The sequence below is a fragment of the Magnolia sinica genome, chromosome 17, assembly GCF_029962835.1.
Source record: "Magnolia sinica isolate HGM2019 chromosome 17, MsV1, whole genome shotgun sequence".
NCBI lineage: Eukaryota > Viridiplantae > Streptophyta > Magnoliopsida > Magnoliales > Magnoliaceae > Magnolia > Magnolia sinica.
In genome coordinates this window covers 23,555,180-23,699,358 of record NC_080589.1, presented here as the reverse complement: position 1 = coordinate 23,699,358, position 144,179 = coordinate 23,555,180, and the positions used below count along the sequence as shown (strand labels likewise).

Genomic DNA, 144,179 nt, shown 5'->3' with positions numbered 1-144,179 from the left:
GCCGCACCAATCATATTGCCTAGCCAACAACACCAGAGGAGAAAAAGAAGAAAAGAAGAGACAAACAGAGCAAACTTCCCCAGAGCGAGCTCTGCCCCAGCAGACGAAGCACGAACTGCCCCCAGGAAGCAGAAAGCCACAATGCCCGAGCAGCAGACCGCGAGAATAATTGACGCTCTAACATCATCTAATCGAGCGCAGGGCTCCCAGCCCCGTTCTATCCAGAAGAATCTGCCCTCTGATGAGTCGGGGCAGAGAGGAGATATTGGAAAAGAGTCTATTGGATTGCTGGTTACAACCAATCTTCGCCAAACTATATGCCGGGCCGTTGGCTTCACGAAGAATATGAGTCAGCAAAAATGATCCCTTGTCCAATAATGCACCGATTCTGATCAGCCAATAAGTCCATTTCCAGGAGGGGGAAGAGTGATTCTGCAGACTATGGACAGCCCAGAAGGAATCTGATTCAACAATGATGTTATGGAGTCCAAGATCAATGCAGTGTTTGATACCGTTGTGAATAGCCCGTAATTCTGCAATGTTATTGGAGGCTACACCATAACCATGAGAAAAAGCGAAAAGTAGACACCCGGAATGATCCCGACAGATTCCACCGCCACCAGCCAGGCCGGGATTAGAGAGGGAGGAACCATCAACATTCAACTTAGCATATCTCATGCACGGTCTTAGCCACTTCACAATCACGAATTTTTTTTTGTGGGGGGGTGGCAAGTTTCCACCGAGCGCTAGAATCAGCGGGACTGCCCTGATGCGGGGGGAAGAGAGAGTCCGAAAATTGAGGATATATAGACATCAACCACTATTTCACTTTCGAGACCTAGTAACCAAATGGGTCAGTCTCGAACTGACCTTTTACAAAATACTAATTGAAACCTAAGCTTTTCATTTCCCAAATCTCTAAATGTTAATAATGGGCCTGAAATGAGGTCCAAGTCATTGTAGGACCCAAGATGGTCCTCTCTCTCTCTCTCTCTCTCTCTCTCTCTCTCTCTCTCTCTCTCTCTCGTGCTTCATTTTCCGCAATGGAGGGTTTGGACTGATTAGCTAGGCTTGTTTGGGACAAAAACAGATCCATGGTGGACCCACACAATTGGCAGATCAATTTCGTATGCCATGGCCAGGTTGTCATTGTACACTTGTCAAGGCTTTCATTTCCAGAAGTGGGCCCCTCAGTTTGTGCCTTCTGCCATTGAATTGGGACCATATGATAAGTGGCCCACCTTTTCAGCAGTGACAATCCAAAATCATGCTGATTTGAAGTTCATTAACAATAAAATGCTTTATGAACGTTGAGCAATGGTTGCAAAGTAAGGAAGGGGAAAAAAAAACCCCCCACATTAGCATAACTGGCCTAAGGAACCAGATTTAGTGAGGCTGGAAAACATCTGAGTTGGTGAAGTCCTGATGTGGTGAGATTTCGTTGGGCCACATGCCGCTGTTAAAAGTGGGGGCATGGAAAGCATGTTCAAAAGTAATTGGGCTGGACCAATGAAAGCCCTCCACATCAGAGCCTCACGGAACTCAATTTTTCCCTAGCCTCATCAAATGAGAGGGCCTGACTCCTCCAACACCTCTTTAGGCTATGATAGTGACTCATCTACCTCAACTAAGCTCTTAAGGGAAGTATTAAATTCCATATTTTGGACCTCATCTCCACAAGACAATATATTATTGATAAAACATGGAATAAATGGTATGAACTTGTCCTTGAGTCCGTGCAACAAATAGGAACATCTAGACCTCTTTGCATGCCAATCTTCCTATAACTGTGTGATGGATCGCAAATAGATGGCATGACCATCCCATTACCAGTAGCTCCACCACAACGTTGACTGACTCATGATGTGCCTATGAGGATGACTTTATATGGCTCGGAGCCTTCGACCTGCTCCTACATCTCTACCGAATAATTTTTCTTTTTAAGATTCTCATCACTATCTAACAACTCCATTCACTAATGGAGCTAATATGTTCAGGAAGAGATGATCCAGTTTAATTGGACGATAATATTGTTCTAACTTTTCTTGATTTCTGATGTAGAGCGGGTCGCGGGCAGTTACATGGCCAAGATGGATCAGAAAAGGCCCGGTTGACGATAGAAGTGATCCAGACCATCGAACCTTAAATCGGGCGTATCTTGCAATCCAAAATGAGTTATCTTATGTAAAATATATGATTTTGGGGGTAGAACGAGCTACTGAAGCCAACCAACCCAGCTACAATGGGTTGCACAGCCCAGAATTGCGAAAAACCCCTGGATCGACGGTCATTTCCCTGTTTTAATTTCGTTTTTACTATAAATAATAAGTTTTAGTTTGATTATAACTCTTCATCCATCGGGCTTTAGGAGTTGCGCCCAACGCAAAAAGAGCTTAGAATAATTAGGAGAACGGTTTGGTGAAGCCAAATAGGACACTTACTATTTTTGGCTGAAAACCTTGCGCACTAGTACACATCACGACCGTCTATAAATAGTAAGTTTACTATTTATAGTAAGTCGCGGATTCTAGGAGTTTGAGTTGTAGTTTGATTCTGATTTCTTTCCCATTGCTTGGTACCCCTATTTAAAGGGCCGTGAACTCGTTTTTATTTATCAATTAATCAATTTCGAATTTCTTAGAATTTATTTCTATTTTCTGCTTTCTTTCCTCGTGGATTCGAGAAGTCTCTGTGAAGAGTCCAGAGAAGCTCCGTGGATTCGGAGTAGTTATCCTCATCACGTTCATCCCTGCGTCAATTTCTTACCTTCCCTCATAAATTATAATGACTACAAACCAACTTCCCTAGCTTCTTCTCCCAAGATAGCCATTTCCTTTCTTTGCCAGGAATTAATGCCAAAGTACTTTAATTACTTTCACATCCAGATGAGTATATTTGAATATAACTAAGGCATTTCACTCATTAATCAACCACAAAAGAAGAGATAAAAATATTTGACTATCATCTCATCTATTGTAAGTTTTGGCCTTCACTACAAAAAATCATCATCATCGTTGCCTTATCCAACAGACTGAGGTAGGCTGCATGAATCCTTTAATGCCATTCCACTCTATCAAGGACCATAACTTCAATTAGACTGTAGGCCATTAAATCTTTTCTTCCTGGCTCCACTGACATCATTTTGGGTCTTCCTCTTGCCCTTCAAAGCCTTCAACTTGTACCAATTCATTCCTAACTGATGCAGTTTTTTGTCTCAGTTGCACATGACTAAACCATTAAAATCGACTTTCCCTCATCTTCGTGTTACTCTTAGGAAGTATTTTGGGGTATTTGGATCATAAGTTACTTTATAAATTTCCAATGCATTTCATTTACTCCCATCCAAACATATCTAAGCCATTTACGCCCAATTCATTTACCTCCAATTCCTTTTCTCATTTACCTCCATTTACAAGCTCCCAATCTAGCCCTAAGCTACTTGTGCCCTTAAGTTGCTTATCTTGGATTTTACATATTTAGTAGAAAAATATATTTGGCAAACCATAGACTTGTTAACCAAAAAGTTGAAATGTTTGGTTTCCAACACTACGTAAATACTTATCCTTCAAATCTATTTGGTCTGCCCTTAACAATCACTGTCCATCATGTGCGGCTAACCTTTGATGTAGACCATTCATTACGTTGGGCCCACCTTGGCACCATCTTCAATATGAGCCGTCCATCATGTAGGGCCTACCTTCAATGTGGACTATCCACCTTGTGAGGCCCACCTTCGATGTAGGCTATCCATCATGTGGGGCCCGCCTTTAATGTGGACTGCCCATCATGCAGGGCCCAACTTTGAAGTGGGCTGCCCATCAAGCAGGGGCCACTTTGGATGCGAGCCATTCATCATTAGGGGGATACCTTTGATGTGGACAATCCATTATGCAGGTCATCCATAATGTGGGGCCCACTTTTGACGTGGACCGTCAATCGAGTGGACGCCACCTTTGATGTGGACTGCCCATCATGTGGCCTCCTTTGATATGGACCATCCATTACATGGAGAGCAAGAGAGATAAGTAGAAAATTAAACGTTGAAAAGCTAGAAAATTAAAAACTTATGAGGATAATAACTTTTATTACAGAAGTTAATTTTATAATAGCACTTACTTATTGGGTGGTTTTGCATTAATTTCCAATTCTATCATTTATCTTGCCACTCATTTATCCCAACATCCTCATTTCAACTACACATCCCATGAACTTCTTGTTCCTAAACTGCCCAACATTCTATCCCATCCCATCGATGGTAGAAGGAATTTGTATTACAGCTCGTTGGCCATCCATGCCATCCAGGAATGTCTTGTATCACACTGCTCGACTCCTACAAGCTCCCACATTGCTAGGTTGAAGAGACAGGATTTTTTTATTTTTATTTTTTAATTTTTTTCTTCTTTTGGTTAAGATCCATACAACAACGTTCTGGAGGCCATGGCATATTTGTACAATTCCCAATCATGGTTTAAAAATTGCCCAAGAGGCTTAGAATTGTCGAAGTCGTATGCTTCAGTCTGAAACAAAACATGTCAACGAACCAAAACAAAACTGAAATGAACCAACACGGGCCAGTCGTACCGACAGACAATTCACACTCAGAAACCACTATTTAAAATCCATCCACGTAAGTACTGAAATGTACTATAGAAACGCTGAACTTGTCACCCTAAGAACGTCACAGGTACTACAAAATCAATGACTAAGCCTTCCAATTTCCGAGTTGATATCATAGCAGACCAAGAATATTTGGAAATGCACAGAGTTGGCTTGCGAGATCTACCCTGAAAATAACTGCAATAGGTTGTGTGCATTTAACATAGGGTTAAAACAAACTCAAGGTGGTCAATTTGTCAATCAAGAGGGTGATGAAAATCCAGCATGTTCAAGCATCATTCACATATCCAGCCACCATGATCATGACCTAGCTTCTCTCATATTGATTACTTGATCAATTCATAATGGCCATCCATGTGACTGTTGCAATACAAGCCGTAATGGCCCTGTAACAGTCAATTTTAAATTATTTTTTTAAAACATGCATAAGGATATTAGAACGCTGGAGAGAAATATGAAAGAAAAGAAGAACATCTGGTTTAAACTTGGTTTCTAAACTTCATGTTTGACAAGAATAAAGAAGTGAAAATGTGAGAGTTGAAAATAAGAGTTTTCAAAACTGACCCTGATGGTTGTATCAATCTATAACAGTATACCACCCCATAACAGTGCCGACATGGGGCATATCGGCTGATGCTGGCCTATACAGCTGGTTTTTGTCATAATGGACTAATTCACCCCCGTACAGTGTAATGGGCAGGGTGACCATTTGCCTACATAACAGACTACATGGCCATAACGCAACAGTTTTTTAATACTAATGAGAGATTATGCCACCCATGTGGTACCCTGCCATGTCATGTGTGAGTTTGTTCTGCCTGGCAGGTCATACAAATTGCATATAACAAATTCCAAGGCCCATCACAGAAGTGATATAGGCCGAACCTCTAGCCACCATTGACCTCATACATTGTTAAGCATGGCATATTTCAATATTAGGCTAAACCATTGATATTTGCATCTTAAACCTGCATTTGCCTGTGGGCCCAATCACGACATGAACATTTTCACCATGATATTTAATGAAACATGATACTCGCTGCTGTGTGCCATTGTCGTCTTCATCACCACCATTACTGTTATCATCATCAATGCTGTCAAAATCATGCAATGTGCAATATGAATCATACAATTCATTTTGTATCGCACACCACATGATATGAATTGTAGGTTCAAATCGTAAATCCCAAAAACAAAAAATCGTAACTGCATCGTGTACGGATTATTGTATCAAATCACACTAATGGTAAGATAATTGTGGGTGGATAAATTGTCCCGATTTACATCAAAAGGTCAAATTTTCTTTTCTTCTTGTCTTCTACCCTTGCTTTTAAAACAAGTAAAAGGCCCTCCCCCCCTCTTAAAAGTCGTCATTTCTGTGGGGGTGTGTTGTTCAAGAACCAAACTTCTTTGGTCAACAGAATTCAATTCCACCTTTTCCAATGTGCTTCTACACCCAAGAAAGGTAAAACTATTAAAGAACTCTTGTATGATTTTTTTAAAGGAAACACAAGAATCTTTTTACATTATCATGATACCTATACTGAATACAATTCCCGGTTGCCAATATCATGACACACAGTGCTTTTCTCCATGCATATTGTTTGGAAATGGATGATTGATGAGTTTTTAATTTCTTAATTCATAATTTTCATATTTCTTTGGTATTTTAATACAATCATAAAATATCTTTGATTTATGATAGGACTACGATCCCATACAAATCAAGCCCTATTACAATTTGTGATATGATAACGATTTTGATGATATCGATCGTTGTTGTCCTTGTCATCATACGATCATCCCAGCTATTTGGTGTCATCTTTACAAATCCTGCTTCGCCAAAAAAAAAAAAACCACCTATCTAAATCCCTATTTTGGTAAGTGAAAAGCTTTCATATCCCTCCTCATGACCTTTATCCAAGTCCTTTTAGGTTATCACTTGTCCTCCTACTAGGCCCTTCAACCCTAACTCAAAAGTTCCTTTCCTTACAAGGGCTGTCTTTGGTTTCTTAGCATGGCCAAATCATCTCAATCGATTCTCCATCATTGAATCTCTAATTAGGACTACTCCTAGGTTGCTCATTTTTCTAATTTATACCTTAGAAAGTTTGCATTCTCCCAAAGATGGACTTAAGAACCAATCTACATAATGGATGAAGATGCCGATGTTTCTTAGCACATGGCCGAACCATTTCAATCAACTTCCTGATTGGGACTACTCATAGGTTGTTCATCTTCTAATTTTTAGCTTGGAGAATTTGCATTCTCCCAGATATGGAATTACAAACATACCATAAGAGTCGTCTGAGATCCCATCCAATGCTTCGTAGCCACTGGCCTGTGCCTCATCTAGAAATGATCTTAGCTATGAGCATAGATAGGACAATTTCCCGAGCACAACTTGCAGCTGGTTGCCCGCAGCATGCTTTCATCTTGAAGTCCCTGAATGTTGCCAGTTAGTTTAACTGAACATTGACATCCCCAAATGGCCGCCATAACAATTTGACTCATAGTTAAAGCAGGTGACTTGAAACTAGAGACCGCTTTCCCAAGCATCATATTTGTGGACATCTATTGGAAGGCCAAAAATAAAATAAAAATCCAATGGTCTCATTCAGTAAACAAGAATCCAAGAAGGAGATCGTAGGATTATCCAAACAAGCTGATTTTTAAAATCATGACCTATCAACAGTGCATTCCCCATTAAGACGGTTTAACTTTGAGATAATGCATGTTATATTTATAATTTCTAAGATGGTCGTGTATCAAGCCTCATTCCTAGCTAGCACGTACATAATCCTATTTAAATCTATCCTCATGCCCAAAGACCTCAACCATTTCATCTCCTTCACATCTCTCCTCTCTTCTTTATTTAAATGAACCAAAGTTGCACATACCTTAGGATATTGCTTGGAAGAAATGGATGGACACCACTAGTCATGGGTATTTCATCATTTCAAAAAGAAACAAAAATGGTTTATCATGTAGGTGGTAAAATACAGATAGACATGGCATAACAAAATGTAGGTGCTGAAATCTAACCCCACATGTTTTGGGTGGTTCTGTCTAATTAAGCCAAAAAAAAAAAAAAAAAAAAAGTGTTGCCATTTCTAAAAATCCCAAAAAGGGTCCGTTCTTTGAATGGATGGGACCATCTGATGAGGGCGATATTGATACCATCCTATCATGTGCAATCCAACGGTCCCCTGTGATGATAGGTGGGCCCACTATGGTCCACCACAATAAGGTCCAAAGAATTCACACCAAACCCACTTCTCACAAAACCAAACAGCAACAAACACTAAAGAAGGAAGGGGTGGGCATCAGCATTCCTCCAATCATACAAAACTAGCACCAGTTCCTCACATCTCTATCTATCGAAGATGAAGAAAACAAGAAACAACAACAGAACATACAAAAGAGAGCGAAAGGGGAAGATAGAAAGAAAGAACCTGATCAGAACCGTCAATCAAGCTTCACATGAAGAAAGCGAAGGATACGACGGTTGGTAGCGGATTGGGGCTTGGAGTAGGTGGAATCATCAGGGAGTCCAGAGTCAGACTCGTCGTGGAACCATCCGACCGATCTCTGAGCATCGAGAACGAACTGCGAAAGCCCTAAAAAAGGAAGTCGAATAGGATTTTAGAAGAAGTAAATGAGAGATTTCAGAGAGAGCGACAGAGAGATATAGAGAGAAAGACCTTGTTTGACAGATTGCCTCTTCTCTCGGATCTCGTGAATGGTAGCAGAGAGCTTCCAGTAGAGAGGGCGACCGACGTAGAAGGCGACGAAGAGGAGGAAAAGTGCCAATGCAATGCGTAGAGAAACCCTAGTTCTTTCAGAAGCCATTTCTTCTTCTTTCTTTCTTTCTGTGTCGGCAAATGGCGGTGAGATGCAAGAAGGCGATATAACTGGAAACCCAGCACCAGTCACTCACCGGCCCCACCTCCTCAATTTGGAACCGACTTAGCTGGATGGGACCCTCGTCATTGGGCCCAACTCGATGTATCTGATCTGCTTCATATCTACACCGTCTATCCGTTTTTCCAGATCATTTTAGTTCATGAGCCAAAAAAGGTGAAGCAGATACAAATCTCTGGTGGACCACATTGCAAGAAACAGTGGTTATTAAACGGCCACCATTGAAAGTTCTTAAGGTCCACCGTTAATGTTTATTTGCCATCCATCCTGTTGATAAGGTTATATAGACCATGATGAAGGTAAAATACAAATATCAGCTTGATCTATAACTTTTGTAGCCCACAAAATTTTTAATGGTCAATGACCATGTTTTTGTGGTGTGGTCCACTGAGATTTGGATGTGCTGCATTTTTGAGCCATGCCTGAAATGAGCTGGTGTTTAGATAAACTGTATATCTACACAACGCATACGTCAAGGTGGGCCATGGTCAAGGTTCCATCCAGGAACCATAATGTCACTACCAAAGTCATTTTAGGACGCTGATTGCCTACCGACGCTGCCAGTAATTAGCTGGCTGGTTGAATCCTACCCCTGCCCAGGTGCTTAAATAGATGGGTGGGTCGTTTTCACTTTCTAGCGGCTAATATTGGATGGCTTACAAAACTAATTAATGAGGGAATTCACGACACCATTGCAGGCTGAGCTCAACTCATGAATAATAATAATAATAAACCCTCATTTTGTGAGGCTCTCTCAGTCTGGCAGAAAAACGCACTACTATTTCAGTGATGCTCAATCTCCCTTCCTTCCTATCTGATCTCCCCTTCCCTTCCTACCTCTCTGGGAGAAACGCTGCATTGGAATATTTGTTTTACTCCACGGTAAATTTTAAGAGATAATATACAAGGTTTTTAAGATTTATGGAATGTAAAGGTTTATGAATTTTAAAATTTTAAGGTTTAAGGATTTGAAGGTAGTGGGAGAGGCTAGATATATTTTTTTATGAATATATTTGCCTTATTCCAACCACTTCTTTTCAAGTGCATTTTTTTTTTCTCTTCAAATAAATGAAACTCAGTGGATTTCTTTCCTTAAATTCAAATGATAAATCCATCACCTTAATGTTCAAATGTACTCTTTTAATGAAAGTATAATTTTTTTCCTTTAGTATGTTTATCCACTAGTGGCATGTGAAAATGAAAGGTCGGCATCATCCATTAAAAGTACATCCGTTCATTAGGCTTAAGACCATCCAATAGTTGTAATTACTTCTATATAGTGGAGTTTATATTGAGTATCAATCCATGCACCATCCCTCCAAATTAGCTTTGTCACTTGAACATATATGAAAGTTATCAACCGGCAAGTTTATTTGAATTTTCCAAGGCGGGCACCCTAGATGGTCCAAAACATTCACCTAAGCCATAAAGTAGAAACCTCAATCACTTGAATTTGTTTGCATTTCATATATGTAATTGAAATTAAACTTTTTAAATTATTGCATTGTGGGAAATAAGAATATACATTGAAATTAAACTACCTAAACTATCATTATAAAAAAAAATCGGTCATTCTTGAAACTTTGATATTAATTTAGGTGGAAAAGCCATCCAGTGTGCCCACCATAAAAAATACAAATAAACTCATTGTTGATATCTTTTATATATGCTCAGGCCACAAAGCTAGAATTGATTTGGAGGGATATAGCATGGATTGATACTTAGTATCATATCCACTATACAGAAATAACAACTATTGGATGGTCCTAAGTACATGCAAAGGTCGGGTATAGATAGTGTTCGAATGTTTGATATTATCTTTATCTCCAGCTTAGCGGAGATAACCATGGTAGTATCGGAAATTTCAGGTATTAGCAATGTATTGCTAAGTATCGCCAAGTATCGCCAACGTATCAATATCGCTAATGTAATCGATTTTCAACTATGTAAATTCTAGGTGTCCCTTGTATTGCCAATGCATCAATATTGCCAATGTAATTCCAATATTTTCAACTATGTAAATTTTAGGTAATGCTTGTATCGACGATATTTCAATAATATTATCAACGTATTGATATCATCAAAATTTTGTTTATTAGAAAAAAAAATTATTTTAATTTTTTTTCATGGGCACATAGTTGTATGTAGTGTTCAATTTGTCATTGATAATATTGATAATATCTCGATATTATCGATATCGCAACATAAGCGATATTAAGACCACAATCTTTCATTTCATTTCTAATTGTTGATAATTTCTTGATGAAATATCATGTGTTGTTGATATTTTGCAATATCGATGGATGTTTGGATGACATGTTGGATGGTTAAATAGGCCGGATGGAATGGTTAGATTGATTTCTTACAACAACACATGCTTTTAAGGCCTCATTAAATGGAAACTTATTATGTTCGCATTTTTTTTAGCATTTTTTTTCTAAATATGTAAATATGTACATTTAGCATCTCTTGAAGTTTCGTTAAAATTTCCACCGTTTTTCTCATGTTTCCCCACATTTCCGGTTATCAACGATACTATCGGTGATGTCGATATTGTTTCTGTATCCCTAGCCAGCAAAACTTGTAGCAATACTGATACTTCGAACACTACATATAAACATGTTAAAGGAAAAAACTATACTTTCATTGATAAAGCACAGTTGAGCATTAAGGTGATGGATTTACCATTTGAATTTAAGGGAAGAAATCACAGTGTCACTAAGTTTCATTTATTTTAAGAGATGGAAAATATGCACTTGAAAAGTAGTTCGGGTAAGACAAACATACACAAAAAAATATAACTAGTCTATTCCAACACCTTCAAATCCCTCAACCTCGAAATTTTAAAATATCTAAACCCCCAGATTTCACAAATCCTAAACATTTTTATTTCAAAATTTTTATCTATTACCTCTTAAGATTTGTTGTTAAGTGAAACAAATGATTTGATGCGGCATTTCCCCAGGATGATTCGGTGTTGCGTTTCTCCGAGAGAGGTAGAGAGAAGTAGGGAGGGAAGGTGAGAAAGATCTAAGAGGGATGAAGCGATATTGAGCACTACAAAAACGATAATGCTTTCTTTTCACCGGACAAAGAGTGAGGGTTTTTTTTAATTATTATTATTATCGAGGTCGAGTTCTACCAGACCTGATGGCTGCAACAGTGTAACGCCCTGAAAATCGGGTGTCGAGTAAAAGTCCAATTCCCGAGTTCCAACGCATCACTTATGCAACATATTTAATGATGATTAAATGTTATCTGTATTAGTGCATAAAACATGAATAAGATTAAGCCAGAGCAGCAAAACATAATTCATGGACAGTTGTAATACGCAAGCGGAAGACTTACTCAAATACATATAGCGTTATAATACAGTATAGGTCCCCAAAGTATGTATGCATTGCCAAGTCAATAATTACATGTATTGTTTCCAAATACAAAACGTAAAAAATGTGATAGTCGACTACAAGTATAACGCTGAAGCCCCGTCGATCCAGATGGCCTAAGCGAAACCACCGGAGAATTGCATATATGAGAACTCATCCTGATCGTCATAGTAATCGGGCTCCGCCTCCTGAGTCGCATCGTCATCTGCAACTAAGACAGGGTCTGGTTGGTGTTTAAAACATCGTCTCGTAACGTGGGAGTGAGTGATCAACTCAGTGGAACCATAGAGCAAAGGTTAACATGTTATCAATTCAGTCAAGCAGTAATGATAAAGCAGACATATCAGACATTCCTAGATACTCTTATTAATGCAAGGATGAAATGTAAGCATGATGCATGCCCTCGTCTACACTCCCTCGTGCGACACCATCTTACGATCGCGGCATGCTTTCTTCCCTCTGTGCTCTTCAACTCGGGGCACATGCAGTGCGATGGAATGAGCGTGATTACCAAGTTATTATTAGTCCCTTTCATACAGCAGGATTGAAAATCTAAGGTACCTCCCTTATATCAATTTCTAAACAATGATCCATTCTAGGGTCGTCAGTCCTAGCAATTCTCATACAATATTGCCGTTTCTAGGTCGCTGCAAAGAGCTCGTCACCTTATCAGTGCAGGCCTAGTGTATTTTTGTTGCTACATAAGGGCTCGTCGCCTCTACGCAGTCTTAGCGTACGCTCGAGGTCACTACAAAGGGCTCGTCACCTTATCAGTGTAGGCCGACAACTCAAATAAAGTGTCACATGCCATCGTATTCGGCTCACGAGTCTGGGTTACTCACTAGTCACTACAGGGAGGCTCGTCACCCCAGCGTAGGCCGACAGCTCGACCACGGTGTCCCATATCATGCCCGGCTCATGAGTCTTAGCGGATCGAGGTACCAGGGTTAACGGAGTTTTCACTGGTGAGTTTGGTACCTTAGGTTCGAGTAGTAGTGTCCATACATGGTGAACATACATCGGGTCAATCGGGTTACTTGACGAGCTCGACTAGTACGAGCGCACGTTGAGTTAATCGACATAAAGTGCGTAAGCACTCCGTGTGGCCTAACCACTGCCAACATCCTAAGTACGGCTCGGATTCATCAATCACGTCCTATGTGGCGAGACAACCTCTACCACCAAATCAGAACCTGTTACCGATTGTCTGGACAATTTCATAGTCTCAAACACATTCAATTATAACAGATAATCATACAAGCTAATCAGAATAGTAATGGATCAACAATTCCAATCATACAAGCATGTGAGCATTTGATGGATTTCAACTTAAACATGAATTCACACATAGGCAGTGTCTAAGTAAAACAGACAAAGAGTATAAGTTACATGGAGGAAATCATACACATCGTTAAGGTAGTTGAGAATTTCTTCTCAATACCCATATAAAGTACAATTTATTACACACTTGTTCATTCAGACATTTCTACAAACACTTAAATTACATATTCCAACATACATGACGTATGTTGGTGATAACACGTATTAGGAAAAATCCTTACACTAGGGAGTTGTCGCATATATAACAAGCATATATCCACAACAGATAATCATGTTAGGCACATTTCCAAATTCCATACATATTCGAATATCACAACATATACATAGAATACACTATATGTCATATAGTTTATATATACTTGTAAAACGAAACAGACGACGCATTTCGCATGTAAAATAGCACCCACGTCAGTTATAAATCATTAACCGACATTGAAAACTTTGAAAACCATAACCTATACGTTTATAGTCTGCACCTTTCGCCAGTAAACTCGTAACGAACTCAGTTTTAAAGCTAAGTCTTTGTCTACGGCAGATTGACAACCTATAGCATAAATTCGGTTAACTATTCCATAACTTACACTATCAAAAACCTTAAAACAGATTAGGGTTAGGTTTTCTTACCTAAGAATGGGATTGGTGTCGCCCGTATAGCGACACAGGAGTGGTGGCTAAGCACGTGGAGTGTCAGGGAAAGATCCCAACATCTATCTCTCTCACTCTCCCTCTCTCTCTCTTCCTCACTTTCTTCTTCTCTTTTCTCTCTTCTTTCCCTTAGGGTTTGCAAAATTCGTATGACATATAAGAGGGAGTGTTTAAGGTCCTTATATAGGCCCAGGTTTGATGGGAATGGCCCCAAGGCCAAGGTATACTTAGGTTATATCCAAATACGGACTGTTCCGGTCCAACGCAGCACTTCTGGTGGCCCCTCTTCCACGTGCGGTCGGACTTAAGCTCCTTGACTATGGATCTAGGTTAGGCTGAGTATTAGTTCTGATCGGGTTTACAGATCAGCCGTGGCGGACCAGTTTCAGTTCAACGGTCATGGTCACTCGATCAGGGCCACAAGTATATCGACATGTGTGGGACATTTCTCCTAATCCGAGGGTGTATTTGGGTCAGATTCTGATGGTTTGAATCCTTATATTTAGCCCGCAAGCGACACGACTCAGATTACTTAAATTCGGATTTTTTTTATTTCCAAATATTTTCACGTTTCTCACACACTTTGCTCCGGGCTCAAGTTGTGCATTTCTAGACACAATCAAGACTTGATTTTCGAGGGGGTTGTCAAGTCCAATGATGCGGTCATAACTGTATAGTTTCGGGGTAATCGGACTTTCGACGTGCGGTCTAGGTCCGATACGGAATTTCGGTGTGCTCCCGAGAGCAACCGGGTTTAAGGATAGATTCTAGATTTCAGGGTAATGTAGCATCAATGATTCTGCAAGTTTTGGGTCTTGCAAATCATATTTAAAGTGATTAGTGCTAATTTCATAAGCACTCTAGTTTAGCACTTGCTAACATTAACCTAAATTTTTAAAGGTTTTGATCCTGGGTAATTTCTGCCAGGGGGGGGGGGGGGGTACTCGGTCTTTGTACGAAATTTTTTCTAAGACGTTACAAACAGTGACATGAACTCTCATTATTAATTAGTTTTATTAAGAGGTAAAATGTAATAACTCAAATTTTTTCACAAGCAACGAGTGCATAAGTTCATGCACTTTTATATATAAATATATGTGCATGAACAATGATTGTACCATTCAAAAAGCTACCCGTAATCATATTAGTGATCCAACTGTTCAACATTCCATGACTGGGAAGGTGCCTTATAATAAATTTAAGAAAAACGTTATCGGTAGACCAAATTCTACAGTTTTAACTTCACGTGGCTAGGACATTGGAGCCGTCTCATTTTTTGGCCCACGTACTAATAGGACCTGCTGATCTGGATGGATGGTTAGAATATCCCATGAACATCAAGTGGAGCCCATAGACCTTGTGTGTGTGTGTGTGTGCGCTTGCGCGCACGTAAAGAAAATCATTTGTTGGAGCTGATTGTTGGAGCTGAAGAAGATCCATATCAAAGATCAGGGGAGTTGAAGAGAAGCCGCATCAAGATTGTGTGAGCCTCCGGTAGGAGTGTACATAAATCCTTGTGTAAGATCATAATGATTTATTGTGAACCTATAAAAACAAACCATTGAAAAAGTTAATTGTGAACCTATAGAAAATAATTGAGATAGTAAATCTAAAAAACTCAAGTTTGAATTCGTCATCTGGTAGTAAAGTAGGGAATTTAGTCGAGCCACTATATATCCTTGTATTTCCAATTGTGATATTTGTTTGCACCCCTATTTATGCTTGTGATTTGATTTATATATTTCATATGGATACATGATTAGATTGTATGCTAAGTGCTAAATGCATTGAACACACTAGATATATCTATCTCACCCTATAGACTGAGCTTGGACCTAATTCACTGTGAATTAATTTGTATTAATTGGTGGATAATTTTAAACGGTCCTATTCACCCCCTATTAAGACTTAGCCATAATTCTAAACTCTATAAGCTTCCGTGCAATTTCAAATGAAGCCATAATGGTTATGGGCAAGGTAAATGAAGGCATCTATGGAGCACACCAGGCAGGTCAAAAGATGCGGTGGTTGATTCGAAGGTATGGTTATTACTAGCCTATTACATAAAAGGATTACATGAAATATGCAAAAGGATGTCAGGCATATCAGAGACATGGTTTGTTACAACATGTCTCAGTATCAAAGCTCTATCCAATTGTGAAACCATTGCATTTTCTAGGTTAGGCCATCGACATCATAGGACAGATATATCTGCCCTCCTCGAATCAATAAGGTTTCATCATTGTGGTAATTGATTATTTCACCAAATGGGCGGAGGCGCAACTGATGAAAGGAGATGAGTAGGTAAAAATTATTGATTTTATTAAAGAACATTTCATCCACTGATTCCACACCCCAAGATAACTATTGTAGATAAAGGAACAACTTTCTCAAGAGCACAAATCTAAGCTTTTACAGTGGCGTACAAGTTCAAGTTTGTATATTCCATATCATATTATGCTTAGGCCAATGGACATGTCAAGTTAAATAACAAAATCCTAAGAATATCATCAAATGCATGGCAGTGAATAATTCACGATTGTAGCATACAATGTTGTCCGAAGTATTGTGGGTTTATCTCACTTCACAGAGAACCAGTACACGGATGACACCTTTCACACTAACATATAGACATGATGTTGTATTGTCCATGGAAGTTACATTTCCTCCCTAAAGGAAGCATATCAGCACAAGCGAACTCTAGAAGAACTCACCGAGTCCATGCTTATGGCGTTAGAAGAGCTAGACATTGTTTAATTACAAGCCCTATATAAATTGAAGGTTCATAAACTCAAAGTCGTTATAGCATAAAACAGGAAGGTAAAAGGGAAAAGCTTTGCTGAAGGAGAAATAGTGTCAAAAACTAAGCTACCAATTGGAGTGAATGACAAAAAATATGGTAAATGGTCTCCAACATAGGAAGGACCGCTGAAGATTAAGAAAGTCATACATGGAGGAGCATATTTGTTATAAGACATGAACAACTGAGAGTAGAAATCCTATTAATGGTCGATATTTGAAAAAGTATTATCCTACACTATGTGAGTCTATATTAAACTAAAGAAAAGATGACCACCGATAAGACTCAGCCAAAATGAAGAATGAAGTAATAAGGAAAATATCAGCTGGCACAAAGATTTGGTACGAGATATTATTTAAATATTTTTGGCCGATCCAATTTGTAAGTTTTGTCCTCGTCTGATTAATAAAATAATAGCCAAGTTTCAAGCTTAGGTTGTCGCCTATTGAGAGCATCATTTTCAGCTTTATAAATGAAACACTAGGTTTCACATCCACAATAAAAGCTAACAATCATGCTAGGAGAATTCTAAAACTCGCATTAACTTGCACGATGATTGAACGCGAACCCTGTGATGTCACGTATTGAGAGTCAGAACGGCTATCGAATACTTAAATGTCAAGCCTCCTATCACATTTCTCGATATGAAGGGATGTGGGGGCATTGTTTACACTCATTTTCGAGGCCCTGACATAGACCAATGGAAATTCGCCACGTGTTAACATTACAGACTTAGTATTCACAAAAACCATACTTGCACTCAGGAGTATTTTCAATTGATCTTCCTTTTAGTGATACGTATTCCGTTATTAATGTAGAGGCACAAACCCTTACACATGCCTTTAAGGGAGCGAACCGTCATACACTATGTGGCCACAATTAAATGAGCCAATTAATGCGGCAACGTGCCTGGAACATCTATAAAAGATCCATCAAGGTAAGAATCCTAACATGGATCTACCTATGATATACTCGATAAGGCTGTCTCTCATAGTTCTGTTAAAAAGGAAGATCTTCCCGGAGATGTTTGGAGAATTCCCAAAGGCTTTGAAGACCCCGAATATCTGAAGATGAAATCCATATTCAAGCAAATCTTGTTGTAGTTAGTGAAAAGGCCAAGCTATATGTCAGAGAGGGGGGGGGGGGGGGGGGGTGAAAAGGACAATGCTAAATTTAAGCTTTAACAGCGGAATAAAAGAATATGATAGCCAAATAAAAGAAATCAATTCACAATGCAGAAATGAAAAGCAGCCTCAATAATCAAGTATTGAAAGATTGATATAAATGTTGTTCTAAGGACAACCTTACACCATAAAAACCAAGGGTTTATGGCAAGACAACTTTATTTCTAGAAAGTTCTTTGTATCAAAAACTCAAACTGAAGAGGAATAAATAAATAGCAAGGAATATAAATATTAAACTATTACAACATTCCCCATAATGCTTGAAATGTAAATATTACAACATTCACATCCACACATACATCCCACAAACTTTGAATGATAAAAGATAGAAAATAAATCACACATCCACAAAAGACAAAGAGTTATAGTGGTTCGCCTGTGTGTTCACTAACTGTTAAATAACAGCCACACAGCTTGCTACTCCACTCCTAATATCCTCACTCAGTAGATATCAGTGTTCACTATAAAAATAGGTTTCTCAGGTTCACCTAAAACCTTCATAATTGTGTTTTTCAAATGGACTTACACAATTCAAAAAACCTCACTTCTGAGTTTTTTGGCTCTCCTCAGATAACCAACAGATTGAGATTTTCTGGCTTAATCTCAAATAAAATCAAAAGAATGAAATTTACAATAAAGTAGAATACCTGAATTTCTCCTTTTGTTGTAGCCCGGAAGAACTAAATCGAAGTAGAAGTTCGAATATAAGTTCATTGTACAATACTCACTTAAGAAATGGTTCTAAGTTCTAGATTGATTTTAAATTAAACCAGTTGAGCTAGCTATATTTGATTTTGATTCCAAGAAGAATGAATATCATAATTCCTCTTTTCAATTCAGATTGGAATATAGAAACAAAATCAAATCAATAAAGCTAACAAAAGATAATATTAAATATGCACAAATTAGCTTAAAATGAACACAAACTTATCTCATAGTGATGCTTTGATTTTACTTGAATTGAGTTATCAAACTCTGAAATTCATCGTCTATTTATAGTTACAGAAACTCGTCTACGACTGGTCCTGAGGACAGTATGACTGGTCGTAGAAGAAACGGATTTTTGAAATTTTGACCGCGATGAGATCAGACCGTTCCACGACTGGTCGTAGGGTGTCCACGACTGGTCGTGAGAAACCAGGAATGGTTGCTGGAGTTTGAGTCATAGAACCAGGACTGGTCGTAGGACAAGTCGTGTATTGTTCACACGACCAATCGAGAAGACTCCAGGACTGGTCGTAGCTCAACCAAAAAATTTTGAAAAATTGCAACAACTCAGGATTGGTCTTAAAATTTCTTGGACTGGTCGAGCCAGTGCTAGGACTAGTCGAACAGGATTCAGGACTAGTCTTAGAACAGTCCAAATATATATAAAAAGATTCAATTTGAATTATGTATACAAAATTACCTACCCTAAGGTCAATCTAAGGTCATTCATACCTTAAATGTGAAGAATGGACATTGAATCTTCATAAGATAGTTGACCTTTGAAAATTGTAAAACTTAGAATCTCTATACTTGATATAGCATTGAACTTGAGATCTTTTAGAGCTTGAATTACACTTCATTTCGAGTTGTACACGAACTTGAGTCTTTGAATAAGATCACTTCTTTCGCTGTAGCTTGTACTTGCATTTCTTGAAATGGTTTGAAGTAAATCTTCGTTATTGACTTGAAGCAATGTGTTTAGAAAGGTGATGCAATGTATTGATCATATATACCAATGTGCTACACAAGACATAGATTATACAAGACATATATTGATGTTTTGGCACCACAAAATTTGACAACCAAAGGAGCATAAAACCATAGCACTTACAATCTCCCCCTTTGTCAAATTTGTGACAAAACATACTCAACAAAAATCTTACCAATACACATTCAGAGAATCATGTATGCACTAGTTATAAGAGAAAACTAGCTACAACCTGGTTAAAGAATCATGCACCAGTTATCATTAACTAGCACATAACATTATGAACTAGGCACAACATATGCAAAACATCTCCTCACATACTCCCCCTGAGTAGCACACACATATATCCAAAAAAAATTATATGCTACCCACAATATCCATGCCATAAGCAATCAATCAATCCAAATATTTCTCCCCCTTTTTGGCACAATATGACAAAGGAAGAAGAAGAAAAAATGGAAAAGGATAAGAAACAGGAGTAATAAAGGATTAACTAGACAAGATATAAGCAAATTAACGTGCACATACCATTAACTAGTTTAAACAAAAGTCAGTAAACCAAATAAAGTGCACAAACCAACACAAGTAGACTTAAAGTTATTACAAACCAAAGAGTAAAGCACTTAATCAGATCCTGAAAAAGGCGCATGAATGGTAGGATCAAGTTGATGAAGTCCTTTGTTTAAGCGCCTAAGATACTTGCGATATATTTAAATCGTAAATCATGGGCAACATTCATATTCTCTACCTTCTCTGCTAGAGCACGAAGACGAGCATCAAAATCAGATGGCTCATAGTCAGGATCATTAGCAGAATCAGAATCAATTTCATCAAAAATATCATCCATATTTATATCATCAGGAGGAAGATCACCAGCTTCTTCTTCATTCCCTATTTCAACTCCACCACTACCTACATCCACTTGGCCAGAAATCAATTCCAATTTTATCTTGTTAATATTCGAATTGTTAAAAATAAGATGATAGATAGGAGCCTCTCCAACAGGCATATCAACTAACATGTGAGTAGCTAAAACAGTCATAAGATAGGCAAATGGAATATCACTATGACCTGGATGGAGACAAAACTGAATGATAGAATGACATATCAAAGAAGGAAGACAAACTTCAGTACCAGAGATGACAGAGTGCAAAAACCGAACCATAAAGGATGTAAGCTCTGTTTTATTACCAGGACATGGATACAGATTTGAAATAAAGATTCTGTGGAGAACCCTATATCTGGGTAACAAGTACTTTGAGGGGATCGCATTCCCTTTATGAGTCCATTGCACATTCATATTACATAGATCTCTAGTGAGCATGCGTTTTTCTAATTCTGAGGGTTTCTCAGCTAGAGTATGAATAAGAATACCCTTGTCATTAACAAGTATGTCCATTAGCCCTGAAATCAGATGGCGATCAATTTCAAATGGACCTTTTCTAGCATCAATTTTAAACATTAAATTCTCAGTCGAAAAATCAGAGATACACGCAAACATGGATTGAGCAATAGATTGGTATGCAGGCTCACCCCAATGTAAGATGTTAGCACATCCTACAGCTTGAAGAAGTGGGAGAATACCAAAAGGAGCAATGTGTTCAAGATCGACAGATCGCTCAATAATAACATTGCGCAAACGCAAATCCCACACATATGAGGGATCATCTTCGGGTAACTGAAGGTGGCGGCGTGCTATTGTCAATGATACCTAATGTCAATGTGCTTGGTACATGAATGCTGGATTGAATTTTTTAAAATATTTATAGCACTGGAATTATCACAATATAATATCATTGATTCCTGTGCAATTCCATAATTGCTTAACATATGTTTCATCCAAACAAGCTGAGTACATGCATTTCCTGCTGCAATGTATTCAGCCTCAGCAGTTGAGAGCGATATAGAACTTTGCTTCTTACTAAACCAAGAAACCAAACAATTTCCAATATAGAAACAACCACCACTAGTTGATTTCCTGTCATCAATATTACCAGCCCAATCAGTATCTGAGTACCCAGCCAATTGAACACTAGTATCATATGGATACCAGAGACCCAATTTAGCAGTACTTGCAACATATCGCATAATCCTCTTAACAGCTGTTAAATGTGACTCTTTAAGATCAAATTGATATCTAGCGCAAATACCAACACTTAAAGTAACATCAGGTCTACTTGCAGTTAAATAAAGTAAACTGCCAATCATACTATGATATAATTTAGGATCCACATTTTTACTTGTAAAGTCCTTTGAGAGTCTTAAAGTTGTACTCATAGGAGTATCAAAATTCTTACCGTTCTAAAATTTAAACTTTTAATTAAGTTCAGAGCATATTTGGTTTGAGAAATAAAAATGCCATCAGATTGTTGTTTCACTTGCAATCCTAGGAAATAATTCAATTCCCCAACCATGCTCATTTCAAACTTAGATTTCATTAAATCTAAAAACTCAATAGTCATGCTAGAATAGGTAGATTTATAAATAATATCATCAACGTAGATCTGCACTATTAAGATGTGATCATTAAGTTTCTTAGCAAAGAGAGTCTTATCTACACTTCCCATTTGAAAATCATGACTTAGTAAAAACTTAGTCAATTTCTCGTACCATGCTCTAAGAGCCTGTTTTAAGCCGTAGAAAGCCTTTTTAAGACGATAGACATGATCAGTGTTCTTAGGGTCTTCAAAACCCATTGGTTTTTCAACATATACTTCTTCATGTAGATCACCATTTAAGAAGGCACTCTTCACATCCATTTGATAAATTTTAAATTTTCTAAAGCAAGAAATAGATATAAATAGTCTGATTGACTCAAGACGAGCTACTGGGGGAAAGGTTTCATCATAATCAATACCCTCAATTTGAGTGTACCCTTGTACAACTAGTCTAGCCTTGTTGCAAATTATATTACCAAGTTCATTAGACTTATTTTTGAAAATCCACTTTGTTCCGATAATATGTTTATCTTTAGGTTTAGGAACAAGATACCAAACATCATTTCTCACAAATTAGTTAAGCTCTTTTGCATTGCAACAATCCAGTTTTCGTCAGTAAGAGCTTCTTTTACGTTTGCCGGCTCAATCTAGGATGTAAAACATATGTAATTATATATATCTTCTAGTTGTCTACGAGTGCGTACACCAGTGAGAGGGTTTCCAAGAATCTGAGTGGTTGGATGATCTTTAACAGTCCTCAGTTCAGAGTCAGTGTGATTTGATGAAGTATCTGGTTTGTCAATTAAAAGAACTTCATCATTATCTGAACTTGGGGTAGGTGTATTCAAGTGATCGTCTATGACCACATTAATGGACTCTTGGATCACACCGGTCCTCTTGTTCAGTACTCGATATACACGACTGTTTAATGAATACCCTAAAAAGATACCTTCATCACTTTTAGTGTCGAACTTACCTAGATTTTCACGGTCACATAAAATATAGCACTTGTTGCCAAAAACTTGAAAGTATTTAATAGTAGGCTTCTTATCGAACCACATTTCATAAGCCGTCTTATTATTAGACTTACAAGTATATACTCGGTTGATTATATAGCAAGTAGTATTCAAGGCTTCAGCCCAAAGATATTTAGGGAGCTTCATACTATTCAACATTACATTAGCCATTTCTTGAAGCACTCTATTTTTTCTTTCAACAATTCTATTTTGTTGTGGTATTTTGGGTGCCGAGAATTCATGCGATATTCCCTAATCGCTACAGAATTTCTCAAAACTGTTATTCTCAAATTCAGATCCATGATTACTACGAATCTTACAAAATTGAGAACATTTTTCCGTTTGAATCCGTTTGAGAACTCTTTTTACTTCATCAAGGGTTTCTAATTTATCCCTTAAGAAAGCTACCCAAGTGAATCTGGTAACATTATCCACAATTACCAAAATGTATTTTTTGCTACCTCGACTCTCCATCCTGGTAGGTCCTATAAGATCCATATGGAGAAGCTCAAGTGGTCTTGATGTGGCGTTGGAGTTCACCTTCTTATGAGAGATCCTTAATTGCTTGCCAATCTGGCATTCACCACATATTTTGTCTAATTTTTGTAATTTAGATAGACCTCTTATTAGTTCTCTTTTGCTCAGTCTATACAAATTACGGTAGTGTACATGTCCAAGACATTTATGCCACAAATTAGTCTCATCGGTATGGACCATGTAACACAATTGACTAGATGAGCTGGATTCACAACAATATAACAATTTTTAGAAGTTCTGCGACCAGTTAATATTACTGAACCCTTATTATTTAGAATTTCACAACCTTGGTTAGAAAATTTTACACTATGATTGTTATTGCATATTTGAGATATGCTTAACAAATTGTGTTTTAACCCTTCAACGTATAAGACATTTTTAAACAAAGGGAGGTTATAGAGTTAAACCATACCTTGGCCAATAATCTTGCAATTGTTGTCATCACCGAATGTGACTGACCCATCAGCCATATCTTTAAGATCGGTGAATAGACCTTTATCACCAGTCATATGCCTTGAGCATCCACTGTTGAAGTACCACTTTGAATGACTTATAGCTTTGAAAGCAGTATGAACAACCAAACAGGTAACCTTAGGAACCCATTTCATAACTATTTTGGGTTTAGGAGTATAGTGGGTCTTCTTTTGTTTGTAGTTGTTGTAAGAGTAATCCACTGAGTTAGATTTTAAGAGCTCCTTAAGTAAATCAACTATTTTTTTAGCCAAAGGGTTTTGATTCTGATTTTTAAAGTTGATATGATTACTTTTAAGTTTGAATGATTGAAATGTTTTAGCATTTTTAGAAAACTTTTGATTTGAACTTTTTCCTTCTGAGTTTGAAGTCTCTCCTTTCACAAACTTAGGAAGAATATTCTTTTGTTTAGGAGGAATATTTTTATCTTAGCCCAAACCGGATCGGTCACCACAATGTCTTGATGTAGATAAAAGTTTTTCTAACTTTGGATCACCTTGGGCATATCTCCATGTATCCTTTAAACTCAAAAGAAAAGAGACTTCAAGTTTAAGTTTATCATTTTCAGATTTAAGATTTTCAATCTGGGAAGTTTTGAATTCTAAATCGCATTTGCATTTTTCAAAACAATCTGAAATATGGGATTTTTCTAAGACAAGAGAATCAAAGTTTTCTTTAAGTTTTAAATACTTTTCTTTTTGAAGTTTTAGTTTTACGGTAATTTTACAACTTTCTTTGTATAGGGCATTGTAAGCATCTTAAAGATCTTCATTTTCATGATCACTATTCAGATTTTATTCACTAGTTAAATCATTGTGATCTGAAAAAGTGAACTTGGCTAGAGTCATAAGGGCTTTAACTTCATTGCCCGACTCGGTTTCAGAGTCTTCTGATTCAGAAGAGGCTTCAGAGCCAGAAGATTCATCCCAAGTAGCCAACATACTCTTCTTTTTGGGTTTGTCCTTTTTAGGACACTTGTTTGCTAAATGCCTATATTCTTGGCAGTTGTAACATTGATTATCTTTTAAAGATTTCCAGGTTTTAGATTTAGATTTAGATCTCTTCTTATTATTTGATTTTTGAAAATCAACCCTCTTTTTACTTTTGAAAATTTTGTAAAACTTTTTTGCTAAAAGAGACATATCATCTTCAGAATTTTCTAAATCAGAATTTTCTTGTAAAACATTCTTAGAAGACTTAAGGGCAATAGATTTACCTTTAAGAGCTTTGAAATTTGACTCGTAGGTTTGTAAAGACCCAATTAATTCTTCTACCCTCATATTGTCCGTATCACGAAGTTCCTGGATTGCGGTAACCTTTGAATTGAACCGTTTAGGAAGTGAGCGTAGTATTTTTGCACAAACTTTACTTTAAGGGATTTTATCACCGAGACCCCACAAAGAGTTCACAATGTCATTTAATCTAGTGTAGAAGTCCATAAACATTTCATTTTCTTCCATGTGTATTTCCTCAAATTTGGTTGTGAGGATTTAGACTTTCGATTTCTTGACAATTGATATTTCCTCGTGTGTCATTTCTAATATATCCCAAGCTTGCTTAGCAGAATCACATGATATAATTCTTTTGAATTCATCCGGTGATAGTGTGTAAGTGATTGCGTTTAGTGCTTTTGCATTTACACTACTCTCACTTTTCTAAAGATTGGTCCATGAAAAATAAAGTATTACTCTCATTGATTTTGATCCATCGATATCAGTTACTTCAGTGGTAGGAGGGGTCCATTCAGTCACTGTGGCTAGCCACACATTTTCATCCATGAATTTTAGGAATATCCTCATTCTGGCTTTCTAATAAGCATAATTGGTGTCATCAAAAGGTGGAGGCCTAGTGACTGAAAGGCTATCAAAATTTGACATCTTGTAAATAGCTTAGATCAATTAGCTCAGGAAATAAATCCAAATAACAAAAATTAAAACGAGCTATTAGGCTTTGATACCACTTGAAAAGGCCAAGCTATATGTCCTAGAGGGGGGGTGAATAGGACTATGTCCAATTTAAGCTTTAACAGCGGAATAAAAGAATATGATAGCTAAATAAAGAAAATCAATTCACAATGCAGAAATGAAAAGCAACCTCAATAATCAAGTATTGAGAGATTGATACAAATGTTGTTCTAAGGACAACCTTACACCATAAAAACCAAGGGTTTATGGCAGGACAACCTTATTTTTAGAAAGTTCTTTGTATCAAAAACTCAAACTGAAGAGGAATAAATAAATAGCAAGGAATAGAAATATTAAACTATTATAACATTCCCCACAATGCTTGAAATGTAAATATTATAACATTCACATCCACACATACATCCCACAAACTTTGAATGATAAAAGATAGAAAATAAATCACACATCCACAAAAGACAAAGAGTTATAGTGGTTCGCCTGTGTGTTCACCAACTGTTAAACAACATCCACACAGTTTGCTACTCCACTCCTAATATCCTCACTCAGTGGATATCAGCGTTCACTATGAAAATAGGTTTCTCAAGTTCACTTAAAACCTTTACAATTGTGTCTTTCAAATGGGCTTACACAATTCAAAAAACCCCACTTCTGAGTTTCTGGCTCTCCTCAGATAACCAACAGATTGAGATTTTTCTTGCTTAATCTCAAATAAAATCAAAAGAATGAAATTTACAATAAAGTAAAATACTTGGATTTCTCCTTTTGTTGTAGCCCGGAAGAACCAAATCGGAGTAGAAGTTCAAATAGAAGTTCAATATCCAATACTCACTTAAGAAATAATTCTAGGTTCTAAATTGATTTTAAATAAAACTAGTTGGGCTAGCTATATTTGATTTTGATTCTAAGAAGAAGGAATATCACAATTCCTCTTTTCAATTCAGATTGGAATATAGAAACAAAATCAAATCAATAAACTAACAAAAGAGAATATTAAATATGCACAAATTAGCTTAAAATGAACACAAACTTGTCTCAGAGTGATGCCTTGATTTTACTTGAATTGAGTTATCAAACTCTGAAATTCGTTGTCCATTTATAGTTGCAGAAACTCGTCTACGACTAGTTCTGAGGATAGTACGACTGGTCGTAGAAGAAACGGATTTTTGAAATTTTGACCGCGATCGGATCAGACCGTTCCACGACTAGTCGTGAGCCCTCCACGACTGATCGTGACATACCCACGACTAGTCGTGAGAAACCAGGAATGGTTGTTGGAGTTTGAGTCGTAGAACCAGGACTGGTCGTAGGACAAGTTGTGTATTGTTCACACGACCAGTCGAGAAGACTCCAGGACTGGTCTCGACTGGTCGTAGCTCAACCAAAAAATTCTGAAAATTTACAACAACTCAAGACTGGTCTTGAAATTTCTTGGACTGGTCAAGCCAGTACTAGGACTAGTCGAACAGGGTCCAGGACTAGTCTTAGAACAGTCCAAACACTTATAAAAAGATTCAATTTGAATTAAGTATACAAAATGACCTACCTTAAGGTCAATTTAAGGTCATTCATACCTTAAATGTGAAGAATGGACATTGAATCTTCATAAGATAGTTGACCTTTGAAGATTGTAAAACTTGGGATCTCTATACTTGTTGTAGCATTGAACTTGAGATCTTCTAGAGCTTGAATTACACTTCATTTCGAGTTGTACATGAACTTGAGTCTTTGAATAAGATCACTTCTTTCGTTGTAGCTTGTACTTGCATTTCTTGAAATGGTTTGAAGTAAATCTTCATTCTTGACTTGAAGCAACGTGTTTAAAGAGGTGATGCAATGTCTTGATCATATATACTAATAAGTTACACATGACATAGATTACACAAGACATAGATTGATGTTTTGGCACCACAAAATTTGACAACCAAAGGAGCATAAAACCATAGCACTTACAGTTAGGACTCAAATTAGAAGAGAGTAAACATCAAGCAGATCAGGTCCCAAGCCATACATAAATCGAAATTAAGAGAATGTGAGAGCTTGATGAAAGATCTTGCCCAAGTCGTCCGATAATGGATCACTATTAGGTGAATCCACACCATCTAATCCCTCTAGCACTCTAAACCATCAGGGAGCAAGTTTCAAACGCAGGAGGTGGGCCATCAAACGAGTGGCCATGATTGATTTGAGGTCCAAGATTAACAATCTCCTGATTGATCTCAAATTCAATTAGTGGGTCAGGAAGATCTCGCATCAAGGGATCAACTATGAGAAAAAGATCTGAGAAGCCAACAATTTTAGATCTATCCAGAGTCCTTATTCGGAATGCATCCCGAATACGCGGAAAATTCAACAAAGAAACCCAGCGAAAGTTTAACCGATTCAACAAACTATAAAAGGAGCACACAAAGAAGAGCTCAAGGCCTTATGACAAATACATTTATATATTTTTTACAATTTATCTTTTATCTATTTTCACTTTTATCTTAGTATAGCCTAACCTAGTTCTAACTAGGGGTGTACATCGGGCCGAACCGAGTCGAACTGGGCTCAACCCAGCCCCGCCCGGTCACCAGCCAAACCCAGCCCGAACCCCGCCCGGCCCGGTCACCGGGCCAACATATCTAGCCAGGTCAGTAATCGGGCGAGTTTGGGTTGAGTTCGGGCTAGTTTCGGACCTTACAACAAGTTCATGGGAAGGGCTTTGGCAAGTTCAAATGGTTAGGGTAAGGATTTAGGATTTAGGAATATATATATATATATATATATATATATATATATATATATATATATATATATATATATATATATATATATATATATATATATATATATATATATATATAAGGTCAAGTCGGGCCATGTCGAGTCGGGTTTCGAACCGAGTTGGGCTGAACTGGGACCTGTTTGAACTCGGCCTGAACTCAGTTTCGAGCTGAAGAAAATGCCCCGTCCCGGACCAAACTCAATTCCACGTCAGGCTGAGTCGAGCTTTTTCGAGCCAAGTCGAGCGAGTTAACCGGGCTAGCCCGGTTCGTGTACACCTCTAGTTCTAACATAGATCGTTACTGTCTAGCTTCCACCACTACAATACCTTAGGATTAGATTAATGTCAACATCCCTAAGTTGATGGATTCCAATCAACTAAGTTCTTGCTTAGGCAATTACACCTCTTTGGTCACATCCTACTGATCATTCTCATCGATCATCTATTCTTATAGATAGATTAGGTATTTATCTCTTGTTTACTTGTTACTTTGGTTATTTCAATACTCCATCGATTGTAATGAGCCATATATTCAAATATTATTAAAAGCGGCATTGTTTAGCCTTCTTTTTTGTTTATTTGTTCATCTCTATTCCTTCGAGAAGTATAAAACTAAATTATTGATGAAAGAACATATCCTTAGTATACAAGGCAAAAAGAATCCATTCCGAAGGGCTAACCACTACCCTTTCACAAGTTGCCTGACCATTATCACAACTGATGGTTGAGACAATAGCTGGATAGTGCGTCCTGTTTATAATCAATTTGACTAAGCAAGGAGCACTAGTGTTCGATCAAACATTGAGTCGAGTGCGACTTTAGCATGGCTGCAATTTTTAATCACACATGAAATCTAAATACATGCCCTTTATCACACGTGTGGTCTTGTGTTTGATTGAAATGCGATCGAACAATTTTGTTTTTGGCACGTCAGGTGGGAGTAAAACCTCTTTGGCTACCATAAATATTCATTACACATTGGTCATGCAAACAAAAGGTATGTCCAAAAAATGAGGTAGATCAAAAATCTCAGGTGGACCATTCCACAGGAAATAGTGGTGATTGAACACCCATCAATAAAAACTTCCTGGGGCCACAAAGATTGTGATCAAGCTAATATTTTCTTTTTCCCTTCATTTTGGTTTGTGACCAATTCAACAAGTTGGATGGAAAGATAAACTTTACAATGAGTCCTAAGAAGTTTTTAATGGTGAGCGTTCAGTCACCACCACTTTCCTATGGTGTGGTTCACCCGATATTTGGCTATACCCCACTATTGGTCTTATGCCCTAAAATAATGACCTAAAATGCATGGACGATATGGATAAAACACATCATTTTGGGCCCCACAGAGCACCATCCAATAGGACAGTGTTAATAGGCAATCGAGTCCCCTACTGACACTACCCAATCACTACTGGATGGTGCTTTCTGGGCCCTACCATGATCTCTTTATTTTATCCATGCTGTCCATCCATTTTGCCAGCTAATTTTAGGCATCAACTTAAAAATGAGGCAAATCAAAATCCATGGTGGACCATACTATAGAAAATAGTGGTGATTGAACACCAACTGTTAAAAACTTCATGGGCGACAAAAGTTTTGGATCAAGCTGATATTTGTGTTTTTCCTTCATACTGGTCTTTGTGACCTAATCAATAGGTTGGATGGTAAATAAACATTGCAATGGGCCCTATGAAGTTTCTAACGGTGGGCATTCGATCATCATTGCTTCCTATGGTGTGGTCCATTTGTTAGTTGGATCTGCTTCATTTTTAGTATCATGTCCTAAAATAATGATCCAAAATGGATGGACAGCATAGATAAACATAAACATCATTGTGGGGTTTATAGAAATCTGCATATTTCAATAGGCAATCCTCATCTAGGGAGAACACAACCCCGGATTGCATACCGATATTGCCAGTGATGACTTGACTACAGGATAGTGTTATGTGAACCACACCACATGAAACAAGTGGAGATTGAATGCTCCCATTGAAAACTCGTTAAGGGCTACAAAAGTTTTAAATCAAGGTATTTGTGTTTTGGCTTCATCTAGGTTTTTGTACCTAATCAATAGGTTGGATGGCAAATAAATATTATAATATCAACTTGATTTAAAACTTTTGTGACCCTAAAGAAGTTTTTAATGCTAGGCATTCAATCTCTAATGTTTTCCTATTAAGTGGTCCACCTGAGGTTTCAATCTGCCTCATTTTTGAGCTCATGTCCTAAAATGATTTGAAAAAATAAATGGATAGCATGGATAAAACAAATACATCATGGTGGGTGCACACGTAGCACCGTCATAGCAGTATGCAATCCTCAAATTTCGGTAACTATGGGGCTGACCATGATGTATGTATCTTATGTCCATGCCATCCATCCTTTTCGCCGTATCATTTTAGGGCATGTGCCCAAAAATGCAGCAGATCTAAATCTTAGGTAGACCACACAGAGAAACCATGGCGATTGACCGTTGAAAACTTCTCGAAGGCCACAAAAGTTTTGGATCAAGTTGATATTTGTGTGGTCCTTTGATCCCGGTCTTCTTGGACGATGGCAAATAAACATTCCTGTGGCCCCCAAGAAGTTTTTAATGGTGGCCGTTCAATCTTTAATGTGGTGTGGTCTACTTGAGATTTGGATCTGTTATATTCATTAGCTCATACCTCAAAATGATATGGCAAATGTATGGATGGCATGAATATAAGACACGTGTCAAGATGGGCCCTATAATGTAGGATCCATTGACCTCTGGATCTAAGATCCACCAAAGCCGCATCTATGCAAAACATGCTTTAAACTTGATGGAGCTTTCACACAATATTCAATCAAATCTCCCTATATCATACCTACACCAACTTCCATACAAAGGCGGTACTCAATCCCTCTCAATTTGGAAGCAAATATGCTCTATTACATGTTGTTGTTCAACCGGGATAGGTGATCACATGCCTGAATTCAATCAAACACGTAATATTAAGAATAGTGGCGAGTGTGCTAGAGTCATATTTGATCCGAATCGATTAAACGCTTGTAAGCCTATGTGACAAACTAGCAAAATTAGGACTAGACCTGTGAAGGTTGGTCTGACTGTTCAACCATTAATTGTTACAGCGATCATGCGATTTTAGAAGGGGAGGGTCAGTCATTCAAAATGTGATCTTTTTGCCTTGAGCAAAGGACATTTCTTTCAATGGTAATAGCAAAGCAAGTTTCTCAATGAATTAATAATGGATGGACAAGATTAAAAATAAGTCTGATTGTCGATTTGATTAATTGAATGTAAGATCAATACAATTAACATAAGAGAAAATAAAGTAAAGAAGAAAATAAATACCTACAGCTACTTGTACTAGCAAAATGGCTGTGGGAAATACTAAACAGTCATGAGACGATCGTGACGTGAAGTCAGTGGGATCTGATTGGTGATTGATCAATTAGAAACTCGATGATCGGAGATCCAACGATGGTGGTCGTAGATATTTAACCTAGTCCTAGGGTGTACTACAGTGATGGCATTGGACAGTGGTGAATCTATACTAATCTAATGGCTTCAAACTTACTGTAGTGTGGTTGGACATAAGTAGAGTGTGTAAAGCTAAGGATAAGCGGCTTTGCATTGTAGAGAGATTGATTGTGTGTGGAGAGGGGCTAGAGCTCTTTGTTGAGTGATGCTTTTATAAGTTTCTGGGAGGCGGTGGCCATGTATGATTCCATGTAAATCTTTGATTGCACAACGACCATGTCCTAATAGAATCTGGAACTTGAATCCTTACTATATGGTGCCATTATATTTGATTTGTTTCTAATTTCGGATAAACTTTTCATTATTTGCTTCTAATTCCTTGCTGCATTCGATCTTCTCGAAGGAAAATTTTCTCTCGATGTTGATTCATTTCTGATTTAGGACGGTCATGCCGTGTATAAGCTGGGTTGTGAAAAATCTGCCATCGAAAGAACTTTAAAACTTTTTATGTCGGAAATTGGTCACACGCGTCGCTTGTCTATCAGTCACATGTCTTACGAATGATATCCACATTTCTGTTGCAATGTACATACGGCTTTGAACAAAGCTACTTTTGACAGGCTACGTATTCACGAGAAATAAGGATCATTAAGCCCTTGTGGTGCGAGTACAATTGCCTCCCACCATTCATACATGAGTGCCGACGGCTGACAACTTCTCATTGGGTAACGTGGATTGCGTCAAGCCAAATGTAAACACATGTAGCAGGTTATGTAATGGACCTAGATTGTGAACTGCTGCATGCATAGTGTAATGGGATTTGATTACACGGCAGGCTAGTATCTAAGATAGGGAACCAACTAAACAACTTTCAAACATGCTTTCTATGACCTCATCTTTGGCAGTTGTCTGCCATTCAATCAAATCATGCTACATTATGCCTTAACCATATAGGTAAGGGCAGTACCCAATCTACATTTATATGCAACAGACGACGATAAATGTAAGGAAGAAATGATAAGGGGTCGTTTGGATGCCTGTAAGTCCTTAAGTTGTAAAGGGATTACAAGTAATTTGATTACAAGGACTGTTTGGATGCATGCATTTGCTTGTAAAGAGTTTACAGGTTGTAAACAGATCATAACTTTTAGTTGTAATTTGAAAGCCGGTAAAAAGCCATGTTTCAGATTATGGGTCAAGTCTTTACAGTTAAAAAAACATTATACATGTTAGAACACAATGGTTAATATATGTTCATGATATGTGGAGCCACCACAATGTGTATGGTACATCCAATCTATCAATCATGTACTTCCCTTGATGCTCTCCTATGGCCCTAAAAAAACAGCTCATCCATTATCAAATGGACCAGACGAGAGAAGGATAGGACACACACTATTAAAAACTTCTAAATTGCATTTGGGGCCCACTGAGATGGGTGAAAGACATCCAATCTATTTAATGTGTGTATGCTTTAATGCTCTCTTAGGATCCTTACAAAAAATCAAGTCTTTATTATTTGATTTACAGATTTTGAAAGGTTCACCACCCAAGCTCTATGGTATGAATACCTACTTTATTCATTGGAAACACTTTACGGGCTAGCCAAACGCACAATCTGCTTACATGTAAACGGATTATTGACGTAGTGATGAACGTGATGAGGTCGATCAACGTATCCTCAAGGATAACTACTCCGAATCCACAGAGCTTCTCTAGACTCCTCACAAAGACTTCTCGAATCCACGAGGAAAAGAAATAGAAATAATTTTAAAATATATGAAAGAAACTTATTGATCATTGATAAACAAGTCTACAATCCTTCAAATAGGAATACCAAGATTTGGAAGAAGTTTAAGAATTAAATTATAACTAAAACTCCCTAAAGTTCATAACTTACTATAAGTAGTAAAATTCTATTTATATTAAGTGTCCTAAGTGTCCTATGTGGCTTAACCACTTTATTCTCCCAATTTTCCCAAACACTTTTCATGTTGGACACAACTCCTAAAGCCCAACAGATGAAGAGTTATAATCAAACTAAAATTTACTAAAAATAGTAAAAACGGAAATAAATGGAATTCGACCATCGATTTGATGGAATCTCGGAAATTCAGCATGGGCAACCGGCATGGCCAGGTTGGTTGGCTAAAGTAGCTTGTCCTACCCCAAAATCATATATGGAACGTTGAGTAACTTATTCTAGTTTATGAGATATGCTTGTTTTAATGTTCTGACGGTCTTGATGACTTCCGCGGATCATATTTGGAGATCATCTCACCGTTGATCGTGATCTACATGATTGTTCATCCATTGGATCGTTTTGTGTTCCATCATGGGGTCATCCGATGGTTAGATTACGTTGAACTATTTTGTCAGTTAGTTCTTTTATGTTACTTGATGATATGAACATTTTAGTTTGTGATTGGACTTTTAGGAGGGTACATTAAACTTTTTACTTTTTAGGACATAAATGATATTTTTTGCTTGGTAGAATCATCATTTTAACCAATTTTAGCTACCCGGGCCTTATCCGATTATCTTGGAATAGCATGTAAACCGATTGTAATATATTTATAACTAAACAAATTGCGGGCATCCAAACGACCCCTAACGGAAGCCGGGTGGAGTATTTAAGAGGAGACGAGTGGGGCTGGTAATGGGTCGAGTTTGGGTCGGATCCCAAAGGAGTCGTATTTAGGCTAATCAGGTTCAGGTCTTGCCGGGCGGATCTTTTGGGTCCGAGCCTACTTCTTTGTATTCAAACCGTTCATTCAACTTCTAGATTGGGCCACACAAATATGAGATAAATGGATGGATACGGATCAGCACATGTGGCCCGACACTACTAGCGTACCTTGTTGTGTTATTTTCAGTTTTGGCCACACAATTCTCTGATGACCCCACCTGATTGGAGCTGATTAGGTGCAGCACTGGCCTCACCCAGCACGGTGTAGCCTTGACCATGGGCCCACTTAGATGTATGTGTAGTATATCCACGCCATCCATCCTTTTTTTTTTAGTGAGTGATACCAAAAGTAAAGTAGATCCAAATCTCAGGTGGATCACACTACAGGAAACAGTGGTGATTGAATGCCCACCATTATAAACTTCCTAGGGCTCACCGTAATGTTTATACGCCATCCAGCCTATTGATAAGGTCACACAGACCTGGATGAAGGAGGGAAAACAAATATCAGCTTAATCCAAAAGTTTGGTGACCCACAAAGAAGTTTTTAATGGTCAATCACCACTGTTTCCTGTAGTGTGGTCCACCTGAGATTTGAATCTGCCTCATTTTTGACCTCATGCACTAAAATGAGCTGGCAAAACGGATGGATGGCCTGGATATACAGGACATACATCAAGGTGGGCCCCACTGTCAAGGCCACACCACGTTGGGTGAGGCAGGGGCCACACCTAATTCGCTCCCCCACCTGATCAGTGGCCTTGATCCCGAATTGAAGCCTTTTCATTCTACACACATGCCAGCATGTGACATGTGCGGAAAATCTGATGGTTTCGACCGGAGGGCCAGATACTTATACAAGAAAAGCTTCAATCATTGATCTAGACCATCCATCATGTGGTTCCCATCTTTCATTACACATCCTCTCAAAAGATGTCTGCGACTAGATGGTCCTAGCTATGCTTGGGGAATGAATGGTCTATGTTAATCATACTGAAAAGTTCTGACCATTGATCTATATCATCTCTCAAAAACCTCTTTTTTGGGTGATTCCAACCATCCTATTCATTGGCTACAGAAGTGGAAGTGGACTGTCCATTTGATTATACTAGAAATGATCTGGTCACTAATATAGATCATCCATCATGTGGGTCCCACCTCTAATTGACCACGCCTCCAAAAAAGGTAACTTTGGTCAAATTCTCCTAACCATCTAGTCATTGATTAAGAGGTCCTAATTGATTGTATTAGAAACGCTGCGATCAACAATCTAGATAATCCATGATCTGGCCAACCTTTGATTGTGTTGATCCATCTAAACGATGACTTGTATCAGATGATCCCAATCATCCAATCTCTCTCTCTCTCTCTCTCTCTCTCTCTCTCTCTCTCTCTCTCTCTATATATATATATATATATATATATATATATATTCTTGTATTCCTTTTGATAACATACAATAAGAGAAAGATAACAGAGAATCTTCTTCTTATAAATTTATTATGGTATCAGAGAGTATTCCATCAGTAAAATTTTGATCGCTTTCGTTTGCAAATCATCTTCCTTGTTTAAGATCATCTTGGACGATTTCTTTTTTGAGAAATCTATCTCTTTGTTCATCATAAACCTATGTATTGACTTCATGACAATGAATCAGTCATCTAATTCTTTTTTTTTTTTTAGCTTGTTAGTACACCCCACTGTCAGTTCACACTTCACTGTTAGCCACCCCCACTAGGGATTGATACCAAGACCTCAGTGTTGAAACTAGGCATCTTTCACTCAGTCATCTAATTCATCCCTCAAGAGTAACAATCCAAACAGTCATCTCTATCTTCATCATTCAGATAACCCAGGAGTCATGTTGGTTTCTTAGTCTCTCACTGGGGACAATTACTCAACATGGAGCCGCGCTATTATGACGGCTCTCACTGCCAATAACAAGATGGGATTTATCAATGGGACCATGAAGAAACCTGCTGACACTGATCCACATTTCCTTCAGTGGTTGCGCTGCAACAACATGGTAGGCTCATAAATTCTGTTGAAAGAATTAGCAACCAGCATCATATATGCAGGCTCTGCATGCACAAGAAATTTGGACAGATCTCAAGGAACGTTTTTCTGAAGTAAATGCACTGTGGATCCTTCAAATCCAATGTGACATCATCTCGTTGTTGCAAGAGTATATGCCCGTTTCTACATACTTTTCTCAGCTTAAATCCTTTTGGGATGAACTTGCTAGTCTTTGTTCTATGTCAGAATGCACTTGTGGAACCCTCAAAGCATTATGAGACTATCAAGATCAGGAGAAAATGATGCAGTTTTTGATGGGCCTAAATGAATCCTCTGCTGCTGTACGTGGACAAATCCTCTATCACACACCCAAACATAGCCTTCTCTATCCAAATTCTAAGCCAGTTCAAGGACAAACCAAGGCGACCACATCTAGATGCTGCCTACAGACTCCTTCGCTATCTCAGACAAACTCCAGGACAAGGGATATTTTTTTCCTGCTACCAGCACCCTGCAATTACGTGCTTTTTGTGACTCTGGTTGGGCCAGTTGCAACGACTCCTGTCGATCCGTTACTGAACATTGTGTCCTATTCGGCTCTTCGCCCATTTCCTAGAAATCCAAGAAACAAAGCACCGTTGCTCGCTCTTCTGCTGAAGCCAAGTACCGCGCAATGGCTACTACATGCTGTGAAGTCACTCGGTTGCTCTATCTTTTGTGCAACCTCCCTCATACACAACCAGCCTTACTATTCTGTGACAACAAGGCTGCACTTCACATTGTTGCAAATCTGGTCTTTCACAAACGCACCAAACATATCGAAATCGATTGTCACAACATTCGTGAAAAGATCCAAGCAGGCATCATTCGTACTGCTCACATTTCTACCTCCATCCAGCCTGCTGATGTGTTTACCAAGCCATTTGGTGCCTCTCAATTCTAGACCCTGATTCGCAAGTTAGGTGTTCATGACATACACACTCCAACTTGAGGGGGAGTATTAGACAACTGAGTGTACAACTGTATAGCAATTATAGTAATCATCTACCTCTCTCCTTCAATTACAAGAGTTTCTCATATATCCTTCAGTTATGTGAGGCCCCTACAGTTATCAGAGTTTTTCTCATTTGTATTTATTTATTTATATAATCCATTCTTGTATTCCTTTCGATAACACGCAATAATAAGAAAAAGATAACATATAATCTTCTTCTTATAGATTTATTAAAGCTCAAAGAAGGCTCTATGAGTTGGCCATTGTGCTTGACCTGATAACACACAATAATAAGAAAAAGATAACAGAGAATCTTTTTCTTATAGATTTATTAAAGCTCAAAAAAGGCTCTATGAGTTGGCCATTGTGCTTGACCTGACACATTTGAAACCCTGTAAACCAAATAAAAGACTGAGAAATGATAATGTTACTATTGATATCAACCAAATATTAGTAGGTATCTAAGTGTTGGGTTTGGCATTCAAAACTGGCAACCGGTTTCAAATATCTAAGGCTCGTGCCCCATCCATAGATCTAACACCAGGCTGAAACATGGTCTTAGAATTCCTTTGGATGCACTCCTAAATAATACTTTGAGCCAAATCTGAATTTGCATTGTGTATTTAGATTATCGAAATATTTCTAATGCAATCAATATCTGTTATCCATTACTTAGCCATTGATTGGAGAGTTATAATCGTCCCACTAAAGTGACTTTTGAGAAGGTTGGCAATCAAAGACAGGACCCATGTGATGAATGATATAGATCAATGGTTGGATTGATTTTATTATAACAAAAATATATATGCATCAAAGTACGGAGAGGGCCTGAAAACGTACACTGGTGCCATCAGAGCCTCCGAGGGTGGTTGCATTATGGCAGCGGGCAGGCAGGCAATGAAGAGTTGGTCAATCACTTGTTCTCCATTGTGAGTTTGTTGGAGATATCTGGCATCGATTTCTTACCTGCTTTGTGGGATTGTATGCTAAGGTAATGACAATTTGGTTATTTGCAGTTTGGTGGACTAACCATGACAATTCAATTCAAAATTGCATCCGGATGATCACTTGAAGAAAATAATATTCCTACATTAAATATTCAAATCTAATGAGATAACCATGGACAGAAAATACACATTACCAACTATAAGAGTGTCTGGAAGACAATGAAAAAACATCCAAACTCATTTCTATTAGAAAGGTGCGACAGATGAGTCAGTACCAGAAGGGAAGTCAACTGATGGTTCAGATTTATCCAACTAGTGTGGCCCACCTGAAGATAAAATTTAGTGACAACAGTGCACCTACTGGACTGCTTAAATTCCATGTACGTGCAACAAAGCATTGGCATGTAAAGCACCACCTCCCCAAACCATTTTTGACAGCTGAAAGCTATTTTCCATACAACAATATCAGCCGTGCAGGTAGAAATAAAAATTAAAAACACAGAGGAAATGAAAAAATACATACTTGGTTTTCGTGTGTATGACGTACGGACATGCCAGAGTCTATGCGACTCAAGGTTTGATTGAACTGCTAGTGTTCCCCCCTGATGAGATGAACATATTGGAGATTGGACACAAGATCCGATTATCCTCTCAACCATCAGTTTCACTTAGCGTTCAAGCGATTTGTGAAAGTGTAGGGGTTAGCCATTCCAAATGGATTCTTTTTGCCTTGTGACAATAGATGTGAGTCTACAAATTTAAGGACTTGTTCTTTTAGCATGATTTGCTACCGTAGTTCAACAATAACAATAGAAAAAAGAAGATATAAGCCGTAAGTATTTGTCTATTAATGATATTTACAATAGTAGCACTCACGATTGGCTTCCATTCGTTGCCCAATGGCGGACTGAGCTTCGTAGTGCGACGATCGTGATGTGTGGGATGGTTGTCTCGTTACTCAATTGGAAATTGAGCCTCTGTTAGTGCATTAATTTGTGCATCTTGTTTGTCAATGTGTCATGTAGTTAGTTAAGCCTTTGGAAGATGGAGAACGAAGACATAAGAAGACAAGAGCATTAATGAGCAAAGAACAGGTAAATGAGGCACCTTGGTGACCCTAACATTTAACACAAAATAAACTTCGAAGCTCTAGATGATATTGGCTTGATAGGTAAACCTTGTTGATCATCCCTTAGCCTTAGAAACCTAATTGGAACATGATAAGTAAGGCTATAAGAGGTGCGAAGTTTTCGTGAAAACATATGCCCAAAACAGCAATTTTCGAGTACTACTTGATCCTATCGAGCATACCTCGAGGGGTCTTCGATGTCATCGAAGATCGCCTCGATGGCATCGAATAGGAAATTAGATATATCCAGCCAGAATTGATCATTTTATTTGATTTTCTCAATGGCATTGGGGTCTCCTTTGATGGCATCGAAAACCATTCGATGACATTAAACAAGTAATTCAGATGTCCAACGAGAACAAATCATATCATCTGATTTTCTCGATAGCATCGAGGTACTCTTCGATGACATCGGAGGTCACTTTAATGGCATCGAAGACCTTTCGATGGCATCGACAGATCCATTATTTGTCTGTTTTATGACTGTTAGAACTTGAACCTTTTATAATGGGCATTCAGTTCTTGGACATAAGGATGGATTTTTGGTGTAATAGAAGCTTCGGTGAATCCATGACCATATCCCTCATCCCAGGCCTCTAAACCAAAGAGTTCTAAGTCATCTTCCTTGAGATTAACACTCTAATGAGGATTCCAACCTCTACTTTGAAGATGTGCTTGAACTCCTTCATTTTCTAAAGATTAGACTCAACCTCTTTAGGCATACCATTGTCTAAATCCTCTAGAAAACACATTGGTGAATCACCTAGGAAATACAACTTCCCATTAGTTATAGGAAATTCAACCAACCTCCGATCACCTTAGTCACCTTATAGGAGCACTACATGCACGGTGTTTGATCTTGGAGCTTGAGCCTTGACAAAGCATCGACAATCATGATCGAGGGAGTAAAGGGGAGCTGATTGAAGCACAAGAGAGCATCGATCAAGCAACCCGAGACGGCGCTACAAAAGGGTTTAATCCGACAAGTTTTCAATTGTGAAAGTCCATATACTCTCTTTCCTTGTGTAGGATTGATGGTAAGAGTTTGTGACCCAAATTCGACTAGGTTCTTGTGAAGGATCTTGGCTCTTGTGTAGGGCCTAAATCCAAGTTCTAGTGTAGGGCATTGACTCTTGTGTAGGGCCTAAATCAAGTCATTGTGTAGGCCACCGGACATAGGTGCGTACGTGTTAGTTTTTGTGGTAGCCTCTAATGGGAGTAAAGGTAGGTCCTTAGAGGAGGACCATGATTATTGGTTAGCCTACATAAAACCAACTATAGTCCCTTGTGGGAGCCTTCGACGGGAATGTACATCAGTAGGTTCTTGTGTAGGACCGAGGTTTGTAGTGAGCCTATATAAAACCACATAAAGTCTCTTGCGGGAGCCATTCCTTGTGTAGGATTGTAAAAGGTTAGAAGTTAACATGATTTAAGACCTCCGATAGTGAAATCTAGTACTCTCATGGATTGAGTGTGTCCGTCAGGAGTGAAGTAGGGAAACTGAACCACTATAAATGCTTGTGTTTGGGATTGTCATTTGCGCATTTGTTTAATTATGCTTATGTGATTGAATGCCTAAATGAATGCATGATTAGATAAATGCTAGGTGTTGATAATTAGCACATCCTATACACATACATTATCATAATTATAGACTAGTTGCTTAATTGACATATCATTTGTAGTCTATGTGATTGGACCCATTATTGGCTTAGAAGCCTTACAGTTAATTGTCTTAGCTTAATTTACATATTAGCTTAGTAGGCAATTGAGTTTAAAAGATCCAAGCTTCCGCACATGCAGCCGTGGTAATCCCATTACACCATAGGTGAATTTTCAGAGACAGCTGATGGAGGCTGGATCTTCGACTATTTGTTCGTTGCTTGGTCGGAACCAGGCTTTGTGGCGAGATGGCCCGGTAAGGTGACAGCTTGTTCGTGGTCTTAGTGAGAACCAAGAACATGGTGAGACAATTGAAAATCGATTATCCGTTTGTCATCTGGTGTGTACCAGACTTCATGGTGAGATGGCGGGCAGAATCACCTAGTACGTAGCAGGAAAGCCTTGATCCAGCGAGTTGTCGTGGATAAGGGTGAAAAGATAAACTAATTACTAAAAACTGGGTGGGGTCATGCCATGAGCAGCGATGGGGCTAAAACTAAAATAAAGTAAAAAAGATAAATGCCCATGGTGGATGTACAAATAAAACTAGGTTTAGTTGTCATGGCGTGAGGCTTGGAGCTCTTTGTGGAGTATTGTTTATATAGGCTTTTAGGAGGTGGTGACCCTGCGTAATCTTCAGTATCGTGAATAATCTTAACATTCAGCTGTGTAAATCTCTTTGATTCTCCCATATAAGTATAGCCCATTACGTGTGGTCATGTGTATAAGAGATATATACTCTTACATGCGTCGACTAGAATACTCGCATCTCTAGACTCCCACCTTGAAAAGGTGTGGTCCTTATGTCACTTGGCTTTGGAATCCACAGAGTTTCGTAAGGCAGGATTATAACATTTAATGCCGAATAGAGATCTCAATTGATGGGATTATGATATTTAATGTTGAGAGAGAGACTTGCTTTTTGCATAGAGTATTTTTTGTAGAGAGTACTTTTAAAAAAAATAAAAAAATAGAACTTTAACATTTAATGCTTCTCTCATGTGCACGTTTCTAATTCCTCCTCTCGAAGTTATCTACATCACATATAACATGGCTGCCATGTGACGCCTTTTGAATCATTTGATTTGGGCACGCCAGACCGGGTGTCAAAAATGATGGAAGGTGCGAGTACGATTTTGCTCATCATTTAGAGCATAGTACCGACACGTAGCAGAATGTCATTGGTCCACATAAGTGTGTCAAAAACAGTCGTAAACACATACTATTGGTTTTCCCTAGATTTGAGAATTGTTTGGCTCCAACGTCTTTTTCAACAAAGGCTAACTACGGTGTGAATCGGTGGCTCTCTCCCCTGCCGTGTGTGTTAGTGAAACCTACTACTAGCATTCTAACGTGCGACAAAGACAAATTTAGGTGTAGGAAGAAGAAAATAAGGCGTGCTTATATCCACAACAAAAGCTTCATTATTCATGAGCTTATATTTCATGGAAATTTCAAATCTCCCTATACATAGCTATACTTGTTTCATGTCCAGACATCATACAACTCACCAATGGAATAAGCTTATAATAGCAAATTGAAAGAGAGATGTTCGGGACCGCCCTGTATACATCTTACTCTGATTTGGGGCAGAAAAGATGGGAAAGCAGAAGCCTACTTAATGCAGATTCTATCTTTTAAGTCGACCCAAATGCCAAATCTACCTTCTCAGCTATGACATCCCGTCCAACTGTGATTTGAGGGTACATCCAAATACACCCTTAGCTACTTGAAATCTTCAATACTGAAATCTTCTCCGACTTCTCCTCTGGCTCAGGGAGGGAGGATTACCACTCCCAGGGAATTCCCATCGCTCAATGTACCCGTCCCAAGAAGAGCTGACAAGTGAAGGGTAGAATGGGTGCCAGCTACAATCTCTCACCGCCGAGGTATGGAAAACCAGTTTTGCAAGTTGGGATCCGGTTACCTGAAAAACATTGCCGAGTTCCATGCATGCAGAAGTTATAAAGAGTTTCACCCACTAAGCTCCAAGGAATTATTATCTAAAACTAGCTTAAAAGAATGAAATTTGAATGGCAAGAGAGGGTTGGTGAGTACAGTACATACCACATCATAAATATAGACGGAACCATCACTGGATCCAGTATAGATGTACTTCTGACCAGTGCTGAAAAATAGGTACAATATAGAAACAGATCACAAGAACTGTTTTGACACACTTGAATCGGTAGAAATATTAAAACTGTGCTTTTTGCATGCAGTCACTAACATCCATGGTTTGAACCAATTTCAAGAGGAAAGGTAATTGCGTAAGGTGTGCATCCTTATTGCATACATATTATTTGGTACTCCAGTTTTGCATAATGCTTGATACACAGGCACTCATACACATGGCATACATTGACTCAATTAAACAGGGCAAATTGTGGAACTCACTGTCACCAGGCAAAAACCCTAAAATCAGATTTTTTGTACAATCCTATCCTCTGATTCCTGGACATTTGTGTGTTGAAATGGGATCATCAGATATTTTTCATTTTTAACTGCCCAAAAATTGTCAACCAATCTGATAGTCAGATAATCAAATAAGCGTAATTTTTGTGTCATAATACATCTAAACTGGGACCCATATTTGGACAGTTTAATTTGAATTATGTGTATTCCAAGTATGCAATTTCTTGAGTAATTTCCAAGTGCCTGCATATCAACTCTGGCAGAGTATCAAAGTTTTTCTCATTACACATACGTGTGCAATAATATCAGGGTTGCTCGTCTGGCAGGCCCCATCATGGACAGGAATCTCTCAAAAATCAGGCCAATTGGATGATCCTAACAGAGAACAAAACAGGATCCAAAAATTAGCAGTGGCCATTTTTCCCTCAAAATGAGTGGTTATGATCGTCTTATCAGCTCAATTTCTGGGTCCATGAGCAGTTCATGGGAGGCGTGCTGAACAAGTGGTCTGGATCTGATACACGTCTGCTAGCATCCTTGTGTGAAATCATATATGTGGCCTGCGATAAGCCATCTGCACTTAGCATTGTGTCTTCTGAGTGAATAGATGCAGTGATTGAAGGAATACCTATATGCTGGGGAGAAGTAACAGCGTATTAGAGTCTGCAAGACCTCATGACCTCTGTATGTGGCTAAACATTGATCGCCTGGATGCTTCTGATCTCTTGCTTCAGGTGGGTAGTTCATCCATCTATAATCCCAATCACGAAGTCTGTACTTGGGACTGCAGGAATAAGCAGAATAAATGCATTAGACATTAGATAGACATAGATCTGTGGGTAATAATAGAAACCACACATCTCGAAAACTGGATTTGAGAGAACATCCACAAGAGAGACTGAGAGAAAGGGTGCAGCTAAAAGCAAGCACTGCGGGCTGTGGTCCACTTGAGCTGTAGATCTACCTGCTTTTGAGATTGACGTCCTAAAATAAGCCGATAATAAATGTACAGTGTGGATGTTACTGAGTTATCATGGTGGACCCACAGTTTGCTGCACGGTCCCCTCACACCACGCTTACATGCAGGCTACACGCAAAGAGGGAGAGAAGTGGCAGCTGGCTACTCTCCTCCATGAATTGAAAAGACAAAAACTGCCCTCGGTTCGGGGGGGAAAATTTCCAAAAGCTACTCATGTTATTTATAGTATAGGTAATGCATGCAAACATGCTTTTTGCAAAAAAATTGCAAACAGTACGAATACACAGGAAAACTCTTCATCAGTTCATACATTTGCATATGTTTGTGCATGATGAATGCATGGTCAGGGGATGCTAAGATTAAATGTATGAAAACTTCATCCTGCATCCATACGTACATAGTTCATGCCACATACTAAATGCATGCAGGCACACCTTAATGAATAAACCTAAGCAAATAAACTACGTGCATACACCTTTCCATCCATTGGTTCTTGCATACATGCATTCATACATCATAAGTGCAGGTTATCATATACGAATACGCACTCCCAACTCTTCCTTTTCATGATTACTTTGATTCAATGGCCAACATAATAGGACCAAAATCTTATGGTGTCATCCTCCACAAATTATCCAAAACTCGGGCTTGCTTTTACCACTCTAATTTATTCAAAGTAAGAACACTGGAGGTATGGCCAGGCCATTAAGGACAAGAGTGCATTGCTGGTAAAAGGGACAAGACAACCGGTGCACATCCAAAGGCAGACTAGGTGATCCATCCCAAGGTCCAACAACAAGATTTTTAACTCAAATTACAAGGGCATGTTTGCATGCTAGTTAAAAATGAGTTCATCTCATTTTAGTTAGTATTAATTACAAATTATGGAGTATAGTTTACCTAAATTATTGGTTATATTATCAGGGTCTGTTTGACTAGCACTTAAAAAATGAGTTCATCTCATTTTAGTTAATGCTAATTACGTATTAAAGATTATAAGTTATATAAATTGTTGGTTGTCAAGATTATTTTAATCCTAAAAAATCTCTAGTACATAATTACTGATAACTAAACTGCGATGAACTCATTTTAACTGGTAACCAAGCAGGCTCTAAATCTTATAATTACCATTTAAAAAAAAAAAAAAAAAAACCGATCTCTACTCTCTAGTGCATAATTATGAGTAAATAAAATGAGATGAACTCTTATTAAGCGGAACCCAAACAGGCCCTTATTCTCTACCACGCCACCCCCAAAATAAATAAATAAATAAAAATCTCTAGCACATAATTAGAATTAAATTAAATGAGATTAACTCATTTTTAAGCAGCAACCAAACAGACCCAAGCTTTATTTCACAAAATAAGTTTCAGAAAACATGAAAGTTTTAAAAAGCTTAATTATTGCTAATGAAAATAGTGAATGCATGATGGATTTCTTATGGTGTTTTCGGCAAATGGCTAAAGGTAATAATCAGGAACACAATAGGGCATGCTTGGATATGTGGAATCCAAGGCAAAATAAAGGAAAAAACAAGAATTATCCAATGATTATTTCTATGGGAACTATTGAAACATGGATTTCCATTTTGAGTTCATGTTTGGATAGCAAGTGGAAATCTTACATTCCCCTCACAATACACACCTAGTTTCTTTGCATCCAAACAGCACAAATTGTCACATCAAAGGAAGACCCTTTTTCCTTTTCCATTGTTTGGCATGGAATTGATGGTTTCCAAACATGGCCTTAAAGACATCTATTCCTTCCTTTTTTTTCTTTTTCTTTTTCTTTCTTTCAGTAGGGTAAACTGAGATTGTGCTTTGTCTAGAGGGCCTCATCATGTATGTGTTGTGACCAACTAGTCCAGTGAAAATGTTAACCAGCATAACAAAATGGACAGCATGCATGGCCCACCTAATGATTAATCGGCTCTGTTTTAATGCCATAGCACATATCAGCTGCAATCCATCTGTTAGACCGCCAGAATCTTACAAACACATGCCATGGGATTTGGTTGTCTACTTTCGAGCAAGGGTGCGGGCAAAGAGAACTACCAATGGATTACAGGTTCAAACCAAAAGAAATTAATATGGTCACACACTCACACTAGGTGTGAAAATTATTGCCCAAAAATGCATCAGTAAACAAAGTAATAAGATGCATAATTGTAAATAATACATACCAAGTAGCAGCATTGGAGGTCATTTTCCTGATGTCCCAAAGTTTGATGGTCTGATCTTTGCCATTTGAAATAAAATAGCGGCCATCCCCACGACTGTCAATAAACGTAATGCCTTCTAAATGCCCCATTAGGATCCCAGCAGGTTTTCCTGTAGCATTGAAGCAGCGCCTGTCCCACACCTGAAGGAACTAAGTAGTTTCATCCCCAATTCAATGATCAAACAAGCAATACTCTAAAGTTCCATTAAATTCCTTACACATTAAGTACTTCCACTCGATAGGGCAACCTGCAATGAACTGGCCTGGTTCATTAGGATTCCAGGTCCGGACTGACATGGACCGGACAGGAGCCTGATTTTTAGGCCTATAGATACGTCCCCAGCCTATCTGAGGCCTTCCAACTTAACAGGCCAGCCTAGGCCTAGTTTTAGTAAAGTTTTCTATGGAGCCTAGCTTTACCACGGTTCCAGGCTAATTAATGGTAATCATGGTCTAGCCCAAGGTTGAATTTCCAGCATGATAAATAAACAACCAGGGTTCGAGCCGATCCTGACCATTGCTTGTCACCCTCACTCCTTGGGAGAAGATGATCAAGATTCAAGATCGCTATCCTATTAATAGATTTTAGACACTTAGTCTGATTAGAACTTTAAGAGAACAGGAAATCGACACCAACCACATCTGGAGATTGTAGAACAAGAAAGCCGACAAAAAAGACTCCTCAAATATGGGTCCCAAAGTAAGAAGACAATCAAACAAGCATAAGAGTAATTAAAAATTAAAATAAAAAATAAAAATCAATTCTAAATTATAAGATCAACAATTTGGATACATGCAATCACCAACAACCACGTGTATCGGGTAAAGCCAAGGAGGGGAATCGAACCCTCACATATAGGGAGCAAACCTACGGTGAAGACCATTCGCCCAAACCTCGTTGGGTTAACATGTTGTGGCACATCCAGTGTTTTAAATATCGATGATATCGGCCAACATATCCCACGATATATCTTGTAACCCACCTGTGCGATACGAAACACACAAGTAGTGGGATATATCCCACATGATCGATCTGGTGAACTTTTTTTAAAAAAAAATTTTGATCCTTTTTTTTTTTTTTTTTTTCTATAAATCATGTTAAATCAGTGTCAAATTTTTACAAATCCATAATTTTTCATGTTTTGCATGGCATGAAAAATCACGGATTGGGAACTTTGATTTCGAAATTTGGACGAGAAGGACCAAGTTGCAGAAAATTGAAAAAAAATCAAAATAAAACATGTATGTAACCTAATATAGTGATTCTTCTTTTGCTTTTGCATGTATTGCTTGTGTTTCCACATGTCTTCTTACATTTATAAATTATATGAATAGACTTTGAATATGCTTGCATCAATTCAATTAGACAATGCACAAATTAGGACCCCATACAAAGAAAACTCATTACGTGCACTTGTTTTTTGTAACGTTTTGATTTGTAAGTATGTATTGATGTCTTTTTTAACAATCACTGAAATTTCATTGAAAAATTCGACCAATATTCAATGTTTCCCCATGTTTCGAACAACAACGATACATTACGCGATACAACCGATATATCCCATGCGATAACCGATACGTATATGTATTCCGAGGGTGAGATACGTAACGCGATACCGATATTTCGAACATTGGGCACATCTATGATCAATGGCGCAGCTGTCATAACGTGTTTCATCAGCAGATCTTGCTGTGGGACATTAGATCATCTCTGCTTACTGCAGAAGTAATCAAGGGTCCTTGACCAAAGGGCCATCTACCATCTGATGTTACTTACTTTGGCCCATTCCAGGTCAGCCGTTCCTACTGTTCTTAGCCTGTAGTGGCCCACCTGGATGTCATATTGGAGCTGATATTTCAATTACACGCTGTTGGTCGTTTACTGTGGAGACTTATTTTTCTATTGATTGATGTCGGGCCCATTGATCGCTGGACCTTGATCATGTTGCTTCTTGCTGGCCTGTCTTGCATCATCCATCTAACTGGACAGGAACTTGCCGCTGATTGGACCTGTCCTGGAGTTGTAGTGGCCCACTGTTTGCACACAATTGCTAGGCCCATCCACTTGTTGATTGTACTGTGGCCCACCTTTGCTGTGGACCTGATATCGTTGGGCCATCTTGATTTGGGCCCAGGTTTCTGTTGTGGGCCAGGACCATCACCTTGGGCTATTGATCGTTTTAAGGGCCTGGATTTCTACTAAAGGCCTGTTTTCTGCTTCATTGAAGGATGTTGACATGCTGAAGGATAAAAGAATCGTATGCTTCCTCACTGTTTGTCAGCCTGCCCGTTTAGGCCTGTTTTGTGCAGGCCAACCTTTTCCAGATTGTTGTTGGCCTGTTCTCTGTTTGGGCCAGGAATTATTTGAACATCTCTTCAATGTGGGACAAATCTGATGTGGACTTGGTCATCATTAGGCCTGAAAATCATTGGTGGGCCTGTTTGGCAAGTTTTATCTCGTGGTGTTTGGATTGTCACGCTTGTGGCGCCATTCACCATGGCGCAATTCATTGTCAGCCAGAATCTCTGTGTGATCCAGTTGTTCATTAAGTCTGTGTAAGCCTAGTTGTTGATGGCCCATTTTTCTTCTACTTCTTTGACTGTGTGATGCGGGCTCGTCTCTTCTCCACCACCTTCAATGATATGGTAACTTCTTCATCTTAGGCTCTCCTTGCCAAGATGTGTGATGTGACTAGTTTTTATACAGGGCAGTTGGCATGTCTTATTGTTGTATAGGGCAGTTGGCCCCGACTTGTTTATATACAGGGTAGTTGGTCTGAACTCGTGTTTCGGCTAGGTTTTTGTCTCAACCTTGTTTATTCCGAGCAATTGTCTCGAACTAGTTGTTTATATTAGACAGTTGGTCCATTCTTATTTGTTTCGGATAGTTGGTCCGAACTTATGTTTGTGCTGGGCAGTTGGCCCAGCCTTGTTTGAGCTGGAAAGTTAATCCAGGCTCATTTGTGCCGAATAGTTGATTTAGTTGCTCACATCACTCAAGTTGCAAAAGTGCTTATTCACCTGAAGTTGTTCGTCGTCTCGTCACCTCCACTACATGACCGACTGGTTGCCTCTCTTCATAGCTCGCACTTCTCAGCCTCATCATCTTTTATTTTCTGCTTTTAATAAATGTTTTATGTGCCTCTCCAAACTTGAGTTTCTCTTTTTCAGAGTACCTTGGGGGGGTTAGAGTTTTTTTTTTTTTTGTTTTCTTTTCTTTTTTTAATGTTAGAGCATCTTGAGGGAGAGTGTTGAAAGTAAAATGATGCAGAGTTGAATAGGTACTACCAAGAACCAAGAAGTTAAATAAGTTGTAATGGCCTTGGGCCAAATCTATTTGGAAGGGCCCAAGACCCCACACGGTTTTCACATGTTGTTGGGTTCTATACATAATGAGGAATAGAGTTAAGGTTACCATCAAATGCAAACCCTCTCTCTCTCTCTCTCTCTCTCTCTCTCTCTCTCTCCATTGCATACTCTTCTTGTTCCTTGCTCATTTCATTCATCTATAAGAGGCTTCCCTAAGATTAACAACATGTAGCCGTTTAACAGAAGCTAGACTCGACCTCCATGTCCTTGGTTCTCTGTCAGATTTGCTCAATGACCCTCAATCGAGTGGTCCTTTTCTTATATAAAAATCATTTTCCCTAATTACAATATATCCCTTAATTACAGTATCCCCTAATTACAACATAATATCTCCTAATTACAGCAGCATCTATATCCCCCTAATTACAGCATAATATCTCCTAATTACAACATCTATATCCCCTAATTACAACATAATATCTCCTAATTACAGCATAATATCACCTAATTACAACATCTATATCCCCTAATTACAGTAGCATCTATATCCCCTAATTCAGGAAAGATATTTACAGATCTGTTTCCTAAATAATTGTATAATTTATTTATGGTAAGTATGTTGTCTATCTTACTAACATCCCCCCTCAAATTGATGCTGGTCAATCAAGAAGCATCAATTTGCCAACAAGAAACTGATGACGTAGTCGTGTTATAGTTTTGGTGAAGACGTCCGCTATCTGAAGGTCGCTTGAGACATGTGGAAGAGAGATAATCCAAGTATCACCAGCTTCCCGAATAGAATGGCAGTCCACCTCAATATGTTTGGTACGCTCGTCATAGACGGGATTGGTAGCGATCTGAATAGCACTCGCATTATCAGCATGAAGAGGAGTGGGAGTAGACTGAGGAAAACCTATTTCAGCAAATAAGCCACGAAGCCACATAATCTCCGAGCAGGCTGCCGACATGGCACGGTACTCAGACTCGGTCGAAGATTTGGAAACACGATCCTGTTTCTTACTCTTCCAAGAGATAAGTGAATCACCAAGAAACATATACCACCCAGTGACAGACCGGCGAGTATCAGAACATCCTGCCCAGTCAGCATCACTAAAAGCCACAAGGCGAAGAGGAGTACCAGTAGAGAAGAACAAGCCACGGTGAGAGGAACCCCGGAGATATCGAATAATTCGGCGGACCATGGCAAGAAGAAGGTGGCGAGGAGACTGCATAAATTAACTGACTTGCCAGACAGCAAAGGAGATGTCAGGCTATGTAATAGTGAGATAATTGAGACTACCAATTAATTGTTAAAACACCATGGGATCAGGAAGGAGATCCCCCTCCTCACGTCGATACTTGACATTTACTTCCAAAGGGGTATCCACGGAAGAGGAGTCTTGCAAACCAAATAAGGAAATCAAGTCCTTCGTGTATTTATGCCGATGCAGGAAAACCCCAGAGGAATCGGACTGAACTTCCAAACCCAGGAAATACCGGAGAGGACCGAGATCCTTCATATGGAATGAATCATGAAGATGCTGCTTGAAATGATCAATGAGGGCAGAATCAGTTCCAGTGATGACAATGTTGTCGACATAAACCAGAAGAAGAACGATACCAATAGAAGTCGTACGAAAAAACAACGAAGAATCATATTGGCTTTGGATGAAAGAAAATCGAAGTAAGGTAGCCCGGAACTTATCAAACCAAGCCCGGGGAGCCTGTTTCAACCAATACAGAGAGGGCTTCAGCTTACACACATTCGACGTCGACAATGAGCAAAGGCCAGGAGGAGGTGTCATGTAAACATCTTCCTGTAAATCACCGTGAAGAAATGCGTTCTTCACATCCATCTGGCAAAGGGACCAACCCTGAGAGGCTGCAATGGCAATAATAGTACACACAATTGTCATTTTAGCGACAGGAGCAAAGGTCTCCTCATAGTCAACCCCATACTCCTGGCGGTTACCAAGGGCAATCAAACGAACTTTATAACGGTCCACAAACCCATCGGGCCGAAGTTTCACAGAAAAAACCCACTTACACCCAATTAGCTTGACATGAGAAGGACAAGGGACCATGTCCCAAGTCTGATTTTCTTGAAGAGTTTGGAGTTCTTCCTACATAGCCTTTCTCCAACACTCATGTTTATCAGCTTGTGAGTAGGAATTAGGAATCGACACAGTTAATAAGGTAGCCATGAAGGAGGTATGAGGGAAACTATACCTATCCGGTTGATGAGAAGTACGGCCAGATCGTCGAGGAGGGTGCAAAACGGGATTAGGTGGCAGATCAGACTCAGGAAGGGGTAGAGTTGGTCGACGGCGTTCATACACAAAACTAAGCTTGAAGCGTTTAGGAGGGCACATCAAATCATCAAAGTGAGGAAAAACAGAAACTGCAGGAGATGATGTAATAGAACTAGGAAAGAAATATTGATGCTCAAAGAAAATGACATTACGAGATATATGAAATTTATTGGAAGAAGCATCATAGCACACAAATCCTTTTTGAGATAAGTTATATCCCATAAAGACACATTTCACAGATTGCGCAGAGAGTTTGTGACATTGATGCGGAGGTAGATGCACAAAACAGACACAGCCAAAAGTGTGTGAGTCAAGAAAGCTAGGGTGCTGTTTATGCAGACGATAGAATGGAGAGTCGAAATTTAGCACTTTAGAAAGCAACCTATTAATCAAGTATACTGCTATAGCTAAAGCTTCAACCCAAAATTTAGGAGGAATAGAAGATGCAAGTAACAAGGTCCTAGTAACATCTAACAAATGTCGATTTTTGCGCTCAGCCACGCCATTTTGTTAAGGCGTATGAGGACACGAGCGGTGAGAAACAATTCCTTTGTGACGAAGAAACTCAAGAAATTCATGAGACATATTCTCCACCAGAATCAGATCGTAAAGTCTTAATGCTAGTGGTAAATTGATTCTCAACATATGCTAGAAACGATTTGAAAACAGCAAAGACTTCAAACTTATAGTGCAGAAAATATACCCAAGTATGCCGACTATGGTCATCTATGAATGTCTCAAAATATTTATAATGAGCATGAGAAATGACAGGAGTAATGCCCCATACATGACTATGAACAAGGTCAAAGCAATTCTTTGCCCTACTCCCAGAAGAAGGGAAGGGAAGAATCTTACTTTTTCCAATTTTAAACGTAGAACAATCAAAGACAAAGCATGAGGCAAAGAAGAATCTTTTTTTCCCAACGAACCAAAATTCAACAAATCAGATAAAACAACATTGTTTGGATGGCCTAAACGTTTGTGTCATACTTCACAATTATTGGAGACAGTAGTACAAGCCAAAGAAATGATACTAGGAATGGAAAAGTATAATGGAAACAGTCTCCCAACTTTAGGCCCCTTTGCTATTGTCCTCCCCGACACCAGATCTTGCACATGACAACTATCACGAGAAAACTGAACATTGTAATTATCATCCACTAATTGTCCAACCGAGATAAGACTCGTAGAAAGCCCAGGTGATATAAAAATATTAATAAGTGATGGTGCGATATCACCAACCCCAGTAATCGGTAAACGATGGCCATTAGCAACTTGAATATTATAAGAACCAGTGTACTTGCGAACATTGCTAAGCATATGAGGAGAACTGGTCATGTGATTGAATGCAGCGGAGTCAACAAGCCAAGATTGAGAGGGTATAGTACCCTTACCTTGCAGCCCTAAAGCGGAAAATGCCGATACAATCATTTGCTGCACCATTTCTAGTGTAAGGGCAGGTGTAGCAACAGTGGAAGATGACACTGGAGTGAGATTTTGAGTGCTGGTTACCTCATCCGAAGTGTGGCCAGTAGCAGTAGGATGATAAGCATTCACGGGTCGGTTTTGAGGACGTGTTGGGCATTCTTTGATGATGTGCCCCTTCTATTTACAGTAGTTGCAGAACTTTTTAGCACAATGGGCAGCAATATGCCCATAATCTTTGCAACTGTAGCACTGAACTGTACGCATGTCTCGAACCCTCCCTTTGCCTTGAGCAGCGTATGCGACAACATTCTCTTGCGGAAGCGAAGATTGAGTAAGAAGACGTTGTTCCTCTCGAAGAAGTGCTCCAAAACACGCGTCAAGAGATGGTGAAGGATCCCTGTGTATCAGGTTGGAGCGAATAGACTCGAATTCTGGCCTTTGTTTCATTAAAAACTGGTCTCTTTTGCTAACTTCATGGACTGCTTAAACAACAGAGAGGGACTCGGCCGACATGTCGGCATACACAATGTCAGAAAACTCAGCCCAAAGATTCTGAAAACCACAAAAATATTCCTAAACAGAGTGTACCTTGGGAATGGGCAGCAAGCTCAATTTCCAACTGAAATCGCCAGGCGAAATGATCGTGATGATAGACATTTTTCAAGTACTCCCACATCAATTTAGCCATCTTGTGCGGCCTTAAATTGAGTATAAGCAGTGGAACAATAGACCCAAGAATCCAAGTCATCACGCGAGCATCTTTCACCTTCCATTGAACCAACGTCGTAGGATCGGTAGGTGTTGGATCACTCTCATCAACATGACCCCACAACTCCTTTACCATGACAAAAGTTGAAACTAAAACTCCCAGGCAGCATAATTCTTCCCTGTAAACCGAGTTTGAAAGACTTCTAAGTTGGAGTTGTTAGCCATAACTAGAATCTCTCGAAATGCACCAAAAAAACTGCAAACCAGAACCCGCACCCAAGAAACCAGAAAACCAGAGCCTAGAACCACGAAAATTGGACCAAAGACAAGGTTGCAGAGAGTGGCTTTGATACCATGTCAGATTTGCTCAATGACCCTCAATCGAGTGGTCCTTTTCTTATATAGAAATCATTTTCCCTAATTACAATATATCCCTTAATTACAGTATCCCCTAATTACAACATAATATCTCCTAATTACAGCAGCATCTATATCCCCTAATTACAACACAATATCTCCTAATTACAGCAACATCTATATGCCCTAATTACAGCAACATCTATATCCCCTAATTACAACATCTATATCCCCTAATTACAGCAGCATCTATATCCCCTAATTCAGGAAAGATATTTACAGATCTGTTTCCTAAATAACTGTACAATTTATTTATGGCAAATATATTGTCTATCTTACTAACACTCTCATGATAAACACGGTTGTTGGTAATATGAGAAGCAGCTTGATTATCACAATACAACCTCATAGGAGTATCAACCATATTCGAAGCTCGCACATTAACGTTCAAATCCAAATCAGTTCACACGTTGAACATGCCATTGCCTTGTATCCAGCCTTAGCACTTGAACGTGCAACTGCACTCTACTTCTTACTCTTCCATGTAACTAGATTATCACCTACAAAAGTACAATAGTTAATAGTAAATGATCTTTCAGATAGATAATCAACCCAATTTGCACCAAAATATCCTTCTACACGGAGATAGCTATTCCATTTATAGGGGATACAACGACCAAACGCTCCCTTTAAATACCTAAGGATACGAAACACCTCTATATAAGGAACCTAGGGAGCCTACATAAATTAACTAACCATGCTAACTAGATATGTGATATTAGGTCAGGTGATCGTTAGATAAATCAATTTTCTAACCAGTCAACAATATCTTCCCGAATCATCAACCAATTCTCCCTGATCCACACCAAGTTTTTGGCTTATATTCATGGGAGTTTCAGCAAGCTTGGCTCCTAGAAGACATGTCTCATCCAATAAAGCCGTTACATATTTTCCTTATGACAAATTGATGCTGCAGGCCCTCCCACCTAAGTCACATAGGCAACCAACAGTCTCAACCGACCCCACTTCCACCCTCCCACGCCCAGCCTATCATCCTTGTCTTCACCCCACCCGACACAGCAATTCCATCTCTACATCCACATCCCACACCCATGGTAACCAACCAGATCACTCGGGTCCAGCCATACAGCCAGATCAACAATCAACCAGCTCCTCTCTCCCTCCACCATGTCGAAGACCTCGACCACCTTCTCTGCCATGGTCCGGTAGCGTCCCAAGTCTGGAGTTTCTTCGCTCAACTCCTCAAGGTCCATCTTTATCAAGGACAATTCATATCCAACCGGCTCCAAAATGGACAATGGCTGTAAAAAAAATCTTCCTCTTGGAAGATCTTACGAGGCCTCACTCCCCCTCTCATCATTTGGGAGCTATGGCTTGGGAGAAACGCAGCAAGATTCAATAATCGCCCTTTTTCCGCAGTCGCAACCATCGGCAACATCTCAAAATGGATCAAGAACTACATCACATTTCTTCAGATCATGGTATGCATATTGGGTGAACTCTGGGAATAAATATACACTCTTCCCCTATCTCATATAGAACTCATATCATCACTTGGTGCAAACCCCCAATTGGATGGGTCAAGCTGAATGTGGACAGTTCAACTAGGGGAAATCCGGTCGAGGGGGGTGGAGGCAGCATTTGCAGAGATCACATTGGTAACTTTATCTTCGCCTTCCACAATAGATATGGCCCTATCTCCAACACTATTGCTGAGGCCCATGCGCCTGCTGATGGATTGATCCATTGCAGGGATAGAGGGTTGTCTCAAATCATGGCAGAAACTGACTCACGAGTAATCTTTGATGCGGTGACTAATCAAGATAAATCATGTAGCTGGAGCATTTGGTACCATTTGGGAATTATTCAACATCTAACCCAGGCCCTCAATATCCGCTTCTGCTTCACACTCAGGGAAGGTAACTCAATAGCTGACGGACTGGCTAGATTGTCAAGTGGGGGTGCCCCGAACAAGCTCTATCTTAGTTAGAATGACCTCCCTAGGCCCATCAGAGGCTCCATATTTCTGGACAAATCAAACTTTGGCTTCATCAGATTATCCAAACCAAAAACAGGGGTCGGCTGACCCCCAATTGTCTTCCTTCGCCTTTCGCGACTGGTGATTCATTCCATCCTACTGTCCATTTATCCTTGGCTACGTATAACTCCAGCTTCCCTGGAAGGCCTCTTCAGCTCTAGCCAGAAATTTTGCCTGCTAGCTCAATTCTAACAGCTAGACGCAGTTCCCTCTTCGTCTGTTATCCTCTGTCTCTCAATTCATGTCATTTCTGTTTTCTTTTTTTTCCATATGGTTGGAGTGGCCTGTTTCTTTGTTGGGCCCTCCTGAATCTTCATCATGTATATTTGTCCATATCAATATACAACTGGTTTTTCCAAAAAAAAAAAAAAAACTTAGACCTAGCCACCTCATTGCCCAAGAAGTGTTGAAGACGACCCAAGTCCTCTGTATAGAAGTGTTGTTTTTAAAAAATCTTCAACTTATCAACCCTTGTACTATCATTGCCTGTGACGATGATATTATCAACGTATACAACCAACACAATATTGCATGTCTGACTTCGCCTTACAAAAATAGAATGGTAGGCTTGGCTAAATTTCATCCTGAATTTGAACAATACTTTACTAAGCTTGTTGAAGCAAGCTCTTCGAGATTGTTTAAAACCTCAAATTGATTTCTTCAAATGGCATACCTTATCTGACTCCCCGTGAGCAATAAACCCAAGTTGTTGCTCCATGTAGACTTCTTCAACCGGATCTCCATGAAGAAAAGCATTCTTCACATCAAGCCGATACAAAGGCCAATTCAAATTTGCAGCAATGGAAACAATCACACATATAGAGTGAAGCTTTGTTTCAGGTGAGGTCTCTGAATAGTCGACTCCAAAAGTCTGAGAATACCCTTTTGCAACCAACCGAGCTTTTCATTGATCAACTGAACCATTGGGAATATATTTCACCATATACATGCATCTACATCCAACTACACGCTTTACAGTAGGTAGATAAGCTAATGTTCAAGTTTGATTCTAATGAAGCGCAACCATCTCTTCTTCTATAACTCCTTTCTATTCATCATAACTCAAAGCTTCCTAAAAAGAATGAGGAATAGACACAAATGACAAGGGAAAATTAAATTATAGAAATGAAAGACCAACGAATGAAACGAAGTTAGAAATAGGATGCCGAGTGCATGAACGTATACCCTTACGAAGAGCAAAAGGTAAATTACCTTCATCTAACAATTTATGCAAGGACTCAGAAGGACAATGATCTTCTAACAGATCAAAGAGATTGGTATAGGTCATACTTGTATGTTCTCCTTCTCCGCGTTTGGAATGCTTGGAGTAAACCTGCATAGGTCAATCTACACATTGCATAAGTATCTCTCCAACTCTAGTAGTAATATCCGGTATAGTGATAAGAGTAGTAGAAGAACTCTCTTCAAATTGTAAAGACTTTCCTCCTTCAGAGAAATATAGAGTATGTTAAAAGAATACAACATCAGCTGACATGTAATGCCTATAGGAAACAAGATTATAATATTTGTATCCCCATTGGGTACAAGAGTACTTGAGAAAAATGCACTTGATAGCCCTTTCTTCAAACTTGTCATGAACATAATCAAGTTTATGTATGAAACACACACAACCAAAATTTTTTAGAATAAACAAGGCAGGAATTTGAGGACAAATAACGGAGAGGTGATTTTCCATCTACAATAGATGAAGGCATCTGATTTATTAGGTAGCATGCAATTAAGACCGCATCACTCCACGAAATTTTAGGAACCTTCATATTTAATAACAATGCCCTAGCGACCTCAAGTAAATAATGATTCTTACATTCAACAACCCAATTTTGTTATAGTGTGTGTGTACGAGTTTGGTGAATAATGCCATAAGATGGAAGATATGAGTAAAAGTCATGGGGTATATATTCCTTAGCATTATTAGAATGCAGAACACACACCATAGAATTGAATTGCAATTGTACTTCTATAAGAATTTATTTTTTTAAAACAAGAAAACACTTCTGACCGATTTTTCATCAAATATAACCATGTTATTTAAGAATAATTATCCACAAAGATTACAAAATACTTGAAAGTAGATTAATTAGTAAGATGAACTAGGCCGCAAATATCAGAATACATCAAATACAAAGATTTATCACTTCTTTTGTCCACGCGAGGAAGAACGAACACTTTATGATGCTTGCTCAACTTACAAGCCTCGCACTCTAGCTTAGACACATGTGACAATGATGAAACTAGACTCTTCAAACTACTCTCTAACATAGACACATGTGACAACAATGGATCTAGACTCTTCAAAACTACTTAAAGAGGGATGACCAAACTTGAAATGCCACTAATATGGAGATGTCGGTCCGCAATGCAGTTTCGGTTACTTCATTGTCAAGATAATAGAGTTCATTCACTTTGTGCCCTCACCAATCATCCTCCCCGTCTCTAAATTATGAAATTCACAATAAGAAGGATAAAATGTGACAGAAAATTATAAAGATTTAGTTAGTTACCGATGCGGACACTAGACCATTCATAATATATCAACACAGGAGGCGTGTGTTACCTATGTCAATGTGGTTGGATGACGGGTACAGGTCGGGTCTCTAGAGGTTGAAGACCTTACACATGTGTTCGTAACATGTGTAAGTTGCTTGAAAGAGATATTTGGACCGTTGGACTGCGACATGGTGTGATTAGACAATTGGATTGTCGCAGCCCACTTTTATTACGCTATCATTGGGGCCCATTGGGCATCTTGGATTTGAGTTTATCTTATGAATATTTTGTTTATTTGAGTTTTGAGACTGTGCACACAATTTTTTGTACAAATTTCTTTTTTTGAAACTTTTTTTAGTAGGGTTATTTTGGTCATTTAGTGTAATTACGAATTTATAAGGGTGTTTAACTGTAACGTCTTGGAAAAATTCCGTACCAAGACCCGAGTACCACCTCAGGCAGAAATCGCTTAGGACCAAATCCTTTAGAAATTAGACGAAAATTAATCAAGTGCTAAATTAAATTATTTGTGAAATTAGCTTGAACCACTTTAAATACGAACTGCAAGACCTAAAACGTGTAGAATCGTTGACGCTACATTACCCTGAAACTTAGAACAATCTCAAAACTCGGTTGCTCTCGGGAGCACACCGAAACTCCGTATCGGACCTGTACTGCACGTCGAAAGTCCGATTACCGCAAGACTATATGAATATGACCGCCTTACTGGGCTTAACGACCATCTCGGAAATCAAGTCCAGATAGTATCCAGAAACGCACAACTTTAGCCCGGAGCGAAGTGTGTGAGAAATGCGAATATCTTTAGAACATGTACTCAGATTTAAGTAAACTGGGCCGCTCGCTTGCGGGCCAATTCTAAGGTTTCAGACCATCAGAATCTGACCCAAATTCGGATCAGGGAAAATTTCATACGCAGGTCAGTGTACTTGTGGCCCTGATCGAGTAGTGGTGACCGTTGAACTGAAACTGGTCCTCTGCAGTCATTTCGTAAATCTGATCGAACCGAAAACTTAACCTGACCTATATCCAATGTCAGGGAACTTTTCCCAGATCGTATGCAGAAAAGGGGCCTCCAGATGTGCTTCGTTGGACCGAAACAGCCACTCTTTGGCTATAACCTAAGTATACCATGGCCCTGGGGCCATTCCCGTCAGTTCTGGGCCTATATAAGGGCTTTTACCCACCCCTCTCTCATTCCATACGAATTCTAAACCCTAAGAGAGAAAAGAGAGAGAAAGTGAAGGAGAAAGTAGAGAAGTGAGAGAGCGAGTGTGAGATAGTTCCTAGGATTCGATCCCACTACTCCACGTACGTAACTACCGCTTCCGTGTCGCTATACCGGAGATTCTGATTCCGTTCTCGAATAAGAAACCCTAACCCTAACCTGTTTTAGGAATCCAAATACGTAGATCGGTGAAATAGCTAACCCATTTTATTGATTAGGTATTCAAAGTCTAGTTTACAAGGCGAGAGTGTTCAAACTGAATCCGTTACGAGTTTACCGGCGAAAGGTGCGGACTATAAACGTTTAGGTTATGGTTTTCAAGGCTGTCAATGTCGGTTAATGATTTATAACTGACTTGGTTGCCATTTCTCATGCTAGATACGATGTTTCCTTCGCTTTACAGATATACATGAACTATGTTGAATATAGTGTAATTCATGTGTTTGTAAAAATGTTTGATTGGGTATGGAATTTGGATTCGTGCTTGCCATGATTATCCGTCGTGGATATATGATTGTTATATATGTGACAACTCCTTGGTGAAAGGATTTGCCCTAATACATGTTATGACCAACATACGCCATGTATATTTAAGTGTGTAGTCTAAGTATTTGTAAAAATGTTTGAATGAGTAGGGAATTATGATTTGTGCTTGCTATGATTATTGATCGCTAATATGTGATCATTGTATACGTGGCTATTCCTTGTGAAAGGACTAGCTATAGTATGTGTTTTTAACGAATTTATTACCTGTATGCAATATGTGTGGTCTACGTGTTTAATAAAATGCCTGAATGAGAAAATGCTTGATGTAATGTACTTACTGAGGGTATTGAGATAGGATTCTCAATTCCCTTATATATAGTTGCAGTTTCCTTTATGCCACCTATCTTACTACTATGTGATTTACAGATGAATGCCTATGTATGATGGCATGTGTGGTATGTGTTTGTTGAAATGCTCGAATGAGATTTATGTTTAGATTTGGTTGTCACATGCTGTCTTGGAATATCACATGTGGATGCTATTGGTTGGAGTGTAATTGGGGCTACATGTAGTCCAGGCAATCGGTAATGGTTTATGATCGGTGGCCGTACCGCTTAGCCACAACGGATACGCCTGATGAATCCGAGTCGTACGCTGTTTGTCAACAGTAGTTAGGCCACGCGGAATGCTACGCACTCCATGTCGATCAAGTCAACGTACGCTCATACTAGTCGAGCTGGTCAAGTAACCCGATTGACCCAATGTATGTTCACCATGTATGGACGCTACTGCTTGAATCTAAGGTACCAAACTTACCAGCGAAAGGCCCGTTTAACCTTGGTACCTCGATCCGCTAAGACTCATGAGCCGGGCATGGTGGTATGGGACACCGTGGTCGAGCTGTCAGCCTACGCTGGGGCGACGAGCCTCCTCGTAGTGTCCAATGAGCAACCCAGACTCGTGAGCCGAATACGTTGGTATGAGACACTGTATTCGAGCTGTCGGCCTACGATCAGGTGACGAGCCCGTAGTAACCTCGAGTATACTCTAAGACTACGTTAAGGCGACGAGCTTCTCCGCAGTGACCTCGAGTATAAACCAGGCCTGCGCTAAGGTGACGACCCACTCCGTAGCTACTTGGAACTGTTCTTCGTATGTGATTAACTAGGATTGACGACCCTAGATGGATCAATGTTTGGGTAAATGATATGAAGGGAGGTACCTTAGCTTCCCAATCTTGCTGTATGAATATGCCTAATTAAGAACTTGACTAATCATGATCATGCACTGCACTGCATGTGCTTTGGCGAGGAAGCGCACGTTTCGGGAGGATGCCATGCGCGAACGTGAGATGAAGTCGCTGAAGGAGTGTAGGCGAGGGCATGCATCATTACCGCATACCATTCTTGTATTAACAAGAGTAATCTAAGACATGATTGTTGTACTGCTTCATCATTACTGCTTGACTGAATTGATAATATGTTAACCTTTGCCTTATAGTTCCACTGAATTAATCACTCATTCCCACTCTGGGATGATGTTTTAAAACACCAACCAGACTCTATCTTAGTTGCAGATGATGGCGCAGCTTATGAAGCGGAGCCTAATTTTTATGACGACGAGTTCTCGTATATGCAGTATTCTGGCGGGTTCATGTAGGCCGCATTCTGATCGTCGGGGCTATAGGGATTTCATGATGTAGACGGACCTACACATTTTGATATTTTGTATTTTGAAACGATACATGTAATTGTTTAACCTGGAACATGATTATACTATGGAGACGCACCACCGCTTATATGTTTTATACATACCTATCATGGTCTTCCGCTTGCGTAATTTAACTATCTCTGGGGTATGATATGCTGATTTGGTATAATCCCACTCATGTTTAGTGCACTAACACGGACAACATTTAATCATCATTATCCATGTTGCATAGGTGATGCGTTGGAACTCGGGAGTTGAACTTCTGCTCGACCCCCGATTTTCAGGGCGTTACAAGTTGGTATCAGAGCATGATTTGTATTAAACTAGACCTAGGTTATGGTCACACAACGCATACTGACGTACTTTGACTTAGGAGGGGGCGTTAAAACGTAGAAATGATCATAGGACTCCCAGTTTCGCCGTCAGGTGAAACTGACCGTTGAAATCAGGGCCCATACGCATCCGAGATCATGTGTGGTGACCTCAGATCTTTCCTAAACCGTCAACCGACGGGTTTAGATGATGAATTGACAGATCCCATACTCGAACAAACCGAAAAGCGCGAATATACGCGAAATGGGACCCGAAACGACTCAAACAGAGTCGGGGGCCCAAATGACGCAAATCGGGGGGAACCAAAGTGGACCCCACACCCCTACGGCACCCCGGGGACTATCTTGTGCTGTGCAGGACAAGGGTGCACCCCCACCATCGCCGGGTTCTGACGACTAGTCATATATGTAGTTGTCTTTTAGTGTGCCTTGTTGCTGGTTTCTTTTGTTTCTATGTATGGTCTTACTAGGTTTAGTTGTATGGTAGAGTAGGTTGTGTGCTCTAGTGTTTAAAGTTGTTTAGATTAGTTCACATGCATCTTCTGTCATGATCCATGTAAGGCATCTCATGTATTGTGACAATTTTGGTTAAATGAAATGCATGAAGTTCTTTTGTTGTGGGATGTGTAAACCACTTGAGTAATTGGGTGCTGTTATGCTAAATCTAACACATGTTGCACCTTGTGTTGCGTATAGGGCATGCCTCCAAGGACTACTCGGAACACTACCCGTCTAGCACTCTGTGGATTGCTTGAAGGGGTACCTCCCTTGAGCGATAGCCGCACGAACCCCAGCTTGGGCCCCGACACGGACACGATGCCGGACTCACTGCCGGCCACTGGCCCCACTACTGGGCTGCCACCTTATACACCCTCGGTTCGCAAGCAAAACCGTGCTTCTACCTCGACGCCTCACATGCCACAGTTGGCTCCTCCTGATAGGTTAGAGCAGGTAAGGCTACTGATGTAGCAACAGCAGCTACAGCACCAGCAGCAGTTTTTGGTCGCCATAGCAGGGGCTTTTGCCCATAATATGCATGCGACCCCTCCTACACCACTTGTGCACCCTGCTGCGCATTCGAGCGATTCCAGCGCTTACGACCTCCTACCTTTGCGGGTACTCATCGACCCGAGGAGGTCGAGTATTGGCTTGACCGCATCTCTAAGATGCTAAAGCCTTTACACTGTACTGAGGCAGAGCAGGTGGAGTTAGTCACCTTCATGTTTACGAAGGAGGCCAGTCTCTGGTGGGACGTCCTTTGGACTGTGGCTGCTGGTTACGTGTGGACATGGGACGCATTTAAGACGCGTTTCAACGAGAAGTATTTCCCTTTCACCTGCCGTATTGAGGGAGAGTTTCTTCGCCTTCGACAGGGAGAGATGACCGTGGCTGAGTATGAAAACAAGTTCACGGAGCTGGCTAGGTATGCTCCGTTGATATTGGCTGATGAGCCGATGCGTACGTGACGATTTTCTGAGGGTCTGCGACCCGAGTTACGCTCGAAGATGTGTTGCGCTAGCATACCCAGTTATGCTAAGTTTGGTAAGCATGTCTCTGCAAGCTAAGCGGGACAGGGATAGTCTATCTCGTACTCGTGCACCTGTGGGTCCTCGGCCCCGCCCTGATTTTCCGACCAGGCCGTTCCTAGGCAAGAGGCCACGTGCGGATTCGCCTCCTAGGCTTGCGGCATCATCGACTCAGCTGGGGCGAGCAGACTTGCGGTGCGACTACTGCGGGAGGACGGGCCACACGAATAGATATTGTTTCAGCAGGATGAGGGACAGTAGCTTCTCGCCGCCTCAGAGAATCAACCGCCAGCTTCCTCAGACTATTGCAGCTCCACCTCTACGGTCAACACCTGCGTCTTCATCTTTTTGGCCACCTGCACGTCGATTCAGGCCGCCTCAATGGCCTATGGTACCGCAGCCAAACCGTCTGCAATAGGCTCGTGTGCACTCACTTGCAGCTGAGGCATCCGAGACAGTAGTTACAACACTGATGGCTTTCGAAGTCACGACACATGTTCAAGGAACTCCAGTTTTCTTATTGGTGGACACCGGGTCCACCATCTTTATAGTATTATGCGCAGTAGTTAAGCGACTAGGGTTGGAAGCTAGTCCTATGATTGGGATGAGACTCCTTACCGCCACGGGGACCTTCTGAGACTCCACCAAGATGTGTAAGGGTTGCTTGATAGACCTAGGGAGCAGAACAGTACTCGTCGACCTGATGGTTGCCCCGCTATGTCATTATGATGTGATCCTCGGCATGGATTGGCTCACCGAGATGAGGGCAGAGATCGATTGCGATACCCGACTGGTGACTGCCCATGGACCGGAGGGCACGACCTTTACATTTCCAGTGCAGGTCAGTTGGTACTACCGCATCAGTTGCTACGCTACCTTACTAGAGCATGTTGATGGGCCGATGTTGGGGAACACGCCAGTAGTCTAGGATTTTGCAGACGTGTTCAGGACATACCGGGACTACCTCCTCGGCGCGAGATCGATTTTACTATCGACCTTGTGCCTGGTGCGACACCCATTTCATTGCCTACGTATCGCATGCCTCCATGTGAGATGGAGGAATTGAGGAGACAGATTGATGACCTGTTGGATTCAGGTTTCATACGGCCGAGTGTATCTCCTTAGGGAGCACCCGTGTTGTTTGTGAAGAAGAAAAATGGATCTCTGCGACTGTGTATCGATTATCGCAGGCTGAACCAAGCGACGATAAAGAACAAGTATCCCTTGCCCAGGATAGATGATCTGTTTGATCAATTGAAGGGGGCATAGTATTTCTCGAAGATCGACTTACAGTCGGGGTATCATCAGTTGTGCGTCAGGGATGAGGACGTGCAGAAGACAACGTTCAGAACCAGCTTCAGGCACTACGAGTTTCTTGTGATGTCGTTTAGACTCACAAACGCCCCGGCAATGTTCATGGACTTGATGAACCGGGTGTTTCGGCCGTATCTATTCTGATTCGTCATCGTGTTTATAGATGACATCCTGATATACTCCAAGAGTCGGGAAGATCACAAGGAGCATCTGCGAGTAATCTTTGATACGCTCAGAAAGAACCAGTTGTTCACTCAGTACAAGAAGTGCAACTTCTGGAAGGAGGAAGTCAAGTTCCTAGGACATGTGGTGTCCAAGGAAGGGATAGCTGTGGACCTTGCTAAGGTAGTTGCAGTTCAGGACTGGGAGCAGCCCGGTTCGGTTACTGAAGTGAAGAGCTTTCTTGGTCTGGCAGGTTACTGCCGTCGATTCATTAGGGACTTCCAAGATTGTCAGGTCGTTATCACCGCTGACTCGGAAGGATCTTAAGTTTGCCTGGAAGGAGAGGGCAGAAGTAGCTTTTCAGGAGCTGAAGGACAAGCGGACGTCCGCCCGTGCTAGTATTGCCAGAGCAAGGGGTCAGATATACTATATATATCGACGCGTCTCGTGTTGGGTTGGGTTGCGTCCTTATGCAGAAGGACAGGGTGATTGCCTATGCATCGCGACAGTTGAGGAAACATGAGGAGAATTCCCCTATGCACGACCTGGAGTTAGCAGCCGTCATCTTTGCATTTAAGCTCTGGAGACATTACCTCTACGGAGAGGAGTTCGAGCTCTTTTGCAACCACAAGAGCCTTCACTATATATTCACCCAAAGAGACTTGAATATGAGGCAGCGCCGATGGATGGAAACCTTGAAGGACTTCAAGTTCGAGGTCTCCTACCATCCTAGCAAGGCCAACCTTGTGGTAGACGCGTTGAGCCGCAAGAAAGCGATAGCATTTGTGGCTCCGCTAATGGTTGAGGAGTGGAATATTGTGGAGTTCGTGCGAGATTTTGAGCAGAAGCTCATGGTAGAAGAGCCATTTACGAGCGTCGCACATGTTCGTGTGCAGCCACTTGTGGATGATAGGATCATAGCGGCTCAGAAAGAGGATGGGCGATTGGCCGAGATGAGAGAGTTGGTGAGCGACAGTGATGACTCCGAATGGAGGGTTAGTTTAGATGGAGGTTTGCGATATCGTGGCCGCTTGTGTGTCCCGAATCTCCATGACTTAAGGAGAGAAGTTTTGGCAGCCGCTCACAATTCGAAGATGGCGATGCATCCGGGTAGTATGAAGATGTATCGAGACATGAAGCGTTCGTACTGGTGGGACAACATGAAGGCCCACATAGCTGACTTTGTATCCCGTTGTCTCATGTGCCAGCAGGTCAAGGCCGAGCATTGCCGACCTCCTGGTTTACTTCAGCCCATGCCCATAGCAAAATGGAAATGAGATTTCATTTCTATGGATCTCATCTCAGGGCTACCGAAGACGAGGAAGGGACATGATTCCATTTGGGTGATCGTGGACCGGTTGACAAAATCGGCCCATTTCCTCCCTATTAGAGTTTCGAACTTAGCAGACGATTTGGTCAGGTTGTACATCAAGGAGATAGAGCATCTGCATAGAGTGCCTATGAAGATCGTGTCGGATCGAGACACGTGATTCACATTTCTTCTGGACTCGTATCCAGGAAGCAGTGGGTATGAAGTTGAAGTTCAGTACCACGTTCCGCCCACAGACAGATGGGCAGATGGAACGGGTAAACCAGGTGTTAGAGGACATGTTGCGAGCTTGCGTGCTTGATTTCAAGGACAGTTAGGATGACTGTCTTCCTTATGCCGAGTTCGCTTATAACAATAACTTTCAGACGAGTATTGGCATGACTCTCTACAAAGCACGTATGGGCGCCCATGTAGAGCACCGCATTGCTGGGCAGAAGTTGGCGAGAGAAGTTTGATTGGACCCGAGTTAGTACAGGCGACCTTAGAGAAGATCGACATTATCAGGCGTCGGCTTCTTGTAGCACAAAGCAGACAGAAGAGTTACGCCGATACGAGACGGCGACTGCTAGAGTTCGAGGTTGGGGACCATGTATTTCTTAGGGTTTCCCCCATGGAGTCCTTCGGTTTGGCAAGAAGGGGAAGCTCACGCCGAGACTTATTGGTCCATTCCAGATACTAGACCGAGTGGGTGTGCTCGCGTACCGCCTTGCTTTGCCCACACCACTCGCGGGCGTGCACAACGTATTTCATGTATCTATGCTGAAGAAATACGTTCTTGATCCTTCCCACATCATCAAATGGGAGCAGGTACAGTTGTGTGAGGATGCTACTTATGTACTGCGGCCGACGTGTATCGTAGACAAGGAGCGGGTGTTGCGTAGTTAAGGTTATCCCGTTGGTGAAGGTGTTATGGACGCATCACACTGACGAAGAGGCTACTTGGGAGACAGGCCAAGGTCCGTAAGAACTACCCTCGAATTCCTGAGGAGTACGAAAAGGTACTAATTTCGAGGACGAAATTTTTTCTTTAAGGGGGGTAGATTGTAATGTCTCGAAAAAAATCCGTACCAAGACCCGAGTACCACCTCAAGCAGAAATCACTCAGGACCAAATCATTTAGAAATTAGACGAAAATTAATCAAGTATTAAACTAAATTATCTGTGAAATTAGCTTGAACCACTTTAAATACGAACTGTAAGACCCAAAACGTGTAGAATCGCTGACGCTACATTACCCTGAAACTTAGAATCAATCTCAAAACTCGGTTGCTCTCGGGAGCACACCGAAAACTCCATATCGGACCTGTACCGCACATCAAAAGTCCGATTACTACGAGACTATACGAATATGGCCGCCTTACCGGGCTTGACGACCATCTCGGAAATCAAGTCCAGATAGTATCCAGAAACGCACAACTGTAGCCTGGAGCGCAGTGTGTGAAAAACGCGAATATCTTTAGAACATGTACTCAGATTTAAGTAAACTGGGCCGTTCGCTTGCGGGCCAATTCTAAGGTTTCAGACCGTCAGAATCTGACCCAAATACACCCTCGGATCAGGGAAAATTTCATACGCAGGTCAATGTACTTGTGGCCCTGATCGAGTGGCAGTGACCGTTGAACTGAAACTGGTCCTCTGTGGTCGTTCCGTAAATCCGATCGGACCGAAAACTTAACCTGACCTAGATCCAATGTCAGGGAACTTTCCCCAGATCGTATGCAGAAAAGGGGCCTCCAGATGTGCTCCGTTGGACCGAAACAGCCACTCTTTGGCTATAACCTAAGTATACCATGGCCTTGGGGCCATTCCCTTCAGTTTTGGGCCAATATAAGGGCCTTTACCCACCCCTCTCTCATTCCATACGAATTTTAAACCCTAAGAGAGAAAAGAGAGAGAAAGTGAAGGAGAAAGTGGAGAAGTGAGAGAGCAAGTGTGAGATAGTTCCTAGGATTCGATTCCACTACTCCACGTACGTAACTACCGCTTCTGTGTCGCTATACCGGAGATTCTGATTCCGTTCTCGGGTAAGAAACCCTAACCCTAACCTGTTTTAGGAATCCAAATACGTAGATCGGTGAAATAGCTAACCCGTTTTATTGATCAGGTATTCAAAGTCTAGTTTACAAGGCGAGAGTGTTCAAACTGAATCCGTTACGAGTTTACTGGCGAAAGGTGCAGACTATAAACGTTTAGGTTATGGTTTTTAAGGCTGTCAATGTCGGTTAATGATTTATAACTGACTTGGTTGCCATTTCTCATGCTAGATACGATGTTTCCCTCGCTTTACAGATATACATGAACTATGTTGAATATAGTGTGATTCATGTGTTTGTAAAAATGTTTGATTGGGTATGGAATTTGGATTCGTGCTTGCCATGATTATCTGTCGTGGATATATGATTGTTGTATATGTGACAACTCCTTGGTGAAAGGATTTGCCCTAATACATGTTATGACCAACATATGCCATGTATGTTGAAGTGTGTAGTCTAAGTGTTTGTAAAAATGTTTGAATGAGTATGGAATTATGATTATTGATTGCTAATACATGATCGTTGTATACGTGACTACTCATTGTGAAAGGACTAGCTATAGTATGTGTTTTTAACGAATTTATTACCTGTATACAATATGTGTGGTTTAAGTGTTTGATAAAATGCCTGAATGAGAAAATGTTTGATGTAATGTACTTACTGAGGGTGTTGAGATAGGATTCTCAATTCCCTTATATATAGTTGCAGTTTCCTTTATGCCACCTATCTTACTACTATGTGATTTACAGATGAATGCCTATGTATGATGACATGTGTGGTATGTGTTTGTTGAAATGCTTGAATGGGATTTATGTTTAGATTTGGTTGTCACATGCTGTCTTGGAATATCACATGTGGATGCTATTGGTTGGAGTGTGATTGGGGCTATGATGTAGTCCAGGCAATCGGTAATGGTTTACGATCGGTGGCCGTACTGCTTAGCCACAACGGATACGCCTGATGAATCCGAGTCGTACGCTGTTTGTCGACAGTGGTTAGGCCACGCGGAATGCTTACGCACTCTATGTCGATCAAGTCAACGTACGCTCGTACCAGTCGAGCTGGTCAAGTAACCCGATTGGCCCAATGTATGCTCACCATGTATGGACGCTACTGCTTGAATCTAAGGTACCAAACTTACCAGCAAAAGGCCCGTTTAACCTTAGTACCTCGATCCGCTAAGACTCATGAGCCGGGCATGGTGGTATGGGACACCGTGGTCAAGCTGTCGGCCTACGCTGGGGCGACGAGCCTCCCCGTAGTGTCCAATGAGCAACCCAGACTCGTGAGCCGAATACGGTGGTATGAGATACTGTATTCGAGCTGCCAGCCTACGATCAGGTGACGAGCCCGTAGTAACCTCAAGTATACTCTAAGACTACATTAAGGCGACGAGCTTTTCCGTAGTGACCTCGAGTATAAACCAGGCATGCGCTGAGGTGACGAGCCGCTCCGTAGCTACCTGGAACTGTTCTTCGTATGTGATTAACTAGGATTGACGACCCTAGATGGATCAATGTTTGGGTAAATGATATGAAGCGAGGTACCTTAACTTCCCAATCCTGCTGTATGAATATGCCTAATTTAGAACTTGACTAATCACGATCATGCACTGCACTGTATGTGCTTTGGCGAGGAAGCGCACGTTTCGGGAGGATGCCATGCACGAACGTGAGATGAAGTCACTGAGGGAGTGTAGGCGAGGGCATGCATCATTACCGCATACCATTCTTGCATTAACAAGAGTAATCTAGGGCATGATTGTTGTACTGCTTTATCATTACTGCTTGATTGAATCGATAACATGTTAACCTTTGCCTTATAGTTCCACTGAGTTAATCACTTACTCCCACTCTGGGACGGTATTTTAAAACACCAACCAGACTGTCTTAGTTGCAGATGATGGTGCAGCTTATGAAGCGGAGCCTGATTTTTATGACAACGAGGAGTTCTCATATATGCAGTATTCTGGCAGGTTCATGTAGGCCGCATTCTGATCGTCGGGGCTATAGGGATTTCATGATGTAGACGGACCCACACATTTTGATATTTTGTATTTTGAAAGGATACATGTAATTGTTTAACCTGGAACATGATTATACTCTGGAGACGCACCACCGCTTATATGTTTTATACATACCTATCATGGTCTTCCGCTTGCGTAATTTAACTGTCTCTGGGGTATGATATGCTGATTTGGTATAATCTCACTCATGTTTAGTGCACTAACACGGACAACATTTAATCATCATTATCCATGTTGCATAGGTGATGCGTTGGAACTCGGGAGTTGAACTTCTGCTCGACCCCCGATTTCAGGGCGTTACATTAGCCCTAAACCTAAGAATGTTATGTTATGTTTATGAAAAGAAAGAGAGCTTTGCTTCTTCAATACCAGATGATCCCGTCTTTAACTTCTAGCGATTAGAAGAGGGCATGAGGCCCAGGGAAGTGATTTCTCATCTTCTTCTTCTCTCTCCTTCTTTCTTTTTAAACCTTTTTTCTTCCTTTTCTTTTAAATTCGCTAGATCTAAAAGTCGATCCCTCTTCTTTTCAACCCAAATTTTAGATCTTCGAAGATTTTCATCCCCACATTTACATATTTTGATCTTCATCAAATCCCATCACTCGAGGCCTTAGATTTGAAAAACCATCAATTTTTTTTTCTGAATTTTTCAGATTTACCAATCCAGAAAATTCCTATTTCCTAAATTAGAAAATCCACTTGGATCGTTAGACAGACCTATTGCAAGACGAAAGTCCCATCTTTCGCCGAATCCGACTAAATTCAGATTTTAAGGTTCAATACAACGTGTTTGTGATGGATGGCCATGATCATTGTTGCAGTCTCCTTATTTCCTTCTTGTGTTTATAATTTATAAAGCTGATTTTTTATTTTTTTATTTTTGTTAAATATTAAATCCGCCACTTTCAAATACCACATTCATTTAGGATTGGATTAGGCTGTCCTACACCAATTACTCAGTGACAATAAAATCAAAGGAAATTTATGAATATAAAGTATAGACGAAAATGAAAATGATGGGGTAGGACAAGCAGTACCCACCCAAGACATGAGTTAAAGTACTACCTGCTAATGTGACTAACTGAGACAATACATTGCTTGACAGTCATATAATCAGAAGCTCTCAAGTTAATAACACAGGGAACACTATCAGACGATGTAAGACAAACTATACCTGATTGAGCAAGAGTGGTTGCGAATGATGATGCATGAGTGGAACAATCCTTCTGAAGTCTAGCAATTCATCCTTGAATAGAGTGTATTGCCTGAAGTACTGGACTCAAAAACAGAGGAAATATATTACCCTTTGTGTCGTCATTTAAAGAGCAAACCTAATTCTCTTAAGCAAGTTACCAAGTTGTCAATTTTGTTTCAAGGTTAGCTCATTCAAATCTTGCAAAATGATCATAAGGGTTTGTCGTCGTTGTCAAGTACTAGTTCATGTAGAGTGGTTATTGGAGCTTGATATTTTTGGCGACGAAAAGGCCACTGTGAAACATTTCAAATCTTTCTGCCTTTAGCTTCAAACATTTTGATCTAATTTTGAGTAACTCCTAGTTAGGAGTTAGGACCTCTGAATTCTTTTTGGTCTGCACAATTTGTACCCCACTTTGACTAATAAACACACACCCATCTTTCTACTTTTGGTTATACCTGAACTCGAGGATATGTATACTATCCTCGAAATGAACCCTCACCACTAGAAAAGCCTCCCACGAGATTCTCACTCTAGTAGGGTTGCTCATCGTTTGAAAAGCTCATATCGACATTCATTGCCCTCGAGGAAGAGGAAGGAAAAGTTCGAGAGTGAGTTGCAGATCCCACGAAGGACACAATGTTAGCTCTATCTCTTCGTGGAGAAGCTCTCGAAGCTTCGACGATGCTATGGATTTGGACAACAACTTCATTAGAGAGTTTGTTGAATAGATATCTAGAGTGGAGAATTCCAATCCAGATGCCTATGAAGACCTTCCTTCCATTAGGAAAGATAAGAGACCATTGAATCTAATTATCCTAGGTCTTACTCCTAAGACTGTTCATGATCATAGAGAGAGGAAAAGGAATAGATCGAATCATCTGGCCCGATCGTAGCACTTCGAAGGAAAGTCAAGGTCGCTCTGATAGTCGACCCCTTTTTGGCCGAAGGGTTTCTCCATCTCCTTTGCACTCCTCTAGAGTTTCCTCCCACTCTCGGAAGTCCAAGGGTCAAGATGGAAATCATAGCAGAAAGAAGTCGATAGGGAGAAGAGAGCTTCAACTTTTGTTCCCTTTAAAGACGATGAGGCCGATGGGTAGATTACAATTGGCAAGGGTAGGAAAAGAGCCAAATCTTCTTATCTCAATCATAGACCAGATCCTCTCTGAAAACTTCCAACCCTTTTCGTCAATCAATTCCCAAAGGAGTGGATGGAGCTACATTTTTTACAGGCGTGTAGGAAATTTGGTAAGGTTAGGGAGGTCGTCATTCCCCGAGTTAAAGGTCTTGCCTCTATTAGGGGCTTTGCTTTCATTCGAATGGAGGAAGAAGACCTTCTAAGAGCCATTGAGGGCCTCAATGGTCAGAAGTTCTATGACAAAGTGATTAATGTTTAGGTAACCCATTTCGGTCCTAGGGAGGTGAATCATGAGAAGAAAACACCAGGGGAGGAGCAGTAGAGCTAATCCCTTCAAGAAACCTTCGCCTAACCCCTCAACCAACTTTCATCCCTCTCACATAGGTGTCGAAGGGGTTTGAACACTCTAGAGGATCCCAGATCTCTTTCAAGGAAACTATCCTAGGAACCACTTCTCCACACTCAACTGATACCCCGACTAATAATTTGGTTAACCCCCTTCCAAATTCAGAGATATTTTGCATGTGGACTAGGCCATTGAACATTGGGAGGAGCTCCGCTTGGTGAGGCTATGCATTAGAGTAAGGAGGTCGAAAGTCGTCCTTCGAGCAGTTTCAGTGAAGGTGGGAAAGACTTCCATTCTAGTCAAAATCATTAAAGAAGCTAACCAAGAAGCCTAGTCCCAGGTAGATGAAATTCCAGTGGTCCATAATGGAGGATCTCGACGTTTTTCAATCGGTCGGAATAATGGGGGACTACTGATGTCGAGCTCCTGCATCCTATAGTCCAGAGAGACTAACACGTGCATAGGACTGTCGATGGGCCGAGGCCGACCGAATAGGCTCTCAGGCCTGGCTTGGACTAGCATTTCAGGCCCGAGGGCTGGGTTTGGACTTACAAGTAGAGTCCGGTTATTAATCGGACCGAGCTTGGACTCAACAATCCACAGGCCCACCCCGCTAGGGCTTCCAATGTATTTTTTTTTTTACTTTACTCACTTTGCAAATCACAACAAAGGTCTGCAACCCTCTCTCTCTCTTTCTCTCTCTCTCTCTCTCTCTCTCTCTCTCTCTCTCTCTCTAACTTCTATTTTACGCAACTCGTAAAAAACCTGAGCTCTGTGGGCCCACCATGCTGTCCCATACATCCACTATGTCCATCACATGGGCTCCTCAATGTTGAGCACAACTTGGCTGGGACCCCGGAACCAAAGATGTGGGTGGGACCCTAACCATAAAGCCCATCCATGCTGGATATCACATACCATTATACTCATCCATGCTAGATATGCACATGGCCACAGAATGTTGTTTGGTTTGTAAACAAGTTGATCGCAATCACACCACATCACACATGCCAATGACAGGAACTTTTTTTTTTCTAATAAAGGAAACTGCAATAGTTGGAAGCTATATCATATAAAAGACTACGGTAAAAAGAAACTGCAATAGTGGGAAGCTATATCATATAAAAGACTATGGCTGCTTTGGAAAGTGCTCGAATGGATAATCCACCCAAATAATCATGAGGCTCAATTGTTGTTTGAAATTATAGAAAGTGCATCCCACATTGTGTTTAAAGGACTTTCTTTGTTAATGGCCGAAATTGACAAGTGAGCTCAGTTCGCCTAATAGAGGACATAAGCACAACAACCATTTGGGTGAGTGGCCGATGGGAACTTAGTAGCTTCAGGTTGCACCTAAATTAGCTCTCGATGAAATGTACTCAACATAAAAGAAATGAGATCTGTTAGGAATCAACTTGATCAATACCAGTACATGATGATAACCATATGCAAAAGGTAAAACAAGTGCCTGTAACTTCCAGAAACAGACATCTCCTTGCTCCGCTATTTATTTTCCCTTCAACATCATCATCATCATCATCATTTAAGCCTTATCCCAACTAAAAAAGTAATTTAATTTTGCTAGCATATTATATGCAACCCTCGTTGAATAATATAACTTGCATGATTGCATCTACCAAGTAATGTACTGCTTAAATCCCAGATGCTGACCATAAAAAATTCCTTGGCCTGCCCTTTGTGAGTGCTCATGAACATCATCATCATCATCATAGTCTTCCCAACTATTTGGAGTCATTAATGGGCGCTTTGGAAAGAAACTTCCACTTAATATAACTGAATTTCATTGGGATAAATTACTTTGGAGACTAGAGAAAGACGAACATTAGGAATCTGAAATAAATTTCTATAAGCCTGTTTCATATGACACAGTAAGATGGGCATGGCAGACAGAAAACTGAATAAGCTTTGGTAACTTGTAAGAAGTTTCAGATAATGGTTGACGAACAAAGCTATTGACTCCACTCATTACTATATTTAAATAAGTTTTGCAGACTCAAAACTCAATTTATATATATATATATATATAAATGTTTTAAATAGCGGTAGCGTGATGCGTAGCGCTCAGCCCTCTATAGCGTGTAGCGTAAGCTACACGATATTTCTATTTTTTAATTTAAAAATAGGACAAATATAATAAATAGTGAAAAAAAGGGGGAAAAAATATAAAAAAGCCTACAAGATGATTCATTTTATCAATTATAAGCATGTTCCAAAAAGTAATTAGTTATCATTTATCATAAGCCAATCCACATATATAAGCCAAATCAAATAATTATCACATCAACAACTTCCTAAGCAAACCACTTTAATTAATAATGTCTAATTGAAACTACAAGTCACAATTATGAAAAGAAATAAAAATCCCATAGGTTAAAAGTATCAAGTACAATACAAGTGTCACATTCCTCAACATTAGAAACAAAGAAAACGTGAAAAATAATAAAAAAACTAAAATAGTAAAAAAATACATTGTTGCTTAGATTTACGCTATTTGGGACGCTACGTAGCGCTACGGCCACGCTACGCTATGGACGCTATTTGAAACACACACACACACATATATATATATATATATATATATATATATATATATATATATATGACGACAGGGTATCCCTGCCCCCCTTTGAGGCAAGACTATTCTGTGGCTTATAATACCATGTATTTCTTTAAAGGGGTGTGAATCAGTGGCACTGGTACCCCTAACATGGTATGGGGCAGATGTGGGATCAATGTGATGTATGCAGCACATCCAACTTATCCATCAGATGCATGACTTCATGTTACCCCAGGTCTCCATAATCAGATTAAATCCAAAACTCAGGTGGGCCACAGAACAGGGAACAAGTTGAGAGGTATTGCCGCCCACCTGAGTTGCAAACCAGCCTAGTGTTGTGGCCTACCTGATTCATGGATCAGTTGGAACTGGTTATGGTGAGAAAACATGAGTACAATGAGGTGTTATGTGGTGAGATTTAATTGGGCCAGCTAGTGTGACATTGTCAAGTACCAATTTACTGTCAAGCATACTTTACATCCTCCAAGCAGTGGGTCCAGATAGCTTGGGCGTTTAATTGCATGCTTTCATCCTTTCAATTTGTTCCGTATAGTATAATCAATCTAGTTTTGTATTTTTAGTGTTAATTTGTATTTATCTTATATTGCATGTATTACAAGAACAATTTGATAAAATATGTTGGAGATTAATGAAAATGACCAGAATGAGAATGAGAATACTCCCATAGATGTTCAAAATGATTCGCCACCATCAAAAGCTAAGAGAAAGCTAAGATCTTCTGTTTGGAGTATCTTCACAAACCTTGAGCAACCAAATGGTTGGCAAAACTGACGCAGGACATGAAATTAAATATGGAATGCAAGAGATCAAGCTTGAGATTATACCAATTTTAAACAGTCACAAAATTCCACATCCCACATACTATCAAACATTCAAAAAGGGGAATCTATGGGGGTCCAAGCTTACACAACTTTAGGGCTGGATCAAATAAAATTATAAGCCAAACAAGCCCAAAGGAGTGTAAGAATCATCCATTCTTGCAAAGGATTGTTCCCAACTCAAGAGATTCACTAAGTTTCAATTTAGAGGAAAATCTAGGGTTTGAAAATTGGAGATAATTGATATTTGGGACTCTTTAGGGTTACGGATTTAGATTAAGGGGTTTTTTTAGTCAAAAGAGAAGGAAATAAAGGAAAAAAGAGAACCTGGAGTGAGCCATGCGCACTGGACAGCAGATGGGCCTGGACGCACGTGTGTGATAGGTCGTCCGCATGTGTGTGGGGCCCACAAAGTCGGAAACCGACTTTTAGGCTAGAATTGGCCAGGGATGGGCTGCCTCCATACCAAATTTCACGTCGATCCGTCGCAAGGTCTGTGCATGGTACTCCGCCGAAGTTTCAGCCCCTCAGATGGACCAAAATCTGAAAATCTGTTTGTGCACTGCCGTAGTACAAAATGTGGATGCGAAAAGGGGTATAACTGATGGTGAATGGGGTGTAGAGGGTGATGGAGGTGATGCGTAAGAAGATGGAGATGATTTGGAGAGAATGTGGCTTTGCACCACGGTAGTTAGCCCTTCGAGGAAGGGAGGATTTCGCACCCAATTCGATTCTTCAACCCAGAGAGAGAGAGAGAGAGAGAGGAAGAAACACATGAATTTTTATTCATAAAATGTCATTGCAATACTTACATGGGATTGCTATATTTATAAGAAAATCCTAAACCCAAAAAAGACAAAATTACCCTTGCGCCATGTGCGCGCACTAATTCCAAAGCTAAAGTAAATAAAATAATTGATAGAAGCAATCAAAGCCGTTCATAATGTTTCTAATAACAAAAATAGTCAAAACTCAAATTCCTAAATCATCTAAAGTAGTGGGTCATGATCATGAGATCCGACGGTAGAATCTATGGGATGATCGGATCCACTCTAATGCTCCATAACGCAGCCCCCTAATTATGAGGCCCTCCAAAGATGTCATCGTCGATCCAAATCGAAAGTGGGGCCCGCCTCCTCAAATACATGCGTAGAGGGGGCGTGTGCATGATGTCCCCATCAAAAACGCACATCGTAACCAATGTAAACAATTGTTTACATGCAAAAGTTCGGGTGGAACAAGTCACCTTAAGAAGCACCTTGGAACTTGTTCAAAAATTATTCGGGAAGAAAAGAGTAAGAGTACTATATCATTTGGTGGAAAATGTGAAGATGGGGTTGCGTCACCTTTTACTTATAAATTTGACTAAGAGATTAGTTGTAGAGAACTTGAGAAAATGATTATTGTTCATGAATGCACTTTTTCTATGGTTGAACACAATGCCTTTAGAAGTTTTGTTAGAAGCCTCCAACATCGGTTTAAGATGGTGACACAAAATACCATCAAATCAGATTGCTCGAAAATATATAAAACCAAAAGGCAGAAGCTCAAACAAGTGTTGAAAACAAATCCCGACGTATTAGTTTGATATTTGATATGTTGACTTTGAATCAAACACTTGGTTACATGTGTCTTACGGCCCATTTTATTAATAATGAGTGGAATTTATACAAGCGAAGACTCAACTTTTGTATGGTTCCAACACCACTGGAAATAGTCTCATGGATGCCATTATTATGTGTTTGTTGGATTGGGATGTAGAAGATAAGTTAACCACTGTGACATTAAACAATTGCACAACAAACAATGTCATAGCTTCAAATCTTAGAAAGCATTATTCTAAAAAGAATATGCTTCTTCATGGTGGTCGTTTTTTCATGTGCAACCATATTCTTAACCTTACTATACGAGATTGTTTGGAAGAAATACGAGTAGCCATTTACAAAGCCTGTGAAAGTGTTAAGTTCGTTAAGGCATCACAAGGAAGACAATAGAAGTTTAATGAAATTATCCAACAGGCAAGGATTCCAAGTAAAAAAAGCTTATGCTTGGATGACCAAAAAGATGGAACTCTACCTATCACAGTCTAGATGTAGCTCTAGAGTTCAAACAAGCATTTCTTCGTCTCAAGTCTCGTGATTCAAACTATGAAGGAGCACAAATTATGGAAGATTGGAAGAAAGTTGAAATTATTTCAAAGTTTTTAAAAGCAGTCTATGATGCTACGAATGTATTTTATACACGACGCATTCAACTTCTAACCTTTACTTTCATGAAATTTGTAAAATCCATGTATTGTTGAGGAAAGAGTTTGTGAGTCTGGATTCTTTTATTCACACTATGGCCCAACGAATGATTCAAAAATTTGACAAATATTGGGAAGAGTGTAGTCTAATATTTGCAATGGTGGTGATTGTCAACCCACGATTTAAGATGAAATTGTTGGAGTATAGCTTCTTGCAAATGTTTGGAAGTGAAGCCTAAGCTCATATTCTTAAAGTTCAAGAAAGTGTCAATGCTCTTTACAAAGAGTATGCAACACATTCTATCCACATGGAGTAAAATGTGTTGGGGTCAGGAAGTGTTTCATCTGGCGTGAATGACGGATTCTTCACAATCAAGTAATACATGCATGAAATCTAAACTTGATCAATATTTGGATGAGCATGTCTTTCCTCGAAATAGCCAAGAAGAATTTAATATCTTGAGTTGGTGGAAGTTGAATACACCAAAGTATCCTACTCTTGCGAAGATGGCCCGAGATATTCTAGCCATTCCTATATCAACAATTGCTTCGGAAGCGGCATTTAGCACGGGAGGTAGGGTACTTGATAGATATCGTAGCTCATTGCTTCCTGACACTGTGGAAGCCTTGGTTTGCACTCAAGATTGGTTGTGAGATAGATCGGGCAATTTATAAAGGTAATGAAAATAAACTTTGAATATTTTTTGTTCATTTTATTTATTATCACTTAGTTCAAATTGTATTTATCATATAGAGCGAAACAAACACTTCTTAAATGCACTTGACCAAATGATGGCATCGGAAGATGGTTTTGATATCATTTATGAAGACATTGGAAGACATTATTGATAATGCAGTTTCTTTTTATGGAGACAACAGAAATTCATTTTGCCAATACAATAGGAAGTTACAGATGATACAAACTTACATTTTGTTCATAACAATAGGGTTACTTTTTGTAAATGGTATACATTGTTTTTTTTTTTTTTTTTTGAATAGTATAAATGGTTTCTTTCTTCTTTTTTTTGGAAGCAATATATTAGCAGTAATGGATTGGAGTTTTACAAACATTGGTTTTTCTTTCAATTATCTGACATAGGCAAACAATTTATTTATATGCAGTTCCACTAGATTAGTTTTATTATATGATGTTGGATTTAATGATATTTGTTTTGGAAAAAAGGCTAGGTTATTCTCTGATGTGGATAATTTCGGATTGGTAAAAGTAGCAATCCAGATCACAAATGACCCATAATCTGGATTGCCGGATTCTGAATGAGGGAAAATGTAGGTAGGTTGGCGATTTAGATGGCAATTGTATGAGGATCTGCAAAGGTAATTTTGCTTCGGTAATTGTACGAGGATTTGCAAAGGTAATTGGACCATGTTCCTTTATAATTTTTGGGGAGTTTAACATTAAAATGTCATTATCTAGCTTGCTTTTGAATTTCCTACGTTCTTTCCAGGTTTGTCACATAGAGAATCTTTCTCATCTTTAACTTTAGGAAGTGAGGTTCCCTTGTCTTTAGCCTCATTTCAGTCAATAATTCTGACAAAGATGAAATGCATGAATGGGCTTCTTAGAGCTAAAGGAATTTTATGGCTTGTAGAGGATAGGTAGATCTGCTCCATGATTATGCTGTCTATATCCAACCTTTTTTTTCTTTATTTTATAGTTTGGCTAGTTTTGATAAATTTTCTTCACCTCTATGCTTTTCAGCATGGCAGTTTTCTTCCTTGTTCTTCCTTTCTCTCCCTTTTTTTATTTAAGGGAGAGTGCCAGTAGTCAAGCTAATCTGATGTTATTGCTCCCTGGTTTCAAGTTTTAAATGAATTCTTGAACTGATCAAGGTTATGTAGGCTCTAGTATTGGTGAGTTGATGGGCTGTTTATTCTGTTCTGCAGAGAAAATAGGTATGTTTTTCAATGGAGTGGCGTCAAAGTGGTAGAAGCTATCAGTGGAGGGCCTTGGGAGAGTCCACCAAAATCTTGCCTTGTGATTATTGGCACTGATAGATCTGAACTTGAAGCTATCTATGGACAACTTTCAAAATCAACAGCTGATCCTCACAAGGAGATAGCATCATATATTGGAGGTTCCACAGAGTCCGTAAAAAAAAAATTGGCTTTGAAAATTGCAAAGGATGGAAGATTTAAGGCTTGCAAACTTAGCGTTGTTTAACTAATATGGATGTCACTTCTTTGCCATTCTTTGATTTTGTGCCATGAACATGCGATGCAAACACATTTTAGGATCAGAATCTCCAAACTGTCACTTGCTATTATTGCCATTATTTACCTTTTAACAAGTCATGGCTATAGAGATACAATACTTAGATTGCCACCAATTTTATTTCATTTTTAAGTGGTTTTACAATTCAGAAATTGTTCTTCGACAAACATAAATTTTATTAGGGATTTTAAAATATAAATAAATAAATAAATAAATATTTTTTAAGGTGCTGGACAAGCACACAAATGAAACATCAGGAAGTTTCGGAAAGTCAATCTTGGAGGGTGCATCGGCCTGGCCTGAAAGTGATGCGATATGGGGTGTATCAGACAGTTTTGGCCCTATATCAGACTGCATATGCATACTTTTTCTATATGATTATATGCATTCTTATGATCAGCTTCTGGGACAATTCTACTTCACATCTCACTGGGTTTTGGGATATGTTGTGAGGTAATAGCTGCATAGCTAATGGTTGGAAGCAGTGTTCGAAATATCGGTATCTCATTACATATTGCATCCTTGGGATACAGACGCGTATCGGTTATTGCACAGGATATATCATTTGTATTGGTTAATTTATCGCACTTTTTGGGAAACATGGGGAAACATTGGGGAAATGGTTGAATCAATGTTTCAAATAGTGCCCGTAGCGTAGTGGTAATGTACGCTACGTAGCGTGGCATGGCCGTAGTGCTACATAGCGTCCCAAATAGCGTAAATCGTAGCATACGCAACAGCTATGTAGCGCGTAGCATCCGTAGCATAAGCTACAATGTATTTTTTTACTGTTTTATTTTTTTCATTCTTTTTTTCACGTTTTCTTTGTTTCTAATGTTGAGGAATGTAACACTTGTATTGTACTTGATACTTTTAACCTATAGGATTTTTATTTCTTTTCATAATTGTGACTTGTGGTTTCAATTAGACATTATTAATTAAAGTGGTTTGGTTAGAAAGTTGTTGATGTGATAATTATTTAATTTGGCTTATATATGTGGATTGGCTTTTGATAAATGATAACTAATAACTTTTTTGAACATGCTTATAATTTATAAAATGAATCATCTTTTAGGCATTTTTCTATTTTTTTCCTTCTTTTTTTTCACTATTTATTATATTTGTCCTATTTTTAAATTAAAAAAATGGAAGTATCGTGTAGCTTACGCTTCACGCTACGTATTTACGCTAAACGCTATAGAGGGCTGAGCGCTACGCATCACACTACCGCTATTTAAAACACTGGGTTGAATTTTTCAATGAAACTTCGAGGATTGTTTTTTTTTTTTTTTTTTCTTTTTTCTTTTTCTTTTTTATTTTATTTTATTTTATTTTAAAGACCTTAATACCCACTTTTAAATCATAACATCTCAAAAAAGAAGTGCACATAATAGGTTTCTTTTGTATAGGGTCGTAAGCTATGCGTTGTCTGACTGAACTAATGCAACTATATTCGAATTAAATGCATAACATTTAGAGTGTATGTGATGATCATTTCATCAAATACTCGTAAATACTTCGAAATTGTTCTCAATTGAGGGCTGGTTGAAAGAATTTAAAAAAAAAAAAAACAAAAAAAAAACATGGAGAATATGAAGAACCAATGGATATCGAAATCAAAGCTCCAACTCCATGATTTTTCATGCAAAACATGAAGAACCAATGGATATCGAAATCAAAGCTCCAACTCCATGATTTTTCATGCAAAACATGAAGAACTAATGAATTTGTAAGCATTTGACACTGATTTAACATAATTTCAACAACAAAAATGGATCGGAAATTAAAAATGCTCACCAAATCGAACATGTTGGATTTATCGGCACTACTCGTCCATTTCATATCACACAGGTGGGATACAAGATATATCATGTGATATAACGGCACTACCTGTGCATTTCATATCACATGGGTGGGATACAATATATTGTGGGATTTATCGGCCGTTATCGTCTATATTAAAAACATTAGTTGGAAGTTCTTTTTTCATCTAGATTGCCGATGTTATGATTTTTGGTTAAATACATATTGATTGGAGTCCTAATCAATGTGCTAAACTGGAAAATATTAGGGACTATCCTTACACCATTTTTATCTTTGTCATCATCATAGCACCCTGTCAGTGTATATGGTACCATAGATCAGGTTAACATCGTGCAAACTGCTTTGATTCAATGTGGGACTAGAAATCGGTTATTTACCAACAACTTTTAGATCATGCCTTTGTTGTCGTTTTTTTTCTTATATAAGTGACAGTTGTGGATGCTTGTTTTGTAAGCGTTGTGGAGCCCACCTTGATGCATGGTTTTCATAATCTTCGCCCACCTTGATGCATAGTTTATTTAAGTGACAGTTGCATAAGCCTGTTTTGTGAGCGTTGTGGGGCCCACCTTGATGCATGGTTTTTGTAATCTTGGCCCACCTTGATGCATGGCTTATTTTGCAAGTTCTCGATGTGCCCACGTGTATAGGTTGAGCCTTAAGACCCTTGGTTTGGACCAAATAACTAAGTGGGTTGGGAATGGGCTTGCAGCTTTATCGTGATCAAACAAGTGGGCCCTTTGTTTTAAAAACCTATTTTCGGGCACAGCCCCTGGGTCAAGCCCAATATGTACAATCTGGGCCAAGCTTGGGCTGGACTTTTTTGGCCCGTCACGGGCCCGAGCTAGGATTGTATAAAATAAGACGGGCCGAGCTAGGACAAAGCTTGGCCCTACGCTAATCCGGCCCATTGACAGCTCTACTCATGTAGTAAGAGCTTCTAAAACCTTGCTTAGGCATCATCGTCCATGGCCTCCATTCCTCCATGTAGTCCCATTATCGACGTTAAGTGCATCCTTGATCAGGGACAAGTGTCGTTTGTAGAAGAGGATCCTGCTTTGGATCCTGCCATCGTCCTCAGTATGCGCCCTTATGGTTCCTCGGGCATTCAAGAAATGACAGAAGGAGGTGGCAACTGCTCCTAAGGTGAGCCTGCAAGAAGCCTAGTCCACTTCAAGATACTACAAGATATCATCGATATCTCACGAGAGAGTTCTTCGGCATTTTCTCGCCCCAGAGCTAGCTGGCCTATGCATGCCTCTACTTATGACATTTGCCACATGTCGTGAGTCTTCTCTAGAGCTTGCCTCGACCATGCTTTGCCTCTGGATATTGCCAAGGGTGGTAAGATCGTCCAATTGTTTAACCTAGAAAACAGGTGTCTTCTTGCAACCAATATAGTCTACAGTAGAAGACCACGAGGTGATGCTAGTTTGAAAATGGGTGGCGATTCAAATTCAAATTTGGATTTGAATTTGAATTTAGTAGAGAATCTCGAGTTCCACTCCGTCCTTTGTCAGGCTTCACTGTCAGAGCAGTAGGCTTCTACCTCTTCGCTAGCCAACGGTCATGGAGAGGTCAATAGTCCTCTCCCCACTTGGATAGAGGAAGATTCTATGCCAAAGGAGGTTACAGTGGGAGATAAAGGCTTCAAGTCTTTTCCCTGGATGGCTAGGACTAGGTTCCGAGGAGCCATGATTCGGTTCTTCAGCAATTGGATAGGGTGGATCCTATAGCAAAAGCAGCAGTTGGTCTCCCTTTCTAGTCTTCCTTAGGAGACCTTTCAATGACCTAGACCCAAATCAACGCTCAACCTTCCTTTGCCCAGGTGGATGCTCCCCCTTCGATCGTTGACCAGGTTCAGTCCTCTTCTTCTCCTCTTGCATAATTTGTCCTCTTCTCTCTCCTTGCATCTTGCCCCGAGCAAGTTAGGGTATGAACTTGAACTTGAGGCCTATATTTCCCCCTCGACTATAAAGGGCTCTCAGGCTTTGGTTCATTCCTCCTCGAATGTTCTTTCTTGTAGCCCTTCTTTGGGTCTAGAAGAGTATGTTGAAAGGGTCATTCTGGCGATAGTGATTCCTCCAATTAGATCCTCCTTTGGAATGGAGGACATCAGGGAACCCCAGGGTAACAGTCCACCCTTGGTTTTGTCCCAAATTCAATTGGAATTCCTAATGGAAACAGTTTTAAAAAATGATGGGTTAAGGACGCAATCTGTCATGTAAGTAAAACCTCTGGGAGTGGTTTTTTGCAATAGGGATGACAATTACATCACGCTTCCTCACCTTGTTGCCAAAGGGCTCTTTGGATTTCCGCGATGGTTTTGCCCAGGAATTCCGCTAGGGCGGTTAATGGTAATAGGGAGGTGTTGAATTTAGGGGTCAACCTAGCAGGTCAGGTTGAGGCCATCCCTCGCGCTGATAGAAAGGGCAAAGGGGGTTCTATGGTTTCCCAATAATGATCTTGCCTTGGAATGTTTGTGGCCTAAGCGGCCTTGGAAAAAGGTCCATTGCTAAGGAAATTTGTGCTAGGTCCAGAGTTTGGTTGATTGTCCTACAGGAAACTATGCTCAATTCAGTTACCAGCTCTATGATTAGATTAATTTGGAATTGGAAGGGAGTTGATTGCCTGGCCCTTGACTACTTGGGTTGTCGGGGGGGGGGGGGGGGGGGGGTGGTGTGTTCGAAAGAAAAAAGAAAGGAGGATGGGTAACTTTCATGTGAACATTATTTTTAGGAATGTCTCATCTAGTTTTTGGTGGCTCTTCTCGAGTGTGTATGGCCCAAGTCGATCGACGCTTCATAACGATCTTTGGGAGGAACTGTCAGCCGCTTGTGAAAGATTGTCTCTTCCCTGGTGCATTGGTGACAACTTTAAAGTTGTTTGTTTTGCATGTATATATTTTCCAAATATCTACCTCTTATGTGATGCAGGACAATTAACCACTTGCACTAAAAGCTCAAACTGATAGAGAACGGCGAATTAATCCCTTTATCTCATAGTAGCCCAGGCCCCACATCCATAAGTTAGGTCATTAGCCAAATCCTCCTCATTGGCCCCAAATCTATAGGTTCCGCCCCCTCATGGTCCCCAATCACATGGGTTCCGCCTCACATGAGCCACCCACCTCACATGGGTTGTCCACCCCGAGTATGCCCTTACATCCCACAGGCCACCCCACTCAGAGCCCAGTGTCAAAATGCCCCTGCATGAATCACCCCCGATGAAGAGTCTCGAACACAAGACCTCCCACCCTGATACCAATTTGATGCAGGACAATTAACCACTTGCTCTAAAAGCTCGAACTGATAGAGCATAGCGAATTAATCCATTTATCTCATAGCCCAAGCCCCACATCTATATGTTAGGTCCTCGACTGAACCCTCCTCATGGGCCCCAAATCACATGGGTTCTGCCTCACACGAGCCGCCCGCCTCACACAGGCCGCTCACCCCGACTGTGCCCCCATATCCCACAGGCCACCCCACTCGAGCCCAGTGTCAAAATGCCCCTGCATTATTATGCAAGCAAGATACAAAGACGATGGATCATTTGCTTCTACAATGCTCCTTCTCGGTTAGTATTTGGCTCGGGATCCTCACTTTAGCTAAGATCTCTTGGGTTATGCCTCCATCTATTGTGGGTCTTTCTGATACCTCGTATGCGGTGGACGGTGGAAACCTTGGAAGCAAAAAAAAAAAAAAAAGGAGGTTGCTTCTATTGCCAATTCGGTGGGCTATATAGGGAGAAAGGAACAACCGATGCTTCCACAATGAAAGTCTTTCGATGGCTGGGGTGTTCAATAGAGTCCTTTTGTTTCGCGATTAGTCTCCTTGAGAGCTTTTAGTCGAGGGTGTTGTGAGGGTTCTTCCAACGATGGGGTTGGTTTTTGTTGTTGTAATTTTTTTTATAGCTTCTTCTAGGTTTTATTCTTTTTTTTTTATATATTTTTTTGTTCTCTTTTTGTTTTTGGTTTGTTTTTTTCTCAATTGTGGCCTAATAAAATTCTTCATCTTTCAAAAAAAGAAAATATCCCAAAATGTATCAATCATGTGGTTACTAAGACTACAATGAATGCACTGCCAATAACAATGACCATGACCATGGCTACAACTGAAGTATGTACCACGGCTTCCCCAATTATTTCCTCCTCCAAAGCAACCTCCCCCTAAATCTCTACCACCAGAACAACCACCACGACCATGACCACTACCATGACTTCCCCCATCTCCTCTACCAAATGTAGAAACAAATGCAGAATGATCTGACAAAGAGGGACCCTGTACACTAAATGCACACTGAACACAAGCGAATGCCTCATTGATGAATGAAATCTCGCTACCTCCAAGAATTTGAGCTTAGACATGCTCGAACTCAGGACGAAGACCAGAAATGAATTTAGCAAAGTGGAATTCCTCTCTCTGCTGTCTAATAGTCTCATAATCAATAAACAGAGGTTGGTATATATTTAGTTATCCCACATGCCTCACAAGGCTAAATAACACTCTTTGGTGCTTTTATCTCCTTGTTGAAGAGCAAAGTTATTCTGAAATAACTCATAAATCCAAGTTAGGTTCTTTTCACCTGAATACATTTCTCTCAAATTTTCCCATACTTCCTTTACAGTTAGGAAAGAGATAATGTTTGCACTAATATGAGGTTCCATACTATTCCATGGCAATGCTTTAATTTGAACATCCGTCACTTCCCAATCTTTGTATTTTATTGAACCTTCTTCAGGTTTGGGGGAAGTCAAATATCTTAATTTCCTTTTATCCGAAAGGAATACCTCTACCGATGTGGCCTATTGTAAGTAATTTCCTCCATAGAGTTTAGTTGATGTGATCTGAAAGTTCATCGACTCAGATGGAGACTAAAGACCAATCTTGGCTTCATTCTTGACATCTATAGATGTAGGAGAAACCAAACACACAAGGGAAGAATGTTTAACTTTAGCTTACCCAACACATACAAACTGATGTATATCAACAAACACGATCACTTGATTTCACTTCTTGTTTCAAAACCTCCAAACATATGCTGATTCTTTAACTCTTACTATAAACAACTTCAACACATACCTTCAACCTCAAATTTGATCATAAACCTGGCCACAGATGCACGATGCCCCACTTTTGTCCATCACTATTAGGATCTATATGAAAGTGGACCTCACACACATACACGGAATACGAGCACACAACCTACCATATGGTGGTTGAGAGAGATTTGAGCAGATCAGCCCCCAATGACTTTAGATTTTCATCTCAAAACAATAAATAGAAGAAAAAAAGAGAACCATTGAAGATGAAGGAAGAGATCAATGCCTGGAACAATTACGCTTTGATACCATGTTGATGTGATTAAGAAAGAGGGAAAGAGGAGGGAAAGAGTAAGAAAGAGAGAATGTGTGTGTGTGTGTGTGTGTGTGTGTGTGTGAGAGAGAGAGAGAGAGAGAGAGAGAGAGAGAATAGAGATTAGGATTCACTCCCCCTTTCTCTTTTGTTTTATTTTAAGTCATAAACACAATACCATAATGCCCTTAATTAAAAGAAAAAAGCAAGAATTCCCAACACGCCTTAAATAACTAGTAATAAAGAAAAGAGACTAATTCCCAACATGTCTTAAACAACTAGTAATAAAGAAAAGAGATTAAAGTATGAAAGATAAGAGAGTCCAATGAGAAAGAGATGGCCGTAACAAGGACCATGTGCTCGGTAATGAAGATACTTGTTAAGAATTCAAATCTGACCATAGCAGCATAATGTATTTATATAAACAATGGACATCAGATCAAATGACCTAATCAGTCCATACGTGACTCTGGAGGTGTGCAGAAGAACCTCACACCTGTGGTGCACACCTGCGTGCACCATTCGGAGGAAACACAACCCTTTAAATGCTGTAAATTCTCCACTCAGCCTGAGCTTGTAACAACCATCTGTGATGAGAGGCGGCAAAGATTGCAAGGGTCTTTGCCAATAAATGGAAATGTCATTTCCCCCACCTTCATTTTGTAGCACGTTGTTTTGACTGTGACATCGAATGTCACTTTCCTAAAGACACCGAGGCATCCTACCTTCCAAAGCCACCTGCTGCAGCTGCCTTGTGGAGAGGGCCATGATGGCTCTTGCCCAAAGAGGTTAATCCATCTCCTTTCAGCAACATGCCACTGCACCAGCAACATAACACAAACCTTGTACGGTAGGCAACCTTGCTGTTGGAAATCCGTACCTCCTCTCACCTAAACAAAAACTCATTCCATCTCAAACATCCACCACACATGCCTGGCAGTTGTTCTCTGTCCTTATTGTAGTCATCCCCAACATCTTTTAAAAATAAAAATAAAAATCAGTGGAACCAACTCTCCTCTCATGGATTCCAAAGTCTGTAAGGGCCAGCAGCTAGACATAATGTTTCTCTTCCCAATTGCTTTGCATGGGATTGTACGAGCTACATGATTGTCTTGCTAAGGAAGTCCCATCATAGAGAACCCTGACACTGTTTCCATAAGAGGAATTCTCCTCTTGACAGAGGATTCTTCTCTATGGACCATGGACATGTGCCACATAGCCCAAGGCCAACCTCGGCCTTCCACGTGACCCTCAAATTCTCAACAAGTACTAGAGAGTACGAAAACCTAGAGAAGCCTTCTCTCTTAAAGCTGGGAGCAAGTGCAAAGCTAGACATCTATGGACGCTTTGTACTAGTATGATACCTCCCTTCTCCAATAGAATTTGGATAGACTCCTTTGGCATTCTCTACGATAAAGAATGGAGGGCTATCCTTCACTCTTAGTACATGTTACTCTCCTCTCTTTATTGACTTGAACCATAGTCCCCACCTTCAAGAGGACAATCCTAGTTGTAGACGCCCCAATTTGGCATCCTACTATGTACTCTGAATATGACTTTGTTGTTTTGTCAAATCTTAAACACTCACGGGACATAGTTTTCTACCGCTGCTTCCATCATTGCTGCTTCAAAAGCATTAGCCAATTAATACATTGTGTCTACCCTAAACATCCAAAGGACAATCTCAGTCTCTCACTAGTACACTTTTCTCCCTTTCGGGCCTATTTGGATTTGTGGAATCCAAAAAGTAACATTGGAAAATAAAACATTTTCCATAGATGTGACATTTTCTACCTATTGAGACAATAAAGTAACTTGTCGAAAACAGTTTTCCTTTCCATGGATTGTGATTTTCTTTTCCTCCCAAAAACCTGAGGGCTTGTTTGGGTTGCTTGATACCAATTAATAGATTTGGAAAGGAAAATATCACATCGGAAGAAAACCGTGGATAAGAAAATAATCCTAAAAAGTTGTTTGTTTTAGTTTTTGTGATCTCCAGGGTAATTTAGAATGGTCAATGACCAAAAAGTGAAATCCATCTCTCAAAATGTGTGGAATGAGGAATATCGAATTCTTTGGAAGAAAAGGAATAACTCCATTTTCTAAGGGAAGTTCTGTAAAGGAAAACGGTTTTCCACAGGTTACTTTATTGTCACAATCGCCAAAACATGTTGTTGAAAATGTTTTCTTTTCCACGGTTACTTTTTTTATTCCACCCATCCAAATAGGTCCTAATAACCCTATTTTCATGATTTTTAGAGAGAATACTCACATTTTCACTATTGCCCTTTCCACGTTTCTATGGAAAACACATTTGCTAAAACAAACAACCTTTCTAGGATTCTTTTCCACAAATTTCCTAACCCACTCTTTTTCTTCAATGTAGCGTTTTCCTTTTCCAAATCAACTTTTTGGACTCAACGCTCCAAAGAGGCCCCTAAGATTTCATGAGGAGAAAAGGTACTCAAGTTAACCACCCTATAATGAAACCTGAAACAGTAAACAAAAATGATAATAATAATAATATTATAAAAAAAACATTTCAAAACCACCCTATAATGAAACCTGAAACAGTAAAAGGATATCTTGGTTAATCATGTCACAGAGTTTCTTTTTGGCGATCAAACTGACCAATGGATATATCCAAGGTGACTTGAATTCCCCACATTCAAAAGGATTTGGCAAAATTCCCATTTTTAAAGAGCTTAAATATCATCTTCAACAGTTTTTCGCAAAATCCAGTCTTCAATCCCAGCATGTAATTAGATTCACAGAGTCCACAGTCACCCTGACCGCCGATCTTGGCAAGAACATTGATAAGAACCATAGGGTGGCCTTTATCTTCCATCAAAGCAATCTAAACCCTTTGTGTGTTACAAATATATGATTTGAATGGCCGATGGTCCATATCTTAAAATTGGATGGCTAGGAATGCTAGATCTTCAATCAGGACCCTTGGATGCCTAATATACAATCTGGCAGCTTGATCCTCAATCATCTAGATTGTGGGATCATCATGGACCCATTGGATGGTGGCCTATGGCTGGATGCATCAAGGAAGTAGCATGCTACATACCCATTTTTAAGCCATGTAGTGAAGCAACCTACCCTATAGACCAGTGTTCGAAATATCAATACTATCGGCCGATATTATCGTTATCGCACCCCTGCGAGACAATACAGTCACGATAACCCCCGGAAGATACCAAAAAACTCAAAATCCAGATATCGGCCGATATATCGTCGATATCGCACGATATTTTGACGATATCACGCGATTCCCTCTCCATTATTGTCGGACATCGACGTCATCATCCGAAAAAATCGGAAAAATAAAATAGATGGTGGATTTCGGTACCTGTAGAAGAGATCGCCATGATCGAAAGCTTCCATTTGGTGGGCCATTCGAATTGAAGCATCATTCCTAGGTTACCGCAAATAGCATCTCCGATTTTGGAGAGAAATCCGGAGACATCCGATGAGATTTGGGAGATATTTTAGGGTTCTGGTTTCCGGAACCCTCTCTGTTTGAAAACCAAAGGTCGTTCGAGCCTTTTTTCTCGGACGCGGATTAGCTACTGATAGGTTGAGTAGCGAGATCGCTACTGAAGTGACGTCACCAAGTTACGTGGGTCCCACCATGATGAATGTGTTATATCCACACGGTCCATCCATTTGGAGATATCATTTTAGGACATGAGTCAAATAACGAGGGAGATAAAATTCTGTAATGGACCCCACTACAGAAAACAATGGAGAAAGTGACATACACTATTGAAACCTTCCTAAGGTCCACCGTGATGTTTATTTGAGATCCGACCCGTTAATAAGTTTAAAAAGGCATTATGAAAGGGAAAAAAAAAATCAGCTTAATCGAAAACTTTTGTGGCCCTCAGAAGTTTTTAATGGTGGGCGTCACTCTCTCTACTGCTTTCTGTGGTGGGGTCCACTGGAGCTTTGAATCTTAGTCATTCTTAGGCTAATGGCATAAAATGTTCTCTCCAAATTAATGGACGGTGTGGATACAAAACATACATCATGGTGGGGCCCACGGAACTTGGTGACGTCAATTCAGTAGCGAGTCTCGCTACTCAGCTAATCCGCGCCCCCTTTTTTTTTATTGTTATCGAGTACGCGCACGGCGCACCACCGAACTGTGTTGACGTCACCAAGTTCTGTGGGTCCCAGCATGAGGTATGTGTTATATCCAGGCCGTTCGTCCATTTGGCGAGCTCTTTGTAAGGCTTTAGCAGAAAAATAAGACAGATCCAAAGATCAACTGGACCACACTGCAAACAGCAGTGGTAGATTGAACGTTTACCATTGAAACCCTTTTGAGGGTCACGGAAGTTTTGGATCAATATGATATTTATTTTTCCCCTTCATTCAGGTCAGGTCTGTGTGACCTAATTAACAGATTGGATAGAAAATAAACATTATCGTGGGCCCTACGACCCAGGGAGGTTTCAACAGTAGGAATTTTCCTACCCACCTTTTCCTTTAGTGTGGCCCATTTTAGTCTTGGATTCTGCTCATTTTTGCTCTCAAGTGCTAAAATGATCTCAAAAAATGAATGGACGAGGTGGATTTCTTACAAACATCATAGTGGACCCCACATAGGTTTTGAGCGAAGGAACTTGGTAGCAGCGCCCCACCCCCAGTGTGGTGGGAAGTGGATCCCCTAGTGAGCAGTGTACTTTGTAAACTTTGTGGGCCAACTATAATTCATGTATTTTATTCACTCCGTCCATCCATTTTACCAGATAAATTTATGGTTTGAATGAAGAGAAAAAACTATTATTAGCCTGAACCAAAACTTTTGTGACCCACTAATGGTCAATCACCATTGTTTCCTATGGTATGGTCTACCTAATTATTGGATCTGTTTTATTTTTTAGATAATGTCCTGAAATGATATGGAAAAACGGATGAACAGGGTTGATACTGAATATAGTTGTCTTAGTTCAATCGGACAGCGCACAGCTTGGGACCTTATACAAAGGAAATTTATTATGTACACTTCTTTTTTGAAACTTTATGATTTAAAAGTGTGTATTAAGGGCTTTTTTAACAATCCCCAAAGTTTCATTAAAAAATTCAACCATTTTCCCAATGTTTCCCCATGTTTCTCAAAAAGTGCGATAAACTATGCGATACAAACGATATATCCCATGCGATAACCGATACGTATTTGTATCCCAACGGTGTGATACATTGTGCGATACCGATATTTCGAACACTGCTCTAGACAACCTTGAATTGGAAGTAATAGTAGGACACATAATTTTTATCTATACATGGAAAGCTTATGGTGGAACATGACTCTTTTTGCATCATCTCTTGGGCTTCTAAGAAGAGTTTAGGTCAAGATTTTTTAATATTTCTGAGGATATTCAAGAGCTAGCTAAGCAGTGGTTTCTTTTCTTCATGTTCCTCACTAGGATAACAAGATACTAGATAGCTTAGCAAGAGAAGGTGCTGTTGGATGGTCTTCAAGAATTGGGCGATCTCTGCCAATGCTGTATTGTATGGTATCAGTTATCTTGATACAATTCACCACTCATCAAATAAATCATCATCATCATTCTTCATTCACACACATACACACAAAGGGTGTGGTATGAAAGAGTAAAATTCCTTAGAAAAGATAACGAAGCTCAGAATTTACCTTGCAAAGATTATCATCACTTCCAGAATATATGAGATGGCCAGTTTCATCAGCAAAGCACACTGTATTAACATCGGACTGTAAAAGAGAAGCCAAAATCAGATCTCATTTTGATCTTTCAACATCAACAACAAAATTCAAAGGTGAGACTATCAATACAAACAAATGCATGCCTGGTGAGGGCGATGGGTTGAGTCGTGGTTAGCCCATGTGTTAACCCATTTACTAAACAGGCTAAGAATTTTGGTCCGGTGGATCATGGTGCTCCCTAACTGCTGCGTGATGTGCATGTGGGACGCAGAGATGGTGGATCATTTGTTCATTTAGCACTCCTCTCGGAAAGTGTGGGAGAAGGTTTTAGACTCCTTTGGCTTGCATTGGGTGATGCCGGGGACCATTGTTGGTCTCTTCTTGGCATGGCATGGGGGAGAGCTTTGGAAGAAGGAGAGAGTGGTGCGGAGACTGGCCCTATTGGCAGTTATTTGGGCCATCTGAGGGGAAAGGAACAATCGGAGCTTCTAGGAGAAGAGTGGGTTAGAAATGGATGTTCTATAATAGAGTCAAGATGGATGTCATTAGTCAGGCTTCTTGTGTTAGGGACTCTAGCCATGATGTGTAGCCTTTGCTTTCTGGGTTCTTGTTGCTTGTTAAGTCGTTGAGCTTCGGCTTCTGTTTGAATTTTATTTTATTTTTTAAATTGTCATCTCTCAAAAAAATAAAAAATAAAAGCCTAGACCCAACCCATGACCCATTTAGCCAAAGGCCCAATCCGACCCACTTGAAATTCACTACGCCCAAGCAACTTGACCCATTGAATTGTAATCTGGTCGGCCTCAACCAACCCAGACCACCCCAAGTTTAAGAATACAATATGGGGCTACAGCTATATGCCCAATCCAACCTGGTTAGTGGATATATACATACAAACATACAATATGTATGTATTCTTATTTATTCTATCATTCGTAGAAAAAGGATGGTATCCAACAACAATTAAGTGAAATACACACAGATGATCAATTTAGGTGGTTGATTCGAAGGGTTAAGAATACGCATGGCTAAAGGTACACACACTCATCAAACAATCCCAACTAGGAAATCTTTTTGGAGCACAATCCTAGTTCATTCATGGTGGATCCAATAGACCAATGGTTTGGATTCCTCAAACATGGCCCCACTTGTCCAAAATAAAAAGTGTGCTCATATTCAGGTCAGATAGGTCAGTCAGCCTTTCCCATTGATAACCTAGTGGACATATTGGGTTGGGTACACTCGAACCCAACTTGTTTACTTAAATGGGCCTCATTTTCTGGTCTAAGGCCGACCCACTATTTACCTTGGCCCAAACCTAGGTTAGAAGTGGGTTGGACAAATTGACCCAAGGCTGACACGACCTATTGCCACCCCTATGCATGCCCGTTTCTGCAAAATTAAACTCGTGTAAAAAAGTTAAATCAGCTGATGAAACTCGTGTAAAAAAATTAAATAGGCTGATAGAGGGTAAAAGACTGCACTTTCAAATCACCCTTTGCCTACGCAATGCATGCAATATTAATTAAAAACACATGGACTAAAGGAAATACTTATTACATAGAGTAGAACCATGGTAATCAAACGTGTGCAACTTTCTTAGATTCACCGCACAAAAATAGTACCTTTAATTAATGAAGATGAACCCGACAGCGACCACCTCAAGGTCTGCCTCATGAAGTACAAAAGTGGTGTATGGGAGGCCTGATATTGTGACATAACCATGTCCATCCATATGGGGTCAGCCGAGCATCACACATGCACACATTAGGCATTATCACCTACAATAGGATAACCCAAACCTATTGTTTACCTTTATAATTTTTGTTTCCCAAAATTCCCTTGAAAAATCATATAATTTCTAGGCAAAATGGATTGTAGATTAAATTAACATACAATGGGTTGTAGGAGATTATCTCTCTCTTTTTTGTGACCATCAATGAGATGCAACCTTCCATGGTGGGCCATGGGCCTAAAAATCAGGCCAATCCATGATTTAAGTGGGCCACACCATAGACAACAGGTGAGAATGGATGCCCGCCCATTGAAACTTTCCTGATTGTTTATAGGCATGGTATATTGGTATTCCAAATCAGTTACGTAATGGTCATTACACAATGGTAACAGTCATAACCGTTACGCGTTACAGGGCTGAAATGGCCGTTATAGAAAAAAAGAGTTGTAACGGCCCTATAATGGTCTCGTAGCAATTCGTAATGGCCCTGCAGCGGTTTGTAACGGCCCCACAACACGGTCCCGTAATGGTCCACAAACAATTTTTTTTCAAAAAAAGGTAAAAAGGGCCGCAGTGGCCGTTACAAGCCATATCATAATGGTAATGGTGGTGGCCGTTACGGCCACTATTACCGGTTACCATTATGGAACACCTTGTTTATAGGGCACACAAAGATGTGGCTCAAACATCTAACCAATCCATTGTGTGTCCCCCAATTGGATTAGGGGTCACAATAAATTTCAGGCCAATACATGACCTAAGTGGGCTACACCATAGACAACAGTTGAGAGTGGATGCCCACCCATTGAAACCTCCTGATTGTTGATAGGGCCCACAAAGATGAGGCTCAGACATCTAACCCATCCATTGAGTGTCCCCCAATTGGATGAGGGGTTATACTAAATTTCAGGCCATTCCAAAACTCAGGTGGGCGTGGGCCCCACCAAGTGCTTTTAGATGTGATTTTACATGGTTCCCGATTGTGTGGCCCACCTAAGTTTCAGATGCGGGTGATTTTTTGGGACACCCCATAACCTAGAGAGGACCCACCAAAATGCATGTGGATTTCCTATACACATCATGGTGGGGCCATAGAGCTTAACCTCATAGGAAGTTCCCATAAGGTCGACTTGATATATATATATATTACACACACACATATTGATAAAGGAAACTTCATCAACAAGATATATAGAAGCCAATTACAATAGAGGCTCAGCTTGCCTGGTAATAAGAGACTATACAAGCACTCCTCTCTTCTAAATGCTAGACAGGTCTAAAATCTCATCAGCCAAGACCCTGGGGAAATGCCTTCAACAGATAGTGGGCCTGACCTTAGTGTACTAAAAACAATCTTTGATTATCCAAAAAATGCTAGTTACCTTCTCCTTTACGGTTCCTAAATTTCTTTCAAAAGAAAATCCACCCACATTTGGCCAGAGATAGGTTTCTGATTTTGACCCAAGTGAAGGGAGATGAATCAATCTAAAAAATTTTGAAACACAAACGGTATAGAAGGCAGCAAACAGTATATTTTATCATTTTTATTTTCTTAGTTTCTTACCGGAGTTTACCCTTTCATCCCCTTTCCCCCCAAATGCACAACAAAATGCTTGCAAAGACATGATTATTAAAACTTCTCTCAAAATATTTCTGATTAATAAACCAGAAAAGATCATTTCTATTGTTCAACAACATCAACTTTCTGTTATAATCTTACCAATAAAAATTTGTTATAATCTTGTACACATTTTACACAGCACTTCCCAAAAGCATGTGCCTATGAAATGCACAAAGATATTTGCCAGTTAGTTGCCTATGTATTTAGACCTCATTCATTCTGCATCGATATTCGTCGTATGCCAGATTGATAATTTAAGTGCACCAGAAGAATCTTACTATCATGATAAGATCATCCAACATCCCCCAAATGCGTCATTATCAAACAGTGGATTTTATTCAGTCCAAGTGAATAGCTTTTAAAAATTAAAAAATAAAAATAAAAATAAAAAACAAAACAGAGACGGAAACATAAGTCGAAGTACAAATATAGCCATAAACTCATCTCAAAAACTTGAGAAGTCTAAGCCTTTCCCCCAAAAAAAACTGAGTAGTCTACCCAAGTCCAAAATGAAATGGTTTTCTATCGTAGAAGTAAAAGCAATACCGAGTGTGCAGGAATTCCAAGTGTAAGCTTATTTGCTCTGAGATCATAAACATATATTGAACCGCCACGACTTCCAGCCACAAGCTCTCGCCCATCAGTTGAGAATTTCACCGAAAATATACCAAACCCATCATCATCAGAAGAAAAGTCCAGACCATCATGAATCTCCTGCATGCCAAAAAGGGCTATTGATATGAATAACTCTAACATTAGAAACAAGAGATTTCTAAAAATCTTCTTGCAGAACAGCATGTTCCAGAATACTTGGTAAAGAGGAATAATCTACTTTTGCCCAATGTAATTTAACAAAATAGTAACTTTATGTCATTGCATCAAGAAGCACAAAACTAACTTTCAAGGTTGTAATAAATATAGACACGCACACAAGCACACATATAAATACAAACATATGAGAGGAAGAAACCACTCTTAAAAAGGAGTTGTATCAAGAAACGTTTACTACTAACTTTTGAGGTAGTTAAAACCATAGTTTCAAAATTTGCTGACTCGGCTTAAAACTTGGCCGAGTCAACTCGACTTAGTGAGATTTCGGGTCAAGTCTTCAGGAAACTTGATTCTAGCCGTAAATCAGCCCTGAATTGAAAAGACTCATCAAATCTTCAAGAAACTGATACGTTATGTAATTATTTAGATAATTTTTCACTAATCCTAAAGGTTTTAGTTAATATTTACCGAGCCTTAAGTCGACCCAACTTGGATGAACATCGAGTCGAGTTGAGTTTTTGGGTTTCTAAACTATGGTTAAAACTATCGGTCGGGGTATCCCCGATATTATCCGTATCTCCAGCTCGGCGATACCGATAACACCAGTAACGATATCGATAACATTGGTAATCTCAGAAATTCTAGATATTTGTGATGTATCGTAAGTATCACCAATATTTTCGATTGTGTAAATTCTAGGTATCACTTGTATTGCTAATGTATAGACATCGCGAATATTTTCAATTGTGTAAATTCCAGGTATTGCGTGTATCGCCAATGTATCAACGATATTTCGATAATATTGCCAATGTATCGATATCGTAAAAAATTTGTTTATTAAAAAAAATCCATTTCAATTTTTTTTTTGGACGCATGGTTGTATACAATGTTTAAATTGTCGACAATAATATCGATCATGTCGCGATTATTGTTATCGCAATATAAATGATATCGATACCACAATCTTTCATTTTCATTCTAGTTATCGACGATTTCTCAATGAAATATTGTGTGTTGTCAATATTCTAAAATATCGACGGATATTTGGATGGAACATTGGATGGTTGGATGGATATATGGGATGGCTTGATTGGTTTATTATGACAACACAAGCTTTTAGCCCTCCATTAAATCGAAACTTATTATGTATGCATTCTTTTTGCCATTTTTTTATTCTTAAATATGCAAATATGTGTATTTTAGTATCTCCTAAAGTTTCACTGAAAAATTCCACCGTTTTCCCCATGTTTCCCCTCACTGAAAAACTCTACCATTTTCCCCATGTTTCCCCCCATTTCCAATTATTGGCGATAATATCGGTGATATCAATATTGTTTCCGTATCCCCAACCAGCGAAAATTGTAGCGATACCGATACTTAGAATATTAGTTAAAACCGAACCTTTCTAGCCTTAGCAACGAAATACATCAAAACATGGTCTTAAGTTGTAAACTTCAAGGATTCAACTCCGACAAACTATTAATAGAGAAGAAAAAAATGTGGCACTTCCAAACCAGATTAATTTGGCCAAGTTACTATAATGGTGGACATTAAATTCCTTAGAGCATGAACACGGTCGAAACCCAGTGTAGTTGCTTCTGCAATCAATTTCTTACAAAAACTCTATGGACATGTTTTGATTAATAGAATAATAATAATAATAATAATAATAATAAGGAAATGTGTTTTTCAGAAAACACCATTTCTAGAAAACAACAAGAAATGAAGAGTTGTTTCCCTTGATTGTATCTCAATAAGATTTTCTTGAAAACAAAAAAAAAAAAAAATCTTCATTTCTAAATCTTCGTTTTGAAAAAAGAATTAATTCATGAAAATTTTACTCAAAGACGGAAGGTGACACATGTTTGCATTGAAGATGGCTTGTGGCATATGGCGCATTATCACAAGTGACACATCAACACATGTGGGATGCTTGAAGATGGATAGTGGCACATGTTGTGCATGTGGCATACTAAAATATATGGCACATGTAGAGCACTTAAAGATGGATGGCGGCACTTGTGGCACTTGTGGCACATGTGGGACAATCGCATGTGGTGCATTTGCAAATGTGGGGTGATTGAACTTGAGGGTGGGACATGTTGCACATGTGGCACATTGACACATTTGATGATTTGTGGCTGTACATGTCACACATGTGCCACATTGGCACATGCATGGTGCTTTAAGATAGATTGTGGCACATGTGGGGCACTTGAATAGACATTTGCACATGTGAGGCACTTGAAGGTGGTTAGTGGCACATGTTGCATGTGTCGCACATTAGCACGCCACGCATGTGAAATGCTTTAAGATGGATGATGGCCATGTAGAACATGTGCCTTTGAGGCACATGTCACAAACGTAGGGCGTTTGAAGATGAAGGTGGCACATGTTGCACATGGCAGATGGGGTGTGTGGCACATTGAAACGTGGGTCACTAAAAGATAGGCAATGGCATATGTTGCACATGTGGCACAATGGCACATATGTGGCGCTTTAAGATGACCGTGGCATATACTGGACATGTGGCACATTGACACATGTGAGGCACTTAAAAAAGGAAGGTTGTATAGGTGAGAACTTAGAAGATGGGGGGCGGCAAATGTGACTACCAAGTGTGGCACTTTATAAAAAGAGGGGTCATTCCTCTCATTTCCATCAATTTTTTGGAAATGAGTTTTCTCAAATCTACGCAAGGAAAGGAAAAAGGGATGGCATTTCCAATAGATTACAAAAACAAACAATTAAAACGCCATTTTCATGGAAATGATGTTTCGTCCATTTATATTTCAATGAATCCAAACAGGCCCTATGTTTAAATGGATTATAGCATCAGAGAAAATATTTTATTACATCTTCGATAGCGATAACCAAAAACAAATAGGCAGAAAAATTAAGAACTAATTGACCAAGACAACACTATAGATTATAGACATTGGCACTAAATGTTTATATCAAGAGCACGGTTCTAATCTGTCTTGGAGTTGTTTTTTTCTTTTTTGTTGTTGTTAACCATTGGGCCTCGAAGCATGTTTCTGCGAACTCCAAACCTAGATGTCACAGTACTTATTCAATGATATGCATGGTGTATCATCCTTATCAGTGAAAATTTCAACAATTTTAGTGCCTTGTCAGCAATAAGCACAAAAGTTATATGCTAATGCTAGGGTCGAAAAACTGATAAGTATTGCTGATACATATCGTATTGGACAATATTAAGAACCCTACTCAAGAGTAAAGGCAGCTGACACGAAAGATAGAATATTAGGTGCCTAAGCCTGTGAAGTAACCCCTACTCGTTAAGACTAAAACCAGAGCCAATTCATATGGGGTTCTGAAATCATGTTTTGGAGGGATTCGTCAGTATGCTGCAAGAACATTATAATTGTGATCCATGGAGTTCTATGATAGCAGTAGTGAAAACCATGCTTGCATGAATACCACATGGATCAAAGGTCATGCAATGCTAATTTTATGGAAAATTTCACTCTCTCAATAAAGTTTTAGAGAAGTTACTGATAAAAATTCTGCACATGTGCTATCACTGGTGCTGCATTCTTTCCACAGTATCTGGATTCTTGAGATAAGAACTACAAACCTTAAGTGGAAGTTCAAAACTGTAACAGAGTACCTTATTCTTTATGATTATTTAAATTGATCCACTCAAGAAGCCAACTCAAAAGAGAATATATGGGGAAGAATATTATCTATAAAAGTTTGGTGCGTGCTTTGATATGGAAAAGTGGCGGCAAAAGAAACAATAACATATGTCCAACATCTCAGAATTTATCACCGATCATGAGTTAAACTCGTTGATTGCAATCAAACTATCTATTAGACTATCAGATAGCATTTGACTGTAATCAACAGATGTATTAGTCTATTACATTGCGCCTGTGGGAGTTTTTACTCTCATTGCCAGTCCCAAGCCCAGATTAAAGGAGGAGAGTTGTGTTAAGTTGGCAGCCAGCGTCAAAATTATGCCATAACATCCAATATGGATCCGAACAATCCAAACTCATGCTAACATGTTTCCTATAAGCAATGCATTGCATCGGAACAGAGGTGCAACAACAAAATGGGCAAGGGTTGCATCCCCCAGAAGCAACCCACTGCAACAATGCCCGGTTGCTGTGAGAAGTAGGCAAGAGTTCCCACATCATTTGGGACGCGTGCTAGTAAAGAAGCTAATCCTGAAGAATAGGATTCGTCTTGCCACTTGGAATATACAACATTGACTGATAAGAGTATGAAGTCAGTAGACGTGATGAAACATAGTGAAAATTGGGCATGGGATGGCTACGACGTCCGTCAGAAGTGAAAAGCGGCAACAACAACCAGTTGCTGTCAAAAGTAGGCAAGAGTTCTTGCACCATTCTGGATGCACGCGGGTAAAGAAGCTAGTCCTAGAGAATAGGATTTCATCTTGCCACATAGAATATAGGAACATTGACTGATAAGAATATGAAGTTAGTATCTACAATGAAACATAGGAGAGATAATATAGCTTGCGTTCAAGAGACAGGCGAAAAGGGGCCAACACACTAAAAAAAAAAATGATGGATATAAACTTTGGTATATAGGAAAGAACAATAATAGAAATTAGGAAGGGATGGTGGTAGATAAAAATTTAAAGGATAAAGTTGTAGATGTTAAAGAGTAAGTGATGGGAATTTATTAATAAAACTTGTGTTAGAAGAGGAGATAATCAATGTTATTAGTGCATATGCTTAGGGTTAGAGGATATAACCAAGAGGATTTTGGGAGGATATGGATGGACAAATGCAAGGAATTCCCACTAGAGGATATTTGTAGGAGGAGACTTAAATGGTCATGTAGAAAAAGAAAGTAGAAGCTATGAGAGGATAGATGGAGGACATGGTCTTGGGAGAAGAAATAAGATGGGGAATGCTATCTTTGATTTCGTTATGGCATACAATATAGTTCCAGCAAACACACTTTAAAAAGTGAGATGGACATTTAATAACTGTCCAAAGTGAGTCATATACAAGCCAAATAGATTTCTTTCTTGGGAAGACAAAACAATCAATATATATAAAGACTGCAAGGTTATATTGGAGAGAGTTTGACTGCAATATAGTTTAATGGTTATGGATGTTTACATTACGAAATAGAAAGGGAATGAAATTAATAGGTGTCCAAAAACTGGGTAGTAAAATTCAAAAGGAGAGAAAACAATGTTATTTAGAGATAAATTGATAGAAGAAGGAAAGTGGAATGTTGAGGAAGAAGTAAATATTATGTGGAATGAGATGATTGAGTACATTAGGAAAGTGGCAAAAGATGTTTTAAGAGCATCTAGAGGGAAAAGACAATCATATAAAAGGAAACATGGTAGTTGAATGATGATGCAGGAAAAAGTCATTAATGAGAAATGCTCATGTTTCAAAGCTTGGCAACGTACTAGAAACAATGAAAATCTTTAACAATATAGAAATGTCAAAAAGATTACTAAGAAAATGGAAAGTAAGGCTAAACTCAAGGCTTATGATGATCCTCATTCCTTACCATAAGTGGGGACAATAAAAGGTGAAAAAGACGTCTTCAAACTTGCAAACATGAATGCATTCGAGAGGAATTTAGTAGCAATGTTCAGAGTATCGATATTGTTACAGATGACTAGGGATACGAAAACATGTATCCGTATCATCGATACTCGGAAAAATATTGCTATTTGCGGGTAACAATGAGGTAAATGTTGGGGAAAAGGTGGGATTTATCACTGAAACTTCAGGAGACGTTAAAAGACACATGTTTACAGATGTAGGTACCAAAATATTGTAAAAAATAATTATATATAATAAGTTTCCATTTATAGGGGTCTAACCACGTGTTGTCGAAAAAACCAATATATAATAAATATATAAAATTTGTAGCCAATCAATAGATTGACCAACACTTATTAATATATAATATTTCCACATTAATTAACAGTGAAAAACACATTTTCAATATAAAAATTAAAAAAATAGGATTTAACCAATTTTCCCCATTTTTCACTTAAATGTTAACCGTTTCACCACAAACCCATGTTAATGCATGAGAATCATTGATGGATAGACATGGATTTCCATTGCAATCCATGCCAACTGATGCAGGGCATGAAAATTTAAATATGCTATGCAACATTCCAGGCATTAGATCATACTAGTTCAGAAACAATCACACAAAATTCCACATCCCACATAAAGTCAAGCACTCAACAAGGGGAATCTATGCGGGTCCAGGCCTACACATGTTAGGGCTGGATCAATTAAAGTTATAGACCAAACAATATTCAAAGGAGAGTAGATTCAGTCACACATGCACAGGAATATTTTCCCCAATCCAAGGGATTCACAAGTTTCAATTCAGGAAACCCTAGGGTTGGAAAAGAGGGCAAAGAAATTGGAATTTAAAACAATCTAATGTTAGAGTTAGGGAAATCAGGTAAGAGAGTGAAAGCGGGAAGAGAGTGAACCCGAAGCCAGCTCGCGCGTGTGGACAGCAGGCCAGGCCTGACGCACGTGCGCTGAGGACTGTCCACAAGTGTGTAGGGTTCACGAACCCAAAAAACCCCCTCCTTGGGGCTGGTCGGCCAAGGCTGAGCTACAAACTCCCCAAGTTTCGGCCTGATCCGACATACGGTCCGGTCATGGTGCTCCGCCGTAGTTTCAGCCCTCTTGCAGGGCTACCAGAAATCTGCAGTAGAGAAGGAATGGCTGCAAAATAATGATGGATTTACAGGTGAAAGGACTATAGGAGAAGCGGAATATGGATGGTAGAAGATGGGGGCGAATCGGGATGGGTGTGGCTTCGCACCACGGTAGTTAGCCCTTCGAAGAAGGGAGGGTTTCGCACCCAATTAGGCTTTCATAACTCAGAAAGGAGTAGGAAAACGCAGAAATTTTATTCAATCTTCAATGAGAAAAAAGACTACAAGGGGTGCCTATTTATAATAAAATCTTATTCCCCAAAACTCGCACCATGTGTGCACCCTATTACTTAGAGACGAAGTAATAAAAAATAACAACTAATCAAAGCAATTTAAACCGTCCATGATATTCCTAATAACAATAATAAGCAAAACCTAAAGTACTAGATAATCTCGAATAATGGGCCACGATCATGAGATCCCATGGTGGGATTCACATGACGATCAAGTCCACTCCAAAGAACCAAAACACAGTCCCCTAGTTAGGGGGTCCCCTTTGGACGTCACCATCGATCCAGATCGATGGTAGGGCCCTCCTTACGTACAGGCATAGGGAGCGTGCGTGTGCGCGTAATGTCCCCATCGACTCTCCCCGGCTGCAAAGATTTCGTCAGTAGCAAAACAAAACTCCTGAATCACTCCAAGATGTCAGGATCAAGTCTCTGAAGCTCCTCCTCAGTGAGCCACGTATTGTCCGAAGCTGGCCGTGACTTCCACTTAACCAGGTACATCTGAAACCCGCCGTCCGACGTCGATACTATTTGATGGTCCAGAATATTCTCTATCTCCTTTCTGGGTGTGGGAAGGGTACGTATGGGAGGTAGAGGCTAGGAAGAATAGTCGGGAAGAGGTCATGAATCAAGGGACAAGTTTGGGGAATCGGGATGGTTGGGCGAAAGGCCGGACAATGTATCAGTGGTCCCCTGAAAAGCAACTAGATCCTCCACATTGAATGTGGAACTAATTCTCATGGAAGGTGGAAGATCTACCACATACGCATTGAGACCGTTTCGTTTTATAATTTTGAATGGTCCAGTGCTACACACATAATTAACGATCGGCTCCCTGAGGGTACCGCTCGGGCCTGATGCGGACCATCACAAAGTCCCCTACGTTGAATTCCTTAAAACGTTTATGCTGGTCTGCAGAAAATTTGTAATGTTCATTACTAGTAGTGATCTTTCGCCTGATTTCTTGATGCAATGAATGAATGTGATGCGCAAAAGACTCTGCAGACTCTGATGGCCTATGGATATAGGGACAAGATCAATAGGATTCCTAGGTTTATATGTCCCAAACTGAATAGAAACAACATCACACCAAAATGTCTTTATATGATCCAAATTGAATAGGAACAAGACAATGGTGCAAGACTAGAATGAAAGTTTCATCAACCCAAGACACTCTATAGGGTTGAGGATGGGCTTCAAGTTTCAAGCCCAAACGGCTTACAGTGCCAATTGATGCCACGTTCGCACAACTATCGCTATCCACAATCATCTTGCAACTCTTATCACCACATTTTGTATTAGTATCGGAGATCGTGTTGCAGCGTCAATTGTCGGTACTCTTTGCTTATATAAAGGCGCAACGCATAATCGCAAGGGTCACAGACTCTTGCGCTCCCTCTTCCCCATCACTAAGGGCTTCTGCTGGCTCATATTCTTCCTCCTCACCGTTACATTTTAGGGGCACTACTTCTACTTGCCCCTCAATAAGGAACACCTTGGTATCCTCTTTCATGCCACACTGGTGGGCAAAGTAACCAAACACCTTACACCTAAAACACTTAGTAACCTCGCTTCTGCGCGAGCCAGATCCGATAACTTCTTTACCCTTATCATCCTTAGGCCTAGACTGAAAGCTACTGGAAGGCTTATACTGATATCCAGTGCCAGTTTTGTCCCCAGAAGGGTTGGCCTTAGCGCCAAAATCACGAGACTCAAACCGCCTTCCCACAGATGCTTTGAGGTATTGCTCGACCTCCAACACTACTTGATACATCTATTCAAGCGTGTTTATGTCCTTGGCAAGCAACTCCCTCCTAATGTCAGAACGGAGGCTCATCTTAAATCGAGCAATGGTGAGTACGGGGTCCTCATCAATTTCACAACGGGTCAAGTACTCTTCGAACTTCTCGATGTATTCAGCAATACTCATGGAACCCTGTCGAAGAGACTACCATTCCTCAACTAACCTCAAGTGGTAAGAAAAATGGAGGTATTTTTCCTTAAGTGTTTCTTTCATTTCTCCCCAATGGACTATTGGGAGCTCCCTCGCCCTTTCTTTCTTTCGCTCTACAGTAGCCCAAAACCTCTTTGCTTAGCCCACAAGCTTCATCTTGGCGAATCGGACTCGACGAGCATCCAACATATCATACTCAAAATAATGGTCCATATCCGCCAACTAATCTATAAAAGCTTTAGGGTCCAAGTGGCCATCAAACGTAGAGGCATCTACTCTCACTCCCTTGAGGAGTTGTGCATCGGGGTCATTGTGGTCTTGATGTCTCTCGCGGCGTGGGTGCACGGGTGCACACCCATAACTGATTCCTTAGCCACCTCCATTCCTTGATCCATCCTCCTAACCACCTGTCTGAGATTGGGCATCTTCCCCAATGGTTGGGTTTGCCTGGGCGGAGGTCTCTAATTGGGTAACGCGCACATTAATTTGTTCAAGGCGATGGTCAATACATTGTTCCAAGCGCTTACCCAAAGACTCAAATTGTCGGGTTAATTTGTCCATTGATTCTTGCAATTGCTCCATATTTAGCGTAGGGTGCAAACCAAAACCGTGACCAGTACGTGTGGGAATACAACTACTCCTCAACTCAAAGACCCTCTAACACAACTAGAGATGGGCATCGGACCGAGTCGGACCAGATTCGGTTCAACTCAATCCGGTCCGAAATCTACGTGGGTGGATTCGAATCCGATCCGATCCGACGTCGAGTCCGAGACATCTGACCCGAACCGATCCGATGCACGGTTGGTCTGACCCGATCCGAGTCCGACTCAGTCAAGGAAACCGGATCGGATCGGATCAGATTGGATAAAATCCTATTCGAATTTGAATTTTTTAACAGTGAATATCATTATCCTCGCTGCTATTTTCAGTATGGTCCATTTAAGCCTTAGATATGATTCGTTTTTTTTTCCAAATGCTATAAAATAATCATTAAAAATGGGTAAACGGTATGGATATGATAAATACATCATTGGGGGGCCATGTTAATCTCCTTTGAGCCGTTCGTACAACACGGAGTTCGAGGCACCTGGTTATATGCTGTGAAAGCCAGGCACGGTAACGTGTTGTGAACGAAAGTGTGGTGCGTATCAATGGTGTATAATGTATTTACATTAGCAAGTGAAGAGGGTCTGATCATGGTGTATGCGTTATATCAAAACCGTCCATCCAGCTGGCAAGCTTGTTTTAAATCTTAAGACGAAAAATAAGATAGATTTAACTATCGAGTGGGCCACACTTAAAAAAGTAGTAGGGATTGAACGTCTATCATTGAAACTCTTTTTGGGGTCACACTCTAATAGAAGTTTTGGATCGATTTCAAATTTATTTTTCTTCTTAATTCAGGTCTTTGTGACCTTATGAACAGATTGGATGGAAAATAAACGTTATGGTGGGCCCTACGAATTGTTTAAAGGTGAAAATTATTCTCCGTTGCTATTTGTGGTGTGGTCCAGATGATCTTTGGATATGATCCATTTTTTTGGATAATGCTGTAAAATGTTTTCTAAATATATATGAACGGTGCAGATATAATAAATACATCACTGTGGGCCATATAACTTTGATCTCCTTTGAACCGTTCGTACAACTCACAGCTCGAGGTGCGTTATTGCTCGTTCATCTTGGCACGACACGTACCTACAGCTAGGTGCATAGCCAGCTACGAAATCGGATTGCGTACTCAGTACGCTTTTATCGTACTGAGTAAACTCAGTTGGGCCCACTATTGATTTATGTGGTTTATCCACACCGTCCATCCATTTTTACTGATAATTTTAGGGGTTGATACCAAAATTGAAGTGAATCCAAAGCTCAAGTGGACCATTACACAGGAAACAGTGTGGAATTATGATTTCCACTGTTGAAATCTTCCTAGGGTCCAAATTAATTTTTATTTGTCATCCAACCTGTTCATAAGATCACAAAGACATGGATGAAGAGAAATCACAAACATCAACTTGACCCAAAACATCTTTGGCCTCCAAAAAATTTTCAATGGTAGAGGTTCAATCAAACTGTTTCCTATAGTGTGGTCCATTTTGAGATTTTAATTTGCTTCATTTTTGGGATCTAGTCCTAAAATTATCTATTAATATGGATTAACGGAGTGGATAAAATAAATAAATAACAGTGGACCCCACACAGTTTACTCAGTACGTTAAGGGTACTGAGTTAATCAGTACGCAATCCGCTTCCGCCAGCTATGTACATAGCTGTCTGCCTGTCTCTGTCTACTGTGCAGTACACCAGCAAATCTTCTTTCATTTGTACACCCTAAACTCTGTTGGGGCCCACCTTGACTGCAGATGGTTTATCCACGTCGTCTATTCTTTTTTGCAGATCATTTTAGTCGTTGAACCCAAAATTGATGCATATTCAAAGCTCAAGCAGACCATATTATGGGAAAAAATAGAAATTTCAATAAGAACAACTCCGGATCGGGTAGGATCAGATAGGTCCGGATCCATTCGGATCGGGTTTTCGGGTCAGGTCGGATCATGGCCAATCCGAACTCGACCCGAAAAATTATCGGATCTAGATGGGGTTACCCGATCCGCACCGATCCAGACCGTCAGTTCGGTTCTGATTGGGTCGGATCGGGTCTGGTGGGGTCGGATCCACCGGATCGGGTCTGTTTTGCCCAGCTCTAAACACAACTATATGCGTTTAAATGAGATTAAATGATCCTACAAGACTCTATGATGAGAGTTAATGCAAACTAAACGTAAATAGACCAAACCCTAAATATGCAATGCATTACCCTATAAGAACCCTAAGCTTTGATACCAAATTTGATGTAGGACATGAAAATTTAAACATGCTATGCAAGATTTCAGGCTTTAGATCATACTAGTTCAGAAACAATCACACAAAATTCCACATCCCACATAAAGTCAAGCACTCAACAAGGGGAATCTATGCGGGTCCAGGCCTATACATGCTAAGGCTGGATCAATTTAAGTTATAGACCAAACAATGCTCAAAGGAGAGTAGATTCAACTGCACGTGCACAAGAATATTTTCCCCAATCTAAGGGATTCACAAGTTTCAATTCGAGAAACCCTAGGGTTGGAAAAAGGGGTAAAGAAATTAGAATTTAAAACAATCTAGGGTTAGGGTTAGGGAAATCAAGTAAGAGAGGAGTGAAAAAGAGGAGAAAGTGAACCTGAAGCTAGCCCGCACGTGTAGACAACAGGTCAGGCCTGACGCAGTGTGCTAAGGGCTATCCACACGTGCGTGGGGCCCACGAACCCAAAAACCCCCTCCTTGGGGCTGGTCGGCCAAGGCTGGGCTACAAACCCCCCAAGTTTCGGCCTGATCTGAGGTACGGTCCGGGCATGGTGCTCCACCGTAGTTTCAGCCCTCCCGCAGGGCCAGATTCCAGAAATCTGCAGTAGAGAAAGAATGGCTGCAAAATAATGATGAATTTGCAAATGGAATGACTGTAGGAGAAGCGGAATATGGATGGTAAAAGATGGAGGCGAATCGGGATGGGTGTGGCTTCGCACCATGGTAGTTAGCCCTTCGAAGAAGGGAGGGTTTCACACCCAATTAGACTTTCGTAACTCGGGGAGGAGCAGGAAAATGCATAAATTTTATTTAATCTTCAATGAGAAAAAAAAAACTACAAGGGGTGCCTATTTATAATAAAATCATATACCCTAAAACTCGCGCCATGTGCCACCCTATTACTTGGAGATGAAGTAGTCAAAAATAACAACTAATCAAAGCAATCTAAACCGTCCATGATATTCCTAATAACAATAACATGCAAAACCCAAAGTACTAAATCATCTCGAATAGTGGGCCACGATCATGAGATCCCATGGTGGGATTCACATGACGATCAGGTCCACTCCAAGGAACCAAAACACAGTCCCCTAGCTAGAAAACGTCGTCATCAAACCAAATCGATGGTGGGGCCCTCCTCCTTGCGTACGTGCGTAGGGGGGCGTGCATGTGCGTGTGATGTCCCCCATCACCAACAAGTTTCTATGGATTTTTTTGTCGCCTTTGAGTTCTGGCCCGTCTTTGTTTCAAGTCGAGATTTCTCCCCAAATCCAAACTTTGATTCAATAAAAACTAAGATTGATCGAAATCACCTAAGGAACAAATTTTTTATATAAAAAAAAAGGGTGATTTTTTGAGTTTTTTTTCTTCTCAATTGTTTTTCTATTTCCACATATTTACAGATGTTTCCCAAGTATGGGGATATTATCGTATCACCGACAGACAACAATAGCGAACTTTTAAAAGGGATTCTTTTCAAAATGTCAATAATATCACCAAATATCATCGATATGATCGAAAATATTGATAATATTTGAAAATGTTTAAACTACTAACAGTTTCAGCATCACTAACCAAGCGATACTGATTATATTAGTGATATTATCAGTAATATTGCCAATATTTAAAATGCTTCTCAGGAGTTACACTGATAGGTAATAAGATGAAGGAAAGTAGATTTAGAGAGTTTGGTCATGTGCAATGGAGACCAAGAACTATGCCAGTTAGGAGTTAATTGGTAGAAGTTGACAACTCTGAAAGGGCAAAGGGAAGGCCCAATAGGACAAGGGTGGAGGTAGTAAGAAAAAACTTGATGATCTATGGCATAATTGACGTTATGGCCCTTGATAGAGTGGAATGGTGGAAAAGGATTCATGTAGCCGACCAATTAGTTTAATAAGACCTAGATGATGATGATCACCGATCATGAGTTAGATCAGCTTCCTTGACTGATCTCGATCCCTCTCGAATTTATTAGTGATCATGAGTAAGTTCATCTTCACGATAGATCTCAATAGAGAGAGCTTCCTCAATTGACCTCAATCTCTCTCAAATTTATTATCGATAATGAGTAAGCTCATCTTTATTATGATGATCCCAATCCAAATCTATGGGTGGGGGTACGTTAAAAGACTCCGAGTTGGTCTTACACCGTAACATCATGCCTTAGGGAAATTTTCTATATTTTCTAACAAGTAATTCCATTAATCCAGAACCTTTAAACCCTCCCAACAGATGTTAAAATTTCAGTAAACATAATTATCTGATAGAACACTAGTTTCATTGATATAGATGGATGCATGTTCATTGACTACTTCGTATAAGGTAAACAGCATACATACATTGATGTTTGCATGAGACTCTATTCCCGGGGTTCCCACACTGACAATATGCACGATAGGTGACATGCTGGAGTAAACCTGCAATTTAAAGCAGGAAAAATATTGAAATGAAACAGTTAAACAATAATTATATCAACCATGGAAAGGCAATCCCAACCAACAACAAAAATGTATATAACCAAGACTGATACAATATGAACAGAAACACATGATATATCTAACAAATGCATTAACATAACATATACTTACAAGTTAAATTTATAGATGAAACATTTCATATCATAACATGGCCTATTTGATATATTTAAGATTGAGTAGCAGAAACACACCTATTATACCCATATATACCTGTATAAGCTCAGTGTATCGTGTTGGACATAATACAGAACCAATATGGTACCAATATTTGCAGGATACATTGAAGTATGTTTTGACCATAACCTTTTGTATCAGTTTTTTTTTTAAATTTTAACCTAATCCTAACAATTTCTTTTATTTTCTAATCACAACTACAAATATAGAGTGGAATGGCAGAACAAGATTTGCGTAGTTGATCACAATTAATCAGGATAAGGCTTAGATGATAATGATGATGATGACGATGATATAGGCGTGTGTGAATGTATGTATACATGTGTGTGTAATATATGAATATATGTATGCATGTGTGTGTCTATATATAAAACATTCAACTTGAATTAAACTCCAGATTTCCAACCTGTCACGTGTGTGCGACATCCAACACATCCAATCCACGAGGATCCCCTCATACTGAAATCAGTCCAATCCACTCATCAGGTGGACCATACGATAGAAAATAATTTATATCCGCTGATAAATAACAAAATACAAGTGTGGAGCGTGGAGTTTAATATATCTGGGCTTTGGACCGGCAATGACAGTGGAAAAAACATACAAGGCCACCCATGTACATGCATCCACATGTGCCTTCATTGCATATGGACTTGAGATGGAAGCCGTCCATCAAATTGGTCCCATTATGTACATGTGTAGACCAAGAATCAGGATGCCCAACTGATCAAATGTGCCATAATGCTAGAAACAGGTGGATAGCTTAGAAAAACTTGGCCAAGTTTTCCTCATCCACCTATTTGTTTTGTAAACTATGTGCCACCTGATGAGTAGACTGCCGTGCTTTTTTATCCAGGGCATCCAATGTATGGGACCCAACTTGTGGATGGCTTGGATCTCATGCCCGCACATGTGGTGGCATGTAGATGGAATCATGGACAACCTTATACATGCTTGTGGGCTTGGCAAGCACATCCCCTCCCCCTCCCCCTGTGTATGTGTAGACATGGGTGTGTATAGAGAGAGAGGGGCCCACAAAACTAGTTGGGCAATAGAGTTACTGTCCAACTAGTCATCCAACTAGTGCCTAAATGATAGAGTTACTGTCCAACTAGTGCCTCAATGTCAATGTGTCAAGTGTCTATAACATCCAACCCGTCCAAAAGGTTGGCCTACCATGAACAACACCTAGTGCAAAAATCCGGCCAATGCACTCATCAGGTGGGTCACAACATAGATGTGATTAAATTAATTGAGATTAATTAGGATTATGGTTCCCCCTCTCTCCTCTATTTATAGTAATAAGATATTCCAAAAAACTATGGTGGTTCACATGACCACCCAATACAATATACCATCACTCTAATACTCCCCCTCAAGTTGGAGCATAGATATCGGTCATGCCCAACTTAAAACCAAGTAAAGAAAAGTGTGCATATGGTAAGACGTAGGTGAACATATCTACAATCTATGATTGGACTGAATACAGGCGGTGGTAATATCCTTGGAAGCAATCTTCTTTCAGATGAAATGGCAGCCACTTCTATGTGCTTAGTCCTCTCATGAAAGACTGGATGATTTGCAATGTGGGCCGCTGCTTAGTTATCGCAATAGAACATCTTAAGACCACCTGCAAATAATTGAAGCTCCTATAAGAACTTGAACCTTAAGAGCTCACAAGCAACATGGCCCATGGCTCAGTACTTGGCCTCTATAATGGGACCTACCACTACATTCTACTTCTTACTCTTCCAAGTGATCAAATACCCTCCACTAAAAATACAGCATCCTTAAGTAGAACCTTGCTCAATCAACATCAGCAAATGTCTCTACCTAAAGATGACTATTAGCCTGATATAAGAGACCTTGGCTAGTTCTTTGGATATTTGACAATCTCAAGAACTGCAATCCAATGTGGAACTCTCAGCTAGTGCATGTATATACCCACCAATGTTTTAAATAGCCGCGCTATGTAGTGTGTAGCTTACGCTATGTAGCATAGCTTAGCCTTAACACTACATAGCTCATGAAAATAGCTTAAGTCACACATAGCCTATGCTACATGATAATTTGCATACGCTATATGCTATAAAGGCTACGCTACATGCTATGCAGCTCACATTACAAGTTATTTTTCACTACAACATTAAAATCAATTAATGTTTTTAATGATTGTTACATTTTTCTATTTTCTATCAAAATTAGTTAATCTTTTCAATGTTTTTAGGAAAAATGATATAAGTAATAATACTAAATCAGTTTCATTGCTCTTTCTTTACCTTTATACTTAAGTATTATCTTTTCCTATTACTTTAGGTTGTACTTGGTTGCACTAAATATCATGAAATTTTGTTAAACTTCATTATTAAGCAATCTATTTTGGTGAATATCATGAAATTGGTGCAACCAAGCGCAACCTTGATTAAAAATCTAGAAGTAGTGTGTAGCTTACACTACACGCTATGTAGCTTACACCTCGCGCTTTAGAGGGGTGAACGTTACACTACACACTATTTGCAATTTAAAACACTAATACCCACAATGCGGATGGCAAATGCAATATTTGGTCAAGTGATTGTAATATAATCAGCTTTCCAACCATCTTCCTGTATCAACCTGAGTCATCAAACAACTCCCCCTGATCATCCAATTTCCCATTAGTCTCCATATACATATCAACCGGTCTAAACAAGCATGCCAGTTGGGCGGTAAAAGTAGCAAGGGAAGCATTGGATTACAGGAGTATGGACTAGACAAACTCAATGATGATGATGATTAGATGGGCTGGATGGCTCGCTTGTTTTGTCAAGTGCAAGCTACAGTTAAATGGTGCAAAGAAAAATAGTGGTGAACTCACACATGCAAAAAAAAAAAAAAACTCTCAGCTGGTTCTCTCCTTCTCTGGCCTCTTACCTTTTACAAAACAATTGAATGAGAGAGGGATTCAGTACTGGGGGTTATAGCAATGACTATAGTGTTCGATTCTGACAAAGATGGGCCACGAGATTCGTGGCGACGAATAGAAGGTGGCGGGTGCTGCAAATTGGATGGTGGCAGTGTGATCAGGCGTGCAAGATTTGTTGTCGAATACATTCTAGTGATGACAAAATGGGCTTGCTAACAATCTAATTGAAGTCGGCCGTCAGTTGGGTGATGACAAGGCTCTGCCCTTGATGGTGGTTGCAAGGGCTGCTAAGATTGTGACGACGGTAATCAATGGCCGTAGCCACTTGTGGGTTGTAGAGGTGTACACGAGTCAAACCGAGTCGAGCTGCTCGGCCACTAGCAGACCCCAGCTCGAACTCGGCTCGACTTGGTCCTCGAGCCTGACTGGCCAGGTTGGCTCGGTTCGGTCAACAGCTCGGGCCAGTTCAAGCCAAGTTCAAGCCAAGATCGAGCCTCTGCGGCATTTTCTCAAACACATGGAGTGCACCTTCAATTTCTCACGGAATGTAAAACAACAGCATCGGTTTACAGGTATTTCATCAAACACTCAGTAGGCAACATAAAAATCAAAATACAAGGGTATTTGTTTCATATCCATACCTTCCTCGCCACCACCCGACACTTCGTTAAGTCATTTCATCAAACATTGCAGAGCAACATCAATATCAAAATAACCAAGTCACCGAACTGGTTCGAACCGAGTTCGATTCGAGTTGGGGTTTGATCCGAGTCAAGTCGAGCTCAGCTCGAAATTTTTTCAAGCTCAAAAAATCAACTCGACTTGGCTCAAACTCAGTTTCGAACCGAGTCGAATCGAGCTTTTTCAAGTCGAGTCGAGCGAGCTAACCAAGCTAACTCAGTTCATGTACAGCTCTAGGGGGCTGTACAGTAGCTCGTTGGTAGAGAAGGGCAACGCAATGCGATGGTCTGTCAATGCAAGCTAGACAAAATGTGCAGCCGCAAAATGTGGTGATGCTGTGGTCAACACAAGCAGCTCAGATTAGGGTTTCCCTTCTCTCCTCTCTTTACTTATTGCAATAACATATTCTGAAAAACTATGGTGGTCAGCAGGACCACCCATTACAAGATACCCTCACTCTATCAATAAAAAACAATGGAAAACCACCGATCTGGTCCAAAGTACATGTGTGTCTAATCTTATGAGTTGACTAGCCTGATTTTGGCACTAGGTGATATTCATGTTAGGCTGAACCTTTTGGTTGGTTTAGACGTCATACACATATAGGACAAGCAATTAGCAGTGGTTGGTCAATAACATTATCATCCAACTAGTTGTGTGTGATACATACATACACACATTATAAATTTATACATATGAAGAACGTTTAAAGGAGATTTGAGAATTCCACACACCTGCCCATCTACAGGTAGGCACACCTCAGGTGGGTCACAGCACAAAGAACAAATGGACAGCCAGAAAAATAATTGTAACTGTCAGTTCACACATTGTGGCCCTCCTGAGGAATCAAATGGTGTGACTGTTTTGGCAGAAGATCTAAATATTGTTTTCAACAAGATGAAAGCTCATCCTATGCAAGTGATCCCATTTTGGCATGTGTGTCTTCATGTGGATTGGCAGGGCTCCATGGGCCGTTTGGAATTAGCAAACTCTGTTGTAAGAAGTTTTACATAAAAACTAAGAAAATTTTAATAGTTTCCTTAAGCTCGGCATCCTAGAAAGGCTTACAAAAGTACATTGTTTAACAAAACTAAAAGCAATAGAATGGGTCAATCTCAAGTGCTTTAAGTTGGAAGCATAAAGTTAAATATATAAATAGCATGTTACAGGAAGTAACATTCCAAATAGAGAGAAGGGTCGTTAATAGGGCTGTGGGTCATAAAGCTTTTGTCTATTGTAGGTTGGAACAAATAGATAGGTGTTGATGGGAGGGATCTCTCTCGTATTGGGTTTGATGACTTCTTATCCTCTTCCATTTTGTTTTCAGTTGTTGCTTTTGTTTGCTTGGTTTCTTAAATAAAAACTGAGCTGTCGTTCAGGGAATGGGGGTCAGCATGACTCAGTCCTATATCGGTGTGGCAATTCGTTTCATTTTGTACCAAACCCAATATAAATCAGAAGATACTGAGTCGTATTGGACGATTTTCCAGACCATGGTATCTCTATATGCATCTGGGATTTTGAGAAATCAAGAATCATAGCTATGTTCCCGTATCCCTCTACATAGTGTCTGTATGTATTGTTGAAACTAACATGCCAAGCTATCAAAAGTCAAATCAGGAGGCATTTATCTTACACTCATTGACCGATAAGATTATAGCATTCAAAGTCAAAAAGTGCACGCATGATAAATTAAGCAGGCTGGTTAACAAACCATTGAAGAACTTTACAAAGGGATTGCTTGGCATGCTTAGACCTCACCTAGAACATATCAACATAATACTTACCAGATTGAGGATGCCTTTAATAAAAGAACTTATTAAGTTATATAACCAAATGTTCCAATAACATAAATGGCATGTCAGCTGGAGAGAGTCCATGGCAATTCACTTCAGAATGGTGCCGCCTTAGATTGAACCAGGGTCATAGATATGTTTAAAACTAGCCTTTATAGAGTAACATACAATGGGGCATCATAAGAAATTTCATGCCATGGATTTATAAAAGCTCACATCATACTTTTGCATGATTGACGATAGTTAGGTTTCTGTAAGGATCCTCAAATAATGCAGTGAGAATTCTGGAATTTTCCTAGAGCTAAGAAGGAAACCCAGACAGTTGGTGTTCAGCTCTTCAGAAAAGATGACAAGATGATGTGAGTGGACAGTGTGTATATGTGTGTTTGGACATTGGAGAGGGACACTAACATACGTGTGTTTAGAGAGAGACTAGGTACACAGAAAGGGAAGAAAATACACATGAAATGAACCACCTAAGCATTTGAAATCACACAATCATGTGCATTCTATAGAACTTTCACTGTTCATGTGGAACCATATCATGTCCCCTCTTACAGCCACTAGGCCCTTAAAGAAGTTGGCCCACATCTTTCATTCAGCCATGGCCACACCTTTGTCTGATCGAGAATGTTTTTTTGGTGGGACCTATTATGAACAGGTCATGTTCCAAAAACATCTCCCATTGGAAAAAGCTTGCCTACAGGATCAGCGGATCTTTTTCTCTGAATTTGGATCAGTGGCTAAACTGTCCATTTATACTCCACCAATTGAACATCATGATCATCTGATGGGGGATACCTTGGGACATGGCTAATCAATGTTGGGCCCACCAGGTACCTTGGCAATTACTGGTCGAACCAAAAAAAGCCTTGGTAGAGAGGGCAGACCTATGATTGGCTAGTGATAAAATGTTACCCACCTTGGCAGCACATTCCCTAATTTGATATATGGTACAGTATAACACAATGAATGCATGGGACCATAAAAACAGGTAAAAGGTGACTTTGGTTCAGTCCAGATTGTCCATACAAATGACACATCATGCATATAAGTGCATCTAAGAAGTGGTAAAGACATACAAGATAACGTTGATCTGGTGAAAGGGATGTATCAGTAATCGTCCATCTCAAGCTCCTGGCAAGAATGTCCTTCTTAACTTTCCACCCGTTATCAACATCATACATCCTGATGTGGCTGCCCTGTTTAAAACAAAGAACAATTGACAGATCATATTTTCAGCTGTAATAGATCAGTCATTTAATCTTTCTTTTTTTTTTATGAAATCAATCACATGTTTGAAACGGATGAGGCAGCCAGTACCTGAAACCCAGCAATAAAAAGAGTCCCGTCAGCAGAAAACTGAGAGACATATGCTCGGCTGTTCATAGAATCCACTTGGGTTGGACCATTGATGGGCAAATATCTGCTGGCAACATGACAACAATCTGCAAAAGAGAACCTCCCCTTCCCAGAATAATTAGCTTCTCTCGCAGACAACATCCTCACAGTCGAAATAGGCACGTTGTGCAGAGATGGGGCAACTATATGGATCATTTCACTGGGTGCAGATCTGAACTTAGTGAGATGAGAAATCTCATGATCAAGAGCAGGTAGTTGTTCGTGGCTTCTTTGACTGACACCAGTTCCATCGACAGTGCGTTGTCTGTCACTCATGTCAGAATCTATTTCCGGTCTACTTATTGCTTGACCCATATCATCAATTGCAGCAGCACCAACCGTTGTGTGCATGTCAATCTAAACTAACACATCTCTGTCAAAGATAGCCGTGGAGCTGGAGCCTCAGTACTCTTATTTGGTTATGCAAACAATTGGAACCCAACCATGCCAGCCTGCCCTTGGCAAGTATTAAGTAGGCAGAAGCTGTCAATTGTTGCAGTATTCAAATGCCTTACCTGTTTCAAAAGAAAATTAGTTATAAACAAGAAAAGAAATGTACAGAAAAAAAAAAAAGAACAACTTAAATAAGTTCATAGATTAAAACAACGTCAGTCCATTGTTTTAAGAAATCGGGATACAAAAGCGATGCTAACAATCATGTAAAAAGAAAAAAATTACTTAAACAAGTTCATGGATTAAACCAGCGTCAGTCCATTGTTTTAAGAAAAACAAGCTCATGGATTAAACCAGCGTCAGTCCATTGTTTTAAGAAAAACAAGCTCATGGATTAAAACCAACGTAAGTCCATTGTTTCAAGACGTCAGGATACAAAAGCGATGCTAACAATCATGTAACCATCCCACCTCCCCAAAACAAAACCTCTCCCAATTTCAGTCCACACACATGCGCCATGAAAAAATCACACCAATCGGATGATCCCAACCCTTTGAATGGGGCCAATTTTTTACAACCGTCCGTTGTTTACAAGTAATAGATCACATGGTTAGACTTATCAAACCAAAGTGCTAGTTTTGGAATCATAAGCAATGTAGAGTGGGACCTATCCAGTAGAGATGTTTTTCAAGATTATGATTGGAGCTATTTTGGTTCTCCTTTCCATGCTATTGATCGGATGCCAAGGGTCATCTGATTGCTGTGATTTTTACATCGTGGCTCATTACTATTATGATATGGGCCATAACGACCTTTAAAAACAAAACCAAAAAAAAAAACATTATATCAGCCGCAGCAAGAGGAGATCAATTAATCTCCACTTGTAGATTTGGAAGTAGATCTAATGATGCACTAGGTCACAGCAATCGCTCTCAACACGATCAATGACTCAAATGAGGTGCACACCCAATTTGGACCCCAACAAACAAAAACTTGCAATATTGTATAGCTCTCAACATGATCAATGACTCAATTGAGGTGCACAACCAATGTGGACCCTAACAAACAAAAACTTGCCATATCTCAAATTGCCAAGCAAGAGGAGATCGATTAAAAAAAGGAGAGAGAAAAAATTAAATGCTCGTTGTTATCTCTTTTTTGGAACCTAGAACGAGCAACACAGAAAATTTCTTGAAGTCCCCACATAATTCCCTCTCTTTGGTTTGCTTCACAAACCTAAGGGATAAGGTCTACATATAATGGTCTAAACAGGTCTCTCCCTATCCAATGTGAGACAAAGAAAACTCTACACATAAATACAAACCTTCACCATATAAATATTTAGGAATTTTTCAAAAACTACCTAATTAATGTAGAATTTACATTCTGGTGCCTTTTTCAAAAAGATACCTCATTAATTGATATAATTATCATTCCACTACCTTCCGTAACGGCGACCATGAGAGAAAATGGGTGGGTGGCATGTAAAATTCCCCGACCATCAAGTGAGTCACCCCATGTTAGGCCAAGAGCCCAAAAATCAGCTCCATTCGTGATTCAGGTGGACCACATGATTGGATACAATGTAGGACAATGCTCGCCTTCCACATTGTTTCCATTAGTGTCCCATGTGAATCATAGATGGGTATGATTTTTTGGACACGGGCCTAAATGTTTGTGTGGAATCTAAATGATTGGAGTGGATTTCATATAATTATCACAATGGGCCTTGTAAAAAACAAGGGTGGGCATCCGTCTCCCAATTTTTTCCTTTGGTGTGTCCCACCAAAATCACACATTTGCTTGTTTTTTGCCTCCGGGTCTCATATGGTACCAGTGTTCAAAATATCAGTAATGGTTACGTATCGCGTCCTTAGGATACAAATACATATCGGTTATCGCACGGGATATATTGTTTGTATTGGGTAATTTATCTCACTTTTTGAGAAACATGGGAAAACATTTGGAAAATGGTTGAATTTTTCAATGAAACTTCAGGGATTGTTAAAAAATGACCTTAATACACATTTTAAATCATAACATCTCAAAAAAGAAGTGTACGTAATAGGTTTCCTTTATATAGGGTCTTAAGTTATGTGTTATCTGACTGAACTAATGCGGTCTTTCTCTACTGCCGTTGGTATTGGCTTCTGGATATGAACTATATTCAAATTAAATGCATAACATTTAGAGTTTATGTGATGATCATTTCATCAAACACTCCTAAATACTTCGAAATTATTCTCAATTGATAGCTAGTTGAAGTAAAATTTCAAAAAAAAACATGGAGAGCACGAAGAACCAATGGATATCGAGATCAAAGCTCTAGAACTCCATGATTTTTCATGCAAAACATGAAGAACCAATGAATTTGTAACTATTTGACACTAATTTAACATAATTTCAACAAAAAATAGATTGAAAATTGAAAATGCTGCTCACCAAATCAAGCATGTTGGACAAATCGGTACTACCCGTGCATTTCGTATCACACAGGTGGGATACAAGATATATCGTGGGATATAACGTCAGTACCTGCACATTTCGTATCACACAGGTGGGATATAAGATATATCGTGAGATATATCGGCCGATATCATCAATATTTGAAACATTGTATAATACTAAATATCTAATGGTAGGAGTTGATCTTACATAAACATCAAGGTGGTCCCATCAAAATCAAGAGTTGCCCCATGCAAGGCATTTTTTTTGTTAATACTATGTGTACGTTTACGGAGGGATGCACGGGGCTTTGATTTTGGAGGGGCCCACCATGATGCCTATGTAACATCTACTCCGACGATTAGATGCATCCTACTTTAGGCCCAAATCCAGGAAAAAAAAAAAAGTTAGTATAACCCACGATTCAGGTGGGCCACAACCAAAGAAAACAGTTGGGAGAGATGTCCACCCTTGATTTTTACATGGCCCACCGTGATGATTATATAAAATCCACTCCAACCATTAGATGCCACACAGATAAGTCAGGCCCATCCATGATTCAGGTAGGCCATACCAAGGGAAACAGTTCGGAGGGCAATCATTGCCCTGTACACTGTTTCCAATCATGTGCTCCACATGAATCACAGATGAAGCTGAATTTTTTTGCCCCTAGCCTAACATGAGGTGACACACCTGGTGGTCAGTATGGATTTTACATAAACATCACGATGGGGCCCACCCAACCGGCCATGAAAAGAATTGTAACGGAAGGTAGTCGAACGATAATAATACCGATTAATCAGCTACCTGTTTGAAAACCTTTTGGATAAAGGTACCAGAATGTAAATTCCATATTAATTAGATTGTTATTTGTAAAATTTCTTTAGCTTTGGTAAGATTTCCTAAAAATATCCAGAAAAAACCCTCAAAATATGAAAATCTCCCGAAAAATCGCCAAGAATGAGATATCTCACTATGGATAGAAATGTTGAGGATCGATCATTAGTACGCGAGAGGCATGATCAACGGTACATGTGATAGACACGTCATCCACAAAAGGGAAGTGAAAATTAAAATACCCCAATTTTTTTAAATACATACACCCCTTGCCTGCTTTTGGTGATAGAATCAGACCAAAACAAACAACTCTACCATCAAAAGAAGAACTAAAAAGAGGTGTATGCATCAAAGAATGTGGAATTCATATATCAATAAATTCAACAAAACAATTCGGCTACTGAGGAGTGAGTGAGAGAAAGATGAATTATTTGCATTCTAATCCTCGTAGATGTTGAATTGCGAAATAGAAGGACGAAATTGTAATAATCGGAAAGTTGGGGATTTGCCGTAAACCTTCCACGTGATGAAATCGACGGAACGGAATCTTCAATTTTCCTCGTTTCCCGAGAGAGAGAGAGAGAGGGAGGGAGAGAGAGAGAGATTTCTGCAGGGTTTGGGTTGGTGATTGTATGCTGACGGATGTAGAAGAAATGAGACAAGACCAGGTACAGCGGTTGTATCTTAAGTTACGATACAGCACTTCAATTCCATGGACATGTCATATATGTATAATATCTGACCGTGATAATGTTTTCTAAAACAATGAAGATTAAATGATATGATAATTATTCAGATACGATGTTATATGGACCACACCAATAGAATAAATCATACCGTAGGATATCCATGGATGTTGACATTGCTATCGGTATGTGTTTTTATTGGAGTGATTTTTGTATCATATAATAATAATCATGTGTCCCACGTTTTGAACGGATAGGATATTCTAAAAACGTTGAAGGTTCTCTGCAAAAGGCGAAGGTATCGTAAGAAATGATACAGCCATGCTATCTGATCATTTCTCCTTTGCATCTGGAGTTTGGAGTTTTGGTAGGGGATGATCGGGTCCTGATGCACGTTAACCCTATCCTGGAAAGGGAGCGGATTAGGTGCGTCCCAGGCCTCACCCAACACGGTGCGGCACTGGCCGTGGACCCACCTTCGTTTTTTTTTTTATATATCTACACTGTCAATCCGTTTTCAAAAATCATTTTACAGAAATATTTTGAAAATAAAGCAGATCCATATTCAGGTGGACAATACCGCGGGAAAAGTGGTTTTTGACCATTAAAAACGTTTCGTGGGCCACAAAAGTTCTGGATCAAGAGGATATTTGTTTTTTCCGTTCATCAACGTCTTCTTGATCTTATAAACAGGTTGGATGTAGAATAAGAATTACGGCGGTCCCTAGGAACTTTTTAATCGTGGACGTTCAATCACCACTGTTTCCAGTGGTGTGGTTCAGTTGAGATTTGAATCTATTGAATTTTTCCATAACAATCTAAAATTAGTTGATAAAACGGATGGACCGTGTGGATATAAAATATATACATCAATGTGGGCCCCACGAACAGGGCCGCACCATGTTGGATAAGGTGAGGGCCGCACCTAATATGCGACCACCCGAGATCCGTACCTACCAGTGGGACCCTTGGTTTAGTAATCATGAATGTTTATCTAATGGAACCAGCCTTGTGTAAAGGAAAGATCCACATTGGAAGATCGTAGCCGTCCTATCTTTTTTTGGGGACCGTTGCCGTTTAATCTTTTTTTCCGGTGCGCCACTCATGGGTTATTCTCTCTATCTAGAGGTATTTTGGCCATCCCATACCGGCGGTGACATCCATCCGGCCAAAGGTCTGGATTACTGAATCATGGGCTACGCACTTGCTGCCGGCCCACGTCAGGTTACTATTTCCATCCTGATGCATCAGAACTTTATTCCCCATGCTCCAGTTAGCTTCTAGACTGTCGATCTGGTGGACCACACCGTGATGGAGGATGCCCCAAATATCCCAGACGGGTAGATCACATCATAAAATATTGGGCTTAGATGACTGTGGATCGTTGTAATAAGTGTTTTTTTTCCTTGGCTGTCTATTTTCAGCCTTCTGATCGAAGGGTTGGGATCTTCCAACCTTGCTAGTTTTCGGCAGATCCTCTATCCTCATTGTGTCCAATCAAATCAACGGACTGGATCTTCAAACTATGGGTTCCACAAGTAAAGACTTGAGGCACTTAGGAGAATATACAGATCCTCAGCCCAGGATATAGTTCCAGCTTTGGCTTATCTTGATTGTGTCCGTACGTTGCAACCGAAATATTGGAGAGGTGGTGAGGGAAGCGGATTGGCTGGTGTACCAACACCACCGATCTTGTGCTTACGTCACCAAATTATGTGGATCTCATCATGAGATATGTATTATATCCCAACCGTCCATCCATTTGGTGGGCTGGTCGTATGTCTTGACTCAAAAAATAAGACAGATCCAAATATTAAGTGGACCACACTGCAAAAGGCAGTGGGAGATTAAGCGTCTACCATTGAAACCATTTTGGGGTAACAGAGGTTTTGGATCGACATGATATTACTCTTCATCCAGGTCTTTGTAACCTTATGAACAGATTGGAAGGAAAATAAATCGTTATGATGGACCTACGAATGTTTTAAGGGTGAGAATTATTGCCCTCACTCCTATTTGCGGTGTGGTTCACTTAAGCATTGGATATGAATAATTTTTGGTTTATTGTTCTAGAATTATCTCAGAAAATGGGTGAACGGTGTGGATATATTAAATACATCATTTTTGGGGCCATGTAACTTTGTTCTCCTTTGAACCGTTCGTACAACTCGGAAGTCGGGGAGGGTCAGCGCTCGTCTTCGCAAGACACGTACCCACACCAACCAGATCGGTGGTGTGGTACACCAGCCAATCCGCTTCCAGTGGTGAGTAGGTGTTGTCAGTGTGAGATGGACCATGGTTTGCGTTTACCGCCCGTTAAAAAATGGTGATGATTCATTCTCCGTAAACAAGGCATATATTTGGGTAAATCCAGACCGTCCAAATTTTGAGGCTCTTTATATATATATTTGAAAATTACGAGTAAATCCAGACCGTCCAAATTTTCAGGCTCCTCGTCAATAGTATATATATTGAATATTACACCAATTGAACTGTCTTCACTCTCACATTTTATGGCTTTCATTTGGACAGCTGCAAACAAATTGGCAGTACTCCAAATTCGATGTAAAAATCAGATGGTTAGGGCCTGTTTGGAAGCGTGGATCTGGTACCACTAGGATTTAAAACCCTCTTGATTTGCAATCCTCCGTATGTTTGGCACCTTTGAGTGTGAATCAAAAAATACCTATGCATGATATATTCACTCATGAGGGTTTGAATTTAATTACTAAATCGAGTTTAATATTTTTATTTAGTTAGATATGTAATTTTTGACACAACGGTTGTAATAAGCCCACTGAAATATATTCTTTGCCAGAAAATGATAAAATTCCAAGTCTCGAATAGGCCACAAGCACAAGATCATGTCTAAATGACTAACCAACGATTTTTAATTGTTGATTAACATGGACAATGTTTGGATGGTTTTGATTTACATGGACAATGTTTGGACGATGTTGATCATTATTAGTGGGCCATATGCCCAATAGAATGATACTACAGTGACACACATGTTACACCTGCAACTATTGAAATGATTTTAGGGGGGTGTTTGTTTTCTCATGTACAATTAGAAATAGAAGTAAATAAATAATCATTATTTTTCATGTGAAATACATGATTGCCGGCCAAACACAATTACCTTTGATTTGACTTGACATTAATATCAAGGAAAAAGTTCAAAATTTTATAGGGCACACTATGACATATGTGTATAATCTAAGCTATCCATTCATTTTAACAACTCATTTTAGGGCATGAACCTAAAATCGAGGCAAATCCAAAGTGCAAGTGCACCACAACACAAGAAGTAGGGGGATTAAACACCCGCCATTAAAAACTTCTTGTAGGCCATAGAAGTTTTGCTTCAAGCTGATATTTGTGTTTTCCCTTCATTTGTGTCTATGTGATCATATGGTCAAGTTGGATCACAGATACACATCAGTGTGGGACCCACGGATGGCTTCACATTTCAATGATGGACGTCAATGATATGCAGTGTGGTCCACTTGAGCTTATAATCTGCCTAATTTTTTTGGCACAAGCCCTAAAATGATCTGATAAAATAGATAGATAGTGTGGATCAGTCACATACATCATGGTGGGACCCACAAACTTCACTCACTCGTTTCCACCCATTTTTTTCCAAAAAGTAAATTCCGAAAATGGATGGGTAATTACCCTCTCTATTTTCCATCTTCTAAACAATGGGAATAGGTTATAATTACCTATTTATCACCATTTACGATGGTAAATAGAAAAACAAATAGGCCCTAGGTGTAATCTAAGCTCTCATCGTGGATTGCTAACCCCCTTAAAGGGGGATTTGAAACTCCCTGTTACTTTACGGTGTCAAACAACCAGGGAATTTGAAACCCCTTCCAATCCACGGTGCCAAACCACTTCTTAAGGTTGTCTTCTAAGTACGAAATTTAGGCAATATGTTCCATCCATATCAGGCCCACAACTTGGATGATCTAGATGATACAGGAGATATGGAACGTGTACGTGGATGAGTCACCACCATTCAGAAAATAGTGATAACACTAGTGCCAAGCTCCTTCAGTTGTTATAGAGAACCCAACAACAACAACAAAAAAAAAACAAAAAAAAACTCTATATAGCTCAATGTAATGTGTGGGTAACATTTATTCCGTTCATCATTTTCAACATCTCATTTTCGGATATGATGAAAAAAATCGTACCAAAACACCACAAGAAAGAGTGTGGATAAGAACGTCCGTGATTGAATCCTTCTTGAGGACTGGGTGTTTACATACCATCCCGATGAATGAAGAAATCAAATATTATCGTGATCCAAAACATTCGATGGGCCATGAAGGTCTTCATGATGAGTTGATGGACGAACTAGATAATGTACATGATTGTGGGCCCATAGAGCATTTTGTTCCACGGTCACTTTACAACAGCAATTCGGGTCCAGTACTAGAGCTGGGCATGTCTGACCCGATCCGACCCGTTCCGAACCGAACCGACAGTCTGAATCGGTGTGGATCGAGTAGGGTCATTTTGATCCGACAGTTTTTTAAATCGAGATCGAGTCGTGGTCAATCTGGACCGATCCGACCCGAAAACCCAATCTAAATGGATCTGGACTGATCCGATCCGAATTGATTCTTATCAATACTTCTACTTTTTCCTGTTGTATGGTCCACTTGAGCTTTGGATATGCATCAATTTTGGGTTCAACCATTAAAATGATATGAAAAAATAAATGGATAAACCACATGCATTCATGGTGGGCCCCAACAGAGTTTACTCAGTATGATAAGAGGCGGATTTGCTGGTGTACCACACACCAACTATATAGCTGCCATAGGTGTAGCCTGTAGGTACGTGTTGTGCGAAGATGAGCACTGACGCTCCTCGAGCTTCGAGTTGTACGAACGGTTCAAAGGAGATCAAAGTTATATGGTCCTCACAGTGATGTATTTATTATAAATACACCATTCATATATTTTTAGAGATCATTATAGAGCATTATCCAAAAAATGAATCATATCCAAAGATCATCTAGACCACACCACAAATAACAGTAGAGATAATGATTTTCACCATTAAACAATTCATAGGGCCCACCATAACATTTATTTTCCATCCAATCTGCTCGTAAGGTCGCAAAGACCTGAATTAAGAGGAAAAACAAATTTCAAATTGATCCAAAACTTCTGTGAGACTGTGACCCCAAAAAGGGTTTCAATGGTAGACGTTCAATCCCCACTGCTTTTTTCAATGTGGTCCACTTGATAGTTAGATCTATCTTATTTTTCGTCTCAAGCCTTAAAACGAGCTCGCCAAATGGATGGACGGTTTAGATATAACACATACCCCATGATCAGACCCATAGAACTTGCTAACATAATGCATGGCACTTTCGTGCATAGCACATCATTGACTTAACACAGTTGCATGCTTGCACTTTCGTGCAAAGCACGTAAACATAGCTGTAGTCTATATGCGCCTCAAGCTCCAAGTTGTACAAACGGCTCTAATGAGATCAACATTACATGGGCCCCACAATGATGTATTTATTATATCCATCCGTTTATCCATTTTTCATGATCATTTTAAAGCATTTGAAAAAACAAAGTGAATTATATCTAAAGCTCAAATGGACCACACCGAAAATAGTAAAAAATTCGATCTGAATCATACTCAACCTAATTCGACTCGGTTTCCTTGACCAAGTCGGACTCGGTTCGGGTCAAGCCAACTTGTATTGGATCAATTCGAGTCAGATGTCCCGGACTCTGTCCCGGATCAGATCGGGTTCGGGTCACTCCATGTAGATTTCAGACCGAATCGAGTTAGACCCAATCCGATTCGACTTAGTCCGATGCCTAGCTATATCCAGTACTTCCCCAGCCCTTTTGGAAACGGATTGGCTACTCCCCCTGCCACTAGCCAATGGCTGATGGTTGGTGCTTGTGGGACCCACCATGATGTATGTGTTTCATCCATGCCGTCCATTTATTTTTGTAGATCATTTTATGGTATGATACAAAAAACAAGATATATCCTAATCTCAAGTGGACCACATTACAGGAAACAGTGTTGAATGAACGTTGACCATTAAAAACTTTTTGTGGGCCATAAAAGTTTTGGATCAAGCTGATCTTTTGTTTTTTCCCTTCATCTGGGTCTTTATGACCTAATCAACAGATTGTATTTCAAATAAACAGTACAGTGAGCCTTAGGAGGATTTTAATGGTGGATATCCAATCACTATTGTTTTCCTGTGGTGTGGTCCACCTGAGTATTACATGCCTCTCATTTTTTGGATCGAGCCCTAAAATGATTTGTAAAAATGAATGAACGGAATAGATGAAACACATACATCATGGTGGGGCCCAGGATAGTAGCCGGGGGAGTAGCCAAACCGTTCTCAGCCCTTTTACACATGGAAATGAGAGGGCACAGATTACATGTTACCCAATAACACCTTAGCGGGTGTTACCCTTACCATAGGGCCCACCTTGATGATACGTTGTATATCCACACTGTCCATCCGTTTTTCCATCCCATTTAAGGACACGGTCCCAATTTTTAATTATACCTAAATCTCAGGTGCACCAGAACACAAGAAGCAGTAGTGATGAATGCTCACCATTAAAAACTTTCCAAGGCCCAATTTAAGAAGACTCATAATGTTTATTTTCCATCCAACCCATTGATAATTTCAAACCGAATTGGATGAATGGAAAGTACAAAGATACGCTTGATCCAAAGCTTATGTAGCCTATAAAACAGCTTTTAATGGTCGTTCACCACTTTTTTGAGTGGTGTGGCCCACCAGAGATTTTTATCTAATTAATTTTTGGAATAACGTCCTTAAAGGAGCTTCTAAAATGGATGGGCGGCATGGATATGAAACAAATTCATTAAGGCGAGCTCACAAAGTAAGGTTAACACCTACTAAGTTGTTACCATGTTACGAGGGTAATAGCTAGTCCATGGCCCACGGGGAGTAGGAAACAAACAAGTAGCCAATGGCTAGTGGTCAGTGCTCTTTGGGCCCCACCATGATGTGTGTGTGTCATCCATGTCGTCCACTCATTCTTCCGTATCATTTTATGGTATGAGCCCAAAAATGAGGTTGATCCAAATCTCAAGTGAACCTCGCACTGTTGATTAAACATCGACTATTAAAAACTTCTTAGGGGCCACAAAAGTTTTGGATCAAGCCAATGTATTTTTTCCCTTCATCGAAATTTGTATGACTTAATTAACAAGTTAGATGTCAATCAATTATAAAACACATAGGTCAATTTACCATACAATATGAAGAGTTGCCATTAATAAGTATTATAAATTACAACAATTTAATTATTATTAACCGGGTAGCTTTCATTTGTTATTCTAATTTGCTACTAAATTCCATATAGAATTGGTAGGAGAATTGGTTGAAAATTATATTGCTCGATTTAAGATAGCAAAAGGCCGGTGCAAGGTAATACGACTGAAGTAGAATTTGTCTAATTAGCTCAAGACGAGCTAGAATTCAAGCTTCAAAAGAAGTTTATCGGAATGGAATTCATAGATCTCTATAATTTGACCAAAAAGGTGTCTCAATATGAAGCTCTACTTCAAGAGTCAATGTAACAAAAGAATTCTCCAACACGAACATATTATTATGACCATAATTACGATGTTACAATAGCTGAAGTAGTGGCTAAACAACCATCCATATGCTCGGCATTAGTTAAGGCAGAGGCAACGTCATCTTCTAATCAGAATGTTTGAAAAACGTACACCTTTGATATTACTCACGCTAATAAAATATTTGATATCATATTAACCAACAAATTTATTATAATTCATGTTAAACATAACATAACATTCTAACAGCCAAAGAATTGAAAATTTTTAATTACTGTAAATAACATGAAGCTCAGTTGCATTCCATTAACAAATGCGTAATTTTTAGAAATATTATTCAAAACAACATCGATCAAGAGTTGTTGAAGTTCCTTGAAAAATAAAAAGAAACAATGTTGATCAATACTGATCTGTTTGTCCAATATGGAGATTAATATGGCCACCATTAATCTTTAAAAGCTGATTCGGCAGTGACAAAAAATTGATCTTAGAATTCAAATAGATCAAGCCAATGAGTGAAAAGGATGGTAAGAAAAGTGTAGGTCCTAACTTTACGGTTGAACAAACCAAAGCACGTCCAAAGGTAATAATTTTAAATTATCAACACCTTTGTGAGAAATGTGCGAAGCTGACTTGATTAAATCGAAGATTTTTTCAACCAAAATATTAAGCAAGACAATTGGTCAATCAAAGCTATAAGAAAGGAAATTATTTTTACCCACAAAAGTTTAAACATGTAAGCGATCACCCTAGGCTTGTCTTAAGGCAAAGGATATGGTTAAATTTTAGCCTAGTCGAGAAGGTGTTTGGAAAAGACAATCATTTGAAATTCCCTACAGTACTAAAAGGGATGATTCGTACTCAGAAATGACGTTAACAAAGGCAATATGTAGCAAAAAGAAGATATTTAACTATTATATAAGACGTATCTCAAATGAAGTACTCGCTAACTTGACAAGGTTGGCAATGCCAAAGTTAGAAGAAGAACAACAACAAATATCAATTAATATGTCCAAACTTTTAGTGGGGCTTAACTCGATCAAAGATCATAATTATGATAAGGCAGGAATGGATATGGAAGTATCGACCAAAAACTTAAGTGATGAAGATTTTTCGAATGATCTTCTGATTGAAGAATTACTTGCAAAAGCAAGAACATTAGAACCAACCATTTCTAAACTGAATGAGGGAATCAAGAATGAAGCTACAAATGAAGTAGATAAGCAACCGAATTCGAAGACACCTGGGAGGCAATGTTCGAAATCCGTAATACTCTTTAGCTCATTCCCACTAATTACAATGGATTGTAATATGATGCTGACACTGCCATTGAGTTTTCAAGCTAAACCATCTTAACCAAACATGATGGAAGGAGATGTGGAATAGATAAGTCATCTTATAATCATACAAAATGTTTCATTTGACTCTAAAGATGAATCCAAAAAGGTGTTGATCGTTATGGTCAAATGAAGATCCCATTTTGAAAAAATAATTATTGAAAGACCAACTTTTACAATGACTCAATACTTGAAGCCATTGTATATCTTCATACATTTGGAAAGGTGTCTGATCACTTAGGTTCTGTTCGATAATAGAACTGTTGTTAACATTCTCCTGGCCATAACATAACATCCCGAATTCTCATGGCGAGAGTTTATACTAGTGCCTAAGAAAATCGAGTGTTAATAATTGAATGAATTGGATGCTTTAAAAATTGCACCATTTTTTCATTTAGATCACATCCAATTACATTTATGAAGATAACCATTCACAAGAATAAAATTAACTATATTTATTTTTCATCAGAATAAAAAAATTCAACAAATTATCAAATACTCTCTCAATGGGAGCTTATTACATTATCGAGTTCATAGTGGAAATATAAAACTAAATCATAAAACAATCTTCTTTTTCATTCAGTATAATCTTCCATAGGGAGATGGTCCTCTAGGTCTTTAATCTGTACATCACTTGCATCATTTGTATGGTTAGAGAGGGTCAACGCCCTACTCATAGTGATGGTTATCCTTTAAGATTCACAATAATTCAAGAGATTCATAAAAGTAATGCAAAGGTTCCGATACGTCTTGTACTCCACAACTATGAGAGGTATCAATATGCGCAAGCAACCTACATGAGATGTATGCCTAGCAACGTATATGCGGTTCATCATACTTAGTGATCGCCACAATATGGAAGATGATTTAGAGTTACCCGGCTTGCCTCGCATTCCATTCTATGGAGATTCGTCGACGTGTCCCATGTTAATGTGGATTTACACGGGCATCTTAAGGTGGCACAATACATTGCTCGGATGAATTATGTGACACAATTTGTTCATGGAGCGACTATTTGCGACATCCAATCTCGGAAGTGATATAACACGCATTGCAAATTACTTATATCAATTTGTACACCACTACCGAAAATCTATGAAATTACGTATTGACCAAGGGGACCGTTACTCGAACTGCATTATGTCCATAATATTTATATAGTTACTAGAAGTGGGATTTCCAACATATTACTTGCACCAAAGAGGAAATAAATTGAATCATGAGAGTTTTAGAATTCCAAGACACATGCCCAAGCCATAAAAGTAAATAGCACAAGGTGAATAAAATAAGGAGGAGAATAACAATTGCTAACTCAACAAAGAGGAGAGTAGCAATGGATAACTCAGCAAAGAGGAGAGTAGCGAGGGCTAACTCAACAAAGAGGAAAGTAGCGAGAGCTAACTCAACAAAATTAGTAAAGGCAAGGACAAGACTTGTATCCATTGCCCCACATAAAATAATAAAGATTACCCATAATTAACATCATACCATATTTCTCAAAGGGTAAATAATTGTTGGTGATAAATTAAACAATTGCATAGAGAAAATCATAAAAACGTGAAAACAAGTAAAAAGGCAGGATAAATCATATAATTTAAATCAAGGTAAGCTTAAAGGAATCCTTCACCTTTGCTTATCAGATGGCCCAGTTAAATGTCCAGAGACAACGTTATGGTCAAGCTTTACCCTAATTTATAGGTTTTGAATGGTTAGAATTTAGTTTGGTCCTGTTTTATGGTAGGGTTATATTCAATTGAATTAATGGATCTAAAGGAAAATCTTGGTTGGTGGTTTGGATGTTTCATATACCTCATTAGTTTCAATTTAGAAACCTAGAGGTTTTGGTGCATTCTTTCACCAAGTTGACTTAGTTCGACAAGGTGGAATTCTACACCTTTGTCGTTGGAACAGAAAAGATAAAAGCAAGAGGCAAAGAAGAGTAATCTTTTGGGTCAGGCATACTTGTTCGAGTCCAAGCTTTGATTTAGCAGTTCGGCAAGATTGTTGGACGAATTCTTGTTTCTCCCTCTCTTCTTTTTCTCTCTTTCTCTCCCAGTGTGAAGGCTGGATGATCCTTTCCTTTCTCCGCATGTCAGGCATTTATAGGCCTTTGGACGTAGTTCCATCGAGAGGGGGAGTCCCAGTCGAGGAAGGTTGCACCCTGCGTAAATCTGTTTACGCATGGCAATTCCGACGTTGGATGTGCGTGGCTTTAGATTCACGATGTGGATCTAACGTCCTGTTTCTTCTAGCGTGGTGAGAAAGTTTCCCACTCGAAGGGTAGCCAAATGGATGGTCTTAATCCTTATTTGGACGCTGGGACAGCCATTACTATCCAGTGATAGATCGAGGAAGGTGAGCTCTGCTCCAATGGTAGGTTTGTTTCCAGCCAATCCTAGCTTGAAACGACTTTTCCGAATGGTCTGGGATTGCCATCTAATGTTCCCTGGCCTACAAGATTGGTGCTATGGATGTTCTGGTGGGTGGTTTATGCGAACACGATTTCTGTGTGATGCAGTTCATCTATGTGGAAATCGGCGGAATGCCAGTCCCTTCACTTCTTCCTTTCCTTTTCTGCCGACGTGGAAGTGGTCGGAACTACCTTCTCCGTGGTTTAGACGTCTTGGATTAGAGCGAAGTTCCAATATTCGGTCGTCCTTCGCGCAAAAGTTTGGGATGTGTCCAGTCTTCCCGCTACTTTTTGTTTTGCATAAAAGAAACTGGTTTTGGTTCTCTGGGTGTAGTCGGTGGGGTCCACCCTTGGTAGCTTTTTGGAGGATCTACTCTTTTCATCATGTTGGTTGTATTATGTAGACCCATATGTTCATATATGGGGCTGATCTGAGTTTTTAGTGGTCCACAACGCACTTGATGAGAAGCTTGCTACATAAGGCTGAACATCTTTAAACCCTCTACGTAGCAAGATATGTAATTGGCTGTGGAGTAGGTGGGATCCACTTGTGATGTTCGTCTGAGAAATCCATTCCCTCCATTGGCTCAAGCATGCTGTGTTGGCCCATGGCCTCGAGTATGAAGCGGATCCGATCTGTAAGTGGGCCACACGCTCAGCCGATGTATGGACGGCACTCACCATTGGAAACAAAATCCACTTCCCACGTCCAATGCATGCCATATCTATTTACAAATTTGTCATTTACTCTACCTCCAACTTCCACCATCAGTTATGTCATAATGCCCCATCAAATGCATTGAAAATCGACAGGCATATTTGGTTTTTCATGTTCTTCCCATTGGTCCAGTCTGGGCTTTCATCGCTTATAGATTACCAAGATGCTCTTTTAATAGCTAACACACTCCGTAATCCAAAATAGCATTTGTGCACCTCAAATTGACGAGTTACCAGGTGGTTTGGGCCTATACTCTGAGATCTTCATGATGATCGGTTTTACCACAATATCCATGTGGCCTGTTTGGCGGATCCAAACATGACGGACGGTCAGACGACTTGTTAAAAATAATGGAACTTAATGGTTAGCACTCTGAACATTTACGTAGGTGGATGTATGGTCAGTTTCGTAAACGGATAGACATAAAGTGGGTTTCTGGAGTGATTAGGGGTAGAACATGTGTACCATTGGATTAGAGTGTCTTGTTCACATGTATAAGTTTCTCAGATTGTAGTTCTGATGGTGAGTTAAGCATATTCATAGGTGATGAACAAGATGAATGGATCAAAATCTCAACTTGATGAGTGCGTGAGTGGATGTAGAGATCGAGTAGCTAGTTTACTACGATCGTATGGTCCAAAATCAAAGTGAATGGTTAGATGTCTCTATCTAATAGTGCATATTTGACTGAGCGGTTGGTTATGATAGGCAAGTAAGAATATTTGGGTATATGATAATCCTATCTTAAAATCAACGGTCGGATTGCTTGATCTATGAATGGAGATTACTCTCAACGGTCAGATCCGCGTTGGAGCACAGATGTAAGGGTAAGATAGCTAGATTGGTATCGTACACATGTACGTATTAAGTTAAATTTTATAGTAATACTTGGGTATTGAAAAGTTTGAGGTATTACACATAATGATGACTAAATTGGGAAAGACTCAAATTGACCTTATTCTGACCGAAGTCACAATGAGTAGTTTTGTTAGAGAAACATAAGTGTAATGTATTTTACCTGTCAAACTAATAGTGTGATCCAAGAAGGTGCTAACTGCTTTTTTTGTACTTGATACTTCAACAATTTACAATACTTAACTTGGATAGGATTGGATTTATTCATTCTCGTGCATTCCATCATCACTATACCAATTCATAGTCTTTTGGAATTAAAATATAGTAGAATTGGTTTTAGCTAATAACAAACAATTTTTAGCCATATCTGCGGCTGAGACTTATTTTTATGGAAAGAAGATTAGACCAATACAATTTATAGGATGAGATAAAGAATACAAAACTAACTGGAATTGATGTCAAACTCAACTGAGATAATGTCGTACATGATATTGCTACCATGATTCGACTAAATAAAGAGTAACCGAAGACCAAGCTGCACGATAGAAGAAATTTCAAGATGGATCGTTCTTCGATCAAGGACAAGTTCATAGCCATAGTACAACATCTCGAAGAGAATTTGTAAAAATTTGATAATGAATGTGTTTATTAATATGGTCAAAATAGCAGTACCGATTGATTAAATAACTGAAGATAATATTGAAATGAAGGATTTAAAACCAACTCCAAATAAATTAGAGGATTCTCAAGCTCAAATTCAAGATCCTCTGATAGAGATAAATTTGGAAGTGGAACAACATCCCAAGCATGTTTTTATTAGTGTATTATTAGATTCTCAAATACAGGCTGAACTTATTAACTTAAAGATTTCATCGATTATTTTACTTGGGATTATCATGAGTTGTCTAGATTAAACTAAAATCTGGTTGAACATATGTTACTTATGAAAGAGGGTTATCGACCACATAAATAGCCGCCTAGGCAGATGACGGCCGAAGTGACGCAAAAAATAAAGGAAGAAATTGAGTGGCATTTGAAAGTAGGTTTCGTTAAACTCATTAAATATGATGAATGGATTTTAAATATAATGCATGTTATCAAGAAAAATGGTAAGCTCAGAGTGTACATTAACTTTCAGAATTTAAATCGAACCACACTAAAGGATGAGTATCTTATGCTTATAGTTGATCAACTGATCGATTGAGCTGCTGGATATAAAATGGTATATTTTATGGATGATCGTTCATTATATAGTCAAATAAACATTACAGTGGAAGATGTCCCAAAAACATCCTTCAAATATCCTGGTCCTTTTTGCCAGGTCGTAATGCCTTTTTGGGCTTAAAAATACATGAGCTACTTATCAAAGAGCTATGAACACCATTTTTTGTGATATGATTGACTGATTCATGGATATATATCGATAATGTGGTGGTCAAATCAATCAATTCAACCAAACATGTCAATCACTTATTAAAGTCATTTGAAAGAATAACGATTCATAAATTAAAGATAAACCCTTTTAAATGTGTTTTTAGTATATCGATCAATTTTTATTTTTTTTGGATTCATGGTACATTGAAGAATAATTGAAATAGATCAGTATAAGACGCAAGTAATAATAGAAGCTCGACTGCCATGAAACAAAATTAAGTTACATACATTTCTTATGAAGGTTAACTTTATGCGACAATTTATTTTCAACTGTGCTGGAAAAACTAATGCGTGTTCTCCTTTGTTGAAGTTGAAATAAGGAGATGAGTTTAGATGGGAGGCAAAACATTAGTTAGCTTTTGATAATATTAAAGATTATTTGTCCAAGTCACCAGTGTTGATGCCACCAAAAAAGGGTCGATTGCTCAAGTTGTATATTGCGACTTCTGTAGAATCAATTTTAATGTTCTGAATTTTGCTATTTTGAATTTTCAAAAATTCTTGAAATTTTTTTATTTAACTAGCCCGCGTTGTCACTTACTAACCCTTAAAGCTCGAGGTGAGCCTATAAGTGAGTGATACCCGTAAAAAATCTTACAAATCTGATTAATGAATTGTAGGAAGCCAATGAATCCACCCGATCACTTAAACCTTGTGTTTAGCCTCGTGATTTGTTCATCTAGGGCCCAAATCTAGTCGACCTATCATTGACTAATCGAGACAGCCATAACTAAATACAGACCTACCTAAAGCCGAGACAACCTAGGGTCGGATCTTAATTAACAAGCCGAATTAACCCAGTTACTCCTTTAGCCTAAAAACCAACATTTTTAGAGCGATTAGGATTGAATCGCCATTCTCGTTAATTCCAAATAGGCCACACTATAAACTTGGCTAATCTACACCCTAATCATCATGCGTAAGAAATTTTGCTATCCCATCCATTTCAAAAATACCATGATTATTCGAAAAAGCTCTAAACTGCTCATTAGTAGGCCACTAAACTCGAGACTATAGAAAGACGTTCTTCTTAGTGGACTTGATGTTCATCGTAGGACATTAAGCCGTAGTTATATCTCAAATCGCTTAACTTGGACTTGTGAGGTTAGTGCATGAGATGTGTAAATATTACTGAAATTAATTAAGAACTTAAGTTAGTTGTCTGTATTCGGTTTTTGCTAAAGTTGTGGCTTTCGGATTGTTAGATTATGACCAAATTTAGGGCAATAACCTAAGTTAACACCCTGCACATATCCATGTAGCCAAGGCATTGATCTACCATCTGTGACCATCGAACTGACATCTAATCATATCCGTCGATTGGCGCATGCAAATGATGGGCCGATCATATCCATACATAAATCATCACTAGAGCCAACTATCCTATGGTATATATCGACCCTTATACTCCATAGTGGACCCCAAATGTTAGAAACACCCTTACCCGACTAATTGTTCTTTGCTAGAATACCGTTCGAACGACCAGGCGTGAATGAAATTGGGTGACAAACACTTTCTTTTGTATTAATTTAGTTTTGAGTGCAAGCTCGCACCTCTGAATTAATTATTCATACTCGGTGTTGGGTGACGACCCTACTATGTTGATCCCTTAATTTGGATCAAAAGACACTGGTGAGAGCCGCCACGTGTCGTAACAAGTCACATGATCCAGATAATGACTGGTGATATAACAACAGTATTCTAGCTTTACCAACCTATTGTATAAACTGGAACTAATAATCACTTAGCTAATCATGCATATCCTAGGACAGGTTGCAATTTGATATTGGAGTAGCTTGTGAGGGAGTGTTGACGTTTACGAAATAAGTATTGAAGTCACTTGTGAGGGAGTGTTGAATTGTAAGGAGCATGAATCATTTCATCATAACATTAATATACTTACAAACTATATTAGGAAACTATTTGTTTGATATGCCATCATTACTTGCTCTTGGTTGTGTTGGTAATATATGTAACTTGCCTAGTAGTTGTGCATTAAAAGTAACATGCTTAAGTGTATTTCATATATGAATATGTATTTGTTGTGAACTTGCTAATCACTAAAATGTCCCAAGTAACAATCTTGGGGATATTTCTTCACAATGTTGACATTTGATGCCTCCTATTTGACATATATAGATAATTCAGGAATATGATCAGTCGGTGGTGCACTCAGGGTGTCCAATAGATGTTTAGCTTCTTCCTACTTAGTAGTTATCTTTTTATTTTCTCTATACCTATTGCAATTATTATGGTTCGTATAATTCTCACATGCATGGTCACCACTTTTGGAGCTGTAACTTTTAAGTATTAGCCATATATTTTTAGATTTTGCTATCTCTACCTCGATTTGGTTCCGCTAAATTGAAATGTATTACTCTAATTATTTGTGTGTGAAATGAATGTGAATCTGAATGAGGACACATGAGCATTTTATTAAGTTAATACCCAGGAACTCGAGATTGGAGTCTATGTACTCGAGTGCCAATTTTCGGGGCGTTACATCGGTTGCAGATCTATTAACACAAGATGATGACGACAAAAAAGAACACATTGTTTATCATCTTAGTCGAATATTATAAGATATCGAGAGACAGTATTCCGCTATATAAAATTATTTTTATTATTGTATTTTATAACTATTGGCCAAAATAATTAATATGATTGTAGTAACCGATTTAATAAAATATATGTTAAATCAGCCAATTCTAAATGCCGCTGAATTGGCAAATGAATTCTCGCATTATCTGAGTTTGATTTAGTATATGTGAAACAAAGGGACGTAAAAGGAATTTTCTCAATGATCATTATTTAGATATAAAAAGTCATTTTCTTTGGAAGTATTAGATTTATATGTGGTAAAAAATAAGAATTTTCATTACAGCTTGAGTTCGATTATACCAATAACCAAGTCGAATACGAAGCTTTGAGAATCAGTTTAGAGATATTGGCCAATTTATGAGTAAAATATGTATTGATTATGGGTGATTCCTTATTAGTAATAAACCAATTAATCAATTTGTTTAATTATACAAGTGTTGCTCGATATTCATATCATCTTTTGACAATACAGTTGCAAATCAAATTCAATGAAGTCAGGTTAAAATATATAACTGGAGAAAATAATATTGATGTAAGTGAAATGGCACAGTTAGTATCGATGCTTCCAATTACCCATGGATTTGAATGAAGAACTGTTACTATTCAAAGGAAGTCATTATCCTCGATTTTTCAGAGGGAACCAACCGAGGAAATTTGACAAGTCGAGGTGAGTAATGATGACTGAAGAGCTCCAATAATAGAATATCTTCAATCCCCACAGATAAAAGTTGGCTGAGATATTAAGAGGACGACTATAAATTATGTATTGATCGATAATGAACTATATCGAAAAGGGGACAATGGAGCATTGTTGCGATGCTTAAGCATAAAAGAATCTACTGTGTTAGATATGGGTGAAGTGTATGAAGGAATTTGTGGCGCACATTAGGTTAGAAGAAAATTGAGGCTCATACTTTGATGCTACAAGTATTTCTAGTTGAGCATGTTAGCCGATTATAACCAATATGTCAAAGGGTGTAAAGCATATCAAAAACATGGGCTAATATAACATGTGCTCATGACCAGATTGAATTCTATTATCAAACCGTAGCTAAGTGGTAGACTGAGTGAAAGATACCTCGTTTCAACACTGAGGTCTTGGTATCGATTCCCTAGTGGGGGTGGCTAACAGTGAAGTGTGATCTGACAGTGGGTGTACTAACAAGCTAACAAAAAAATAAAAAAACCTTAGCCATTCATATAAAGGGCATAGTTTTATTATTGTAGCGACAGATTACTTCACCAAATGGGTAGAAGCAATACCTATATTAAGAATAGATAATTAAGAAATTATTGATTTCAATAAGACTCAATAATTCATTGGTTGGAAATTCCTAAAAGTTTTATTCAATAAAAAAACCTTAGCCATTCATTAAGGACCAAGGATGATCATTTTTATTTAAGCAGGTTAAGGCAATGGTCGATCAGTATATAATCAAACTATTGCATTCATCACCTTACTATACTTGGGCCAACAGCCAGGCCAAGGCTAGTAACAAAGTCATTAAGAATATTTTACGAAAAATGATTGATGAGAATCCCAAATAATGGCATATTAAGTTGTTAGAAACTCTTTGAGCTTATCGTAACTCATTTCAAATAAGCATAGGGATGAGTCCATTCAGAATTGCATGTAGACATGATGTGTGTTATTGTTGGAGGTGACTGTGCCATCATTACGGGTAGCTTATCAGGCCAACTTGACCTCGGCCAAGTTCACATAGGCTGTGCTAGTTAAACTTGAGGACATAGACGAAATACGGCTAAATGCCTTAAATTCCATTATGCCTAATAAGAGCAGAGTTGCTCGATAATAAAATAAGAAAGTGAAAAAGTAGGCTTTTGGAGAAAGAGATATAGTTTGAAAAGTGATATTGCCTCTCGAAATTAAGGATGTTGAGTTTCATAAATGGTCGCCTACATAGGATGGACTATTTATGGTGATAAAGGTTCTCCAT

General features: G+C 39.5%; 2 protein-coding genes across 3 annotated transcripts; both read right to left on the bottom strand.

Annotated features, from left to right (window-relative positions):
- Positions 1-7,969: 7,969 nt before the first annotated feature.
- On the bottom strand, positions 7,970-8,540 carry LOC131231246 (uncharacterized). Its single transcript, XM_058227379.1, has 2 exons — positions 8,322-8,540; positions 7,970-8,237 (listed from the first exon to the last, which is right to left on the bottom strand). Exons 1-2 carry the CDS (start codon positions 8,467-8,469, stop codon positions 8,086-8,088), a joined length of 300 nt encoding a protein of 99 aa, XP_058083362.1. The 5' UTR covers positions 8,470-8,540; the 3' UTR covers positions 7,970-8,085.
- A 34,549-nt stretch (positions 8,541-43,089) lies between these two features.
- LOC131231215 (LEC14B homolog) lies at positions 43,090-125,200 on the bottom strand. 2 transcript variants are annotated; one of them, XM_058227332.1, is made up of 11 exons: positions 125,077-125,147; positions 123,721-123,813; positions 120,808-121,400; positions 120,567-120,686; positions 113,791-113,868; positions 99,469-99,636; positions 95,537-95,614; positions 47,229-47,411; positions 44,700-44,848; positions 43,724-43,784; positions 43,090-43,583 (listed from the first exon to the last, which is right to left on the bottom strand). In XM_058227332.1, the coding sequence occupies exons 3-11, from the start codon at positions 121,234-121,236 to the stop codon at positions 43,395-43,397; spliced, it is 1,455 nt and encodes a 484-aa protein (XP_058083315.1). In that variant the 5' UTR covers positions 121,237-121,400; positions 123,721-123,813; positions 125,077-125,147; the 3' UTR covers positions 43,090-43,394. The 2 variants fall into 2 exon arrangements, with proteins under 2 accessions (XP_058083315.1, XP_058083316.1); XM_058227333.1 differs by lacking the exon at positions 123,721-123,813 and having other exon boundaries at positions 125,077-125,200.
- Between the last annotated feature and the right edge of the window lie 18,979 nt (positions 125,201-144,179).

Coding starts and splice junctions, on each gene's coding strand:
- LOC131231215 (XM_058227333.1), bottom strand. CDS start 121,236: ATGCACACAACGGTTGGTGCTGCTGCAATTGATGATATGGGTCAAGCA. Junction 95,615..99,468: donor TTGGAATTCCTGCACACTCG/GTATTGCTTTTA, acceptor TCTCTTTTACAG/TCCGATGTTAATACAGTGTG. Junction 47,412..95,536: donor GTGATGATAATCTTTGCAAG/GTAAATTCTGAG, acceptor TAGTTCCTTCAG/GTGTGGGACAGGCGCTGCTT.
- LOC131231246 (XM_058227379.1), bottom strand. CDS start 8,469: ATGGCTTCTGAAAGAACTAGGGTTTCTCTACGCATTGCATTGGCACTT. Junction 8,238..8,321: donor GAGGCAATCTGTCAAACAAG/GTCTTTCTCTCT, acceptor TTCCTTTTTTAG/GGCTTTCGCAGTTCGTTCTC.